At 43.5% G+C, this 116,003-nt stretch overlaps 5 protein-coding genes across 7 annotated transcripts in view; 3 read left to right on the top strand and 2 right to left on the bottom strand.

Annotated features, from left to right (window-relative positions):
• Window positions 1-5,448: 5,448 nt before the first annotated feature.
• On the bottom strand, window positions 5,449-19,768 carry NTAQ1 (N-terminal glutamine amidase 1). The gene is made up of 6 exons (XM_074145698.1): window positions 19,695-19,768; window positions 18,958-19,057; window positions 18,378-18,428; window positions 16,030-16,178; window positions 15,522-15,646; window positions 5,449-5,582 (listed from the first exon to the last, which is right to left on the bottom strand). The coding sequence occupies exons 1-6, from the start codon at window positions 19,766-19,768 to the stop codon at window positions 5,449-5,451; spliced, it is 633 nt and encodes a 210-aa protein (XP_074001799.1).
• A 642-nt stretch (window positions 19,769-20,410) lies between these two features.
• On the top strand, window positions 20,411-58,172 carry ATAD2 (ATPase family AAA domain containing 2). The gene is made up of 28 exons (XM_074144878.1): window positions 20,411-20,643; window positions 25,775-25,917; window positions 26,437-26,486; window positions 27,856-28,009; window positions 29,436-29,532; window positions 30,464-30,536; window positions 33,443-33,553; window positions 34,019-34,127; window positions 34,998-35,114; window positions 36,036-36,144; window positions 36,368-36,483; window positions 38,233-38,407; window positions 39,060-39,148; window positions 39,497-39,656; window positions 41,231-41,321; window positions 41,765-42,079; window positions 43,364-43,490; window positions 44,879-45,062; window positions 46,601-46,786; window positions 48,069-48,204; window positions 48,341-48,537; window positions 49,792-49,951; window positions 50,308-50,430; window positions 50,530-50,679; window positions 51,752-52,153; window positions 52,847-52,971; window positions 55,320-55,448; window positions 56,948-58,172. The coding sequence occupies exons 1-28, from the start codon at window positions 20,413-20,415 to the stop codon at window positions 56,987-56,989; spliced, it is 4,101 nt and encodes a 1,366-aa protein (XP_074000979.1). The 5' UTR covers window positions 20,411-20,412; the 3' UTR covers window positions 56,990-58,172.
• Window positions 58,173-79,409: 21,237 nt separating this feature from the next.
• ZHX1 (zinc fingers and homeoboxes 1) lies at window positions 79,410-91,371 on the top strand. Of its 2 annotated transcripts, none has more exons than XM_074144839.1 (2): window positions 79,410-82,573; window positions 91,247-91,371. In XM_074144839.1, the coding sequence occupies exon 1, from the start codon at window positions 79,410-79,412 to the stop codon at window positions 82,035-82,037; it is 2,628 nt and encodes an 875-aa protein (XP_074000940.1). In that variant the 3' UTR covers window positions 82,038-82,573; window positions 91,247-91,371. The 2 variants fall into 2 exon arrangements, with proteins under 2 accessions (XP_074000940.1, XP_074000939.1); XM_074144838.1 differs by lacking the exon at window positions 91,247-91,371 and adding an exon at window positions 88,476-89,903.
• Window positions 91,372-97,521: 6,150 nt separating this feature from the next.
• C3H8orf76 (chromosome 3 C8orf76 homolog) lies at window positions 97,522-107,341 on the top strand. 2 transcript variants are annotated; one of them, XM_074144836.1, is made up of 6 exons: window positions 97,522-97,646; window positions 97,748-97,843; window positions 101,196-101,339; window positions 102,135-102,652; window positions 105,291-105,423; window positions 106,589-107,341. In XM_074144836.1, the coding sequence occupies exons 1-6, from the start codon at window positions 97,533-97,535 to the stop codon at window positions 106,793-106,795; spliced, it is 1,212 nt and encodes a 403-aa protein (XP_074000937.1). In that variant the 5' UTR covers window positions 97,522-97,532; the 3' UTR covers window positions 106,796-107,341. The 2 variants fall into 2 exon arrangements, with proteins under 2 accessions (XP_074000937.1, XP_074000938.1); XM_074144837.1 differs by having other exon boundaries at window positions 97,528-97,646; window positions 102,201-102,652; window positions 106,589-106,940.
• Window positions 107,342-115,694: 8,353 nt separating this feature from the next.
• FAM83A (family with sequence similarity 83 member A) overlaps window positions 115,695-116,003 on the bottom strand; it is a 10,930-nt gene continuing 10,621 nt past the window's right edge. Inside the window, exon 4 of the mRNA XM_074145633.1 lies at window positions 115,695-116,003. This exon is cut by the window's right edge and continues 238 nt beyond it. Within this exon, the coding sequence (XP_074001734.1) occupies window positions 115,695-116,003 (309 nt within the window).

Raw genomic sequence — 116,003 nt, 5'->3', positions numbered from 1 at the left:
CCGTTTAAAAAAAAATAACATATAATGATTCCCGCCTTATTGCAGTGTTTGGGTTCCAGATATAGCCTTGCTTGGGAAGGCCGGTATGACACTGAACCAGGCCAAATGAGCATTTCCTGCTTTTAAGTAATATGATGTCAGGAATCCAGCTCATCGGAAACACCCTGCTCACGTCCCTCTGCCCCAGCGCCAGACACTCGAAATGAGCTTCAGGTGAATAATGCTGCTTCACCCAGACTGTGTGAGTGACACTCCATGGCTCAGGTCCTTTCAATGCTTGTTTTAATCACTATGAGACAAAGCTCGGTACGCCTCATGCCTAGGAAGTGGCTTAGCTCACTCAGAAACCCAGGGACTTGCCAGAGGCCTTAGATAACCAAGAAAGATTTGTTTTAGCTGCCCTCAGTATCCAAGGTATTTCCTACTGTAAGTATAAGGAAACATTGAGGATACTTAAGCAACCATATTTGTTTATCTTAGGTCAAACTGGAGAGATTTTCCAGAGCCACTACTGCAGCTGCACTTAGCTTGTTGGAGGGCTGCATTTGCAAGGATTGCTTCACTTCCGACTCCATGATGGCAAAGGAAAACCTGCAGCGAGAGCCGAGCTCCACGGGGAAGGGCGCACGCAGCTGCCAAGAGAACCTGAGCAGATGCCTCCAAAAACTCGCTACGCTTCATTAGCCTGGGCCTCAACTGGGCCAACTCCTGCGTAAGGAGGAAGACAGAAGGGAGAAGAAAATCACCAGCATTCCTTCCCTCAAATTTCTGAGTAGGTAATTACCTGAAGAGAGGCAGACGTCCAGACAGGTTTCACCTCAAGAGGAGATGAGATTCTCCAAGCCTGCGCATCCAAAGTGTCGTAGGAGGGCAACTCCACCAAACTCTGAGCCATCTGCTCAGCCAGGTGATGTGTAAAGCAATGCTTTGCTGGTCCTCCCCCTCTGGCAGTGTGGCTCCCACCAGTCACAGGGGACAGCCACCACCTGGGTCATGGATGGTGTCTCAGTAATGGTTTTGCAAGGTACTGAGTGGGAGGTAACTGTGACTACTGCAGGGACACGGTGGGATTTTCACACCTCCTGCCTGTTTCCTGCTACAGCTTTCTCAGGTCACTCAGTTCACAACCCACATTTGCTGAAAAGGTGGGGGAAAAAACTACAGCACTGTAAAATGAAAAAAAATTGGACCAAAGTTATTCTAACAAAAGAAAACTGGACCCCAGAGATGAGTGTTTGGAGAGCAACAGTGCCTCAGCACCTGCACGAGGCTCTAGCTGGACAATGAGGGGGTGAGGAGGCCATGCAAGTCAAAATGTCCTGACCTGGGCTCTCATCCTGGAATCTGCATTCATACAGATGCACCCTGGTGCCTCCCTGCAGTTAATGGCACAGATCAGGTGCCTAAATTTAGCCCCTGAAATCCATATATTGATAGCAAAGCAATTAGTTTGATAATCTACAGTGTCATGCACCCATTTCGGCAGGGATTGTGAAGGCTGAACAGATCTCCCAAAATGGGTAGGTGCTTCGACGATGCTCGTATATTGTCCTTGATGTGCAGGTAGGACTTGCACTGACATTACAGACTCAGGCAGTCAAGGGCAATACATAACCCATTATCAACAACCTTGCAAGATACAGATCACCTCTGCACTGCTGTCAGAATTACCGGTTTTTAATTGTAACAGCTCCTCGTGCAGGAAAGCGCCTCTGGCTCCGCGTCCCAACCCGCACCTTCACCGAATGCTGACTGCTCTCTCTGCTGGCCAACTGGGAAATGGTATTTTCTCAAAACGGTCCCAGTCGTTTATGTTTGCAGAAACGCGCTGACCAAGCAAACGCATGCCAAAAATGTGGCCAGGTTTTTGTCTAAAGTCCTAAAGAGGCAAATAAAAGAGGTCAGCTATTAAGTAAACTATATTATTAACTAAAAAACATCAGCAAAGAGGAGAAAAATGCAGGAGAGACACGGATGTGCAGCTTACTGCATCAATAACCTGATGGAGGCGAGAGGAACTACCTGTGAGATGGGACATCCCGCCATTATGAGTGTAAAGCTACCGAGGTCTTACCCTAACACATCTAGAAGTAAAAGCGTTGGAGAATTTCCAGTGACCAACAGAATACAGGAGCTGGGAGACTGTGGGATTGTGAGTAACTCACCTGAGGGCAGGGTAGTTTCTCCTTGCTTTGGTCAATGCCTGACTCAAGGGTGACCTAGTCCAAAACGCCACCGCACAAGGGCTCTCAGCAAATAAATGCTGTAATAACAGCTGGGCGACAGAAGAGCTTCACTGTTGGAATGGACAAGGTGAAGAAGGCTGAAAGGGAACAGGAAGTTAAGCTGCACTAAGAAATCGTTGTACTGAAAGTGCAAATAAACAACTCATCTTTGTGCTGAACACATCGGACATCATCTGGACAGAGGGAAGATTATAAGTCTCAAGGGGTCGCACAGAGCAGAGGTGAGCACATGCTGACCCCCCTGTGCCACTGCACCCCAGCAAACCAGGCTGCAGTAACATCAAAGCCTTTGTGTTATTTCCTGTCTCACAGTAGGACGAGCCCAGCTCCCCTGCATCAAGGAGTGAGGGTCTCCCGAGAGCAGCGCTTGCTTTGGTTGGATGGCCATACTAGCCAGCCTGGAGCTGTACCTGAGGACCACCGAGTCGTGCCCTGCCATATGGTATACCCCATATGTATGGGGTGAAGCAAGTAGCTAATTATGGTGAAGCAAGTAGCTCCTTGTATTTGGGGCCCTAAATGAGCACTTGGTGTATTCCTGAATTTTGGCTTTCTGATAGCACACCTTCTGAAACAGTGATGAAATGCCACCAGGCTTGAAGGGCAACAGAGACAGCACCACAATATCAACACCCTCAGCACTGAATGAAACCGTTCTCTGGCTTTTAACTATCCCTCTGGAATGACAATTTTTTACACAAGCTACAAAAAGATTGAAGATTGTTAATTATAGAAAAGCTATCATCACACACACCCAGCCTGTTACATGTAAAATTAGGCATCTGTTCAGAATGATTAGAGAGAAAAAGGACTGTGTCTTCACATTGATTTTTTAAAAAATGTGTATATTCTGTTCTCCTTAACAGCCCCGACCTTGGAACCAGATTAAACCAGGCAAATTCTTGTGCCTAAGCCTCACTAAAGGGAGTGTGTCACGGATTTCAGAACCGGAAACCAGCTGAGGATGGCAGCTCAGTATTTAAATCAAGTGACATGCTCAAGTACGGAGAGATGAGAACCTAATGTTCTCCAACAATTTAAAGGGTCTGCTGAGCAATGCACAGGAACTCCGAGTATAGGAGATTCAGTCACTAAATTGAAGGATACAAAGTGCTTAAGGTAACCTGTTCATCTAAAATGTGGATCTTTAAATTCTCGCTTCTGCTATTGTCCAGCCCGGGCAGCGCATGCAGTGCCCCGGACTCTGGGTTAGCATCTATATGGGGCTGAGTAGGCAAATTTCTGCTGCCGGGCACATTCTGAACAGGTTTCACATCACTCAAAAATAGTAAGTAACATCTTCACTCACTCAAAGCATGCCTGCCACATCAGTGCCAGGCAGAAAAGGATGCCATTTCATCCAAACACCAACAAATCAGACCTTTTACACAGGTGTATCTGGTTGAATCCAGAGCTGCCTGCTCTTGGGAGAGCTCTGAGCACCCGTTTATCAGGTATCCCAAGTTCCATCACCTCAATCACTTCTGGTGAAGCTGGTTCACAGAGACAGAAGCTACAGATCAATTCTCCCACTCTGCAGATGAGTGCCCTGACAACTGGCCTCCTATCTGTAGTCCATGCTGGCACCCAAGGAATCCATGTGGCAGCTGCCCATCTGCACAGCCAACCAGCTGCGCTGCATCTGGCAACACAAAGTGTAAGTTCCTACGTTCAGCCAGACCTTATGACATAGAAAGAGACATGTCTGGATGAAGTGAATCAATCCCACAGTTGTTCAATGGTCTGTCTCTGCTGTTAACATGCTGACAAAATTCTCTGGAAATGATGGGAAATACAGTAATAGAATATGTATACAACAACACACCTATGTAACAGTAATATACATACAAGCATCTTTGAAGTTTTTCTATTTTTCTGTACTTACAAATAAAATGATCCCCTAATACTTAAAAGCTCTGCTGTATTTTCCTTCAACAAGGCTGAAGTCCACCAGAAACATTTATTGTAGTCTCAATCCCAGTAGGTTTCCAAGGCCTGACTGGGTAAAGCCCCGAGCAGCCTGGTGTGACCTGATTTGAACAGGCGATTGGACTAGAGACCGCCTGACCCTTCTAACCTGAATTACTCTACCAGCCTGTGATTCTATGATATGCTAGTATGTAAAGTAGAACAGGTCCAAAACCAGAGAATCAAATACCCCATTTTAGTCTGTTTCTATAATGCCATGTTTACAGCACTCCTCTAAGACATGGGAGACTTTCCTCCAAACCCCCGGTCCATGTGACGGCTTTCCTGGCTTCCCCTGCAAGGATGCAGCTTGATGTCACCTCTGAGGAAATTCAGCAGCAAGCGACCCTGTACGGGGGAGGCTTTCTCATTCCCTTCCCCCCAACCATATGTTCCTCCTGATTTCCTTACACCAGCATGAGCAGCTGTCTGACCTCGTGACAAACCAGTTCAAGGAGCTGAGAGGCAGGACAAAAAAGCCCCTTTGCTTTCTCTCGGTTTAGCTTCCTACCCCGGATTAGCACCGGGCCAGACAAACGCCAAGTGCGAGCCCATGGGGGCAGGTGAGAAGGCACAGCCAGTGCACGGAGGAAAAGCAACTGCGTCTTCCAGCAACAGTCAGCACAAGGACAGTTGAACTGAAACGACAGGCATTTAATCCTCCCCTCGTACAGCACAGAAGCCAAGACACTTCCCTGGTTTTACACATTGCTTGGGAGTTCAAGATTGTACTAATAAATCTAGGCTCCCTTTGTGGGTCTGGCCTTTAGGCTTCCACTAAATAAGCGTAATTGATAAAGACAGTAACTAACCTGAGCTGCACCCTCTGTTTATGTGACAGAAATAATAACATAAAGATAATATACTGTATCTCACTTCTAAGATATGTCAACATTTAACAGTTTTAGCTACATTGTTCAGTATTTTATGTATACATTTTTCCCAAAGCTTTTCTTAACAGCATGTAAATGCTCCTTTCAATTTGGGCACAGTAGATGGAGAAGTAATATGCTTACGGTGGGATGTCTGCCTTTGATTTGACATATTAAAACCCAAGTTCATTCTTACATAATCAAAATAAAAGTTTTTATTCAGTTTATGATATTTCTGACTGGGTATTCTATTTGCCCAAATCCTCATTCCATGTAAAGAAATGTAAACCATAAATACAATGTAAGAGCAGCAAAACAAAACACACCCACTCAAAACAGAAGCAGGGAGAACTTTGTTCACTTCACTGTCCTTCCAAGGAATAGCTGTAATCGGTCTGGCTGCCAAATCGATGCACAAAGTCCGGGAGGGGGAACACTGAGCCCCATCCCACTTCAGGATTCATACTGATGAAATCACCCAAGTTCATCTTGGAGTCTAAAAAAGGACCAGAAAAGAGAAATATTTAAGTTCCTGATGCAGCTTCTGTAGCACAGGTATACATCTATCACGAAAATGCCCAAAACCCCCTCTTTGATAGTTGAGTTCAAAATAGCAATGAGTTCATACACACTCGCTGAGCAACAGTCCAGCAAGATTCTGCAAATTGTACGGTGCTACAAAAACATCTATTTCCAGTCTCTGAAATGTTGCTTTTGCCCCTGATCCCCCTCTCTGCCCACGGCAATAATCACATTACTGGATCAGTAAGCACCCTTAGCCATTAGAAACCTGTATGCGTAGCAAAGAGTAACATTTCTCCCTCCAACAGCAGCCTCAAAGGGTTGAGTAGCGTCAGAGAACTGGAGTGCAAATAACAGCCAACACAGGGAACTGCAATGCAACAGGAGCGCGTAGTCTTCCCGCATTCACACAAATCTGTTCACTCCAAAGCAGGGGAGATATTATTCCCCCACTAAGTTCTGAACCAAAGTCACCTTTGGACTGACTACAGAGGAACCGGATGGGAGCAGCAGTCAGAACTGGAAGTTGCCCCATGTCTCTCAGAAGTGATTAGCCCCTTGGCAAACCTACAATTTGTTACCGCCCAGACAACAGTATTTGCTCTGCATTTGCTTTTCTTCCAGCCCTGAGCCTTGTCCTTGCTGTGCACCGGCCCACTGGAATACACGGACCAGCGGAAGTGTCTGAGGTAACCCAGCCCGCAGCCTAGAGGGATGTTCAGGCGAAGAAGGGCACAAGCCTAAGCCGGGAGCAAACACTTTTTTTTCGGAATCCTGAACCACTGAATGAAGTCAGAGGGGGAAAAAGTTAACTGCCATAGTTTCAAGAGAAAAGTAACCGTGACTGCTCTTTGCCAGGAGTTTGATCTGCTCTGACCCCCGCAGGAGAAGAAACCAAACCATTTTGTCATCTGTGTGGATCCCAGAGAGCTCAGTGGAAAGCTCTGGTGGGCAGTTTTGGGTTTAGGTGCCTCCTACATCCTTTCTCTGGAGCTGGCCCGGTACAAGCTTTGCTGACTCAGAACCATGCTGATCAGAGGCTTCTAAGTCCTCAGCCTATTCAGCTCTGACTACAAACATCCATGGGCTTGTTGGTTTATGTTCTCACTGACAATCTGTGCAAATAATCTTTTTAAATGCCCATTAAAAGCAAACTGGAAGAGAATGAGTTTAAAGAACAGAGTGGGAGAGCCATCGGATTTACTGTTATAGCTTTCCTGCTGCATTTAAGTATTTATTTTAACATGGATTATTCATATGCACATTTAAGGATTAAGAACCAAACAAGAGCAGGCTCTAATGAATGGATTGTAAAATCCATAGGATGGAATTTGCTTCAGCTGCAAAAACCTTGTGTAATTAGGCTTTCCATTATGGACAGCGTAAGCGAGGAAGGGAAGACGATGTTCGGGAATCACAGCCCCAGCAGTGCCAGCCATAATCCAGCTCCCAAAGCCCACTGTTTGCACCACATCCACACCATGGCACAGCTTTGCCATTTGCGTCATCCCAGCTCTCACTACTTCCGAGGTCTGGCCCCTAATTCTTTTCTTGTTCACCTGTTTGGGCTCTGCACGTTGAAAATCCTTATGTCCAGCCAAGCATCTTCCTGCTGCTGAAGTGAGTCTGGCAGAACAGGGCCCGTTTCTGCCCAACTATGGGGGAACTTAAAATAACACAAGCCAAGCAATTTGCTGTTGTAGTTCAAGAACAATTAGCAGTGGATAACAGCTCTTGCTTGCTGGTAGACTGGGAACCCTGTTTTCCAGCATGACACAGGCCATCAGAGAAGTTTAATGAAAGGAAAAAATGTTTTAACAAAGCAAACAAGAACAGAAGTGAAGAGAGGATCAGTCAGTAGATGGCACTAGCACAGTATGAGATCGAGAGGAGTTAAGAGACTGCGCATGCCTGTAAGGCTATGATCTTATTGGCATCGTGGAGACATGGTGGGATGGCTCCTCCTGTGACTGGAGTGGTGGAATGGAAGAATACAGGCTCTTCAGGAAGCACAGGGAGGGGAGGAGGGGAGAAGAGGAGAGGGTGTTGCACTTTATGTCAGTGACCAGCTGGAGAGCATGGAGCTCCACCTGGGGATGGATGAGGAGCTAACTGAGAGCTTATGGGTCAGCATTAAAGGGAGGGCAGGGATAGGTGACATCACTGAGTGCTACAGGCCACCCGACCAGGAAGACTGAGCAGATGAGGCCCTCTATAGACAGATAGGAGCAACCTCACGTTCACAAGCCCTGGTCCTCCTTGGGGACTTCAACCACCTGAATATCTGTTGGAGGGACAACACAGCAGGGCATAACCAATCCAGGAGATTCCTGGAATGTGTTGATGATTTCTCCAAGTGACAGAGGAGCCAATGAGGAGAGGTGCCATGCTGGACCTTGTTCTCTCACCAACAAGGAAGGGCTGGTAAGGAATGTGAAGCTCAAGGGCGGCCTTGAGCAGTGACCATGAAATAGTGGAGTTCAAGATCCTTAGGGCAGTGAGGAGGGTGTACAGCAAGATGACTACCCTGGACTTCAGAAGAGCAGGCTTTGGCCTCTTCAGGGATCTGCTTGGTGGAGTACCATGGGACAAAGCCCTGGAGGAAAGAGGGGCCCAAGAAAGCTGGTTAGTATTCAAGATCACCTCCTCCAAGCTCAGGAGTGATGCATCCCAACAAAGAGGAAGTCAGGCAAAAACGCCAGGAGGCCTGCGTGGATGAACAAGGAGCTCCTGGAGAAACTCAAATGGCTAAAGGAAGCCTACAGAGGATGGAAGCAAGGACAGGAGGAATATAAAGAAATTGTCTGAGCAGCGAGGGATCAGGTTAGGAAAGCTAAACCCCTGATAGAGTTAAATCTGGCCAGGGATGTCAATGGCAACAAGAAAAGCTTCTACAAATTGGTGGGTAACAGAACAGCAACTAACATCATCTACCTGGATTTGTGCAAAGCATTTGACACTGTCCTGCATGACATCTTTGTCTCTAAATTGGAGAGACATGGATTTGATGGATGGACTCCTCAGTGTATAAGGAATTGGCTGGATGGTCAAAGAGTTGCTGTCAATGGCTCCATGTCCCAGTGGAGACCAGTGACAAGTGGCATTCCTCAAGGGTCAGTACTGGGACTGGTGCTGTTTAACATCTTTGTCAGCAACATGGATGTTGAGATTTGAGTGCACCCTCAACAAGTTTGCCAACCACAGCAAGCTGTGTGGAGCGGTCTACAATGCAGGAGGGAAGAGATGCCAGCCAGAGGGACCTGGACAGGCTTGAGAGGTGGGCCCGTGCAAACCTCATGAAGTTCAACAAGGCTAACTGCAAGGTCCTACGTATGGGTTTGGGAAACCCCCAATATCAGCACAGGCTAGGGGATGAAGGGATTGAGAGCAGCCCTGCCAAGAAGGACTCGAGGGTACTGGTGGATGAAAACTACACGAGCCAACAATGTGCGCTCACAGCCCAGAAAGCCAATCGCATCCTGGGCTGCATCAGAAGAAGCGTGGCCAGCAGGTTGAGGGAAGTGATTCTGCCCCTCTACTCTGCTCTGGTGAGACCCCACCTGGAGTGCTGTGTCCAGCTCTGGGGCCCCCAACATAAGAATGACATGGATCTGTTGGACTGGGTTCAAAGGAGGGCCACAAAAATGACCAGAGGGCTGGAGCAACTCTCCTATGAAGACAAACTGAGATCAGAGCTGGGGTTTGTTCAGCCTGGAGAAGAGAAGGCTCTGGGGCGACCTTAGAGCAGCCTTCCAGTACCTAAAGGGGGCCTACAGGAGAGATGGGGAGGGATCAGGGAGTGTAGTGATAGGATGAGAGGTAATGGTTTTGAAAGAGAGGAGATTTAGATTAGATATTAGGAAGAAATTCTTTACTGTGAGGGTGGTGAGACACTGGAACAGGTTGCCCAGAGAAGTTGTAGATGCCCCATCCCTGGAAGTGTTCAAGACCAGGCTGGATGGGGCTTTGAGCAACCTGGTCTAGTGGGAGGTGTCCCTCTCCAGGGCAGGGGGATTAGAACTAGATGATCTTTAAGGTACCTTCTCCAACCCAAACCATTCTATCCATATTAAAAAACATAGCAAGACCTCTCCCATTTGATTGAATTCAGGAGATAACAATCTCCCTATGCTGGTCTTCTTACTCGTGTGCTGTATCTGAATGCCATGCATGTTATGTTAGACCTTACAGCTTTAGGCACAGATCGGCAAAAATGCATGAGAACACCACAAAGTCCTCTTCCCAAAGCAAATGAAGAGTGACAAACAGCAAAATTTACAAAAGAGACATCTGGATGCTACAGCTGACACACCAAGAGGGTTTCTCTGCAAAAGCAAGGGGGAGCATACTTTATATGAAGTTTATAGAAGGTTAAAAGCAGCAGAATTTTTAATTTTTTGTGTTAAGGTTTACATTACACTTGCAGTCCTCCTCAGGTGCTATGGCTATTATATTAGCTTGTATTGGTGCATGCTGAGAGCTAATCTTCCTCTTTGACCAAACCCACTTTGTAACATACACATGCTGTCAATGAGACCTAGCTGGTGCATTCTGGGATTCTTGATTAAAAAAATAAAATTATGCAAGTCTGACACTTTTGCCCCAAGCAGGGACAAAATAAAAGGCCATGCACTATTAGATGACATTGTTAGCCATGATAGTTGTAGCTTCTGGCAATAGTAGTTAGAAAGCAATGTTTCACCCAAGCCTTGGCTTGGCTCTCAGACCTTGGACTAACTCTGTGTAATGACAGCTGCCGAGGGGCTGCTGGAAGTCAGCAAGTCTGAAGCAAAGCCTCCAAGATCAGCTCTGCTGCTGCCTAACCTTGGGGGCACCTAAAATACTTAGAAAGTTGGGCTTTTCACAGACTTGCGTAGGTGTCTACAGTTCTCTTCAGATCCCACCCCTGCCCCAGCCTGGGCAGGGAGAGAAGTGCTTTTGCAGGCAGAGTCAGAAAGGCTGTCACCACACTCTGCCGGAGGGTGCTGTCCCCACAGCAGAGACATAACTGACTGTGCAAACCATCCTGGTCCATCACAGTGTAAAACAAAGCTCGTCAGCTTTAAAATATCTTTCACAGAAAATGGTGTAATTTCAACAAGCCACTCACAGAATTCAAATACTTCCATCCTTAGTTGTACGTTTGTTGCCCCTATCCTGACTTGATTCTTTACTTCCACAAAAGCTCATGAAGTCAGGACCTAACTGGATGGACTGGAGTTTTATTCTCAAATGAGAGGAACAAAAGGTTCCCAAGAAGTGCATATGAGCTACTTATATCCATCTCGGTGCTTTCCTTTTTGCTTTCTCTAGGATCCTATCACCACCTCAGTGAGGAGATACAGAAAGAAACTGCAGACATCTGCCTGGCCTCTGTCTAGCAGCTTGCCTGTTACATAGATGTGTCATACACAGTGCCTCCAGAGTCTCTCAGCTGTCCTACTCACGCTCTTTAAAACAAAAAAAACCTCCAAAATAAAACCCCATCATTTATGACTGCCAGGGATTTTAATAATAATAATAAAAAGAACAAAAAGCCCTTACAAATCAATCCTGCCACTGTGTTACCAAACACTTGGAGAGAACTGAAATTCAAACCGCTGCTTTTCAGTGTTAGAGCTGATGCAAACAGTGGTATATAAACCATCAGACCATTTGTTTTGGGTAATTTTGAAATGCACTGTGGAAGCGGTATTTTACACAGACTTGCAGTAAGGAGGGCTGATCTCATGAGGACTCAAACTAAGCAGAATCAGACCTCATTAATTTGTGGAAAGAAGACTTAAAAGAAAACCCCAGGCTGGGCTCGCCAGCCCTAGAATGATGAATCTGTGCACCAAATTGCATCTTCTTCATTTTTATTATTTGAACAAAATACCAGACTTGCCCCTGTTTTTTTTCAGCAGGTGGGAGCAGAGGAATCTGCTGCAGCTCAGGCCTGCGTGTTCCAGCAGAGATCTTTGAGGACAAGGCTGGGTGAGAAAGCACCATGTCCCCAGTCGGGTTTCCAGCTCCTCCTGGCACCCAGGGCACCAGAGCAAGGCCAGTAGGAAACAGAGGGTTAGCTCTGGAAAAGGGATAGAGCAGAGCCAGTTGCAAGAGGCTAAGGCTTAGCATGTGAGTTCTGATGAGATACTGAGAGTTTGAGGGGTTTTTGTTTAGTTGGTTGTTTTGGGTTTTGTTGGTTTTGGTTTTTTTTTTTTTTTTTTAAATAATGGTAAGGTTCTTTTAAAAAAAACAAAATCACCTAGTTCCAGCTTCATTTTTTTCAAGCATGAACTGGAATTTATGACTCAAGATGAGCTTATTTTAGAAGGTTTATTTTGCAACCCCATGAGCAGCACAAATACATTTTAACAATCATTCCTTTTGAGTTAGTAGTAGGAAAAATATGGCTAATTGGTTACTGATAGAGACTCCCCGATTCAACTTCAAAAGGAATTTCATGGTCATTAAGCATTTCCTAGTATACTTCATTAAAAAGCATCACTGGTCCCAGTATCCTGTCCTAGCTCCACACTGGGTAATTACATTATCCTACCGATGGATAGGTAGGATATGTGAGCTACATGTGAGCTACCAATGGTCCTATTTAGCTCACATCTGACTTAGATACTACAGAATTTCCTTTTCTAAAGTGCTATATTCAGGTTTAACAACTGCTCTGCTCTGGAAGAGGCAATATTTTTAGTACCAAGAGCAAACATTCTTGTCTTTTTAAGTTTACTAAAAGCTTTAAAACCAAGTGGGATAATACGAGCAGTGTATATGTATGTAACTAATATGCTTTAACACATAGAAAATTGCATCAAAACAATAGTACCAGAGTGCTGATTATCTTTAAATACCAAGAGTTCATGGGCACTTTTTAACAGCACAATGCTCATATACTAAAAAAAAAAAAAAGACTGATACATTTTTATTGTATTTTTTCAGTCTTCAAACATTTGGTTAACATAAAAGATGACATATAGCAAAAAGAAGTAATATAAAAACCTTGTTTGCCTTTGTTACCATCTTCTCAAGAGATTAGGAATTTGGCTACTCTAAGCTACACCAAAATAATAACTAATAATAATGCTCTGATCCAAACATGCCTCACAAATAAATGGATACTAAAACAATATGAGGTCAATTCTGTCAGCCATTAAATTATAGTCACCTCTAACATGAAATATGTAAGCAATTTAATCTTGCACAAACACAAATTAACACAGAAAGCAGAGTACTCTATCTACGTGAAACGACTGGGAGAAAACAGTTATCTGCAATGGAATTTGGCATGGACATGAACATTAATACGCCAGGCTCTTTTATGATAACAAAAGGTCTGCCACCCAGTTTTTCCATCAAGTTTAAAATAAGGCACTTTTATGCCTGATAAAACTGTGCTGAGACATTACTTTACTAGTGTCTAAAGGAAGAGAATTACCAGTTCCACTTCTTGACAGCAATGTTTTCTAACCCTGTATGTTGGCCTGCAGGGGACACACTCATCTACGGAGCTGCCTCACTGAAGCACAGGTTAGATTCAGCTAAAAGTTAAAGGACACGCTTGTTCCACAAGAGTTAAACCCGGACTCCTCACTGACGTACCGCATTGTGCGCACTGAAGCATTAAAAGATATCTTGAGTGAATACAGGGAAGACAAAAAATAAAGCTGGAGAAACTGGTACTCACTTATATACTTCAAGACAACTTGAATTAGACATCCTAGATCTGAGACAACCTATTCCTGCTCTGACCCGGATCTTTAAGCTCTCTAGTGAATGACCTTCCACCTTCAGTGGGTGCAGGGTAACCAGTTTGTTTCAGCCAACTGACCAGGAGACCACAGCACATCAGCACAGAGCTGGAGTACTCTGCCCAGCTTGGGGCTTCTCAGTACAAAAAAACCCCCTCCAAAACACTGACATACTGGAGTGAGCCCAGAAGAAGAACATCAAGTTCTTTGGGGTGGGAGAACATGGTATTAGGATAAGCTGAGAGAACTGGGCCTGTTCAGTCTTAAACACAGAAGATGAAGGGGAGACCTTACTGCTGTCTACATCTACCTGATCAGAGGACACAAAGAAGATGGAGCCAGAGCCTTCTTGGAGGAGCCTGGCTGCAGGACAAGAAGCAAAAAAAGCAAGTTGGAACATGGGAAATTCTGATTACATACTAGAGAATTATTTTATTTTTTTAACCATGACAGCAGTCAAATATTGGAACAGATTGCCCAGAAAGGTAGTGCATCTCCATCCCTGGAGGTGTTCAAGACTAGACTGGACAGACCTAAGGAAGCCCTGTTTTGAGAAGGTGTTGGACTGGATGACACCTGGATGTTCCTTTCAGCATGGCAAGGTACAGAGTAATGAAATAAAGCATCAGAGGAGTGAAGATCTATGTATCTTTCACTGTCTAACAACATCAGAGAGACAATCTGGAGGTTGGTTGAGACCATGTGGGTGCTACTTATCAGTGAGGTAAAAGTTACCCAAGTGAGAGAGATATGGAGAGAGTTATAGGGTTTGCTGCTATGGAGTCATTCACTACAGCTGGAGGTACGTGTACACATCTGTAACGGTTTGAGTCATTCTGTAACTTACTATCCACAAATAATGTTTTCTACTCTCCTGATTTGAATTAGAATTTTTTCACCTTCCTGGTCTGGCCTAATCTGGATTCCTCACACTTTTATTAGCTCTCAACTATCACAACAATAAGGTTTTCCCCAGGCAAAATATTCTCAGCACCCACGAGGCTCCAGCTAACAGTGTACTGTGAATTGCAGTTCAGGCATTCTCCACTTGCTACCCTACCTTTGTATAAAACTTTACTGAGATAAGGACCAAGACATAGAATTTAAGGTGCTTCATAACCTGGATTGTCTAGAAAACACCTAAAGCTTCACAATGAGACTACATCTGTGTTTCTGCCCACATTCATAATTCATTTCTACTCTAGTATGAAACACCAAGCTTCCTTAAAAGCCAAAGCAAAGACTAATTAACTTCCCAGCAACTTAAAACCACAACGTGGACCTGAAAACAAAACATGACCCTGTCTTCTCTAACATAAACACATAGCAGTAATGCATTATTAAAAAAGCAACAAAACCAAACATGCAGAGGAGTAACAAGAAAACTCTTTCAAAACAAAATTTCACCATGTTTTTCTTTATCTGGAAAGAAAATGAGAGAACAAACACACACATGGCAAATGTTAGCCAGCTTGCCAAACACATGATTAGAATAAGCTGAAGTGCTGTGCGATAAGAATGGTTTAAGCAGCTCTATAGCACAGAAGAGATGGCAAGTCTGAACTTCTCTCTCTGCTTGGCTTGGAGGCTATTACCCAGACTATCACTTTAAAAGAGGCTTAAGAGGCTTGGGAATAAATGTGCTGACTTGCCAGTTTGCCTTTAAGTGTCCTCAGGTCCGTTCACCTGGTAGTGAAACCTCAAACATCCCGTGCAGGCAAACCCAGCATGCTGAGCAAGCCTGAACACTTCCTCCTGTCAAAGTAACCTGCTCTGGCAGGATGGGACCTACCAGCTAAAGTGTGGTATAATCAGTGCATTAAAAATTCACTTTGCGACCCCTAAGCAAGTTATTTGGCCTCTTTGCTTCAGTTCCCTGCTGTAACAAGAGAACAGTATTACTTGCCTCTCATTCTCTGCTCAGTTTATGAAGATCAGTAATTACTGTTTGATAATTTAATGTTTAAACGCCAGGAGGCATGCTAGACTTTACATGTTCAGAAAAGGAAGTGCCAAATGCTTCATAGCCCTAATTTTTCCCCACATGAAATAATAAGGTAGCTGGATGTGCTTCCGGCCACGTTATGGAAGCATATTTATTTCTTGTGTACATCTTGGGCTATGTCATTCAAGACTGTAAGCAGGAAAAAGGAGCGCTGGCAGCTTACCTGCAGTTTCAATACAAGGGTATGAAGGAGGTGGTTTCTGCCATTTCCCATTTGCATCTTTCATATGAGATCTGTCTGAAGCAAACGTCTTCAAGTACAAATCTGCTCGAATCATTCTGATTTTCCTAAATAATAACATTAAATTGTATCAAAAGACGCATGTATACAATACTGCATTAGTCACTTAAACAGGAGTCCTTTCCTCCCATCAACGAGCATTAATTTCATTAAATACGTAAATCAGCAATATTGTCCCAAGCAGTTAACTAGTTAACAAGAAAGTACAGCAGAAAAGAAAAGGGCTTTTGATGACTAAGATAAAGAGCTTTAGAAAAATAACACAGTCCATTTATTTTACTGGAGTATAGCAAAAAAAAAAAAAAAAACCCAAACCAAACCAAAAAACCACCAAATCCAAAACCCCTCTTGTCACTACACATCCACAAAGAGAACTCCAACTTGGATTTCATGAAATAACATTCATGGTCTTTGTATTTTGTGTCATCACCTGTGAAATTCTGGACGAAGGCTGTCATCCAACCGAAAGGCCTCCACACTGTACAGGTCAAAAGGACACGGGAATGGCAACACAGTGTCAAGATCATAAATGAAGTTCTGCTCCCCGCTGGAAACATGAAGTAGAATAACATGGTAGTCCTAGGAAAAAGGGTCATTGCCTTTAGTTAAATACCCGTTAATGAGAAACTGGCAAAGGGAGTGAAAAAAAACCCAAACATTTTCTGGAAGCAGAAGCTACAGACCCTTTCTTTAAATCCTGTTTTCTGCCCTTGAAGTATTAAACCTATAACATTTCTGGCAACAGTAGAAAGATTTCCTAACCCCTGTCTCGCCCATGGTGCCTTTCAAGAAACATTGTTAACAGTCTTCCCCGTTCCTTTGCTGCCTCCTTTGATGTAAGCCTGGACAGCTAAACTAAAGTGTACGCTACTCCTAAGAAAACGGCAAATCTCTTTCATGTTCCACGTCAAAACAAAAAAATGTTGAGTGGGATAAGCATTTTTGTCTTAGACCCAGTCCTAAATATAAACTCACAACAATAGATGATACCTTAACATTAAAATTACCCAGTGATCTCTTCTAATAAGAGATGTTGTACCTGTTGCAGTAAGACTGTCTGTGAATTTGAGTGCCGAGTGTTTGGCTGCCAGAAACACCTGGAAAAACAGCATTCAACTGAATGAAGCAGCCAACGGCTCCCATCAAGAGGATGGCAGGAGTAAGAGGAATTCCTGTTGTAGGTCTTGAAGCTGGGAAAAAAACGCCTGTGGGTACTATTATCCCATCTTTTCAAGGTAACTATTTTGTCTTGACACTTGGGCTATGAGGTACAGTTTTATTCCTTAACTTGTAAGAAACACAGGTGTGGTGGAGGTTTGGAGACACTGCAGTTACTTACGGTAGGTGTCAGGTATGTACACTGCTGCTTCCCAAACTTAAATTGAAGGTAGCTGTTAGCAGCTTACTAAAGCTTACATTAAATCCACTGACAAAAGTTTGAAGCCCTGTCTTTTGACACTTCCAATACAAAACAAAACCACAAAGGGACTGGAATGAAAAAGATCTTAGGCAAGCTATTTTGGCAGACCAAGATACATATACAAGTGTATGCAACAATATTTAGAAGAATCCGTTACAGAGTATAAGAATAACTACAAGCTTTACATATCCTGCAATCTACTGAAACAAAGTTAAAACACCTTTTGATTTGTGAATTTTTATGGGAAGTCCACATTCTGTGGTGGCCTTTCCTGAGTGTCCTAGTCCTTTTTAGATCATCTTCATAACACTTGGATCTCTTTTTAAACTAAACATTTTCTGTACTATAAATACACCAATATTTTGGGAGAGAATGAATGATTCAGAAATCACAGAACTTCAAAAGTTTGCACATTATTTTGCAGAATTTCAGAAACAAAAATTGTGCCAAGAAACAGACTTTTTTCCATGCCAGATAATGGAAAGAACTCTGTAATGATATATATATATATATATATATGAAAGGAATTCTGTAGGGGCAATTACTGAATTACATTAATTGATCAAATGACACTACAAAGCCAGCATTTATGGGTCAGTTTAATTGCTGACACCTGAATACACATACTGTTTGCATTTTTCTATCCTCTGTCAGGCCTACATGGATATTTTCATCCAGCTACTTCTTACATGTACAGACATCTACTTAAAATTCCACAAAGCCGGGAGCTTCAACAATATCCAGATAGTAATTTTCACAAATATGTTATGTACTCTTACCAATGTTAAGGTTTTTCACCTGTAGATTTTACTGACCATCTCGCTGTTAATTTACTATGAATGGTAGGAAGGAGCGCCAGATTTAGGCTCTTTATAAGTCTGTTGTTAAATAATAATAAATATTAATAGAGAATTACAGAGCAGTTGAGGTTGGAAAGGACCTCTGGAGGTCATTTGGTCCAACCCCTCTGCTCAAGGGTTGACCTAGAGCCAGCTGACCAGGACTGTGTCCACACAGGTGTTGAATATCTTCAAGGATAGAGACTCCACAACCTCTCTGGGCAACCTGCTCCAGTGCTCCATCACCCTTAGTAAAAAAGTTACAGAATCATAGAATGCTTTGGGTTGGAAGGGACCTTAAAGATCATGGAGTTCCAACCCCCCTGCCATGGGCAGGGACACCTCCCACTAGAGCAGGTTGCTCAAAGCCCCATCCAGCCTGGTCTTGAGCACTTCCAGGGATGGGACCTGTTTCAGATGGGACAGTTTGTTACAGTAAAGGCAGCTGACACTAGAGCTATCAACTACAGAAGCACACACTTGAAATTACTGAGAGAAAGAGAGAGGCGAATGCCTTACCCAGACAACAGGCTCATCTCCATGTCCCGATTTCTGCTTCCAGAGTGGAATCTGAAAGTTATACGTGAATAAATCTGAAGTGAATAAAGCATTTCAGATTAATATGGATTAATTTTGGGTTAATTGGTTAGTTCTTTGCTAACCTATCCATTTCATCAACTTACATCTGTGCTGCAGGCAGAAAATTTCCCCTAGTTTCTATCTTTCAGGAGCATGAAGTCACCAATTCTAGTCTGGACCACATAATACAATCATTCTCCTAAAGTGACAGGTTACAGGGAAGACCCCCCCCACAGCTCATAGGGACACCGTGCCTCTTCCCATGGTCCTCAACACATCAGATAACTGAAAGATCTCATGTGGTGAGGTTTTCACGCCTCAGAGCCAAAGTGAGCTACAGGAGGGTTTTGGCCCATGTCTCACTTACGGGTTGGGCTGAAGTCTAAAGGCCTGGGACCACGTCTCACCCACACTGGGTTGCAGTCCGAAGGCTTGGGACCATGTCTCACCCACGTTGGGCTGCGGTCTGAAGGCCTGAATCCCACCATAGCTGCATTCAGATGACATCTCATCGACTCACCATCCTCCTATCATTGGATATGAAAACAGCATAAAATTCTTCTAAAGGGTATTGATCCTGACTCCTGATGTAGTCACAAAGTTTCCAAACATTTTCTTCGCTGTAAAACACAAGAATTGATTTATTATTGCCTCACGATGGGGGGGACTGGAAAGGAGCTGTGTCCAGGTCTGGGCTCCCCAGTTCAAGAGGGACTGGGAACTACTGGAAAGAGTCCAGTGGAGGGCTACGAAAATGATCAAGGGAACGGAGCACCTCTCTTAGAGGAAAGGTTGAGAGACCTGGGTCTGTTTAGCCTGGAGAAGAGAAGACTGAGAAGGGACCTCATCAATGCTTATCAATATCTAAAGGGCAGGCGTCAAGAAGATGGGGCCAGGCTCTTCTCAGTGGTGCCCGGTGACAGGACAATGGGAAACGGACACAAGCTGGAACACAGGAAGTTCTGTCTCAACATCAGGAAAAACTTCCTTACTTTGAGGGTGCCAGAGCCCTGGAACAGGCTGCCCAGAGAGGCTGTGGAGTCTCCTTCTCTGGAGACATTCAAAACCCACCTGGACGCGTTCCTGCCCAGCCTGCTCTGGGTGACCCTGGGTTGGACAAGATGATCTCCGAAGGTCCCTCCCAAACCCCACCATTCTGTGATTCCGTGATCCCGCCTCACGGTGTATGAGCGGGGGGGCGTCTCTCGCCTCAAGGCTCCCGCCCGCCCCCCGCCACGGCCACCGGGCGGCCCTTACCAGTAGCAGCTGGTGTAGGCGCAGGCGGGGCGGGGCGGCACCGCCGCCTCGTAGGCGGCCGCCGGCCGCGCCATGGCCGGCCTCGCCGGGGGGGGGCGGCGCAGGAAATGCTGGGCACGGCGGGAGCCACCGGCTACGGCTTCCCCGAGGAAACGCGGCCGCGCGGCGGGGACGCCATCCCGACTCGCCTTAGGCGCTTCCCAGGCACCGGCGGAGCGGCGGGCAGCGGGGCGGGAGGCGCGTCCCCTCTCACCCGGGAACCCCTCCGGCGGGGTGCGGAGGGACGAGGAGCGGCGACCGCCGCAAAGGAGAGCGGCCCCTTTAAGCGGCGGCGCCGGCAAGCTCGGCGGCCCCGCCCCCTGCCGGCGGGAAGCGGTGGAAGGGGCGGGGGCGGCGCGCGCCGGCGGGCCAATCTCGCGCCGGTAAAACAGCCTGCTCTAACTTTTACGCGCCAAAAATATCGAACGGGCGCCGCGCGGCCTGTGTTCCTCCGCCGCGCGGGGCTGGGACTAAGCGGCCGGTGGGGAGAAGCGGCCGCGGGGAAGAGCGGGGCGGAGGGCGTCCCGCCGGCTTTCGGGAGGGTGGGCAGCGGGGCGGCGCAGGGGGGGAGGTGAGCCGCCCCGGTGCGGCCCTCGGTGCGGGCGGAAGGAAGGCAGGAAGGCGGCGAGGCGGAGGGATCCGGGGGAGGGCGGCGCGCCGCTCCCTCCCTTGCCTCGCCATGGTGGTCCTGCGGAGCAGCGCCGCCCGCCCGGTCGACCAGGCCACGCGCGACAGTCGTCGCCGCTCCCGGTCCCCCTTCGCGCTAATGGACTCCAGCTCCGAGTTCATCTCCCTGGACTCCCCCTCGCTCGGCAACGGCAGCGGCCGCCGCATCTGGACGCGCTCCGGGGCCAACTCGGCCGCCGCCAGGGCCGCGGAATCCAGGGGGAACCGGAGAACCGGCGAGGCCGTGAGTACCGGGCAGGAAAAAAAGGGGGGGGAGGGGGCGGAATGAGTATTTAGGGTAAGAGCCTACAGCTGCGGTCGGTTGCGTGGCCCCGTGTGAAGAAGCAGCCGGGGTCGCCCACCCCCAGCCCTGCCACGCGTCCCCGGTCCCCCTGCAGCTCAAGGGGGGCTCGGCACAACCTCCCTCCCGGGGGAGCAGCCCCCTGAGAGACTGTCCCGGGTCCCCTGCAGCCCCGCGGACAGAAACTTCCCCCGTCACCCTGTGGTTCGGTGTGTGATCGGTATCTCCCCTCCCCCGTCTAATTCGGTTAAATGCGTTACCTAAAAAGTCATCTTAAAAAGATCTTAGAGACCACTTTCTCTTAATTGTGGTGATGCTCCCAGAGAAGAGCGCTCGCTGTTTTGATGACAGAAACGCAGCAAAACCAGCGCTCGACACGAAACATACATGACCTGTAGCTGCGTTCCAGCTGGCCTGGAGCTCCTGTGGGATGCTCCTCGGGCAAGTGGATATAGGTCCTGCTTTGGATGCTTTAAAAACAAAGCTCTGTTGAGAAATCGGGACTAGTTTGTACTTAAGGCACTTAATGTGCGTAACCTAAACCGCTGAAAATTACTTAAGTCTTTTATAATTTAAGGAAAAAAAAAAAAAAACTTAGTGGAAAAGAGACAACTTATACGATTATAAAGGTTAAGAAGTCCATGCTGTCTGCATCTCAGTGTTGCTACTTTCATAACTGAACCGTTTCACTTTGAGAAGTTCTTGGTTTTCAGTGTAGCCTTCAAAAGCTAAAACTCTTCTCTGCCCTTTCCAAGTCAGGCTCCTCTCCACGTTCCCATGACAAGTGAAGGCAGACCAGGCCCAACTCAGAAGTGGTCTGCTCTTCAGGGGAGACCTGCCTTGGAGTGATGCTTGTGGTGGACTCTGTTTCCTTCCAGCAGAACTTTTTCAGGATTTTCAGTTGCTTAAATTAATATATTTTTTTTTTTGTTATTTTCAAGACTACTGAAGTAAGAAGGAAGAAATCCTTGGGGTGTGGGTTTGGTTTTTTTTACTTTGCAGACAGTCATGGAATCTGCTTAAAGATCACTGCTCTGCTTTTGCAGTCTACACCAGCGATGGTTGTCGGAGGCGGCAGGGAATTCAGCTGCCCGTTGCACACACGGGGGAAGGCTGTGCAGAGTTGAGCAGATAAAGCAGCTGGCACACGTTCTCAGTGTGGAGAAAAAGAATGAGGAAGCTAAATGTAAACTTTGTACTGAAACCAAATCAGAATCATCATTATGAAACTGGTTGTGAGGTTCTTCTTTCTTTTGGATTCTTTATTTAATTTTTTTTTTTCCTTTTTGCAGACCTTTCCCATGCTTCAAGGCGTGGAGTCATTCTTGCCTCACTTGTAGGGTGGCCAGGCTCTGCTGGAGTTTTAGCTGCAGAGACACTGCAGAAATGCCCTAGATGACAGAGGTGCTGCTGCTAGCTGCGTATTCAAGTCCTTATGCCTCTTTCCTAACTTGTAGATGTCCAAGGACTTGGTGGTGGCAGCTTTTGCAGTTTTTTTTCTATATTAGTAAGCAGTTTATCTCTAGTTATGCAGCTTATTTCATCCATAGAGAGTACAGAGCATACAGCAGAAAGTCTAAGGTAAACCAGCACTTGATGGGTTTATCTTCTTCCACATTTCCAGTCCCAAGGAGTCCCGTGGCAGGTCCCAAGTGTCCCTTTGGAAGCTGTGTGTCTGCAGGTGTATAACCCTGGTGTAATTTCCCAAGCTGAACAAGACTGTTGTCTTGTGACCTGTATTTGAGGGCAGTGGGCTCCAGAGTTCACTTTTTGTCTGGGCAAAGTGGAAAGAGGCACTTCTCCAGGCTGAGCCTTCATGACTCATTTGTGTAGGGATCTCAGCATCAGAGCTCACAGCTTTGTTGCAGTTAAGCACATTTATCTGTTCTGATAGTATTTCAACACAGAGTTATTTCCTCAGAGATACCAGATAGCTAAACACAATTTTCTATAAAGACTTCTTCGAAACAATTGCTAATCACTTTCTATAGCATGAGCAAATAAACAAAATATGAAATGCTTTCAAAATTTGAAATACTTTACAAAACTCTTTTCAGGCAGTTGCCTTATCTTTCCAGGTTAGCCATTTGCTTCTACTGAATTTCACTTCTTGAGTGTGTTTCTTCAGCCTGTTGATAACGAGTTAGTTACTCCTGCTCTGCTGGCAGCTTGCTGGAATTAACCTCTGGTTCTTGGTGTCTGCCATCAGGCAGAACTGGGGTGGCTTCCTACCAATGGAGGACGGTCAGGGTTAGCAATATACATTGTTACTGCTTTGCCTGTGTCCCAAATGGAGCTAAGATTAAGGTAAAAAGACAATACAAAGGGTAACAAATATCACAAGTATGATATTGTGAACATTGTGTTAAAAATACATTTAAAAAAGCAAATAACTGCATAAGTATACTTAGAAAGATTTCCCAGGTCACTATACTGTTGTTTGGGTTTTTTTTTTTTTTTTCTAATATCTGTGCTGACATTCTCTAAGTGTTTGTTCTTCCAGTCTGGGATTTGGCCCAGAGATTTGTGAAGTGTATTATTGCAGTCATCTTTTAACTGATATGGCAAATCTTTAAGATGTCTCCCAAGAAATATTTACTTCTCGGTCAATGAAGTAGAAATATCCAAAGCGGCAGTTACAACTTGTGTATCTTGGAGTTTAAGCAAGCTAAGTCTTCCACAGTTGCCCACGACTCTGGAGTCTAATTTCACAAGTGAGCACGTGTTTAGAAATAAAGCCTCTTTCTTAAAAAGCTCTGCTGTATGTTGGGAGTAGCTGAACCTGGTAGCCCTACTAACAGAACAGATGGCCTGGTCCTTCTTCCCTCCCTGGCTGAGCAGGGTGAAGACCCATTAGTGGGAAAATACACACACAGAGATGAATGTACGTAATGTGAATCCCTGTATTATTTGATCTTGGCTGCCCAGTCTGTCTGTAGCCGCCTCCGGGTCTCCCCGGGGGCTGTCAGCCGCTGTGTAAGCCCCAGAGGTGCACAGCCCCGCTCCAGTGTCTGGTATTTACACCCCGTATGTGTCCACACGTACTATGTATATCCCTCCATACCTGTCCTTAGATGCTCAAACCAGTAACCGGCCTCAGGTGGCCTGGTCTCCCAGTTCCCTCACGCACATTCACAGATGGGTCCCTCTCCCAGGCCTATGGCCTCTCCAGTAGCTGGTTCCCAGATCTCCAGCCCCAGCTACGCTGGCCTGGCCTCTGTTAGCGATGGCGCAGGCCGTGAGGAGGTGTGACCCCTTCTCCCCTCGCTGGCACTCGCACCTCTGTGCCCTGGGACACAGGTAGAAATGCCGTTAAATGAATAAATGAGAAGCTGGGACAGACAGTGGTGACTGTTGTCCCACAATGAGTCGTCTTCTCGACTGGGGTTCCCACTCAGTCTGTGAGGTGGCCCCTGGCGTCCCTCACCCTGGGGCTGGCCGGTGGCCTCCTGAGGAGCGGTTACCGGGAGCCTCGGCCCACCGAGGCTCCTCCGCTGCTTCTCCTTCATGCAGATTAGCCTTTAATCGCATAATCTGACGCTATAGGTAGCTCCCAGGCATGCCTGTAGATTTTATAGGATGGTATATAAGCCATAGGTATACCAGCTGCAGGAGTTCTGAGTACATTTGCAGATGAGACAACATCATTATTTCTTGGTCTAGTTTTTTTTTTTTTTTTTTCCTAGTTGTGTTAGTGATAAATGCTGAAAGTATTGGGGTAAATCTTTATATACTTCTGTTTGTGAGTGTGCACAAAAACCTGCCTTCTTCAAATAAACCTAGGCCTCTGTCAAATTAAAAATAAGTTGAAAGGCTTTCTGTTACGATTTCTTTCTTAAACTTTTGAGAGGAAAAATGTTAACGGTGACTCTGACAGGCCAGACTGCCTCTCATTAAGCTTTAGGTCTTGTTACATCCGTGCACAAAACAGAAAATGCCTTTAGGAGTTTCATCTGGGATGCCCCAATTCAGAAGCCAGCTGTGGGAAGCATCTCATCAGGCCTCACTCCACCAGCCTGGAGAGCTGCAGGAAAGCAGGAAGGGAGCTGCTCTTTAAAACGAGCCACAGAGGAAAGGTGGTTGAAATCCTCCTCCTGCAAAAGGTCTGTCTTACCACGAGAAGCTGTCACTGGGGTCAAAGAACAAGAAGAACATTGGGGACAGCTGGTTCAAGGTGGGCTGAGGAGAATACATCAGGCAGTTAGAGGATGGCCCATCTCTGGGGCTCAGGGCTAAGGGGGTGGCCTCAGCTCTCACTGCGTGGCCCTGCCTTGTGCGTTCATCATTGCTCTCCTGTAGTGACCTTCACGCTTCTTGACATCATCTCCATCAACTACTAATGGAAGTACCTCTTGGTAATGTTAGTGTCAAGAAGTAAGACAATCTGGTCTGTTTTCTGCCCTTTTCAGTGTGAGATTTAGTTTGGCCTACTCTTCAGGAAACTTTGGATTGTAAACTGAACAAGCCCCCTCTCCTGGTCATCACAGCTTTAGTAAGAGTGATAGTGCTCACCCTCCTTGCAGAAATGCCAATGTGAACAAGATCAACAGCCATGAAAAAACGTATCTTGAGTTCCCTTTGGTTTTCCATGGATAAATGCTGTCCTCCTGAAGGAAATCTTTTAATGTCCCTCTGAATGCAGTCATAAATGGAACAGAGATAGGAGGAAAAATCTCCTGAATAGGTTTTAATCCCAGGACGTGCAAGGTCGAGCTTGACTGTTCCTCTGAACCAATTTTGAAATAAAAGGTTTTGTGGGTTTTTTTTTCCCATGAAGTGCTAAGTTTATATGAGAGGCTTTGCTGCAATAACTCTTTCAAAGGATATTGAGCTCAAGTTGTCCACAAGAAAAGCCATGGCAGAGGGGAGCTTTGGCTTTGAAAACTTTTTTTTGTTTGTTTTTCTGAGAGCTACTTTTTGGTGCAGCAGTGGCTCAAGGTTTACCTGCTGTGAGTTGCACCACTATCAAGTCAGGAGAGTTACACACTAAACCTGCCTAAATGAATCAGAGTTTTATTCTTAGTTCAACATACATGGTTCAGATAAATATGTTCTTATTTCCTTCTTTTCCTAGGAATTTTCCTCTGGCAAAATTAAATGTTTCAATGGACACCGTTTAAGATCAATGAGAAAAAACATGCCACCCTGTTCAGACTCTAGCTTTGACAAAAGCATGGAAATATTAAGTGAAAATGTCAATCAAAGACACTTTACGAGGTATTGTATTTCTAGATGTCCAATCTCTGTTGAATTTATAGAATAAAAAGGAAAAGTGAAAGTATGCACGATGAGTCACATCGTGATAAATCTACAGCTAAAAATCTGCAGCGGAATACGATTATGTTAATGTCAGTGCCAGTAGCTTGGAACTAGAATCACTCTTATTAGTAAAAATCTTCTGCTTGTATAAAAAACATGCATCTTTTCCCAACTCCTTTGAGATCTCTCTTCCACTTTGGTTACTGAGATATTATTTGCTTCAAGACTTCAAGATTAGCAGGTTTAGGAAATGTCTGTCCTTATAAAACTGTGCATATGGTGCACAGCAAAATCCTCCTTGTGGTCCATGGGCTTTTCTTTGCATGATGTGGAGCACTGGCTTATAAACTTGAAGTTCCCCAGTCTTGAGGGGGAACTGTACGATGCAATACAGTATGAGACAATATAATACTTCCGTATAATAATTCTAATACAATAATTCTTTTCTCCTTTCTTCTGTCCTCTTTCTTAATGTAGGCAGTTGGCAAAGCCAAAATCAGACCCAAAAAAAGAAGAATATAAAGAAGGTAAGTAGTAGTAATTCCTTAGAATTCCTTTTTACCCTGGTTTCTGGGAAGGATTGCACTTGGTCACTCTTATCTGTTTGACTTGGCCCCCAAAACTTCTGAAATCATTAGCCAAAATCAGCTGAAGTCATGAGAATATGTATCTTGAAGACAGAGAATTTCCTATGAGTTTTATGAAGAGGTAGGTGCAAAGAGGAGGACGTGCTATTAATTCCCTGCTGTCTGGGGAGAATGCAGTGTGAATTCTAGCCTGCTCTCAGGCACTAGAGAATCTGTTCCTTAGGTCAGGTTTCTTTGTGACATGGATTTTCTGCAGTCTGCAGGACACAACATAACTGAAAATTGTTCTTGCAAATAGGAGGGAATACTGCAGTATTATAAATTATAATATACGTGAGTTAAAAAGTAATTCAGTCATGAGATGCACAACCTCCCTGACGTTGGGAAGGTGTCACTGAAGTTCCATGGTTTACCTTGGAACCGAGTGGCCGTGCTGAGTACACAATCAGGCTGGGTTCCGGGAGGCCGCTTGCTGGCAGCTGGGAAAATCCATCAGGTCCAGGCAGCGTCCTGCCAGCCACCGGCAGTGCTGAAACGCACTTGGTGTGTAGTAATTCAGCTTCTAATTGTGCATTGTAAATTGTTATTTACTGTGCTCAAACTTAGTTTTATAGTTAGTGATGATGAGATCAAAGCGTAGCTGTGTTTGTATTAACAGTGTGATGTATCTGCTTCTCTCTCACTGACCTCTCTTCACTGTTTTAATGACAGTGCAAGTAACGAACCCGTGGCAAAGGATGCTGTGTGGTAAATAGCGGGCAGGTCTTTTTTTTATAGCAGGCAAGCGTTTGATTTCTTTGGTATTTGGGAGTTTATCTTGAAGCATTTCTTATCTTCTAGAGCTTTTGTGTCATAATGCAGAAAATGAAAGTGATGCATGCTTAAACAGCATACTAAAAACATGCATCTTAAGAAGAGACTTCCCACATAAACACTTTTTTAAAAAAGAGACTATTAGATACAATTTTACATGAATAGAGTAAAAACATCTTAGAAAAGATTCGTTGTTTTCACTTTTCCAGAAAGAAGTAACTTGAATAAACTTGCCTCCTGCATGGAACAAAAGTTGCGTGTTTGTTTTCATTAGATTTGCTTTCCAGTCTATTAAAAAGTTGCTATACAAGTCATGCTTTTAAGCAGGTAGTTTAAACATCAGTAATTTAAGTTGAATGCTTAAATTCTAATTCAGTATTTAAACAAAAAAATCAATCCACTGCATTTTTTTTTTACATTTTACTAGAGTGATGGTGAAATAAAGGGGAAAATTTATTTTCTGTCTCAAAATATTTTCTATATTAATGCATTTTAGTCACCAGAACACTGAAGACCAGAGCTGATGCAAAAGCTGCAGAACAAGTCCATGAAGAAAATGGTCATTTGGAGGTCCGGCGAAGCTGCAGGCTTCCACAAAGTCATTACGCCACTGCAAATCAATCTGTTTTGTTTGACAAACTTATAACAAAGTAAGTAAGGTTTTTTCATCACCTCGCAAGGCTACTAAAATAAGCCTTATTAGCAAGCCTTTGGGCTACGGCATAGTATTGGCCAGGGACTTTCTCCTTCTTTTGACAAGAGAGAAAGGTGCTGTTATTCCTGGCAGCAAGGGCTAGATGTCTTCAGTGGTTAGGCTGAGACTTCTATACGTGCCCTTATGTATATGATGCGTCCTTGTGATAAGTGCTGGGCTGCAGGTGCCCTCCCCAGTAGAGTCCCACTGGGGTTGCATGGCTTGGAACTTGTGGGATGTTGTTACCAACCTCTAACATTCCTTTGCCATCGATCAGGTAGGGTCTCCTCCTCCTCCTCTGCCAGCACCGGTATGTCCTGTAGTTATTGTTGATGCGTTGATCTATGTGAGGCGTGGGCCTTTGTACTTCGCAGCCAAGTTGTTAAACCTGAGGTTTTTGGAAATAAGTGCTTGTGGCTGTTTCCAGGTCTGAGAGTGTGTGCAGGAGGATGTGCCTGGAAGGTGCCTCATGTGTAATGAATTTGGGCACAGCCAATATTTAAATTGGCCACTGGTGTCTTCATTTTGGGATTGCCAGTTGCAGAAACACCTACATATTAGAGCACCTTTTATGTATGGGATAGGTGAGTTTATGTGTTGTCTTTGAAACCAAAAGGATCATTTTAGGTTGTGACTTTTGGTAGCTTTAACTTGCCCCCTAAATGAATTTTCTTAGCATCAGAAGTGCTTTCATTTTTAATTACTTTTTCTTGCATGCTTGTGAATATTTTTATAATGCTTGGTTGAGTTATGATACTGAGGGAAGCTGGATACAGCCAGACTGAAGTAGTCCTAGTGTTTCTGCCTGTCTGTCCATGGCTTAATTCTCTTTGTGAAGCCCAAATTGACATTGTTTTCTGAAAGGTTTGTGAAGTGAAACAGCAGTGGGGTGTTTTTTCCAGCAGATATATAGTCATGGAAAACCAACACAAAACTTAAATTACAGTTAAGAGAAGAATAAGCAACCTGTTGTGTGAGGAAGGCGGTGAACTAAATATGGCCTAATGCTATCATGCAGAGCAACTTCAGTGCTATTAAAAACTGCCATAATTTCTCTCTGTTATCTTACTACAATCTTCAGAATTCTTTTTTTCCTACTGAAGCAGGTTATTTTTTTTTTTTACTGTGTTCAGTGAGAGGGGAAAATAAACCTGAAAATAGTGTATGTTTGTGAATCCACAAATGCTTGTTCTTAGATCTCTATAAAAAAGTAAACATTTGACCTAATTTCTAAGTAGCGTTTAAAAACTTGGCTAAGTGTCAATGACTTTTGCTTTGTGCATACTATTTAAAATGTCATACTGATTATGTATACTGTTTTACATGAGGTTTTTTTTGGTACTTGCCTATCTTTGCTCTTACATGTCAACTTTTTATTTTAGCACTGCAGAAGCAGTCTTGCAAAAAATGGATGACATGGAGAAGATGCGTAGACGGCGAATGATGGATGACCTTGGAGTGTTCCATGATGCAGAAGAAGTAGATACTAATTTATTTTACTATTTTTCTATAAGTAGTGTATTTCGCAAAAGGAAACTATTTAGTTGTAATTTTAATTTACCTGAAATAGCTTCTTCCAAAGAATAGTGTAGTGTAAAATAACATTTGGGTTTGCTCTCTAATTGTAATTTAACGTCTTACTGTTATGGTCATACTACAGATGCACTCTAAGGGTGGAAGAAATATCTTCTTCAGAAGATACGAAATAGCAGTGATAGGCTGAAATACATGTCTTCTACTACACTTCCTGAATTGCCTTATGATTTTTGAATGGGCACCTTTTACTAAAAACTGATTTAATTGATGTCTGCTTTATCTATGTTTGTTCTTGTGCCAGCCTTGCCTGTGAGTTTAAGTAGTGTTCTATCCCTAGAGGAACTTATGTTAAAATTATATACACCAATCATATTTCCTCTGTCTTAGTTTTGCTCTGCTAAATTAAGTTCTTCTACTGTCCTTTTGAGTGACAGGCACTTCATTTTTTAAACATCTTCATAGGCTGCTTTCATAGTTTTTTGTTTAGATCTGAATTTCTTTTTCTTTTTAATGAAACCAGAATTGTCCATAGTACTTTGTGTATCATCTCTCAAAAGCCCATGTGAATCTTTTTTTGTCTGTTAGGAATTGCTTTTTCCTGGGTTCTGCCACACTCTTGATTAACTTGTGATTAATTGATACACTCGGTTTTATATCTGGATAAATGTTTAACTATCACATGTACTAAACCCGTTTAGGGCAGAAGTTCTTGTTACTAATCCTGGGTGCCAGAATGATGTTGCTATTCTTTCCTGTACCTGAACTTACTCTTGTGTATGTGGAGTGCCTGGAAACCATTACTATATAGGCACCAAATATTCCCATGTCAGCTTTTCTGCATATGTGAGTGATCTTTCTTGTTTCTTTTCATTAGGAAAACCTCGATGTGTACTCCCGAGGAAAGAAAGAAGTCCAAAGCCCTGACGAAGAAATGGCTGATAATCAAGGTGGCATTATAGATTAGTTTTGTTTTAAATTTTCTTAACTATGCTCTACCCAAAAGCCTTGTCTTAAACAATGGAGACGAGCTGAACTACTGGGTGTTTTTCATCTATTTAAAAAAAATCTATATTGCTATTAACATTACAAGCCATAGTCACAGACTCTAGGGCTCTACTGTAGAGAGCTCAGAACATGAATTCAGAGAGAAAAAAAATCGGTGCTTTTCCAAAATGCTTATAAGATAAAAGGCAACAGATGGCCATGGACAGGTGGGAATACAAAGAAATGGACGGTAGTACTCGGAGTGATCTCGCCACAGCAGGAGCATGACAGTTTTCACGGTTGTGAGCAGCACAGCGAGAATTTGCAGGCAGTAAGGTAGGCTGCCAGATGTGTGGGGAAAGCTCCTCCCGAGTGTGAAGATCAGCAGGGCAGAAGATAGTGGTGTTCATTTTTGTGTTTAGCAGGTATCAGTGGAAGCTGCTCTCCGGGCCTGTAATAAGGAGCTGTCATCCCAGTAGTCAGTGGGAAATAACATGCGGAATAAGGTTAAATCATAATAGGCCATAATAACTTTGTGTTTGGAGTGAGGAGGAAAAGCTTCAAGGTTTTAAGGAGAATGATAGTTGTGATTAAGGCAGTCATTCTGACAATCCTTGTAGGAGCTTTCTGGGTGGAACAGAACGGGGCAAGACTGTACTTAAGGACAGAGGAGGATGTGGTGGTAGCTGAGCTGGTCAGGTGTAGGTTTTGTGGTGGACATTCTCTGCACACGTGCAACGGGGCTCAGAGAGACAGTGGCAGGAGGGGGAGCCCAAATAATACCCTGCTGGGCTACTCCTAGGCCCATCAGCCCATCAAAGCCCTATCTGCACAAGCCCAGAGGAGCACAGGGGTGCACAATGGCAGACAGGGACCCAAATCAAGTAGGAAGAGCCACCTTGTCTGGGCCATTCCCAGGGCTGTCCCAGCAGAGCCATCAGCCCCAGTGTCCAGGCATGAAATCAATCTGGATGAGTCATTGAGGGTGGCTCTCTAGATATCACCTTTCCAACTATAAGGGGGTACTACCTAGGGCTGGGACATATGGTGGGATGCTGGGGAAAAGCAGTTCACATAGGACTTCCTATGGGATCTTCAGGGCAGGAAACAAAGGCGGGACAAGGGAGGGGTTTAGGTGATTTTGGGAGGAACAAGCGTGGGAAAATAGAGGGGCAAGGGATAAAAAGGGCTGGTCACATGTAAATATTTTGCTGGTCAGTACACTTGACTGACTGCCCTGCGCCTGATCACCTGTCTGACCATCAGAACTTGAATAAGAGGTGATTTATGCCATACCCAGTGAGGGCAGTATCTTGCACATGTTACAGATTGCGTAAGATTTGACCAATGGCAATGGAGATCTATGAAAAGGTTCAAGCTAGATGTCCAGGTGCTAAGGAGCACTGGGGTGTCTTGTTCCTCATCATGAACAGTCCATGGCCTCTTGTTAGGCCTCTTGTTAGTTCAGAGCCAGCCTGTGGCTCCCGAGTGCACATCTCGGTGACCAGACCTCTACTTGTAGAGCAGTGAGACAACACTTGGTGCCACAGGAGGTGTCCAGCGAGAGGCTGACCTAAAGAAACTGAGGTAGGACAAAGCATTAACAAAAAGAAACGTGATCAAGTGTGCCAGGGGCAGGGATAGCTGGCTTATCATTAGGACATGTATTTAGGAGAATATCAGCTCAAGGCTTTAAGAAGAGCAGCTTTAATGCAAGGCATGGGCAGTCTAAAGGGAGGATCTATATGGTGTGGATTTCAGCGTGCTGGGCAGGAGAGACTCGTATACAAGTTATTAGTACGTTGAATGGGAAATTTGAGTATGGGGCGATTCATTTGTGATCAAAGTGAAAACTCTTGAAATTTTAAATTAGGAAAAAACTAAAATACACTTTTATAATAAAAGCATGCCAGGAAGGAGTGGGGCAAGTGTGTCAGCGTCGGTGTAAAGAAGATGAGTGGAGAAAGGGGAAGTACTAGAGGAGCAGAAAAGCAGATAAATTCATGCCTTTCTGAGAGGTCATGCCTTTGTGACAGGAGTGTTTGAGTACCAAGGACTGGGCATGGTAGCAATGCCAAAATAGTTTTTCATGTGCTGTCTGTATACTTTGTGTAACGTTCCTTGCATTCAGAAAGCAGTGCAACCTTTGCGGGGGGAGGGGGGGCAGAAAAAAAGGGTAGCACTTTCCAAGGAATAAAATTTACTTAATTTTAGTGATCAGGTAGGTGAACAGAGCATGTACGTTCCTCACCTGATGTCCAGCTATTAGTGTGAGAGGGTATTATTAAGAACCTGCTAGATAATTATACTCCGTTTTTTGCATTCCTGCCATCTTTCTTGAAAAATCTTCAGGTAACTGTAGAGAAGCTAGTGGCATAAACTATGCATTTTACATTACTTTCTGGTTGGGGAAGTTGTCACTTGCCCATTATTGCTCATATAATCTGTGGCAGAGCTAGGACTTGGGGTTAGATTGCCATGCTTAGTCTTACCACTATAGAGCTTTAAAAACATTTCCTTGAAACACTTCGTCAAAATAACAAGAAACAACTTTCTGAAATAGTGGTTTTCACAGGAGCTGCATCTTGGCTAAGCAAGATGATAGAACTGTTGTTAGTAAAACTGATGAGAAGTCACCCAGCAATTTCAGCAAGGACTGAACAAAAATCTATATCTACGCTCCTGTGTTTTGTAATTTCCAGAATGTGTCTTGCATAAATTGGTCTTAAGGTTTTGCAGGTTTTCAGATCTGTTGTGTCATTAACACAAAGGTAATGGTAAAACCTACAGGTATCTGTGTAGTGCATTTTGAATTTAATATAATTGCAACAATACTTTAACAGTTTAATTCTGTGTTGCTGCATTGTAGTTTCATCAGAAGAAAGTGATGAGAAAGAAGATGATGATGGTGAAGACACTCGAAAGCGTTATGACTTTCGACAGAGGAAAACCGTTGAGCGCTATCAAGCTCCACTGGAAAGTAGGTTATATGCACAGTTTCTCTTAAGAGCTAATTTCTTGCATATAAGTGAGAAGTTTTTAATGAAAATACATACACACACTCAACTTCTATTTAAATTTCTTACCTTCATTCTGCAAGTAAATTTTATTAAATGCATGTATCCTGTGCACGTTTTATTTCTTTGCCATTTGGCTTACTTATTGTGGTTTTTCAGTAAAAAAAAATAAATTCTATGTATCCTTGAAAGAACAGTAGTTAAACAGACTTGATAATCTTACTCTTGTGGTTTTCAGTTCTTCTTTAAAAGCAGGTGTATGTGTTTTCACTTCTACTGTGAACTGATTTTAAACCCCACCCTCCCCAATCACTTGAAACTTCCCCTGAAATTAGAGATGGGTGAAACACATCACACTGCTTATTTCACTACCCTGCTTTCTCTTAATCTTGTTTGTAACATTATTCTATATTTTTTGCTTTTGACAGAACCAAGACAACGTAAGATAGATTTTTCGGGCCAGTCTTCACCTGTTAGACAGAGATACTCATTTAGAAGTGCTCAGTCACAAGGCTCTTGCTGCAAAAGAACTAACAGGTTGGTGTATGGTTAGTCATAGTCCTTGTTTATCAGTAGTGCTGTCACTCACGTTACTGAATAACTCTTTGAGGGGATTTGGATTGGTGGTAATTACAGAATCATAGTGTGATTATTGCAGTGGTAGTCTGAGAGTATAAAGAAAACATATATTGGGGAGGGAGACTATACTTTTTATTAGCCATTAGATTTTTTTTTTTTATATGCAGTGGTCACTGATAAGGTGATTATGGAGGTTGTGGCTGAGATTGCGTAACTGAAATGCTTTTGTTCTGGAATTGAAGCCAGAATCTCCCTGTGGAAGTCTTAGACTATTTAACTGCATGAAACTATCCTTAAACAAGAAAAATGCCAAATGAAATTATAAATTATAATTGCAATAATTGCAATAGTAATGTCAAAGGGGTTTTGGGTCCTGTAAGCAGTTAAGAGCTTGGAGAATGCTGTCTCTTGCTAGATATAAGCACGTTGTTTAGCATCCTTGAAAGCAGAGCTTTGGAAGGAAGGGTTTTTGAAACCCAATTTTTAAACAAGTTAAAAAGGTTTATATTTCACAGAGTAGATACATAATGCTCAGTGAAACTTGTTTTGTGTAGGGGTGTGTGTGAGAGAGAGAGTGGACAAAATGAGTACTGTGTTTATGAAATTTCTTTGCAAAATAGTTAAACATTTTACCCTCCTAAGAAAAATAAAATTTTGCTGTCACAAGGTAACTCATGTCATGTACCTTGAAATCAGATTCATAAGGAGTACAATGATCTGTAAACTTAGTAGATCTCAAAAGAAATTCTGATATAGAATTCACTTAAATTTTGATGTTACTTAGCGTGTACTTTAATTTTTTTTACTTGTTTATTTAAATGTTTGCAGACGGAGACATGCAGTCCACAACAGTGATTCCACATCCTCTTCCTCATCATCCTCATCTGATGATGAAGAGCATTTTGAGAGGCGTAGAAAGCACAGCCGTAACAGAGATTTGACAAGGTGAATGAAACTGGAGTATAGGGGAGAGAGAAAGCTACTGGGGAGGAGTTTGCATCTGCCTAACCATGAAGTGTTGTCCTCTTCATCTTGTACAGTTTCTAAATGGTGGCAATATTTAACCATATCTCTTGATGTACTGATGACTGTAACTAGAGTCTCTAAAATTGGATTTTTAGGATATACTTTTAATAAGCAATTTGATTTCTAGGCAGAAATGGGAGGAGAAACACTTTCATGTAATTTTTTTAATGTAAATTCAATACTGCTCCTATACTTTACAGTATTTGATTCAGAAAGAAAACCACTATAACAGAAAATGTTATCAATTGAGGAAATGACAGAGGTTTAGTTACTTAACAAATACTCTAGAAAAACTATTTTAATAACAATCTAACAAATAAGTGTTCAGCCCATGTGTGTCTTCAGGTACGCACATCCCAAAGTCCTTGGGAAGGACCAGCAGTGGTGGGCAGCCTTTATAATGTTAATCCACACTGAAATAAGTGTCCCTTTGGGCTGTAACTTTTTGAATGCAGAAGCAAAAAATCTTTGAAAGATGTCAGTGTGTTTTGAGGGGTTCTTCCATCACACAAATCAAGGTCGATTCACAGTCTCCACATACGGAATAACTTGTTCGAAGCTTGCATTCATGTATGTGCTGTGTTGACTGGCATAGATTTTCATAAACCTTCAGAGTTGTTAAAATAATTAGCTCAGTTTAATGTCTGGAGTGACCATTTTCCTTTATTTACTTATGGGTGTTAAATGTAACCTAATTTGAACAAATATTTAACTATTTAGGAAGTTTGTGCTCATTTATAAGGTCTTCTGCATTCACTTGCCATCATTATAAAAGCAAAAATGTTCTAGCTGCATTTTAAGTTCGAAAGCACCTTTATCTTTCTCCTTAATTCAAATTAGATGTCTTCCACTAAACTTTCGGAAAGATGAGTTAAAGGGAATTCACAAGGATCGAATGAAAATTGGAGCGAGTCTGGCTGATGTTGATCCAATGCAAATAGATTGTTCGGTAAGTATTTCTAGTTCATTGTGCCCATGAGACGTTTCCAGTGTTTATGAAAGCTCTCAAAAACGTGCTGTCTACAGCTACCTTGGTTTACAGTTTTCTCTCAAGCAGGTTGAAAATTGCCCAGCACATTTCTTTTGTGCTGACAGACAACTTCTGATGGAACCTTATTGAGATTGCAGCTTTCTTTAACATATAAAATGTGTTCTCTCGAATTTATCTTTAGGTCCGGTTTGATGGTGTGGGTGGTCTTTCTGACCACATTTCAGCTTTAAAAGAGATGGTCGTTTTTCCATTGCTTTATCCAGAAGTCTTTGAGAGATTCAAAATTCAACCTCCAAGGTAACAGACATTGTTTAAAGCTATAAATTCTAATTCACCCATTTTCAGGAGAACCTTCAACTGAGGTATCAATATGTTTCCATGCTTCAAAATTTTCAGCAGTGTTGATGGAGTTTTTTAGCAGTAGTAAGAAGTAATTTCTTAAAAATGGATAGAACCCAGAACATACGTAGGTTCAAAGACTTACTCTGTGGTGAGAATATACTTTAAAAGTGTCTTGCCTTTAAAAGGTGGGGTTGGTGTGTTTTTGGTTTGAGTTCTATGTACAAGTCAACTTGATTAGTTTATAAGCAGAAAGGAATCATCGACTTATAGTCAACTGTAACTTGTTGCTTGGAAGCCCAGTTGTCTCTCCCCCAGACTCTCTCTTTTTTCAAGTGCTCAAGTATCAATTTCACAATTGATAGGACTTGCAACTAGAACTTCGCAGTGTTTGTTTGATAGGAATCTGTTCACTTCTTACACAGCTAAATTAGTTCTGCGTTATAAAATGAAATTATTAGAGATTTAATTGTTAACTTTATATATACTTGGTCAGCAAAACTCAATCATGATCTGTTGAAATACGACGTTAAATTCTTTGCTTTCAGTAACTTTAAAGTATTACTGTCCTGGTTTCAGTTGGGGCAGAGTTAACTTTTTTCCTAGTAGCTGCTGTGCTTTGGATTTAGTATGAGTACAATATTGATAATACATAATGTTTTAGTTGTTGCTGAGTAATGTTTATAGGAAATCAAGGACTTAGTATAGTAAGCTTCCCTAGAAGCTGAGAGGGAACATGACAGGACGTCATGCTCAGTATATAAATGGGGATTGCCTGGGGGACAGGGATCCGCAATCACTGCTCGGGATGGGCTGGGCAACCAGTCATTGGGTGGTGAGAGCAATTTGTGTTGCATCACTTTATTTTGTATATTCTTTTACCATAATTATTATTTTTCTCTTCCATTACTGTTCTACTCAACTGTCTTTATCTCAACCCACAAGGTTTTTTTCTCCTTTTTCTCCCCTTCTCCCTACCCTATGGTGGTTGGGGGGAGGGACTGAGTGAACGGCTGTGTGATCCTAGTTGCAGGCTGGGGTAAAACTATGACAATTACAAATAATGGAAAAAAAAACTTTTAGTGTTTTGCTTTTTTATTCATTGCAATTCTTTTTGAAAGATCAGTGGATTGGCTTTTCTTGTTGATATTTATCTGGAATATCCAACCTTTAGACTTCCTCCTCATTTATCATCACCAGTGGATGGTCTGGGAGACTAAATCCAGTAACTTAAAGCTTTTTAAGGGAGAAGGGAGAATGAAATGCTTTACTATCAAATCTTGCCTTTTGTGAAAACAAGAATGAATATGCAGTGTATCATTGAAGAATGAACTGGCGATTCATAAGTTAGCCCTATCTCACATTCTGCGCTGAAGTTTGTTCTTGTTGGGCTCCACTGTGCTGTAACCATCCCTGTTAGTTTGTCAGCAGTTTTGGAAGTGTCCTTCTGGAACACTACGATGTTTTCTCAAGGTTTTGTATATCTGCATTATCCTCTTGACTCACTTTGTTTACTGCCTTGTTGAATTGTGTAAGTACTCAAAACTTCCATCTGTTTGACTTTTCTCACACTTCTTCTGTTACCACTGTCTTATACATGATGTGTTTTGGTTAGGAGAGAAGAGTTATGTGTTTTAGGGATGGAGGTTGTAATGATATTTTTTTTCTTACGTGAATAATTTTTTTTTTTTTTTTTTTTAATTGCAGAGGCTGTCTATTTTATGGTCCTCCAGGGACTGGAAAGACACTGGTTGCCCGTGCACTTGCTAATGAATGTAGCCAAGGTGACAGGAGAGTGGCCTTTTTTATGAGAAAAGGTGCTGACTGCCTGAGTAAATGGGTAGGGGAATCTGAACGACAACTTCGTTTGTTGTTTGATCAGGTAAGGTTAAAATGTGCCATGTGTTCTGCCCGAGTTGTAACTGTAATTTTCTGTGGTCAATATTTTTAAGGAGAACTCACTTTTTTTCTTGTTTTGTCTGTTCCACTGAAATGGCATTTTCAGTGTTTCCTTTTTCAGTGGGGTTTTTAGGGGCTTGAAATCTTGAGATGTATTGGGAAAGATTAGTAAAACAACTGAGACAATCTCATAAAGCAACCCCCTCTGCCCCACCTCTACAAAAAAACCCCACAAAAACTAACCACAAAAAAGGTTGCAGGAGGCAAGAAATGGTGGCTTTCGATCAGAGGGAAGCAGATGAAGGCTGAAAGCACGGTCATTTAAATTCACAACAGAAGCTTGCTTTCAGAACCTGTAATTGAATTAAGTCCTAGCTCTGTTCTTGGTGGTTGCCAAATAGCTGTAAAAACTACTGGTATGATTTGTTTTCTGTCACCCAGTCTCAGTGAGTTGACATAGGCTGCTGTCTTCTATTATTCGAGCCTCTTGCTCCATTAGCTCAATTAGTAGAGATCTCTGATGCTAGTCTGAAAAATCTAGTTCTAGTTCTTTCCAACCTTAACGTTTTTCATGCATTTTGTCTTTAAAATAGAGCTGGTTTACTTATATCAATATTCCCTTGTTTTCATTCTAGGCCTACCAGATGCGACCTTCAATTATTTTCTTTGATGAGATAGACGGTCTTGCTCCTGTGCGGTCCAGTAAACAAGACCAAATTCATAGGTAGTACACTTTTTTGTATCTATGTAGAAGCTGCTTGATCTTTGTGAAAAGAAGACCACAACCTATTTAACTTTGTGACATATTCATTTATCCTGAAAACTAGTAATTTAATGCTACTAAATTTCAGATTATTTTTAAACAATAACTGCAAACAATTCACTAAATTTGATATTAACACAAGGCCTGTGTTACCTTATCTATTTTTTTGTGTCTTAAAAATAAGTCTTTCATGAATCGACGTCTCATCAATTAAAAGCTTGGGCTTTTTGAGTGATCATTGGAGAAGGTCATGTAGAATGTAATAAAATTTACTAAACCAGTGAATGAAAATTATATTTTTTCTGTTAGCTCTATTGTATCCACACTTCTGGCACTTATGGATGGCTTGGACAGCAGAGGAGAGATTGTGGTAATCGGAGCAACCAACAGACTGGATTCCATAGATCCCGCTTTGCGAAGACCCGGACGCTTTGATCGAGAGTTCCTCTTCAGCTTGCCAAATAAAGAGGTCAGAATTTAAACTCAACCTTAATGGTAATGTGGCAAAGTCCATCTTTATAACAAACCCATGGAGCAGTTAAAGTCGAAACCAACATTGTACAACTTGGACAAAAGAGGGATATCTGGAGAGACTGTGTTGTACTGTGGAGGGGCAGATCTAGTACTGAATAGATAGGATTAAGATGATTTCGACAAGTAGTTGGTTCTAATTTGTTTTGATTTCACCGTGACCAGCCAAGAAAATGTGATGTTGCTAGTCACTGAAATGTTTAAGAACGAACGAATGTATGAATTAGCTGTAAGTTATTGCTATCTCATCTTGAAAATGAAAGAAATGGTGTGCACATGAGAATTCCTTTTTGCTAACAAAAGCTTTTATCAAGGCCGGTGCTGCAGCAAATTGAAATTTTTAATTCCCAAAGCAGTTCATGTTTGCTTATTTATTTAACCCACTCAGGCATTTTCACCCTGAAGTGCTCTTGCTCTCAGTTCTTGGTTTATGGGTGGACAGGGGATGTACCTGTATCGGATTGTTCCCGGGATGGGTATCCTGGGAGATATCTAGAAGTATTTTGGGATCTGAGATTCTTACTCGTACTTGTTAACAAGGAGTTGGACAAAGATGTGAAGTACACTGTGCAGGGCTTGGGAAGCTTCTAGTTCAATGGCTATAGCTAGACAATAGAAAAATAAGTGTACAGCAACCAAAAAATACTGGGGCGGGCAGGGGAGAAGATACTGTGCAAAACTGAAACCCTGTTTCTGTGGGTTTTCGCTGGCTATCACTGATACTTCTTTTATTAGCACCTTTTGGATAAAACGCTTATTGTTTTGAAAGCTACTAGAAGCACACTAGGCAGTGTATTTAATACAAACATTTGTTTCTAGTTTTTACCTGCTTTCAAGAACAGGAGAGGAGGTGCCATGAAACAGATATAATACATGATTCTCTACTCTGGAAGAATTCTAGAAATCTGCCATAACTAATCTTTGTACCAGGAAAATACTTAAATGAAACTCTTGCTAAGATCAGAGATGAAGATAGGCAACATTTGACATTTTCTTGATCAGTGACAGTAGTTTGAGTTATAATTACTGTTCTTCTTTGTAGTAATTGTAGCGATTTGAAATGTAGTGCTAGGACTGTTTTCCTTGAATGAACTGGCAGAAAAGCAAATTCGATGAACTAATGACAATGTCACAATGAAATTTTGCTAAATTTGAGATCGTTTTCTTGGATGAAAAAATCTCGGTTTGCAGATAAGTTTTTTACTACCATTTTCACATCAGAATCATTAGGTCTCATACTTGGGGAAACTTACTTTTTATGGAAGCTATAAATCTCTTTTATTCCACTGCAGGCCCCCAGAAAGGGTTTAATGTAACAAATTGAGAATTATTAAATTTGCTGCTTGAAAAAGCAGGGAGCGTATTAACTGAACTTTAAAATACTTAAAAGTTTACCAGAGAGGAAAAGTATTTGTATTAATTGTGAGGGGTTTGTGGGGCCTTGTGTTTTTTTGGGGTTTTTTTTTAAGAGAAAATTTAGGACAAACTAAAATGCAATCATTTTGTTTCCAGGCTAGAAAGGAGATTTTCATGATTCACACACGAGACTGGACGCCTAAGCCATTGGACATGTTTCTTGAAGAGCTTGCTGAAAAATGTGTTGGTAAGTTTGAAAACAAAGCGAGTTACTGCCTGTGACTGAGTCCTAAGGAATCTGAGCTTGTACCAGGCAGTACCTGAGCTCTTATGCCTTGCTGCTGAGCGAGGCCGTGGGGCAGCTGGCACGCCTTGGGAGCAAACAATGTTAGATGCTTCTTTTAAATTTTTTTTTTTTTTTTTTTGTCTCTCAGAACATTAAGTGGGTTTTGGGCATCTTCCTCAGGATTGAAGTTTTGTTTAGGAGGCTGCTTTATAAGCGCCAGGTTATCAGGCTGCAAGCCACCTAACAAAACTTCTTTGCAGTGCAGTAACTCTTTAAATTCTCTCTTAACGAGTTAATTTTTGGCTGCATACACAGTGTTTCAGTGTTGCACTATGGAAACCTCAGCCTTGACTTCTGTGTTGCCTGAGACTGACATAATGTTTGATTCTTGTTTTGTTTATTAGGATACTGTGGTGCTGATATTAAATCCTTATGTGCTGAAGCCGCCCTCTGTGCTTTGCGCCGCCGCTATCCTCAGATATACAAAAGTAGCGAGAAACTACAGTTAGATATCGCTTCTATTAAAATAACAGCAAAGGATTTTGTCATGGCTATGCAGAAGACTGTTGCAGCTTCACAGAGGGCCGTGGCTTCACCTGGGCGAGCACTATCATCTATTTCAAAGCCACTGCTTGAAAACACGCTAGCAAGAATTTTACAAGCCTTGCAGCGAGTGTTTCCCCATGCAGAGCTTGCACTAAAGAAGGACCAACAGCAAGGTATAATAACAATAGCATTCACTTCTTTAAAATTCTGCCAAAGCAAAAACTTCCAATTTGTGCAATCAACATACACAAACCTCTCAGCTGTAGTGACAGCAGAATTTTATAATATGCATGTGCATGCCTTTATTTCGGGAATATCGTGCATCGTTTTTATTCTGGATTCAGAACTGAAATGGAACTGTGAATGACTCACAATATGCATTAGAGAACTATGTGTTCTCTGCTAGAGCACCTTGTTTCTGAGAGTAGCTAACATAATTATCATTTGTGGAGATGGATCTGAGGCTTCATGTATGAGGCACCTCTTTCAAAATAAATGTTTAAATGGTGGGAGAAGGCCATTTTTACAGGAATGCTTCCAATTCCCGTCTGAAGAATGGCAGAACCACAATATGAGTATAAGTGGTTTAAGCTACTGGTTTAGCTATCATGATTTTTAACCATAGTCTCTTAATTTAAATGTTTGTGGATCACACTGTACACTTGTATGTGAGATCAGAATGTTTTAGTAGTGTGTACTTCAGGGCTTGGCTTGCATAGCGTATGTGAGCTCATGCTCCTGACTGCATCAGTCCTGATCGGGTTTAGTCTGTCAGTTGGTGAGAGCAAATAAATTGATAAACTCACTCCACTCCTGATTAATGGAGGTCTGTGGTTAGGTATTATGCTAATCCCTTGAGAGTATTAGTCCCAGTAGAGCTGGGAGATATATTTGCATTGGTAAAATAAAGGCACAAATCCAACAAGAAAATTAAGGCAGAGAGGTTAGGGGCATCCCCTCTCCGTTGTCTGCTTTCCATTATCTCCTCCTTTCGTGATCTTTGAGGAGCCTTATTCAGTAGGTGTGCTAGTCTGTCTATTCTGACTCGCTAGTCCTAGACAGATGTAAGTCTGTGGCAATCACATGCCCTCACTTCCAGTGGGGGAACCTGCTCCAGAAGGAGGTGGCCTTGTTGGGTTTTTCAGGTGTCTAGGAACTGCAGAGGTTGTTCCTAATCATCTTTACTCTATGGAAAAAAACCTCCAAGTTTTCACCAACAGAGAGATAAACCTTATGCAAATCATGGGACTTAGGACAGCTTTGTAGAGACTTATGCAATTTCCTTAGGTCTGTGGTAGGATGAACTCTTCAAAAAATAGCATTCAGCATGTGCCCTCAAATGAAGAAATATAAGATAAGGAGATAAGGAGTTTCCAGCACGGATTTAGAAGCTGCGTTAATGCAAGAGTGAGATACGGACTATTCAGGAAAGTTAACAAACCTCTCTTATCTTTCAGACAGTTTAAATCATATTTTAAGAAATTATACTGTTGACAGTGATGAGGAGACACCATCGATCTTTGAAGATAAGCCAACGCATAAAACGCCTGATAGACAAAATGAAAAATTCCTCAATTTTAGCAGGTAAACTATTGTTACATTTATGTTTACATTTTTAAGATGGCTGGGTCTGTAAACAGTTTTGGTGTGAGGGGTGGTAGATGAAGGAGTAAGGTGGGGGTGGGGTGGTCAGTATTTGCAAGAAGTAAGCTTGAAGATCCAGCTGATGAGTACTGATATTCTAATGGAGTACACTGCCATAACCCATCAAACTGAACTGCTCAGCCCTCTTTTCCTAAGTCGAAGTGCTACACAGACTATTAGAACATGTTGATTTAATCTATGGTATTCCTTGAAAGACTCAAGACTAAAGAAATGTGCTGTCTGTCCTTCTAGCTAAAAAAAGCCATATGGATTTGTGTAGCCATCTTTGCCCTTCTGCCTTCCAAGACTGTTAAACCAGTAGCAGATTATGTAGCAGAAAAAAAATTGAGAAATGGTGTGTTAAAACACTGAGGAAAAACTTAAACCACATCTGCATTTTGTACCTTTAGGCTACTAAGTTTATGTTAACATTCTAATGTGGAAGTCGTATAAGCCAACAGTTGAAAAAATAGCTTGTTGTGGTCCCTGCTGTGTCAGTTATTTTTCTCAATTTCTATTGTTGTGCTGTCCAGAAGATCTTCTGAACTGCTGAGCTTGGTTAGGTCTCTAGGATCTTTGAGTTCAGCCAGTAAAGGTACAACAGTATTGTGGTGGAAAAAACATGCTCTTCACAGATGTGTTTCATGCGATTACTGGGAAGTTAATACCCAATTCAAAGTGAAACAATTTGAATGACTGCATAAAATAAGCATAAATCTTCTATGTATTCAGTGTACTGTAATTTAACCAGTCCAATTGTGTACTTTTTCAGATAACAGCTAATATGTTTCAGTGCCCACATTAATTTTTTTTCTAGAAATGTTGTTGTGCTCCTTCCTTCCCACCGTCTCCAGTAACTTTGGCCAAATTTCAGCTAAACTTGACAGATGTAAAGATCTTACAGTTATTTAAACTCAGGACCTACTGAAAATTGGTGTTTACAGGTGATGAAGAGATCCAGATCGGTGTGTGCTGAGAGAGAGGGTTGTTATTTTCCCCCATATTGGGTTACTGACCAGTTGTTGTCTGTGTATTTAGCTGGACCGTCCTGCTGTGTGATTTAAGAGCTGTTACTTAACCCAGCCAAATGAATAGCAGACATGCTGGGGATTGGCAGGGTTTCTTAGGGGCAGTATGGTACAAGTTTGTAAGAAAATGCGCTTTGATACTCTTCCTGATCACAGACCAGCTTATTATTTGCTGGAATATGGAGAGTATTTACCCACCCCCACAAAAAAATAAAGCCTATAGGAAAAAAAAAAACAACTAGCATCTGTGCGCCTATTCATCACTTCATTTTTAAACTTGTTTTCTTCTTACTGTTCTAGAAATGCTTATTGCCAGCCAACATCTTGCAGGCCCCGGTTCTTACTATTTGGAGAGCCAGGATATGGGCAAGCTTCTCATTTGGCACCTGCAGTAATACATGCCCTGGAAAAGTTTCCAGTTTATACACTAGACCTGTCCGTTTTGTTTATTAGCATCACATCACCAGAAGAAACATGTGCACAGGTATCTCTTTTTTTCTCTTTAACCTCATAGGATTCATGAACTGTATTTAAACTACTTAATGGAGGTGGCCTGCTTTGAATGTGCTGTTATGTTTACGTCTGTCTGAAAATCCGCTTTTCTTCTAGATTGAATGATACCGAATAAGGAGGTTGTACATGGGCATATTTTCCATTCCAAATTAAATAGTGAGGATGTTGCTAGCGGTTCAGGAAGCTGGGAGGTGCTGCTAATAAACTTCTCATTAGTGCAAGAAATCTCGCTGGTCTTGGTGGGATCCAGAAAGTTGTTTTAATTGCTTCTTAAGACTGTGCTCCCAGTAGATGGCTCTGCATCAGCCTGACTGCATGTTGTGCACTTTCTGTAGCCTTCTTTTTTATTATATTTGTAAGGCAATCCAGGTTTTGGTGAAAAGTGTTTCTTTTTTTACATAGACATATACAGCTTCTACTGTTGCAGTATATGCAGTAAAAGCATTAAAATTCATGGGACACTTACATTTGTACAGTGGTATGTTTTTCTTAACTAGGAAAATTAAATATAAGCAGATTTAGTGCTGTTTTCCTTTTTACCTTTTGACTGGAAATCCATTTCGTTGTTTGGCATCGCAGTATTAAAATATTTTGACCCTTAGTAGCAGCATTTGAGAGTTGTACAAGTAAGGACAGACACATTGCATGGCTGGATACTCATCTGTCGCATCAGAGGAACAAGTCCTTTTTTGTTACGTGATGGTTGAATCATATAAATCTGGTCATATAACTACCATGTCTGGTCACTGCCCAGATGTACCACATGCACTTCCCATCTTGTGGTGAGAACTCCCTGAATACTGGTCATCTGAAAGAGTGCACAGAGAAATTTGTCATGTGAAAGGACTGTTGCCTCTTTCCTCATGCTGTAGATGCATGGCCTCTTCTGTGACTGAGATACCATCTGTAGGCAACGGCTTGTGCTCCAACGCACGTAATCTGGTCTGACGGGTCCTTTGGTGATGAGGAGCTGTGAGTGATTAAGCTCTTCAGGCAGGCTGAAGACTGGTCACCTCTTATAAAATGTACTTGGAAGTTATGAATTATAACCAGGCTTCTTTTACAGTCACAGCTCTCATCTTTTCACATAGGTCTTTGTTTGGTTTGACTGTGCTCCGGTCTGACATGGATACATGCCCACTCTGAACTGAAATGGTGTAGTGGCAGTTGTGTAGTGATTTACACAGACTAATAGCTGTGAATCTTGTTCTTTCAGGCACGCCACCACACCAGCTGAGTTGTGAGGCTCTTTAGAAGATACCTTACACCTAAGTAGATTTGAAATCAGGCAGAGATTCGGGTCTGTTTCTGTCTGCGTAGCTATGGCTATATTTGAGTCAAAGTGAAAATTTTATCTAAGTATTGCTAAGGAGTTGTTCTTTTGTTGGTTTGTTTTGATGTTTTGGCTTCATGTCCTCCTGTTTCATAAGATAGTTTGACAGATAAGTAGTCATTTATTAGCCTTTTCTACATGGTTTAGTGTTCTTATCCAAGCTTTCGTTTTACCAGTTGATGCGAGAAGCTCAAAGAACAGCACCAAGTATAATTTATATCCCACATATCCATTTGTGGTGGGAGGCTGTTGGAGCTACATTGAAAGCTACTTTTACAACACTACTGCAGAACATTCCAACATTTGCTCCAGTTTTGCTGCTTGCAACATCTGATGTGTGTCACGCAGATCTCCCAAAAGAGGTATTTCTGTCAATACTTTTCTTACTTTTTAAATTCTGTTTCTTGTTAATTTATAAATACTTTAAGCATTGGAGTACTGTGCACTTTTAAGCAAACTCACACTGTTGTTACTTAGGCACCCTGACCAGGTCCCTTAAAATCTGCTTAGACAAAACAATGCTGAAAGCATTTGTCTGAAGTGTTTTCCGAGTAAAGAGATTAACTTTGACCCAACTTTTTCCCCCTTCTCATACACTCATGCTTATTAGACAGATGTATAAATTTACTTCAGACAATAATTCCAGCGACTTCATGATGGTCAGGTATGTACTTAGTCAAGAATATATGGTGCTTGAAATATAAATAGGGAAAAGGTATTTTTATTGAAAACATTTCTACTGAAAAGTGAAAGGTATTTTTACTGAAAATTATACAGTGGTCACACTGTTAATGTTGGAATGTAATTTAAAATTTAAATTCTTTAATAAAAATTTCGTTTTCTTCATAAAGGTGAAAGATCTACAAATTACAACTTTAAGTCCCAACTTCTGTTGAAGTAACTTGGAAATCAATTTTCAGTTGTATTCCTTAACAAAATTGAGTAAGAGCACATGCTTGGCTTTCTAGACATCTGAGAGTGTGAATTAAAGGAAGGTGTTAAAAATATGAATATGCTGCTCTGATTATTTTCTCTCAGTTATGGTGGCGGGGGCTTACCTAGATGTGTTTATCATCAAATGCTTTGAAAGGACTTACCTTTCTATGGAAGTTTTTATAATGTTAATAAATTCTTTCTAAAATAAGTATTGAAATTCCTTCCATACCTTTTGGTAGTAGAGATTGAAAAATGGAGTAAAACTTGGAAGTGTGCAACTTCAGACACCTCATTTTAAGTAATTTTTTATAAAAACCAAACCAGCCTTATGAAAAAGCCCACACTTGTCTGCTGAACTCTGCCTGTTCCCTCTATAGCTGCCATAAAGATGCAAACTAAAGGACAGCAAGGCAGGTAAATACAAAAAAAAAAAGCAGTCTTGGAGGTGGTGAACGTCACCAGTTCATCAGTGTATCATATGGTCCCTTCATTGAGCTTTAACTCCAGAGGTGTTCCTTGGAGAAGATACTGTAATTTGCTAACACTAACCTATCAAAATCTAGCAATTCAAGGCCAAGAAAATAACTTCACAGTTTGTCTTACTCAGATGATTATTCAGTTTAATTTAGAAAGTTACTCTTCTTTTTGGAATAGAATATGGATTTGTGTGGCCTTGTATATGAAATGTCTTTTCTCCTCATGCTTTAGATAAAAGAATTGTTTATTAATGATTATAAAGAAGTTTTCAAAGTCCAGTTGCCTAGTAAGGAAGAAAGAAGAGCATTTTTTGAGGACCTAATTGTAAACCAAGCTGCTAAACCTCCTGCATCAAAAAACAACGCAGGTGAGGATATTATACATATAAAACTGCGTAAGTTAATAGCTATACAGTATTTTCTTTGGTGGTAATTTTCTATCAGTTTTTCATATGCTTGTATTTGAGTACCATAAATTGACTAAAAGTTTCTGATTAATATAAGCCTGGCGGCCGCTGGAAGTACTCCCTGTAGCTCCGCCGCCTAAGCCTCGGCAGCTGACAGAGAAAGAAATAAAACAGCTGGAGGAGCAGGAAGAGGATACGTTGCGTGAACTTAGGATCTTCTTAAGGGATGTGACTCATAGACTTGCCGTTGACAGACGTTTCAGAGCATTTACAAAGCCTGTTGACCCAGAGGAGGTAAATTAATGTTCATCTGTAGTACGATTTTTATCTGTATGTACTCATAATGTCTCTGTGTGTGTATTTCTCAGTGTACATGTGCTCTTTATAGGAAGGTTTATCTTTGTTTTTAGGACTGTACTGTTCTGATTTTTCAAGAAGCAGGAAGTGAATTTTGCTTTTACTTTTGCTGACTCCTCGAGGCTCTCAAATGTCAGTTATTCCAGTATTCACTGAGAGCCCTGGGTTCCTTCTAAAATGTCTTTAGAATATTTCAGTTGGAAGGGACCTACTACGATCATCTAGTCCAACTGTCAGTTAGACCAACTGCCAACACAGTTTACTCATGAGAAAGCTTTGATATGTAGGCATGTTACAGCACTAAAAAGCAGAGACATCTCTCTCTCTATAATTATAAACGGTATAATATAGGACTGTTTTAATAAAGCCTAAAGCTCTTTAATTGACTGTCAATAGTTTCTGTGAGAACATGAGTAGAAGCAGCAGTTTTAAAAATAAATTTTAAGATTCTGTTTCATCTGGAGCTCCTCAGTATAAGATCCACCATAAGAGCTATGTGGTTTCTTTTTCCTCCCATACATTTCTTCTGTCTCTTTCTCTCATTTAATTTATTGAATAAGCCTAAGCCAGGGGCATATACTTCAAAGTCAGCTGTAGTTTTAATATAGCTTTGCTTTTCAGCAAAATCCTGTTCCCCTAAGCATCCGCTGGCTTGTCTTTCCCTTTACTTCTAGTTTCCGAGATGTGAGTAATCTAGACAAACAGAACTCCTCATCTAAACTAGTCATTAGGCTCCTTTTATGGTCTGAGTAAAGAAATGGGCACCTCTGGGTCCCTTTATCTCATTCTAAAGTCAATGTCTAGGACAAATACTTCAAAGGTGCGATTCCTGCAGCCTTTTTCTTGCCGGCACCAACAAAGAGAATCTCAGGTGACTTTACCGAGAAACCTTTCTTTGCAGTGATTTTCTAAAGCAAAGTGAAATGAATCCCACTCCGGGTATCTGTCCCCTTCTCTGCCTCACATGTACTTCTGACCTCCCTCCTTCTTTTTTGCCCCTCTTCTTGTCTGTCTCTTCAAAGTCAGTCGAAATAGCCCTTCTATTTTCAAGAAACTAACTGGTTAATTTCTGCGTCTTTGGATGTGTCATAAATATTTGGGGTTTTTAAGAAGTCCTTTATTTGATTTTATCAAAATAATTATTTTTGGTACATACTGTGTTAAATTTGAGCATGTATATTTCATTTGTAGGTACCCGATTATGATGCAGTTATTAAACAGCCCATGGACCTTTCGGCAGTTCTCTCTAAGATTGACTTGCACCAGTACCTCACAGCAGGAGATTTTCTAAAAGACATCGATCTAATCTGTAGCAACGCTTTAGAGTACAACCCAGATAAAGATCCTGGAGGTGAGGATGTGGTTTTATCCCTAATTTGGAAAAATTTAAAATGTATAGATTGGTAAATGTCATCTGTGGACAGCAGACTTGGGATTAGATCATTTTAAACATCCACAGAGAGCATTTCTTACCAGGTTGTAAATGTTGTGGCATTAAACTACTTGGGCATGATTTTGTGATAGAAGCGTTGATCAGTAACTAGTGCTTGTGCTTTAATAATTAACTTTTTTGTTGTTATGCTGAAAATATTCACTGAGATAACCTTTTAGAACCTACCTATGAAAAGGCAAAATCTTTCTAAGTAAGCAAAATAAAGGATTTCATTGGCTGGTAGAAAATACTCAGTTCTGGCTGTAAAATTTCAGATCGTCTCATTAGGCACAGAGCTTGTACTTTGAGAGATACAGCATACGCCATAGTGAGGGAAGAAATGGATGAAGATTTTGAACAAAACTGTGAAGAAATTAAAGAATCTCGTAAAAAAAGAGGTATGGTTTTTTTGACGCTACGGATTTTAAGACTTGTCTCAGTATTTGTAACATTACAGTGCAAGACACAATTCTTTGCTATCTGTTCTTTATTGCAAGGTTGTAGCTCTTCAAAGTATGCTCCATCTTACTACCATGTAATGCCAAAGCAAAACTCTGTTCCTGGGTGTAAGAAAACAGATTCAAAGTGTAACGAGAAAACGAAGATGCCAGCAGTGCCTGTAGATGCCAGTACACCCCGCTGTAACGGCAAGTTGCATTTTATTTAGACTTTCTTGGAAAAAGTGCTCGGGTCGCTGATGCCTTCTCTGTTCTTGTGACACAACAGGTTTCTGTGATGCCTGGTTCTTCATGCCAGGGGCATTACATTTTTTCATTTGCTTCAAAATGTGGGATAAATCCAGGGGTCATTCATTCCATATGGTTATGAAGTTCAAGTACAGTTTACATTGTAAGACGCTAGCCTTGATGGTCCAACTGACACTTAATGGCTCCTAAATTTTGGTATCTTTTGAAATCAAAAATTGAAGGGGGAAAAGGGAAAAAATAGGGGAGCAATAATAATAGATATATAAAAGAAAGATTATTATTTCTTTGCTTTTCCTGTGAAAATGACATGAAAGAACAAAGGGGCTTGGGTCTCTTTCAATTCAAATGCATGACATAGTGTGAAGTTTCCTGGTCTTACTGGCATGGCTGGGAATTTTGCCATTGACTTCACCCCTATGCTTTGTGCAGTCCTCTGTGAATACAAAGAATTGTGGGTTTTTCTGGAAGGCAAAAATGCAAAGTTTGTTTCAAACAAGGTTAACTGAATCAGAAAGCATATGAGGTGTAAGTCTTTACAGACAATTTTTTCTCCAGAAAATATTGCCTTAAAATTGTCTGTTTAACTCTGCTCAACGTATGTTTAGCTTTTGAAGTTTACAGCTTTATAACAGGTTTGAAGAAGGGCTCGTCTCCGGATGCTTTTCTGTTGTTCATCTATATTAGTTCACATAATAAGACAGTAAGCAACTTCACCTAATAACCTTGCTTTGCAGTAATACTTCCTATCTAAAGTAAGAATTTTCTGCTCATAAAATCTTGAAGCTGATGGTTTTGTGAATGAAAATCTGTAGCTGACTTTTTAAAATCTGATAGCAAATTGACATCATTAACTCGCAACTCTTTCTCTAGACGTATGTAGGGAGACAGACAATGGTACTTGAGCTCCTTTGATCATTTTCCCTGTAAGTCAAGTAAGATGAGGATGCTGGATTTTGAAGGAAGAACTGTTTTGGTAATTTTTTGGATTACTTTTTCTGATATCTCTTTGTAGATATGTCAAAAAGAAAGCGTAGAAAGAAAAAAGGGTCTTCAAGTATTGCAATAAAGAGGAGGAATTTTCAGTTCAATAAAGAGAATAAAGTTCCAGAAGACCAAAATGAAGTAGAGTGTGATGAAGAGTCTCCAGAAAAACATGTTTCTAACACAGTTTGCACTGACGGTGAGTCCACACAGGATTCTTCTATGGAAGAAAATGAAAACATACTTCAAGAACGACAGAAAAACGCGAATGAAAATAAATCTGGGACAGAAAATGAAAGAGAGAGAGTTCTTTTGGCTAAATCTACTTCTGAAAAGAAGAGTGTCATGCTTCCTGAACATTCAGACCTAAGAAAGGAGAGTGAAATGCCGGATTGCCAAATAGCAGGAAATTCTGAAGATGGAGATTCAAATGGCAAGTGAAAGGTCCCACAAGTCCTTTCTTTAGCTCCTTTTTGCTCCTGAGGAGGTTTACACTGTTTATTAAGTTTTAGCCTTTTAAATTCTATTCTGTTATTTCTGATGTATCTTTCTAAAATCAGCACATAGTGTTTCTTGCATAATGATGCTGCCCCTCTAGTTACGCTAGCCAAACTCATGCTTTTCTGAAGCTGCTGGCTTTTTGATTCTGAAGTTTGTTTTTCAAATGGTACCTGATTGAAAAACAATTGTTGCCTTTCTTGGATGAGTATCTGCCCAGTAATGAGCAGCCTGAGTTAAAAAGCTCTGTACTTCAAGCAGTGTGGAGCCAGAGTCACATGTGGAATAAAAACTTATGTTTTTATGTTGGCAACGTAAAAGATGTGTTTTCTCACCTAAATTACTTCAGAGTTTTACCGGGCAGTGCTGTAATGGCAACGTAGCTGGTTTTTTTTCCTGGTTTTACCCTGCCTTTTTCTCTAGTGCTTTATGTCCGAGTTTAATTTTTATGGAGAGGTGACTTTTGCCAGAAACAATGTAAAAATCAAGCATTTTGCAGTGAAAAAAATGGTAACAGTTCTATCTCTCTCATTGCAGAGAGAGACTGTATTCCAGGTACAGGATACTTCACTGATACTGTATTCCAGAGAAACAGAAATCCTGACTTAAGAAATCTGTGTCGTTCCAGATTCGTGGGTGTACTGTGTGACTCGTGCGAGATGTTCTCGGGTGCAAGAGCAACAGCTGGCGTGTGTCGAGAAAGCAACGGAAATGCTCACACAGACTGTGATTGTGGATTACTGTGAGCTCAAAGTAAGTCTAATTTCAGTTTTGTTAATACTGAAGTAGGACATTTTCTTGCAACGTGTACAGTTGTAAATTAAGTCAGTTGTTAACCAATTAAAACAAATTATGGGAAGGATACATAGCTTGTGAAGTATTTCAACCTGTAATGGACTATGACTGTTGTGTTTCCACACCTGGGTGTAGACTGCTCTTCTTGCTTATGGTGAACTAAGTTTTAGGTGACTGGGTTCTCTTCCTAATTTTTAATTTAAAAGGGCTTGTTGAATTTTAAAATAGACCACTGGCAACCTGCTAGTACTGTTGGCTATTAATGTCTTAACAGTTTTTATGATGGCTTTTGAGGTTTTGGTTTGGTTTGGTTTTTGCATGGTTTCATTTATTAGGAACCTGAAAAGGACCTTTGCTTCTAGCAGCGATGACTTGGTTAGCAGGTTGACATAAAGCTCATTGTGGATAAAATACTAATACTTAGTTTTCTGAAATTCTTTCAAAATCCAGTGTTAGAATTTTGCATTCATGCAGTTACAGTGTTATAAGGGTTTTCCAGCCCCTCGTAGGAGAGAAGTTGCTATCCTAGGCTACAGTTGGGGAAAGAGTGGGCCTGGCTGCAGGGGGTGATAGAGGTTTCTTTGCACAAAATGGAGAGGCTAGAACAAGGACCTGATCTTCAGGGCATATTGCAGTGAGGAAAACTAGGAAAATTGCTAGGTTGGAGTCGAGGAAGTTGGCCAAAGCAGAGGAAGGCTGCTCTTTACCTGCCACGATGAGAAAGGGAGTGTTTCCGTGTTTCTCATGGATATTTCCCCTGTGTGGGGAGAATGTGGTCAGATAGGAATCCCCTTCAGTGAAGGGGCTTGTCAACACAATTTCTGTCACGTTATTACGCTGTGACCTAATGTGTAGAGATGAAACTAACTTTTTAGAGCTGGCTTCCTAAGGAAGCAGATTTCAGGGGATTTTGCTGTTCATATCTGCCTACGTATATAGAAAAGCCACGTACTTCTTTCACAGTCAGAGCGCTAATAGCATGTGCTCTGAAGTTACTGCCCACTGCAGAAATGGTATGGTAGAGCCTGTATATATATGTTTCAGCTATAAGGAGAGCTACAGTCATGAAATGTGTCTTTTAGAAAACTTGTTTCATTAACATGGGTGCCATAGGAACTAGCTGCTCCTACCAGAGAGCCTCTTTGGAACTCATCTGCAGTGAATAAGCCAGGTGAACCTCCAAAATGTAGCTGCTTGGGTTTGTTTGAGGATTTTTTTTGTGGGGTTTTTTTTTTTTGTATTTGCTTGGTAATAGGCCTAGAACTTTATGAACATATAGAAGAGCATGCAGTCATCTATGTGGCAGCAATTAGAGATAGTTTCACGCAGGATTTTGACCACACACCTCTGTCCCATCCTACCGTTTCTGTTCACAGCACTTGAAAGCACACAAGCATGGGTTTTGTGCATTTATCTGCGTGTTGTATAGAATGAACCTGAGGGGAATACTCCAATTTTGGGCTAGCTGATCTGAGAGAGGCGGATGATGACAGACAGGTGCAAGGCAGTAATATTTTCATTTGGTGTGGCTGCTCTCTGAAGCGACGTCTTCACAGCCTCACACAACACACAGATCCTGAGCAGCCGCAGCAGTAGAAGAAGATGCTGCCATAGCTTTCCCAGAGATTATCACCTTCACATCTTTGGTAACAGAAACGACTGTGTGAGGGATTGGTAATGTGCTACAGGCAGAGTCCCTCTGCTTGTTTACCTGCTTTTGGGTTTAAAGGCAGGAGCTGGCTGATCTAACTTTGCTCCCTGATCCACTTCAGCCACTTGAGCAGAGCCGTGGGCTCTGTACGTGCTCAGCTCATGGGTGACGGTGAGCACCTAAGGGTGCTTCCGCTTCCAGCTGGCACAGCTGTCTCTGGCAGATGTGTAGCCTGGCTTCCAAAGGTCCACGTCACAGTGCCCTGCACTGCAGCAACAGCTTCTCTATGGAAATACAACAGCGGCTTTGCTGTGGCAGCAACTCTGACAAAGTGGATTGTGTCGTTCCCTGCTGTTCTGGAAGCAGTTGATTCACAATTATAACCGTTGATGTGATAGATTGATTAGTAATAAAACGATGTCTGAAATTTAAGCCTTCCTTTTCTCTGAAGTATGAAAAATTAACTCATTTTCTCCTGTTAAACCTTGTGAGATATGTAGTCTGTTTTCTGAAGTGTCACTCATATTTTGTTTAATAATATAAGGAAGTAAGATGTCACTTCTGTTGTTATTGTTGAGCTTCTGAAAACATAAAGAGTCTATTCAAAGGATCTTGCGCTGTTCTAAACTTGTAGTTTTCATTTTTTCTCCTTCAGCAACTGTTGCATTTTGTCACTGCGATAACTAAGAACTTCACTATATTTCACTTGGAAAAACTATATGCTGTTCTCAGTCAGTGCATTTACCGTCATCGGGAAGATTACGACAAAACTGAATTAGTGAAGGTAAACTTTTTGTCTTACAGCACTTTCTATCACTGGTGTGTGTGTGTGTGTGTGTGTGTTAAGCATATGTACGTGTGCACTCTGGATATCACGCTTATTTAGCATTACTCTTTACTGCTTAGTTGCCGGAGTTAAAAGGCTTTTTCATTTCAGTCTGGAAGACATTTATCCATATTGCAAAACCATTGTTGTATTTGGCATAACTGCTGGCAGTTTCAGCAGGAATAGGCTTGAACAAGACAATAGGTCCACCCCCACAGCCCTCTCAAGGCAGTTAACCTCAGCCTGTCACTAGTCCTTCTCCAGAACCTGTTCAGGGGTAGGGGGCTGCTGAAAGGAGGGTGCTTTGCTCAGTCTGACGCTTCCTCTTTCTCCCCCTACAGGCAGGCAGACACGGTAATACTCTGTACAGTAGTCATTCCATTCTTGAAAAGAAATTAGGTATGAAACGTAACAAGAGTTTGAGACTTTTCTCTACTCTTGCCATAATCTCTTTTTAACTAGCATGGCTCAAGCATCTTTAATTTGACATATTGGGGAGATTTCTGCCTTGACGGCTTAATGCTAATGAGTCAAATTCTCTGATCTCTCCCTCTCGGAGAGGGTTTCTGAGTTGTCAGAACTCAGCGGAAATCTTCCAGAGGCGCCCATAGTCCCAGTCAGGAATTCCCAGTACTGAGGGGATAGGTTTAGATAGGTTGAATATTCAGTCTTCAGATTCAAGATCCTTGAATCCCTTTGAGATGCTTGTGCCTGAGAATAGATAAAAATTCTTTATGCCCCTCAGTCTGTCTTAAAAAAGAGGAAGCCTCTTTTCTTCAGCCCTGGTCACCTTGATCTCTTCTTGCACATCTGATAAAGAGTAGAATGGACACTCCGTTCCCACTGTGCAACAGTGAGGATTATTTGGATGCAGGGAGGCCATTCCTGAAAAAATGTGCCCTTTTCTCATCTAGTGTAATGATGTGTTTTAGCATAAGAAGGGATTTATTTATGTCATCTCAGCGCTTGTGAGCTTTTGTGACTTAAACTTTACTGCTTAAATTAAGAGGGACTTGATTTCTTTGTTTTCTACTTCTACCTTCAGGTTTAACAAACAAGTATCTCCTTTTCAGAATGTGCAAGTCGGTCAGGAGCAAGCTCTGCTCTATGAAGAGATAGATTTTAACAGGCAGTTATTCAGAGTGCAGAAAATAACATTTCCAGCTTTTTAGTTCTGGCTTTTTAGGAACCATCTCCTCTTTCTAATTGTTGAAACCACTGTTGATGCAGATCCATACAGTCTCTCCAGCCTACTCTCTGTTTTGGATGCATAGGGATGCATTTGAAGCTAGGGGGTATGGAAAGACTTTGTGATGGTGGTAGCACACGTATTTGCTAAATATTACTAACAATTGTATGTATGTACAGCTTCTTTATTCTTTTTTATGAAAAAATAAACAGGGTTCTTAAGTTTTTATTCATGCTGACTGTCGTTTGTCTCTTTTTTTTCTTACTAGGAAATGAAGAAAGAAATTGCAGCCTTCAGTTGTGCTCCTTGACGCTTGATTTCAGCCCACTTCTGCTCTGTAATGTTTTCTTTTCATCGCATGCTGTTATCTGTGCATAATTCAATAAAGATTACTTCTACATATATATTTATACATATATTAAACAAATATATCCTAAAATTTATTAAGAAAGCTCAAATAAAGTCCTTTCTTTTTGACATTTTCGTCCTCTCTATATAATGTATGATGTGGGGTACTGCTGTCATTGCCTTTGTAACGCTGCAGATCTGAGCGTCTCCCAGATAACTTCGGTACCTCTCTTTAAAACAAAATGATCTAAAACTTGATGAACTTTAATCATTGTTTTCTAGCCTGTGGGAATACGTTTTTCTGAAGTAGTCTTGTGGTGCTGTACAGTCCATTGTATATTACACATAGGTTTTAAACCAAATCTCATTTTGCTATATGGAAGGTACATCCTCTGCAGTACAGAGGTAATTTTTTTAATTACCTGTTAGCACCTCAAGCGGCTTTCATGGAATTAACAACCTAAAGAAAGTATGTGGGAGAAACATGCTTTCCACAAAAGTAAGAACTTCTGCTGTGGCATGTTTTTTGCCTGTCAAAAAAACCTAACTTGAAACAGAGCAAGGTTTACCACTGGGACTTTCTGAGATAAAGTTTAGTCTTGCTTGTAACGATGACAATCTTGATACTGGAGAATGGAAGTTTAATATAAATTGTTAGTTGCGGGTCGGGTCGCTTGTAGTTGAATTAAATTGTAAATAGTTTTCTAGTTACCTGGAGAGAATTATATCTCTGTTACATAAAAGTGAATATATTGTTGGTGATAAATATATTTAATAATAAGCAATATCCCTTTTTGAAGATAAATGCGTCTTTAAAGCAGCAGAGAAAATTTCTCAGTTAATTTGACAGAGTTATTTTTTAAAAAATTGGGGGAAAAAGGCAAAGCTCAATTATATATGAGAATAAAATTTTCTGTCAGTTCCAATAAAATGTGTCACGATACACTGTTGTTGTGTCACAACGCCTGGTGATACTGAGTGCCTAACTGTGCAATCCCTCTGTGTGTGGTTGGTTTCTTAGGTATGTTTTAGTTCTCTTTTTTTTGTTTCTTTCTGCTGTGTTTGTCCAAATGTTTGTGTACTATGCAGGTTATTTTTATTTTATCTGTATTGTTTGGATGGGTATTAATAAAAAATGAATCACCTTTTTGGGGGGTTTTGCCTGCTCTATTTTAATCACAGAATAATTTTGATCAGTAACAACCCAAAAATCAACTTACCCCATTCTTGGGGTATCGGTACATGGCAAAGGCCAAGCACAGGAGGAAGAAAAATTATATTGAAAATGTAATGTATAACATTGGAAATGTAATAAAGAAATTAACATATTTTTTCCTTAACTTAATCTCCACTCTGGCTGCTGTCGCTGATTTTCGATCGGGCTGTGGGGGTGGGTTTGCTGAGCCCCTTCCCCGGAGCGACTGCTTCAAAAACTGATTCTGGGATCAAAACTTTCGCTCTTCAAAGCTTTCATTGAACTCCCTCCTCTCGCTAGTCTCGACAGGATACTGCACTTACACGGCTTTTGTGAAAAACTGTGTTTATAATTGCGTAAGTCTTCATCTCCCATGACCAACAGTTAATGGATCCCACAAGCCACATCTTTTTCTTAGGGAAACAACCGTATTTTAGTGTCTGAACCAAAATGGCAAACAGTGATGAAAGAAATAACATGTGGAGACGCAACATTTTTAAGAAGTATGCAGTGGGCGTTAAAACTAAATAATGACCAAAATATCTAGCCATGTACTAAAGGAAGAGGTTCCCTTTCTCCAAGTTCTGTAACTAAACACACACAAAAAAAAGAGGGTTGTGGGTTTTTTTTTTTTCCTCACAGCCATTACTTCTGCGCTCGCTCGCCCCTGGTCTGGGGCTGCGGAGCCTGCGGCGACGTCCTCCCTCAGCTCCGGGCGCCTGAGGGGAGCCTGGGGCTGGCGGCGCCCTTCGAGCCCGGCCGGGCGGGAGGGTCCAGCGCCCAGCCCAAGCTTGTCGGCGGAGAAGCCACCGGGAGCTCCCGGCCTGTCGCTCCCGGTCCTCGCCGCCTGACCGAAGGGCGAGGAGCCGCCGTCGGACTCCGTGCCGCGGCGCGGCGACGCCGGAGCAGCCCCCCGCGGCCGGCCGCCGTCCTCGGTGGGGCCGGGCCGTCCTCCGGCTGGTGTCCGCCGTCTGACGGGCGGGGCGGCGGCGAGGCGGCTCCGCCCCCGCTCCCTGCCAGGGAGGCTGAGGCACCGGCCGCCGCTGCCCGGCCTCCCCGCGCACCCGCCCCGGGGGGCAGCCAGGCGCCCGGGAGGATGCGAGTGGGCGCCGCGGGCGGCGGCGAGGCGAGGGCCCGGGCGGCCGGCGGCCTTGGGAGTTCCCGGCTCACCCGCCGCCCCCCCGCCCCAAAAGAAGTGCAGTAGTTTGTGAAACGCAAGATGGCGGCGCGGCCGTGAGCGGAGGCGGCCGGCAGGCGGGCAGGCAGGCGGGCGGCGCGGGCGGAGGGGGCGAGGCGCAGCGGCGCCCTCAGGTAGGGGCTCGCGTCTGCCGCCGCCGCCGCTGCCGCGGGCGGAGAAGGGGCTCTCGGCGCCGGGAGGCGGGAGGGAGACCCCCTCTCCCCCCCCCCGGGGAGGCGTGCCCCCCGCCCGCCCCCGCGGGAGCCGAGCCAGGCGCTCTCCCGGCGGGGACGCTGCCCCGCTCCTCCCCGGGGCAAGGGCGGCTGCTGGGCGGCGGGGGCGGGCGGGCCCAGCCGGGCCCTGCGGGGGCGGCCGCCCGCGGGGTGGGCGCGGTGGGCCGGCCGCGCCCCGCCCGCCTCCCTATTGTCTGGCGGCGGCGGGCGAGGGGCCGGGGGGTATCGCCTGCCGGGGGCGGCCGGGCCCCGGGCGGGGAACCCGGGCGGGGGGAGAGCCGGCGTGTCACTTGGAAGCGGGTCGCTGCGTGCCCCCGGCCCGGCCCCGCAGCGGTTGTTACACCCCTTCGAGTCCGAGGAGCATCTCCTCTCCCCGTTCCTCCGCCCTGTGCCCGCTGCGAAGCCGGGAGCCCGTGCGCGGCTTCGCTCGCCCCGGGGCGAGGGAGAATTCGCCAGTCGGCGAGGAGAGCGGAGAAGTTCACTCCCGGAGGAGCTGACGATTTCCCGCCCGCTGTCACCGGGCAGGGGCACAGACTGACAGGCAGCCAGCGAGCCATGAAGTTGTGTCTCCGGAGTTGTCCCGCATCCCGTGGCGTTGCGGAGCGGGGGCGAGCGCGGAGGAGCAGCGGGGTGTATGTGCAGGCAAAGTTGGGGAAGATGTCTGGTTTGCTCTTCTGGGGGTGTCTGGGTTTTGGGGTGCGTTCTGACGCTCGGCTCTCCCCTAGATCAGGATGTGCGGCACTGGAGATCGACACCGACTTCCATAAACCACATAATGGAGGCAGTTCTGGATCTCTGAAAGGGCTCCGAGTATCTGCAATAGTGAACGTTATCTGGTAGGTACTTGTGCTTTATTTCTGAGCTGCGTGGACTTTCTGGTAGGTTAAACAGTTAACGGAAGGTTGGAGAAGTTTACTTTGTACGGTGTCATATAAAATAGCGAAGGCTGAGAGGGCTCTTGGTGTGCAAGCTGGAGTAGGTGCCACTTCTTTTTAAGATCGAGCTGTACAGACAGCGTATTGGGCATGTCAAAGTGCAGACAAACATTGTATAAATAAAAAGTGGATTTTGTTATGAAACTTGTTACATGAAAACAAATATTCCATTAAACGTAGGAATGAGGAATTTTAAAAGCTGTACTGTTGCTTTTGACCAGCAGGCTGGTTTTTGTTTGTTTTTGCTTAGAAGGATTTGAAAGAAAAGAAAGCTTCTGAATACTTACGGAAACCCTGTTTAAAACAACCTGCCTGATGCAGACTATAGGACTGCCCTAATTACAACCTCTTTGAATAAGCACGCATCACTTAGAAAACCCTTTTGTTACTGTCTTTAAACATTGCCAGCAAGGCAGTCTGTTTCACTTGTGGTGTTAAATGAATTCCCCTGAGCCGATTAGAAGTAGATGCCATTTTTTATTATTTGCCTTTAACTTCAGGGTAGTGGTTTTTCTCTTTGCTAGGTGGAATGCTGTTGCGTTTGGGTACTGTGTGTATACTATGATCGTTCCCAAACTTGTCTTTGTAAAACACAGCAGTTTGAGGTAGACCTTTTCTTTGTGAAGCATACTTTTCTACTCTTAATGTTTCTTACCACTCTCTTCTGGATTATTTCCTGTCTTGAAACACCCTTGATGACCTGTGCATGTTTTGGCTGGATCCAGTGACCTCGTGTCTAGTCTTAATTGCTGTCATTTATCACTGTTGGTCATTATTGGAATAGACAATATTTATCACTGCATGCTAATATATCATTGGAGACTGTTAGAGCTGTGTATTGAACAATTCTGCCTTTTGTAGATTTCTCAGTACTGAAAAATTTCTATCAAATAATGGACTTTGTACTATTGTTAGGATTCCTTTTGTTCCTAATGTACCGAGAAGACTGTTTCTTACATCTTTTGCTTCACTGAGCAGTCTATAGCATTTCACTTAAGCTTATTGCTATCCCTGAGCTTCTCCCCTGCTTTTCCCCCATTTGTTTTTATGTAGTCTGAGGGAAAGGATTAAATTTTGGTTAACTTTTTCATCTAGTTGTGGTTGATGAGCCTTTTGTTCGGAGGTGACTTTAGAAGAGTCTGATTTAAGAAATAGTCACATATCTTTGAAGTCAGATTCTTTCCTCAAGTCTGAGCTCAGGATTTTTTCCAGCTTTATGAAACTGGAACTTTTAAAGCACCAAATAAACTGGGTTTTATTCAGTTTGCACAGAATTAAGTATAACCAAGGCACAATCACTTGTAGCTAACCTATGGCTAGTCTTTGTTTTGGTGATGGATTTCTCTTTACCTGTCAAACTGAGGTCTAGGCAAGAATTCCACTGTGTCAAATTCAGTATTTTTATGTTTTCTAATTTTTAGAAATCCTGACCCTGTTGCAAAATTGGCAGAATGATCTTCTCAGTGTCTGTTTATTAAAGTCCTGTGTGATAACAGTTTTGGGGTCATGAAGCAGGGAAGGTTCTGAACATTTTTTAGCTGAGTGCATGGACATGCTGTTCTCTTCCGTGTATTAATGGTCAATATTCCCTCTCCTTGCGCTTTAGAGGCAGGGTCATTGATCCATAAATATCCAAGGTGGTTTTCCTCTGAGTTGTCAGTGACTTGGAAACAAGTGGTGCAATTTTCAATATAGTGCCATTTCCCCATTTTCTTTTGTTTATTTGGTATTTCCTATATAGGGAGCAATATTGATCTTAGTGTTCTAGTCCTGTATCTCCCTACTATGTGTCAGTAGCATCAGCTTTGTTGAATATATACCGATAAGTATATGATTTTCTGTTGTTACTTAAATTTCTAATATTGTCAGATTAGGCATTAAAGCAGTTTCTTTCTTCAAGCTATTAAAGGGATGTGATTGCTTATTTTTTCATCATCATTATTATTAATTCCAATTTATTGTCTTTATTCCAATTCATCTCTTTTTTTTTTTTTTCCTCTCTCTCTTTTTAATTTTTTGTAGTTAGTTCAGGACCTTCCCAAATATTCAAGCCACTTTGCTGCATAAACAGTTGTTTCTTTTTCTGTGGAAGTGGAAGCCATCAAAAATGATACATTTCCTTACCCTGTACCAGCCAGATGGCATTTCATAATTCAGTGCCTTGCGTCACTTTAACTGATGGTTCATTTCCAGTTCTGTTGTCTTTCTGTCAAGGAACTGGAAGGAACTTCAGAAGGTCCACTGAAGTCTTTTTCATATTCTTCAGAGTTCAGTGAACTGTAACATATTTCATAAAACAGTGTCTCTACTACCAGTGGATCCTTTCTAACTAGCTTCAGAAATCAGCCCAAATTGAGCAAAAGTCTGCTGTTGTCACATGTGGGAAGACGTGTACCGTTCTTTTATTCTTAAAAGATTTGAGATCGTAGTAAATGTTAAAGTTCAATAGAATTCAGTGAAAAAGGGTATGATCTAAAGGGGCAAGAACTGTAACATAGACTACATTTATTATATCGTCAAAAATATGAAAAGGGCATTATCACGCTAAAGCACAGAAACTAGGAAGATTGCTGACGACTAAAAGAGGAACGGCTGTGGCTAGATGAGAGAACCCTTAAGAAAAATGTTAAAGAACTTTGAATATGCTACTTTTTGCACTTCTTAAATGGTGTCGGAGACAGCAAAGAACTTAATGTTGCAAACGTCCTTTAGCAGTGTGACCTCTGCTTGGGCCGAACAGGTCTAAAGGAGCTCAGTGTATTCTGCCTCCAAAGAACAGGCTTCAAATTGCATTTGGAACCGTTTAAGGAAGTGAGTTTGGTATTTTGGGTTCACTCTGTGCAACTTGGCCTTCCCCGGTGGCGTTTTGGAGTCTGCTGCTCACCTTCCTTATCCGCTGGTCTCACTAGGAGTTGAAGGAATTTAACAGGCTGCCAGGGGACCCACAATTTGAAGTTGTTGCTCAAGCAAGCCTTGAAGGCTGGCAGTTTTGTTTAAACAGTGGGCAGACAGAACTGTGTAATGAGGCATGAATAACGCCAGCCCTCGCTCTTTGGCAAAGCCAGCCTCGTTCTGTGAGCGCCAAATTCACCCCGCCAGACAGAAGGACAGAAATGAGCTCGTGGACTTTCTAATGGCTCTGGTAGAAGTTCCACATGTTCAGCGCTTTGAATCTTCAAAGCATCTTAGGAACCACATATATTGGATGGGAAGTAGCTGTTAGCTTACCATGAATACTGTGAATTAGGCAATCATTTTGTATTGGTTTTAATGCTTGCATCCTTTTTTATAGGTTAGGAGTGTGATTATTTTAATATTGTCTTACCTTACAAAGGTGCCAAGAACTTCATAGGTGGAAATGCATGTTTGCTTAGTCCGAGGCAGTCTTGGTAGAAGTCTCTTAAGCTTGGCTTTCCTAAAAATTGCAGTATATTAGCTTAAACAAAACATGGCACTAATGTGATTGCCTTTCTCCATGTGTTATAGTGGAAAGACATGCTTCATATGCCAAAATGCTGCTGATTTTGAAGCTCTCCTACCAGTTCTGTATGTGGTGTAAGGCTCTGTTTTGGTAATTAGGTCAAAATGATCTAGGAATCTTGTATGTCCTAAAAAGAGTAAAGGGGACACAATAGGGAAGGAGTCAGGAAGGAATAGTTATTACTACCTGGGCTATGGAAGACTGGCAGTTAAACCTGAGTTACAGCTGTGTGCTTCTTCAAAAAGTCCAGATTCCTAGTTAATCTTTGGAAAACTCTCAAAGTAAAAAAAAAATACTACTTTTTTATACATAGGTCAGCTGCCTTCAGCAAAATCAGCTGGAGCTGAGGGCACTCTGCAAATCAGAGCTGTATCGGGAGTAGTTAGGCACTTGGCAGCAGTTGCCAGGTGAGATGGAGCAAGCGTGAAAGCTCAGGGGTGTCTGTTTCTCGGTAGGATTCTCAGCAAGATGAAACACATTTGTAGCTTCGGTGGAATATTTTTTGAACATTCAGCACTGCACAATGTCCAGCCTTGTTTGCAATGTTGAATACGTACAGCTCTGTCGTCCAGACTTCTTGGTGAGGGTCTGGACTAACAAAAAGATTCACCATACCTGGAGTTTAAGTCATAAAATCATAGGATAGTTTGGGTTGGAAGGGACCTTTAAGGACCATCTAGGCCAACCTCCTACAGTGACCAGGGACATCTTCTACTAGATCAGGTTGCTCAGAGCCCCGTCCAACCTGACCTTCAGTGTTTCCAGGGATGGGGCATCTACCACCTCTCTGGGCAACCTGGGCCAATGTTTCACCACCCTCATTGTAAAAAAAATTCTTCTTTTTATCTAGTCTAAATCTACCCTCTCTTAGTTTAGAACCATTACGCCTTGTCCTATTGCAACAGGTCCTGCTAAGAAGTTTGTCCCCATCTTTCTTATAAGCCCCCTTTAAGTACTGAAAGGCTGTAGTAAGGTCTCCCTGGAGCCTTCTCTTCTCCAGGCTGAACAACCGCAACTCTCTCAGCCTGTCTTCATAGGAGAGGTGTTTTATCCCTCTGATCATTTTTGTGGCCCTCCTTTGGACCCACTCCCACGGGTCCATGTCCTTGTTATGTTGGGGTCCCCAGAGATGGATGCAGGGTTCCACGTGGGGTCTCACCAAAGCGGAGTAGAGGGGCAGAATCACCTCCCTCGACCTCCTGGCCAGGCTTCTTCTGATGCAGTCCAGGATACAGTTGGCTTTCTGGACTGTGAGCGCACATTGTTGGCTCGTGTAATTTTTCATCCACCGGTATCCCCAAGTCCTTCTCAGCAGGGCTGTTCTCAATCCCTTCATCCCCCAGCCTGTATTGATACTGGGGGTTGCCCTGACCCTGCACTTGGCCTTGTTGAACCTCATGAAGTTCACATGGGCCCACTTCTTGAGCTTGTCCAGGTCCCTCCGGATGGCATCCCTTCCCTCAGGCATGTCAACCTCACCACTCTGCTTGGTGTCATCTGCAAACTTGCTGAGGGTGTGCTCAATCCCAGTGTCTATGTCATTGATGAAGATATTGAACAGTACTGGTCCCAATACAGACTCCCGAGGGAGTTAGAGGATGTCCCCCTGAGGGACATCACTTGTCACTGATCTCCATCGGGACATTGAGCTGTTGACCACTGCCCTCTGGATGTGACCATCCAACCAGTTACAGAATCACAGAATCACATGGGGTTGGAAGGGACCTCTGAAGATCATCTAGTCCAACCCCCCTGCTTTGGTCCTAGAGGTCCACCTAGAGCAGGTTGCACAGGAATGTGTCCAGGCGGGTTTTGAAAGTCTCCAGAGAAGGAGACTCCACCACCCCCCTGGGCAGCCTATTCCAGTGCTCTGCCACCCTCAAAGTAAAGAAGTTCCTCCTCATGTTTAGGTGGAACTTCTTATATTCAAGTTTGTGCCCATTTCCTCTTGTCCTATCCCTGGGCACCACTGAAAAAAGACTGCCCCCCTCCTCTTGACACCCACCCTTTAAGTATTTATAAGCATTGATCAGATTCCCCCTCAGCCTTCCCTTCTCCAGACTAAAAAGACCCAAGTCCCTCAGCCTCGCCACGTAAGGGAGATGCTCCAGGCCCCTAATCATCTTTGTAGCCCTCTGCTGTACCCTCTCCAGCAGTTCCCTGTCCTTCTTGAACTTGGGAGCCCAGAACTGGACACAGTACTCCAGATGGGGCCTCCCCAGGGCAGAGTAGAGGGGGAGGATAACCTCCCTTGACCTGCTAGTCACACTCTTCCTGATGCACCCCAGGATGCCATTGGCCTTCTTGGCCACAAGGGCACATTGCTGGCTCATGGTCATCCTGTTGTCCACCAGGGCTCCTAGGTCTTTCTCCTCAGAGGTGCTCTCCAGCAAGTCAGCCCCCAACCTGTACTGGTGCATGGGGTTATTTCTCCCCAGGTGCAGCACCCTACACTTGCCTTTATTGAAGTTCATCAGGTTCCTCATCCAGACAGTCCACCTATTCAATCCAAAGGCTTTTGTGCATGGATCAGTCTCAGGAATTGGTGCCCCATATGAGATCCCTGCTGGCATTGTAGGCATCTGTGAAAATGCGATGCAGACTCGCACAACTTGACTCCTTGTAGATTAAGAGTGGTTTTCAAATTTGACTTCTTAGTACGTTTTACTTAATTTTGTTGGAGGAGTTTGCGGGTGAGTAGAGAACTATTTTTTTAATTTCATTAAAAGAAATAATTTAAGATGGAAGGAGACTTTTTTTATGTGTGAAATGATCGCAACTTTGGGTGTTTTATCCTACAGTCCACAAATGTTCATTTCAAATCTGATTCTTGACAAGTAGCGCTTTTTTTTTTTCCTTTTGATTCTCTAGCCTTGGGGTTCCTCCAGGGGAAAAATAAGGCCTTGTTAATATCAGCTGTTTGTTTCTTCTGGGGAAAGGAGGGAAGAGATGAGGAAAAAAAAAGAGTAATACTGAAGTGAAATAAGTTTACTCTTTCCACACATAATAAAGAGATAGTCACATGGCGCACATCCTTAGAAACATATATTAATCATTGTAGGTAATGGTCAGAAGTTTTACATTACTGAAGACGCTGAAATTTTACTTCAGAGTCCTTTGCTTTGAAAGCTTTGCAGTATATTAGCATTTGTGTAGGTGCTGGCAGTGCAAACGCCGTACCCTGTGGTCACACAGGCTTCCTGACAAAGAGCGAGCAATACTTTTACTGCAGTTTACGCCAGAGGCTTATGGGCATGAGATAGTTCTAAGGGCAAATTTGCAGATATGTGCTCTTTTATGCGAGTGAATATCCTATTTCTGGATGTAATCCTCATGAAGTTACTATCTGTGGATCCCTCTTCCTTAGCGGGCAGTGCTTCAGTCCGGATGCTGCAGAGAGATGGACCGAGGGTGGGAGGCTGCTGGAGGGCTGGGGCTGGAGATGGCTGTGCACCACAGCAGCTCCTCTGCACTACTTTGTCTGGAAAGATTCAGTCATTTCCACCCAAAGCAATGAAATAAAAAGCTCAGTCAGCCATTTCATCTTGAGATACCCCGCCCTCCAAAACAAATACTAAAAAGAAAATGTAGGTTTTGGCCCATGCGTATCCCGGTAATTTCCACTGATTAAGTTGATGCTTGTAGCTGGGATCTAGACAGGCAACGTTTTACAAAATATAAGTATCCGTTTTCATTTCAGTAGAGGAAGTTACAAGATTTATATAGTCCCTTTGATATTTTATTTAACCCAATAACTGTTTGGGAAGGAAAGAGTCTGTTTAGTTTACCTTTGTCCTACATTCAGTTTTAATATCTGATGTTTAAATGAAGGGGGGTTGATCTTTATTCTTAATGATTCATGCTGCCTCAAAGCACAGTGGTTTCTAGTTGTGTGCTGCCTTTCCCACTGGGGGATGCAAACAAAAGAACAATAATTTCAGACTCCTCCTTCAGTTTCCAAGAGAACCTTAGCTGCTCAGGGATAGCTTTGAATTTTAAAAGCATTTTTCTTCCAAATTATGTATTGATTGCACACAAAATAGCAGTGCTGTAATATGCAATTTAAAACAAATGCATGATGGTGCTCATTTGCTTTTAATGCTGCTTTTTCCAGCAGAAAAACAAAAAGTGGATTCTGTTCCCATAAACCAGTCTTGCAAAATCCTTACAAACATTTATTAGTCTAGACACAAAATATTCTCACCCGGCCTCAGCTTGATGATGGCGAGGAAAAAAAAAAAAACAAGGAAAAAAAAAAAAAACAAGCTAATATTGTACTTGGCTGTCAAAAAAGGGAAAGAAAAAAAAAAAAAGCTTGCCCCAGGCTAGTGAACCAGTAACATTTTGCTGGGGCTGCCTGCAACAACAGATGCATCTTATTCCCATGGGGTTTCCAGGCCTGCCTTTTCTCTTATGCTAAACTTGGACACTCTCATAAACATTCTCTTTGAGTACCACACCCCAGTCATATCCTGGGCTCTTTTAATTTGGTTGATTTAATAATGACACTAGACATGTTCGTCTTGCCTTTCCTGACCAATCTTTGTGTTCCCCTATCTCCCCCCAGATGTCATTTAACTAATGCAGTAATAAAAAAACAATATATGGGAACTGCAATAATGGATAGAAATCAAAATAGTTTAAAATAGGTGATTTAATCACAGTTTAAATCTGCATGTAGGGAACCTTGATTTAAATGCTTTCTTCTGATCTTGATTTGCATTTGTGCTTTTGATAAGTAAGTTTCATAAATGGCAAGTGATTCTCATTGTCTGATAGTGTGGTAGTTTGCAGAGTTCCGTTTTTTAAAGGGATAAATTACATTGGTGAGTGTTTTTTAACAGTCCCTTATCTCAACATACGCTCAGAATATTCGTTTTTACTTTTTGTCATTTTCTTAGAAAATAGTGAATTATGCATATCCATTTTTCAGATAATGATTCGTTCCTGTTATTCTCAATTTATCTCAAACTGCATTTGATTGGAAATTAAAATTTAATTAAAAATTCCCCTAAACAGCACAACATATCTGTATTATTAATTAATCTACTGTAAATATGTAGAATATTTAAGAATACATTTATTCAAGCATGACTGTGGTATTTTTAACCCAACACCTGTTTGAGATAAAATATGATACTTTTTTATACTTACTAGATTAAATTCATTGCTTCTGTGGTGACATATCCATCTCTGTTAAGATTTTAGCCCTGGTGGAGTTCGTGCTTAATTGGAGATATTACATAGAAAACAACCTGTCCTGCTTTTTCAACTTTGAGGCAGGACACTTCTCTCATTCAGAAAATATTTTGTGTCTTCACTCAGTGCAGATGTCTACAAAGAGAATGTCTGTCTATAAGGTTAGTCATTGACTGCCACTAATGCAGTGTTTTCACTAAGACTTTCCAGCTTGGTTAACTAAGACAACTTACTTCTAAAAAAATAGTTATGTGAACTACAACTGTCCATTTCAATACTGATTTTTTTTTTTTTCTCAGCGCTTTTATCCCATTAATAAAAACTTAGCTGTTTACAGTTAGAACAGTACTTCAGGCAGTCATCAGTGTTCTTAATGAGGATGACTGGTTTAATGTTGGTAAATTAGATAGGTGTTACTCATGTGAGGGAATGTGTTCAGTGTGTTCTTGAAACATTACTATAAATTAACAAAGTGTTTCTGACTAAAACTGCTTTTGATTTTCCTACTCTAAGTAATAGGGGGTTTCAACATAATACTGATTCTTCTTTTTTTCCCACCCAACTCTGATGCTGTCCTGTTTTGTGCTGTGTAATTTTTTTTGGCTTTTCTGTTGCTTCTTAAATTGTTTTAATCAACACATAACATTTTTTAATAAAATTCTACTGCCCATTCTCATTTAAATCAGTGAGAGTATGATTTTGGCCCTAGGATGTTTATGCAGCTTTAAACTACCTATGTATTTTAAAACAGAACTAATCTGATTTTTGGGCGGTGTTTAAATCTACTGCAAAAATAAAGCAAGTAGCCCCGCAGCTATTCATTTTTGAGCACAGTGTTTTAGTTAACTACATACTTTCTGCTTAAATCCGATTGTGCTAGTTTTCTACTATTATACTACTACGTGAGAGACAAAAAGTCAAAGTGGTTAGTCTGTTTTCGGTAATTCTCTCTCTTCCTTCCCTGCCAGGGCTGAACACCGAGGTTTGTGTTTCTCCTGCAAGAGTTGCTCACATGACAGGCAGCCCCAGCAGAGCAGGGCAAAAGGTGCAGTCTCTGGCTTGCCTGGGTCAGTGGCTCCCAAACTGGGTTTTTTTTCCCCTCGAGCAGGGCTCCAAGGAGAGGCATCGCCTGTCTGGTGGAAAGTCAGTCATGGAGGTGAGGTTCACAGTCAAAGTTTGGGGCGTCAGCCTGGATAACAGGGGAGCAGGGAACCAGTCTGGTGGAAGATTTGATGATTGTTGCTGGGTTACTTTGCTGTTGCATCAAAGCCCCTCATTTAGGTGAGCCAGGAGCAGCGTGGGACAGCATCAGGCTGTTTCGGGGCTCATAGTCCAGCAGCGCTTGTGGAGCAGAACATGTTAAACGTGGTAACTGCAAACCTCCTGCTCCCTGTGCCATGGGCCCAGATACTTGTTCTGGTCTGCTGACTCTAAGATCCTTCATCACTCCATGGTAACTTGAGTACGCAGTCATCTCTCTGACTTCCCTGGGTGACCATACTTCCAGATTCAGCTTTGTATTCTGCATGTTATACTTGAAAGGCTCAATAGTCCCCTAACTTCACCTTTTTTTGTCACTGGGCTGATTGGCAGTAAACAATGTTTATCCACTCTGTGAATGCGTGATGGCAAGGGGGGGAAGAGGAGGGATCAGTCTTTGTCACACACAGAATAAGACATTATCTCCCACAGAAATCAGCGGGAGCATCTAAGGAGTACAGTACAGCACTCAGCAGGGGAGTGGAGTCGGGTCACTGTTGCAAATAAAAACGCTTTGCTTTTCGCAAAGGTTAACTTGGTACACAGTGGTATTTTACTAGATGGTTGGGGCCTGCAGAGACTGTTTATGCAGGCAGCTTGGGCTGCCCTCCTCCCTTTTAGAAGGATGAAACATCCCAGAATCCTGCAGAGAAAAATTAGAGTAGAAGTGACTTCTGGAAATTATCTAGTCCAGCCTCCTGCTCAAAGCAAAGTTAACTGTGAAGATAGAGTTGTTCGGGGTCTTACCAAATTTTGAAAACATGCAAGGATGGAAATTCCTTAAAAGTTCCCAGCAGGTCTCCACACCCTCTCCTGACAAGTGGTTCCAGCTCCTTGCCAGTGCTGAGGTGCTGTTACTCTGCCATCACCTCACCGTGCCCCTAAAGTGATGTTCACCTGTGGCAAACCAAGAGTATGTTGGTGTTGCAGTGCGAGGCAGGTGGACCTGAGCTAGCTTGTCAGTCTCACCCTGCTCCTGGTGGTAATTGAGTGTTGCACTGGGAATACTGGCACTTAAAAGCAGTGACCAAGTACCCTGAATATGGAGAGGGAAACTTAAGTGTGTATTTGTGCTGCTGCCTGACCAGCGTTGGTGGATCAGGTCTGAGGATAACATCCTGAAGAACTTCTGTAAGATCAGCTGTGCTTGCAAGCATGAACACAAAATTTTTCTGTATCTCACCAGTAGGAAGGAGTCTGTCAGTAGGGACTAGGTGAATTCTTGTGGGTTTTTTTGTTCTTAATTTATGTGATTCAGCTTACAATGGTAAAGCTGTTATATGACACTGGAAGCATTCTGGAGCCACATTTAAAAAAAAGCTTTTAAAATATCAGCTCTGAAGTAATATTTTTTACTTCCTAAGTGGAGAAGCAAATCATGTGGCAAAGAAAATAAAGTACTTTTCATGCACTCTGTGTTCCTTGACCTTCTCACAAAGTGGTAGCAGACCTGAGAGGTTGGAGGAGGCTTTAAGGAGGGTATGGGGTGGGAAGCAGGTGAGTCTGGGGCATGCGGAAGAGGTTCCGAGGAAGCATGTGTGAACAAAAGCCCATGGTGGCTTAAGTGATAGATGAGGCTCTAAAGAGTAGTTGCAGCCTTGGTAATGTGCCTTGAAGTCCTCACCTTGACATGCACTAGCCTAGGTCTATGCAATAGAACTGTAATATTTTTTTTGTTTTTCAAGTGACACTCCAAGTCCTTGCTTTTTCCTCATTCATAAAACACTGGCTCTTGCAAACACTGGATCTGTACATTTATTTCAAGTATTTTGGGATCCTTTACAAGTTACTTAAATTATGGGTGTGTGTCCTGGTGTGTACAAGTCTGTGTGTACTTGTGGAGCACGCAGCAGTGCGTATTACTGTCACCTGGTGAGTTCACTGTAAGTCTTTGTTTTCAGTTTCTTACAATTGTTGAAATGAGAATTTCTCACACAGTGTTTCTATTTGGAGGCTGCTTTTGTTCATTGACTATTGGGGGAGCAGTCAGCTGGTTCAAGAGCAGAATTTACGGAGTGAGGAAGGAGGCCAGGAGGGGAAGAGAGGCAATCTCAGTTTAAAAGCTGTATTAGTTTTCTTTTTCTGAACAGCTCTGTGCCTCAGGGATTTGACATAGGAACTTGAAATTTGGCAAGGATCTAGCTCTGAGGTCTGAGAAATGCATTCCGCTGCTTAAAAAAAAAGGTAAAATAAAAAATTGGCAGAATTATGAGTCATAATGTGTCACCACCTTTTTGTATCCAAGGTAGAATTTGCAGGATGTTTTGTTACCTGCTCTTGATTGTGGCTTTATGCCCCCTATGCACATTTGCAGGCTGCTTTAAAGCACCCGTATTAAATGGGTTCTCTTCCTCCATCTATCTAGGGTTTTGTATTGGCATCAACATAGCCCTTAAGCTGCTGCTGCTTGTGCTCCTGCAAATGCCACTGGCCTCGCAGGAGGTATAAAAGCACTGAGAGCTGGTAAGCCCTGAGACCCAGTCCCACTTGTTTAAGGGCAGAGAGCTCCCAAGACTGTTAATTGCTGTCGCGAAGATATTTTGCTACGGTGAGAAGCAAATATTAATGAAAGCAGATAGCAGCTGATTTGAAATCTGGTTTCCAATGTGACGAGGGCGCGTACAGTTAGTTGCAGTCAGTGGAGGAGGGGTAGAGGAGAGGGAGACAATCTGTGCTGAGCTGTGTCACCTTTAAAAGCGCGGGGGTTCCTGTATAGCAGGAGGGATGATTAGAGAATGAGTCGGGCTATCTAGCAGAGGAGACCATCTGTAGGGCTGCTGCTTTGCTCTCTGAAGAAGCTGAAAGGTGTCTGGGGACACAAACTCTGGGAAGTGAAAGGAAGGTCTTGTACTTCCAGCACTAGACCAGGGCCTGGGAAAACGAAGGTCTGTAGATCATCTGGGAAAAAAAAAAAAAAGGCAGATTGAAGTCAAAAGGAACATTTTGTGAAATCATGTCTGTGCCAGATTGTTTCATTTTAAAGAAGGAAATCCCAGGAGAATAAAACCTATTGTTTTGATGTTTTAAGGAGAAACTTTTTTGATAAACAATTTTTAAAATGAACCATTTTTTACTGTTCTATATTTTTAAAAGCCAATATGAAACATTTTGGGGCTTGAATTAAATATTTATTCAACCCAAAACACCTTTTAAAATCTTTGTGTGTCAATAATTTATTTCTTCCTCCTTTCCTTTTTCTATGTAACAGCACAGCAAGCAAAACAAAACAGAGCTGTAACTATGGAAAAAAGGATCCCTAACTCTGCTGCTGTTTTATTGGGTACGATAAGCATTTACATAAGCCTGATACTCGCTTTCACGAATAATCACACAGAGATGCCTGATGTTAAAAGTACTGAGTGCTCACAATTTGAGTTGAACACTTTAGAGGTTAAAAAAAAAAAAAAAAAAAAAGACCTGCCTATCTGAGGTTTAGCTGCGAAGGTGATCAGGTGACATAGGAAATACATGCTTATGTGACTGAGGAGCAGAGACACTCACTGTATATGTTAAAGGTACTTCTTCATCAGTGCACCCATGATGGCTAAGTACTTGTTGTGTTTGATCAGTAGCTTCTGTACAATCAGACATAAAAACTAATTATGTCTTTGTGTGTCAAAAGCAGTGGCACAAGTTACTGTGCTCACTCTAGAGGTACCTGGGGGATATTCTGTAATAGAGAAAGATAATCTAGGTCATTTAGTGGTCACTTCTGGCCTGAAATTCTGAAGTTTACTTTGATGGAACCTGCTCGTTACCCATTAAAACCAGTGGGTTAGGAGGTAACCGAGAAAGTCTAGTCGTGTGTCCTGTGGTAGGCGCCTTTCTCCAGCTCCGCTGGGCTTCGTGTTGGCTGCCCAGTGCTCCAGCGCGGGCCCGGCTTTGGCGTAGCCTGAAGCGGTGTGTGGGCAGCCCTACAGGACCCTTCAGAAGGTGCCTCCCTCATCACAAACCGTAATGCAGCAAGGACCCTAAGCGTGCCCTTGTCTTCATAGCACACGTGAAGTCCTGCTGAAATCAGTTTGACAAGTTTTGCTCCTGTGTTGGAATACGAACATTTTAAAACAGGAATCAAATGTGAATATTTGCATGGTTTAGATAGTTGGCTTTATTTTGGAGTCATAAGCAGCAATGCCCTCTGAACTTTGCAGATAGAGAACAACTGAAGAAAATGATACTATAAAACCAAGTCCTTTACCCTTCTCGCTGAGAGGCAGCAGAGATCAGAGCAGATTAGTTTATACTGAGCTCTGTGCAGAATAGTTTTTGACACAGATACATCTACTCTGAATAAATGGTAATAGTTAGAAGGAGGCTAAACAAAGGATCAACAATTGCATATTGTCATGGATTAATCAGACCCTGTAAGAAGACAAAACAACATTTTCTGTGTTGGGAGAGATGGTAGGCAATTTGTAATCTAGGTGATTTTAAAAGTTAGAAGCAGTTTCTATTGCTTCATCTCCTGCCGAGGCACTGTGTTTGTGCGTATCCTTAAAATGACATTATATGGGTTATGGGTTTGGATTTTTTGTTGGCACACTTTTCCTGCACCCTGGATGTAAATGTCATACAGCAAGCAGGGAGAAATGCCTTTTTGTAAAGCACACAACCTGCACACACAGTGAACGCTTTCTGTAATCTCATGTATTTTCTTGCTGCATCAGCTACTCCTGTTTGGGGGAGGGAAGGAAGAGGTGGGTAAAAAAATTGTGCTACAACAGGTTCTTTTACGTGTGTCTTCTGATGTCAATCTTTTGTCTTTTCCTTCTCAAACTATAATCAAAGGGCAGAAGACTTGGGTGCCTGCATTCAGAAAATATTTATATGCATCTTTACCCAGATCTGCTGTAGAGACAACTTTAAATGTTGAGTTCCACCCTGGAGAATAACTCTGTCTTAATATAATTATTAATGAATTGGGCTTATTAACTCTTTATGGTGTGTTTCTGAAGAGCAGTGTCCTGAGCAATTGCCTGCCCAAAGATGAAATATAAGATCCTGGACCTTCGAAAAATGTGCCTGGACTTACTTTTTTTATGTTCCTGGAAAAATGTCTTGTTTCGTGGGCTAGTTTTGCTAGGAATGTCAATTGCATGGAAGTCTGAGGGGAATTTACAGAAGGGGATTGCAGTGACCAATGTCTTGAGAGATTAAGAGTGCAACTAATTGAAAGTTTTTTCTCTGTATTTTTTTTTCATTGAAAACTGTTGCTTTAACATAAAGCAAACACCTGAAATATTTCATTGCAAACCAAATTGCGCAATATAATTTCAGTATCAACAGCGAGGGATAAAAATACATTCCAGATAAAAATAGAAAATCTGAAGCAATATTGAGTCATGTATTTGACTCTAAAGTATGTAAGGGACAAGCCAAAGCAATCTCTGAACCATTAGTGATGATCTTCAGGAATTCATGGAGGGTGGGGACAGGTCTCAGCGGGCTTGAGACAAGCAAACATAGTACCTGGTCTTAAATGAGGGAGAGGCATGAGCACAGGAGGAGAACACGTAGGGAATCACAGATCTCTTTACAGGATCTTCGTTCCCAAGACGATACAGGAAGAGTTTACTAAAAATGAGTCTATGAGAACCTAGAGAATTACAACAACGTTCTTAAAAAGGTGGATTTGTCAAAACTAGACTTATGTCAAGCCGATCTGATTTCATTTTCTGCTGGAGTAATTGCCCTACTGGAACAGGATGTCGCAAATCTTACTGAAGTCAAGATACTTGACAGGGTCCCACATGGAATTCCTGTAAGCAGTACAGGAGAGGTGGTTTAGAGGAACTGGAGTACAAGGGTGATGCATAATTGGTTTGATAAACTACTTGAGTGTGAGTTTTCATAATCCCCTGGTAAACTGGGAGAATGTGTCAGACAGGGTGCTACAGATGGAACAATCCCGTTAGCACCAAGGAGAAGGGAACAGAGATTTCTGTAAAATCTTTGGAGGAAGGAAGGCTGGGAAGGGTTGCAAGCGTCTCACTTTGTTGAGATTTTAGTGACTGCTGCTCTTGCTCTTCATAGCCCTCAATTAAACAGGGTTTTGAAATCACATCATTAAAAAAACCAAACAAAAACACACAGTGTAGTCAGAAGAGCATAGTTGCAGCTTTTTTTTTCTGAGACCTGCTTGCATCAAAGAAAGGTGTTGCTCCACTGGTAAACAGTGGAGGGATAGGATAATCTGCCTGTGGACCACGAGCCAAGCTGAACCACAGCGAACAAGAGGTGCAATACAGGGATTTAGCTAAAAGGCTGCAGGTGATGCAGTTGCACGTGGGCCTGTAGGCACACCGGCACTGAACGCTATTGGGTCAATGAGGAAGCTGGAGAAAAACACTTACTGATTTGTTGGACAGGTTTCCCATTTTATTCGTTATCTCCAGCCTTATCTCAAGCGTGCTTCAACACTGCATGTCAGGTCAAACGGTGCTTTCACTTGCGCTCTGTGCCATCCCAGAACAGCACCCTCAGCCAGCCCTTAAGCTCACTCCGGCTGCCCTTCCTATAGATTCTGTGCCGCACTAGCAGTGACGCACTGCGGAGTACCACAGTCACTTCTCAAACTGCAAATTCAGTCAGCAAAACTAGCTGTTTCAAAAGTGGCTTTTGAAAATGGGCATTTCTGGCATTTCTGAAATTTTACTCAAGATCTCAGAAAGATTAGGTAATACCACCCAGCTCTTCCCCAAGAGCATTGCTCAACATTGAGTCTTGGCAGTTGTCTTTCTTTTGTGAGGAGCCCTCTAGCCCCACGGAGAAGCAGTACCGTTAATAGTGCTCTACCTCTCGTCCCTCAGGACACCGAGACAAATGGATCCATTTAGCTTTGCTTCATGGTTCTCTCGCTGCAAAGATAAATGGGATGGCCTGCAATACATACTTTGTATATACATTAAAATAAATATCTTTTACAATTCTGTGCAGTTTTACAGACTGCTAGCATTAACTTGTGAACGAAGGGTATCTTTCAACCTCAGTACTATTAAATAATTGTCATCCTGGAACGATGATTACCCGAGATTTATTGAGCATTGTCAGTGTCCTCAATACTATGTAACCGTATCCTTGGCATAAAAAGCCTATCATGTCAGGCTGTGCACTTTGGATGTAGGCACCGAAGTAGTGCTGAGGGTGACTATTAAAAACATTTGAGGAGGATTTTTATGAAAAAGTGAAGTGAGGCACACAGTTCCAAAAACGGAGCTTATGGAGCAGCACTGGGTGGCAGCTATGGATGAACACTTTTGTCTTTTGCCTAAAGAAAAAATGTGAAGCTAAGAATTATTTATCTTCCTTCCTGCCCACAGCCTCTGCCCTCCCATAATCAAAAAAGAAAGAATCATCTTATCATACAGTGAAAAATAGTATTTCTTGTAGCTGCCTTTCTTCCTTTTATGCTGTTCTTTTTCCTTTAAGACTTCGTCGTGAACAAAGCAGGCCTTCTGTTTTTAACCTGCTACATGCTGTTCCCTTTCTAAACCTTCTGAAACAGCTACTGAGTATTCCCCTTGAACTTGAGCATGCCTCCACTTTGGGAAGTAGATGATGTATCACTCTCTAAAAATTCATGTACCTGTGGAATTTCTGGTATGAGAAATCAATGTCTGATTTTATTTCAGGAAGAAAACTATTACAGAGTCTATAACCCTCTGCAGAAGTTTGTGCGTCATTTCCAACAAACTAGTTGTGGTCCCTGTGGGATAAAATTCACTCCAGTCTATGTTATTTACAATTATATTTATTCTCTGAATTTTGGTAGGCCTCAACTTTATTTGATGATGCTTTAGTTTTTCTGAGAAGTGGACAAGGAATTGTAAACAGAGAATATATAATTTTGTTTGGCTTCTGCTTGCTATATCAGTCTTTAATGCTTTTTCTCTCTGGTACAGTTCACACAGTCAGTCATGTCCCTGTTAATGCATAGAAGCGTGAAAACAGATTTTAGTTAATTGCCATGTGCTAGCAATCAAGTTTTATTGGGTTGGGATTGGTCTTCAATTGGAGAATGACATTTGGGGGAGCTAGGAAGAAAGGATAGTCATCTTTTGTCTGTCAAAGTGCCTTAAAAAGGCATTGTTTTGCCTGTTTTCACACTTGTGAGAAAGGCTCTGCACATGCTCATAATCACATATGTAATGCAGTAGAAAAACACACTAAACCTGCCTTTTCTGGGACCCTTTACAACCTCTGATAGGAAAGACTTGACAGAGTCGGTGGTGGAGGTGTCCTGCTGGGGTCGACTTTGTAGGAGGAAGGACTTGAGCTCACAGGGCAGTCGAGAGAAGTTGTCGTAGCATAAGGAAAGAAGTCTAAAGGCAAGACTGCAAAAATTATGTAGGACAACTGACCTCAGCATTGTGCCAAGAAAAAGGCTTCTGAAGAAAGGGAAACAGTCAGAAATTTACCTGTTTTACACCGTCTTATGTTTCATGCCTTTCACTGCACTGGCATGAACTAAAACAAATTTCAGCCTGTAATAAGTGGATTGGATTTTGCCTTTCTTAACTTAGCTTTGAGTATCTCTTTTCGGGATGGGTCTGCTGGTTTCAGGGGATAAACAGTGGCAGATTCAACTCCAAAGGACTGAATTACCTTAAGCCAAAATATATAGCAGAATAGAAGTTACTCTTTAAATTGAACTTAATGTCACTGTTTCTTTTTTTGCTACAGGTGGTGGATGTGGACTTTAAAACAGCGTGTCTCAACATTTCATCCTCAACTATCTATTTTTAATCTGATTGCACTACAAAAGAAAAGCTGCTAATGGGATAAATGTTGAGACTTTACAACAAGAACTGACTTGAAGTACCGAAAGCCATTATTATTAATCAAGAAGAGCTCGAAGCTACGTCTGACTCTGACCAGTCACTATCATTTTTGCATAACAGGCATGGCAAGTAAACGAAAATCAACAACCCCGTGCATGGTCTTAGCCAATGAGCAGGATCCAGATCTAGAAATGGTATCAGACTTGGAGGAAGGACCACCTGTACTGGCGCCAGCAGATAACCCTACAGCAGAGAGCGTAACAAGTGAGGAGGATGCTCATGAGTATGTGGATTCAGACAATCAGAAAAATACAAATAAAGTAGAAGGCGGTTACGAGTGTAAATACTGTACTTTCCAAACTCCAGATCTCAATATGTTTACTTTTCATGTGGATTCAGAACATCCCAATGTAGTATTAAATTCATCCTACGTTTGTGTAGAATGCAATTTCCTTACCAAAAGATATGATGCTCTCTCAGAACATAATTTGAAGTACCACCCTGGAGAGGAGAATTTTAAATTGACCATGGTGAAACGTAATAATCAGACAATCTTTGAACAAACAGTAAACGATCTCACTTTTGATGGGAGTTTTGTTAGAGAAGAAAACGCTGAACAGGCCGACTCTTCTGAGGTCCCCTCATCAGGGATCTCAATTAGCAAAACTCCTATTATGAAAATGATGAAAAACAAAACCGAGACTAAACGTATCGCTGTTTTCCACAATGTAGTTGATGACATTCCTGGTGAAGAAAAGGGAACTGAAAATGAGCCAAACTCTGAAGAAGCAGTAGTAGAAAACCCACCACCGGCAGTTTCTGAGTCAAAAGCGAGCCACTCAGTCGTTTGCAGCGCTGCAGATGTGGCCAGTGCGGTAGTGACTCCGGCACCAGTCCTTCAGCCTGGGGTGGCACAGGTTATAACCGCTGTCACAGCTCCACAGAACTCAAACCTGATTCCAAAAGTCCTAATACCTGTAAATAGCATTCCAGCCTATAATACCGCTTTGGATAACAATCCTCTTTTGCTAAACACCTACAACAAATTCCCATATCCAACCATGTCGGAAATCACTGTTCTTTCCACTCAAGCTAAGTACACAGAGGAACAGATTAAAATATGGTTTTCTGCCCAGCGTCTGAAACATGGTGTGAGCTGGACACCGGAGGAAGTGGAGGAAGCAAGGAGGAAACAATTTAATGGCACAGTGCATACTGTGCCACAGACAATTACCGTTATTCCAGCACACATTTCCGCCGCTAGCAATGGCTTACCTTCAATTTTACAGACATGCCAAATAGTTGGTCAGCCAGGACTTGTTCTCACCCAAGTTGCAGGTGCAAATACGTTACCAGTAACAGCCCCGATAGCTTTGACTGTAGCGGGAGTCCCCAACCAAACACAGTTACAGAAGAGTCAGATTCACACCGCTCAGCCTGTTGCAGAAACCAAACAAGTAGCTGCAGTTCCAGCCCCTCAGCCTGTGAAAAACGAGTCCGCCCTGATTAATCCTGATTCCTTTGGCATCCGAGCAAAAAAAACAAAGGAACAACTGGCAGAATTGAAAGTCAGCTACCTTAAAAATCAGTTTCCTCAAGATTCGGAAATTGTTAGGCTTATGAAAATAACGGGCCTGACTAAGGGAGAGATCAAAAAGTGGTTCAGTGATACACGCTACAATCAGAGAAACTCCAAGAATAATCATGGGATTCATCTCAACAGCGATTCATGTGCCACCATTGTTATTGATTCAAGCGATGAAATGAATGAGTCCCCAACAGGAGTCACTCCACAGAGCAAGTCATCGTGGAGCACTTTTCCTGATTTCACCCCACAGAAATTCAAAGAGAAGACTTCTGAACAGCTCCAAGTCCTCCAGGCAAGTTTTCTTAATAACCCTGTCCTTACTGATGAAGAGATGAATAGGTTAAGAGCCCAAACCAAACTGACCAGGAGAGAGATTGATGCCTGGTTTACAGAAAGAAGGAAATCAAATGTCCTGAAGGAAGAGGGAGCTGACTTGAATGAGAGCAATGCTGGCAGTTCAAAAGAAGAGGCTGGAGAAACATCTGTGGGAGATGGAGCAGCAGGAGCAAAATCAGGGTGTTCCACTTCAAGCAAAATAGGCAAAAAATCACCAGAGCAGTTGCACATGCTTAAAAGTTCCTTTGTCCGCACCCAGTGGCCATCTCCACAAGAATACAACAAGCTGGCAGAAGAAACCGGGCTCCCAAGGTCAGAAATCGTGAGCTGGTTTGGAGATACTCGCTATGCCTGGAAAAATGGTGGATTGAAATGGTATTATTATTACCAGAGCGCCAATGCAAACAGCCTGAACGGCCAGGGCTTTGCAAGGAAGAGAGGGAGAGGAAGACCAAAAGGGAGGGGGAGAGGGAGGCCTCGGGGGAGGCCTCGGGGAAGCAAGAGGTTAAATTGCTGGGACAGAGGTGTGTCTGTCATAAAATTCAAAACTGGAACAGCGATCCTGAAGGACTACTATATGAAGCACAAATTCCTTAATGAGCAAGACCTCGATGAACTGGTGGCCAAATCTCACATGGGATATGAGCAGGTCAGAGAGTGGTTTGCAGAAAGGCAAAGAAGATTAGAACTTGGAATAGAGCTGTTTGATGAGAACGAGGAGGAAGACGAAATGCTGGAAGATCAGGAAGATGAGGAAGAAACGGATGATAGTGATACTTGGGAACCGCCCCGACATGTTAAGCGTAAACTTTCAAAATCAGATTGATGTGCAGTTTGGGATTTGGGGGCCAAAAACCTATAAATTAGGTTTGACGTTACGGTGAAGAGCCAACTGATTTTTCATGGCCTTCAGTTTAGCAAGCACCTGCTTAGCATCTTTCTTCCACCTAAAAGAACATGGGCAAGATGCTACCTGTGCAGGCAACAACTTTTTGCTTCCTTGCTACAAGAGATGGACATCCTCAGGCCTAGCCTAGGACATGGGGTTATAAATCAGATCCAGTTCAGCTCCTCCTCTTCCACGTTACTGATGGGAAGGTTGATGTTCATCATTCATGTGACTGCTTCTCAATATTTAATTGCCTTATGTTGTTTAATTCCAAAAAACACAGAGACACATTTTTTCATTGATGTAGGGGAACATTGCCTGCTCATGAAGGAGGAAAACACAAAAACCTAAGATGCCGTTTTGCAAACATCGCTTCACCTGAAAGGTTTCAAGGCCTGGGTTTATTTCTTAAGGAAAGAGTTCAAAATGAAAGAGAAGGGGGAACTGTGACAAAGGAATCAATGAACCTAGGGGTGAGGATTGCTTGGTTTAAGAAAATGAGGTGATATTGGCACCTTTTGCATATCTTCGGAGTGTTTTGGGTTTACAGAACTTGTGCTGAAATGTTCCTTGTGGATAATTATGAGCTAACTGAATGAGTCTAATGCTAGAGGATGCTTTTCGTTACATTTAATCAGTGTATCCTACATCAATTTAATTTAAATGCCTGACAGACTTGATGCAGTTGATAGTAACATTCGTTTTTAGCTTGTGCATTCTTTCCTTTGTTGGAAATGGTAAGAAAAGTACGTATACTTCTAGCTAAAAAGAATGATTTCTTGAAATCTTACACTGAATTTTAAGGTAAATGTGAGGCGGAAACTGCCTAGAAGTTGTTCAGAGTTGCTTAGGGGTTTGTAAGGAATACACAGATAGAGAGACGAAAAGCCTCTTCAGGTGCTAGTAAGAAAGGTTTTCAAGTAAGTTGTGGCAATGACGTGATGTTTAATTCTCAAACAAAATGAAGTTATATGGCTTTTAGATGCTTAGGAATGATAAACATACTAGTGTTTAATTGTTCTTCAGCAATAGCCCAGTGGAATGATTAGCGTGCAAGTTTAGCTTAAATTAATCCTAATGGACTGAGCTCTCCAGTGCACTGATTGTTCGTAGGGCTGCGGGGGGAACGCACTTATTTTCAGAGGTGGTTTGTTGGATCAACCTGAACTGAACTCCAGAAATAGTTTAATCTGACGCGAAGCATCTACATCTTGAATAAGTGTCTTTAAAACAGAAAAACAAACAAACAAGCGATTTAAGACATTGAAATCATAGTAGATTTCAAAACAGTGGGCCAAATTCACAGAAGTTAGTTGAGGCAGATGTCTGACATCCCAGAGAACTGGTACTCCGAGAACGAGTAGTTTGCGTTCTTGCTACTGTTGGTCTGTGTTTTTTAGGGATAAGTTACTTTATATTTAGATGTCAAAAGACGAATTGGTGCTGCTGGTGTCAGCATTGTCTGCTCTTACATTGGCACTAACGGAAAGGCTACTAGGAATCTCCTTCTGCACATCTGTCAGCATCTTCTCTGTAGGCTTCTGCATCTGATGACCAAGGAGAGACAGATTAGTGTAGAGAAAATGTGTCCTAATTTTTCCACATTTCTGAGAACCTAATCTGGAATTACTCTTTCTTCCTCACTGTGATAAATGTCAAAAGACCAAGAAAGTCCTTTTAGTCGTGATTTTCTGAAGCAGTGGCATCCGTGTTAGATCTGTTTTTCATACCTGATTGTGGGTGAAACCCAGGTCAAAGCAAGAAAGGGAATAACGTCTGAAAAAAAAATATGCTGTTAACTCACCTTCCTCTCTGGGCACTTGTAGTTGCCCTTCTGCTCCCAGGTTGAACAGGCTGCCTGAGTTGCAGGAGGGTTTTCTGCGTGAAAGCCATTTATCAGGGTGAGCTCTTCTGAGAGCTGTTTGAGATGTGCTGGAAGGAAAAAGGCAATGGCTTTTGGTATGCGGCACGAATTTGATGATGAAATTGTTTCCTGGCTTCCAAGACTCAAATCAGTGAGGCAGAGAGCGGCCAGCGGTGCTGGAGAGGACTAGCCAAGAATCCCTCAGTTTAACTCTGGGGTGGAGGAGAAGCAGAACCGCGTTGTCAGCATATTTTACTGAAGTGCTTATGAATCTGGACATGAGGTGGTGTAAGTGAGATTCAGGATCTGGCCTTTTCAGCATTGACTGCTATGTGAGGTTGGGAGGGAATCTTGTTTGGCTGATGATGATATGGATGAAGCTGCTGTAGATGCCAGCAGATATAAGAAAGACTTGCGTTAGCTTCAAGCTCCACTGGGAATACAGAGTCAAAAATCAGCGCTTGCTGAGTGGGAAAGGACAAATCTAGTAGGGAAAGAGATGCTATTTTTAAGTTTCCAAAAATATGAAAGTAAATCCTTAAAATCCTTGGGAATATGCCTCAAGCAAGCAAAATCTGGAGTTGCCTTAATCCTTAAAGTTGACCCAGAATTAATTTTTTTCCAAAAAAACCCCAACCACCCAAGCAACCTGTCCTAATAAACATCTCTGTTTTTTGTTAGAAGAGACTGCATTTACGTTAGCATTAAATCCGACCTCCTTTAATAGATGGGAAGAAAGAAAGATCCAAGTTAATTATATGATTAAACTGGGAAATTTTCCATTTTGGCAGTGTTCTGTTAAATAACACGCAGCTACAATGGTAGGCCTTAGCACATCTGGTCTGAAAAACACAGGAAAAGGAAATACATTGTTTATCAGACTAAATATAGTTGGAATGGACGTCTTCTTTCAGTAAAATAGAGATGGTGGCTGATGTATACTCGGCCAGATTTTTCATTTGCTGTAAATATTACAGTTCTGTGTATTCCACTGGTTATAATAGTATTTACAGCCCATTGAGGAACATCATCTCTTTGCAGAATATAAAATTTAAATTAAACCATGTGCTGTGGGTCGGCTAATGAGAGATATAGAGTACCTACATTTCCTTTGGGGCAGATGCACGTTGTAAGCCTTTCAGTTGTGCCAAGGATGAGAAAAATCTGGGTGGGTGGGTTCAGCCTGAAGACAGCAGTTATATGCATTCATTATTGCTCATAAGCTCTCTGTTATTTCTGTCTGAACAAACACAGTCCATTAATTACCAGTTTATTTTATGTTTACAGTATGTATATATTTGCACTGCATACTAGGAAGAGAGAGAAACTCCTTCCGGAGGCCCCCTGCATCAGGACTGGCAGGAAAAGCATTGCAAAGAGCTGCCAGCACGATGGTCTGTTTTATCTGTGAATTGTGGTCATGGCTGGTGGGAACTCAAAGCTGCTGGTAACAGCAGTGTATTAGCCCAGATTCATCTCAGCCAGCCTTAGGCTTCTGTGCTCCTTGCCTAGGTGCCCAAGGCTCACACGCTTCATAGTCAACTGAGAGAAAGTCATCTGGTGGGTGGAAAGGAGATGGCACCTTCTCATTCTCTACCAGTTGCATACAGGCCATTTTCTGAGCGGAGACACATCAGCAGATGCCTTGATTTGTGATGAATCTGAGCATCATTGTGCTCACCAGCAGTGCTGCCCTGCAGCCTGGCTCCCTCTTGTAGCTCACGCACACCTGCAAGGTGTTTTGGAAGCCACTTAGACTGAGCTACGTTGACCATGGGGAGGGAAGAGGCGAGAAAGTACATGTGCCCTGGGGTGAGTGACCATGTGTGGTTTTGTTGATTTCCCCGCTCAATGAAGAGCTGTGTGGAGATGAGCCTGTGGTCTGTTTTCTGTATTTCTGCAGAGCTTCCCCTCTTAGGTTTGAGCTAGTTATGAGTCAGGCTTCAGTGGTTGTCATCGGCAGTGAGATGAAGAAACTCTTTGATCTTGCTCAGATCTTACCTCCAGGTAGCTGGTTGGGAGCACTGTTTCAGAATTCAGCTGTGAGCACCAGTTCTTTAGAGCTAAAGTAGAGCTTTCCTCTTCATCTGCTGTTTCTGCCAGGAGTACCTGATCCGGTGATGCTAGTTACTGCTGTGTCTGGAATCCAGCTAAAGAGAGAATAAAGATAATCCTGTGCCAGAATGGAGAGGGAGAAGGGCTATAAGAAAGCAAGCAGTGTCACAGCCGGGTGAGGCATCCACCGTCGCTGTATCGTGACGCTTCGTAGTGTGTTTTGTTCTCGCTTCCAAGTACGATGAAATGGCACAGTTCCATCTTAAACAGTGCTGTCTTCCCAGCACCAACCTCTCAATGACCCCAAGGTTAGTGTTTCCTGTAAAAAGAAAGTCAGACCTATTCCTCCCCGGAGGTTTGAATGAATTAAGGGAGTGCTGGCTTGTAAGAAGTGGAAAGAAGGGAGAATGCAGGAGCTTGAAGGCTCTTGAGTTTTGCTTGCCCTGCAGAAATCAGGCACCTAAAAGCCAATAAGCAAAACAAGTTTTCCTCTTGCTGTTCTGACAGAACAAGTGAAGTATTGCAATCACTCATTTTTAGCACATAGAAATCTCCTCTTTGTTTTGAAAGCAAAGGAGAGGAAAGATATCTAGTACCTCATGATTAGAATTTACTGGATTATCTCTAATACACTATAGTAAATGAGGCCATTTCCTTTTTTAAACTTGTCCAGTGCCATTTTAGAAACTGTTTTTTCATGACATTATATGCAATGTGCTGTCTGGCTGTAACTTTGATTATTGGGAAGGAAAGTCTTGCAATGCCCATATGTGACGTGAAATAATTTTTCTAATGCACGATATGCTGACTCTGGGCAAAAGCCTATTTTCTTCCTGCTCGCCAGGGAACTCTGAGGCAGGCAAATGCACTCTCTTCTCTTCCACAGAGCAGAGAAAGCACTTCTGGAACCCATGCGAAGTGATTCACGGCCTTACGCAGTCCCCGTAGGCCAGAAAGCCCAAAGATTCAGACATTCTCTTCCTCCTCCTCTGTTTTCCTCTGAAATGAAAGCACAGCAGTAACTCTTGACAACTAGTCTCTGGCTGCTGAGTAACCAAGCTGTAGTTTAAGGTGGGGAGCGTTTTCCCTTTTGCACTTAACAGAGTACTATGTATTCAGGCTGGATATCAGTATTTGCTTCTGTAAATATGACAGTATCGATTTGCGTCCTCCACCCGAGTCCCGTATCTGTCCATATTCATATCTCCCAAGGAGAGAAGATAATCTTTAAGCTTCTGTAATATTAAATATCCCTGCCCTAACCTGAATGCAGAAAAGTAGAGTGCAATGAAATATAGCTACTTTCTTTGATTTAATTTATTTTTTCTTGGAAAATAATTTTGCATACATTCAGTAGTAATGAAAAGATAGTATCAATGGTCAGAGAGCAGTAAAACTGTTGAGAGTTGTTCATAATGCCTAGGATGATCGTGTAAATGTAGAGATGGGAAGGGCTAGGAGAGGGCTCGGTTCCCTGCATCGAGCACTGCCGGGTTACACCTGTATCCTCCATCCTAGGATAAGTAGATTTACCAAGTAGCATGACACAAACTATTGGGTCGTGTTACTGGAGGCTTGGTGATGTATTAAAATTCTATAGGAAAAGATTTTAAAAAGAAAGTTGTAACGGAAAGTGAAAAATCCCCTCAATAGCTACTTATACACACTCAATAGCTCAAATTTCTGTATCATTTTCACACTTAAGGGAGATTTTGAAGCACAGGTGGGTTACAGCCAGTGTTTTCAAGTTTAATGGTCTGAGCTTTTGGGGGTTTTTCTCCTTCTGCAGTGAAGGGCATCTGCACTTTTTCAGTGGATAGTCATTGCAAAATTAACTTACACAACATTGTCAAGGAGTGGCGACTGAGGATCCCGTAGCACTTTTCATGAATTAAGCTGAGGTTTGTCTGATTGCGTGTCGATGTCTGCATTTGAGACCCCGTAGCTGGGTCGTGCACCTCACAAGTGCAGGCCAGCTCATCCTGAATGCTTGGTGCTGGTGAGACAAACTGCTCCCTGAACTCCACGGGCTGTTAGACGTGGCTTTGTGGGCGGACACTGGCACCTCAGACATCTGAAATTGGGCGAGGTGGGTCTTGGCCCGGGAGCCTGCTCCCTGGGATGCAGCACTCATCCTTGTGTTGTGGTTAGCGATGGTACTTACCTCTGCTTCCCGCTTGACGCTTGTTGGGAAGTGTGAGGCCTTTATCGTTGTTTTTTGCTTTTTTGCTTTTTTTTTTCTTTTGTTCTAGAGCAGGTAGCACTACAATAGTGGATAAAGTAACTCATCCTTGGTTATAATACTGTGGCATAAAAATGATTTGGGGTTTCTCAAGTATTTTAGAGATAAGGTTACTATATGAACATTGGACCGTGCATGACTGAGAATGTGTTAAGACACATAATATTTGTGTCCCAGTTGATGAAAGTATTTCCTTATGCTTATTCGATACTAGATACCTATCATGAAACTTTCCCTAAAGAATCTGCTAGAATGATGGAAGATGCAAGCCTTCATCGGTGATATGAAACCATCAACCACAAGAGCTCCATTATGATTTGGAAACCTTCCCCCCGCCTCCAGTTCCAGCTTACAAAAGCGTTTCCGATTTTGCCTGTTTGGCTGTCGGCATGTATGCTCACAGTCTGTACAGAAATGCACTAAAATGAGTTGCCCTACCTGGGAAGGCTTTATATTGTATAGAAAATGTGGCACTAGGTACCGCTCTTCGTGTGCACAGGAGAGTTAACAAGGTGTCGATCTCGTTTACAGAAATGATGGCGCTTTGCAATTTTCTATAATATATTGCAATATATATTTAAATGTCCTGTTTGACATGTGAAATGAAATTAAGTTAATGCATTGTTATGTATTTGAAGTATGAGGAAGACGATTCACTAACGACCAGCAAGGTTTTTAGAAGGTGTCCAGTATGTAGCCGTCTGTGTGATCCGTCTGGTGTATGTGATGTTAAAGGAAGCAACAAAACTGTCGCTGTTCAGAATGAAGAGTTTCTTTTGAATGATGCAATAGCTTACAGTGTCTTTCCTTTGTAGCTGCCCAGTGTGGTGAAGGGGAAGCAATTCTTGAAAAAGTTCAAGATAACTGGTTAACTGTGAATGGGCCTAATCTTTTCGTGAAACCAAGAAAATTTTTGGACACACACAGGACTTGAATACTCAAAAGGATTGGAACTTAGTGTTGTGCCAAAGTTAAACTACTGCAGTTGGCAGAAGTTCTGCACTGTAAATAGAAGACTGATTAAAAGACAGCTTGTACAAAAAAAAAAAAAATCAAATTTTAATACAGTACGTTTTTATTCTGATACATGATGGAAACATTCTGTTTTAGACCTTTTTTGAAGAGGCTTCAGTGACCACTAGATTTTGTCCTCTTATATTTTGTTTGGCCTAATACTATATGTTCTAGTAAGATGGGCTTTACTGCCTGTGTTCTTTGATATGTGATTAAGCTTATAGCTTTGAGTGACCAAACATTTTACAGAGTAAAAGTTCTTAGAAACAGTATAACGTAACTGATATTTCTGTGTCTTATTTATCAGGCTCTGCACAAACTTGGAAAGTTGTGCCGGACTTGTACAACTCATATATGGGAACGCAGCATACTTCTGGATATCACAAACCTAAGCCTTTGTGGCAGTACGGATCTTGTCTTTGGATTTATTTTTGTTATTTTTTTGAGGCAAAGAGACGAATGGATGCTGCTGTAAAATATTTGTAATATTGCCATTATTGCTTTCTGTAGCAATTACTGCTTTTGCTTCAACAGATAAAGAAAATAAATCAGAGATAGAAAAATCCTAAAAGACGCTGGTAGAAGAAAGGATCATGTGAGAACTTCTGAAAATAAACTTTGTACCAAAAATTTGAAAACAGAAATAATGGAATAAATGTCTCCTTACTGAGCGCGTGTGGTTTTAAGAGGTGGTGTGGAAACCAAGAACCGTGTGTATGAAAATGTCACAAACCAGATTTTCTCAAATGTATTTTTTTCCTGTTACACAAAACTGAATTTCACCGGTTCCTCAGACGCGTTGAATTTGGAGCACTGGCTTGGCTGAACAGCCAGCGTGAGGTCAGCTGCACGTGCACGTCAGTCTGGCTGCTTGTCCTGCTGTGTCAGCAGCCTGGGGACCTTCACCTGATTTTTCTCATTAAGGCTCTTTATTATCACATTTAAAATATTAAGGGTGGGAAAACTGGGAGCGAGTACGAGCCACCTCCTGCTGAGGTCCCTGCCAGTTGGACATCACCCTTTGTGGCTGTTGTTAACATGTGCCTTTTCCTCCAAGAAGGGTCTGATTCTGTTGAGCTCTGCCTCTCCCCGGTAAGCCCCACTTGTCCTGCGTCAGTGGGACTCATCACACTCGGCCGCTTCAGCTTGTATGCTGCAACCAGAGGGGCTTGAGACCCGGTCTCCCCTGCAGGTCCCAGCATCCTGCCCACAGACCTATCCCCGCCTGAGAAAAAGATGTTTAAGGTGATAGAATCGTTCCTGCGCTGCAGCTTATGTCGGTCCCGAAGAATTCCATCCCTTAGCTGAAGTAGTGATCTGCGGGCAGCCTGGAGAGCAGCGCTGGTAGTCAGTACGGCTTGGTGTTTGGCCAAATAGTTCTACTCGGTTCGGTGAGAAAAAGGGGGGAGGCGGAAAAGAAAGAATGCTTATTCAAGAATCTGTCAGCTAATGAGGGAGTTATGAAAAGCCCTGGATAATGCACACAGTCACCTTTTTTTTAAACAGTTACCTTTTTCGTTTACAGCGTTATCAGCAATTCCAAAATGCTGCAATTCAGTCTATATTTTCACAAGAGACCAGCTGGCCCTGTGGGTTGTTTCCCCTTTCCCAGCCTCCTCTTCCCAGCTCCTTCCATCTTCCATTTGTTTTCATAACAATACTGTCAACTACTATTTTTAAGAACTTAAAATACCAAGCCACTTTGTGCACTGCGTTATTTTTTTTTTTTTTTATGCCCTCTAGAACGATGTTAATTTGCTCCCCGTGGGCTTGGCATTGCTTTGAAACACTGCTGGTGGTGGGCTTTGGTCTGTTGGGTGATCGTTTCTAACATTTTTTGTTGTTAAGTGACTTGTTGTACTTCAAATACTGTAAAATGAAACCTTTGAATATATTTATATGTTTCTACTGTAATAATGTTGAACTATTAGCATTGTGACTAATTCCTCTCCTGTGTGTGTTTCTTTACAGGCTCAGTGCTGATCTGATGTTCATTACCTTAAGATATTTATTTGGTAGAAGAAAGAAAAGACGGAAAAAGGGAATGAAACTGTGCGTCGCACCTAGTTGATTTGTGTCTTTGGGTGAAAATAAAGGTCAGTGTTGGCAGTAATTCTCCTCTTAGTGATTTTCAGTTTTCCTAAATGAAAGCCAAATAGGGAAAAAACATACTTGCAGTGACTCCTGTCTGAAGGGGCTCACATGGAAGAGGGCCCCCAAAACAGCCTCTAATAATGACATGTTCTGAAACGAAGGAGATGATAAAATAATATTGCAGTTTTAACCGCTCTCAGTCCTGCAGTTTCATTCCCAGCAGCTGGGCAGAGCCACCAGGTGAAGCCCAGCTGCAAGGATTTCTGTCCAAGCGTCACACCCGGCACCCACAAAATGCAGAGACAGAGGCCCACGGAAACCCTGTGATGGAAGTGGCTCCTCATTTTTCTTAGCGACACCACTCAAGTTAAAAACTGCATCGCTGATGTACGTTGTATGGTGTTATTTGCTCAATCCATTTCACCTGCAATGATTTGGGGAAGGGAGCAGTTGTGAGCAAAGTCCATTCTTGATTTCTGCATTTTGTTTGCATTTGTTCATTGAACAGTGCTTTCCCTCTGCTTTGCCTCACGCTTTCTGCGGGCGCTGATGCTTGTACAAGGCAAATACGAAGCCACGGAAGCTGAATTTAATAGCAGTTTCCACTGGTCCCTTCCAGCAGTGCAAAAGCTGCGTGGGAGGCGAGGCACTGGACAACCAACAGTTGGGTCGTTTCCCTTGTAGGAGGCAGCCTCCTCTGACAGCCTCCATGCAGAAAAGGAGAGCAGGACTGGGAAAGCCCACCAGTTGTGAAGGTCACTCAAGGGCAGTCCTGAAGCCCTGGGTATATTTCTTCAATGTAGCCTATTTTTTTTTTTTTCTAGTTCTTTAAATTGTTTCTCTTTGCTCCTGCAAGACAGCAATATCGTAGGAAGTCAGCTCAGTTCAGTGGATGTTATTACAGTAGAGGTCTGCAGCAGCCAAGGCTGCTTAAATGGTGTCCTAGAGGAGTTGCCACTGGAGTTACTTGGTCCTGCCCAGCCCTGAAAACGGCAGCAGTGAAGTTTTAACCTAGAGAGGTAACGAATCCGCTGTGGTCTCCACAGCCTGCTTTCATCACGAGTAGCAATTAAGCAACAAGCCTAACTGTGGCCAGAGGAAGTTAATGAGTTTTCAGACAAACTGATAAAACTGAAAAAAAGGGCACAGAAGGAGGCGTACAAACTTCACCATGCCTGACGGCGAGTCTCTTGGGGTTTTTTTTCCAGTTAGAGCAGTAGATCTGAGATCCCACCCTTGACGGTGACTTCTGCCTCACGCTTGTATCTACAGACCATCAAGCTACAGCCTCAGTGCTCGCACTACACGGCGGAGTAAAGCGGTTCAAACACGGGATTCTGTGTCCGTACTGGGAGTGTGGAGGCTTGCACGGGAAGGTCACTGCTGTAGGATTCTCCCCGGCACCTGATCACCTTCTTGCTTTCCAGAGAGCTTTTTTCCTCTTTCTCTTTTTAACAGCATTCTGGTCAAACTCGAGGGCGTGCTCATTCTGTTCATCGTTTATCTTACTAGACAGAAAATAGTTGCAAACCCCATTAATGGCAGAACACATCTGTGCCTAGTGCACCCTTTTGGCAATAACGACTTTATTGGGTTTTGTGAGGCCTGCGGGGGAAGGATTATGGCCTAGTTAATATGGCTTGCCAGGGCTTTGAAAGGTTGTGCTGTTTTAAGGTAGAGCAGGCAAATGAACCATTTTTCAGGGGATGTGTCCTCTCCTGTCTGTCCAAAGGACTCCTAAAAAGCTTTTGGCTTCTGTTAACAACAAACAGTTCTTTCTCTTTGATTTCTGGGATGCAGGACCCCTCACCTCCCTACTCGCTTTTGTTGTGTCTTACTACATCTGTGGGGCGGCTTAATAATTTAGAAAGAAACCATGTTCCATGGTGTTCCTCTTCTGGAGAGATGAGAAGGCAAAAAGGAGATTCCCTACCCGCTGGACTCGGCGGCCGGTTGGTGCGGTGCTGTCGCTCTGGCTGTCTCCACCTCCACAGCCACCTCTTCCTGCCTGGTTTCTTTCCTGATGCCCTTCTGCTCAGCCACTGGGCCTCTGCACTCTCATGTTGGTTCATGTCAATGTACCCTCCTCCTCCTATAGTGTACGAGGCTGCCAGAGCACTTTTCCCTTTAGGACTAAGGAGCCCGTTTAGTTCCTGTGTTTGCCTTTGCTCAGTCCTGGTTGTACCTGCCCCAGGGACAGAGCTGGACTTAGCAAAGGTACCTTCCTCTTGGTCACATTTGGCTAAGTGGTTTCTCAGCTAGCTTGAGATGGATGGAGGTTCATCTCCGTTCTACCAGCACTTCTTTAAAGATGTACTGAGTTTGAAGCAAGTATTCTTTTCCCAAAATTTGTGTCGGTGGCTTCTGGGAGCTTTGGCTCAAGGGGAGGGTTAGTCTTTTGCCACCCTCAGTGTGACGACTTACCGTTCAAGGAAGATTGCTCTCAAGCTCTGCGGTTGCACCTCAGACTGTCGGAGTAAGATTTGCTAGAGCTCATCTGAGCTCATCAGAGCTTTAACTGCAGCGTTGTTTGCAGTTTGTAGTAGTGATAACTTCTGTATGCCCCTAGCAATGAAATGTTATTTGTATCACCCTCCCGCATTGGCCATGGACAATATCCCCTCACATGTGACACCGTGCAAGGAGGATGAAGGATGGTCTCTGCTGTAAAGAACATGCAAACTAAATAAAAGGCAGGAGACAAGGACGCAGCGAGGCAATGTCAGCACATAAAGAGCTGCTCTTCTCCTTTCATGACCATGTTTAGGGAAGAGCCTATGTTGTGACTGTCAAAAAAGAAAACTAATCTTCCCTCAAGGTATGAATATTTCACAATGTCTGGAAGAATCCACTTAACGATTCAGGAGCCACCCATCCTTTGAGGAATGCTGCCTGTGGGCCTCACTGGCCTCTTCGCTGCAGGCAGCTCTCTTGCTTTGAGGAGGGAACTAGTCTCTCTTTTGCTTTCTTCCAAGGGCAGCTCCTTTCCAGCATATTTTAATAAAGCTATAAACCATGTGAGAGCTGCATTATTCCTTAGCCGACGTGTGGGTAGTGCCTACCAAGATTGGGCTCTAGTTGCCGACAGAGGTTTCTTGTTTCTGCTGTGTGTGCTTGATGGTCTCTGAAACCTTTGTGGTGCGCATTCTCCTGGCACAAGAGTGGCCGGGCTGTGGCGAGGACCCATGGAGGCTATCACAATACAAATAATAACTTGAGTAATTAAAGAAGCACTGGGGGAGAATTCTTCTAGATTAATTTTGCCTCAGAGTTAGACTGGGAAGCAGGGAGAAGAAGGGCTGTCTGGATCTAGACAAGCTCCATGTGCCACGCTGTATTTTCTTTTCCTGGCCGCAAGGCTCGGGCAATAGAGCAGCCTGACAAATTCCTGCCCATCGCTTGAGTTGTCTTCACCGCCCAGGCTCTCTCTTGGCACACCCCGACTGCAGGATGAAGCAAGCTGGCCTGTTCCCTGGTCACCAAGGTTGCAGCTGGGTCACAGCACCTCACTGCCAGCGTAACGAGGCACACTCCTGCGAACAGCTACAACAGCTTTGCTGATGCGCAGGAACTTGCTGGGCAACTGCACCTTACTGGAGCCCATTTGTTTTGTTGGTCCGAAGTTCATGTGTCGAGCCGGTGGTTTAGGCTGGCGGTGGAGCAAGACCTTGGCTGCCTTTAGGAAGAGATTCATCTACGGCTTCTTTTTATCCCCAAAGCTGCCTACACGGAGCAGTTGCGGCAGCGCAGGCTCTCGTAGGGCTCGTGTATCTCTGAGCCTCCTCACAGCTGCCTCTTCCACAGACACTGTCCTCTCCTGCGCGAAGCCAATGCTGACAGCACCATGGCAAATCGTGCCATGCAAACTCAGGCAACGGCTTTACTTAAGTACAGCGGGAATGTGTAGCCTGGCAGCTACTCTGATGACTCGGGTCTTAGGGGAGAAATTGAGCAAATCTCCGGTGCTGACAAGGCGCAGGAATTTCCTAAAGTTGCATTTTTTTTATTTCTGTAACTAGTATACGAGGAAGCTTTTACATGTGTGAGGGGAGGAGAGGGGAGAGCCAGCCAAGGGCAGAGGGAAGAAAGGAGGCAATATTATGCCCGTGACTTACGACTGAAACCATGCAGCCAGCTGCTGGGCCCCCCGTGCGGTGTTCAGGAATCGCTGCTCTCCTATCACTGATTTCCCAGACAAAGGCATTCTCTGCATTGCAACACAGAGCCTTCGCAGACCACGTTGGTATCCTCCAAGGCTGGAACCCCCAGCCCAGGAAGACGCTGCAATCCAAGCTGGCAGCCAAGCGGCTGCGCTGGGATTTGCCCCTGGGAGCGCCTTGCTCTTTGTGTGTTTTACTTTGAGCTGGGGCCACATTTCCCTTTGATTACTCATGTTTCTTTTTCGGTTTTTCTTCTTTTTGATTTGTTCTTAATCATCTCGATGTTTTTTTGTGCTTTGCTGATCAGACCAGTGCGTTGCAGCATGAGCAGCAGTCCTGGAGGAGTGGGAAAGGAACATGTGTTTCCAGTCTATGTGAGGAGAAACGCAGATGTAGCTGTTTGGACACTAATGCTGACTCCTGCGCGCTCTGCCTCTGACCTGCAGGAGCTCATCACGCTGCTCTGCCTGCGGAGGAAGAAAGACGGTTTTGGTGGGCACGTACAAGCAGCTCTGACTGTGCTCGCCTACCTCAACGCTGGTAACAAAAAGACCGAAGCATGTCAAGCAAACTCCGGACTCTCCAAACTTACTTGCTAAGCAGTTTCCTATGTTCAGGGGTGTGCGTTTGCCAAACAGCAAGTTTAAAAGCAAAATAAACCTCAATTCCCTTTTATTTTCTGATCAGATCTACCTGCCAAAGTTGAGTTTCTACCCAGGGATTTATGCCAGCTGATGCCACATCCAGTCATAGCTATGCTGGTATGGAAGGATATTTTGAGCACATACCCACTTAGAAAGAACAGAAAAACCCCAAACCCAGAACCCGCATTTTACATGTCTACTAGAAGGAAACCTTTAAAATTATCCATACGAGCAGTGTTTTGGCCTCAAAAGCTGTTCTGGTACTGACGGGTTCATTAGTCCATTTTGCAGGTTATGGAGGTACAAGGACAACTTTTCAGCTCACCTTCTCCAAACCTACATGGTGATCAGGTGGGACAAAATGGACCTTCCTGGATGGATGGACTGGCAAGGTGGAGCGGTGAAACAGCACTGCAGTGCATGTAAAACACAGCACACTGTGCACGGTGGTATCATGAGGCAGGGAAGGGTACTTACAACTTCATGTAGGTGCTGTTAATGAGCAACGGTGTGCCTGAGAATCCTTAACCTCTTGAAGAAGCTCTAGGATCGGGCTTCACGTTGTTGTGTCCCCGTTTCCCATGGCACAGAGTAGGGGGCTTTGGGAAATCCTGGCTCGGAAAGCCTTGAGATTTCACAAGTTTCCCCTTCTGCTTTGGGGCAGAACTTAAATGGAAAAGTTACTGAAATACGCTCCCACCCCCACGCGGGCACCGGGCCAGAACACTAACAGAACAACTCTACAATTATGCAATTACTTTATCAAAGCACGGGACGCTTTGGTTCAACTATTTGTTACAAGATCTTACAACATTTCCATTACAGAGGCTTGTGATCAAGCTCCTCGCCAGAGCCGGGGGGGGGGGGGGGGCGGCGGCCCTGCTGCCACCCGCCTCCTGAGAACGACGGGCAAACGAGGAGCCGCAGGGCCCTTCCCCTCCTCTCGCTCGGCTCAGGGGGTTCGCCCTCGGCAAGGCCGTCCCGGGCTGCCGCCGCCCCCGTTCCCGTTTGGCGGAAGGCCGCACCCGGCTCCCATCTCCCTCCAGCCCGAGTTCTGGCGGGGAGGACGCCCGGCCTTCTGTGGGCGCCCGCCTCAGGCACCCGTCTGGAGGGAGGCGGGCCCGGGCCGCGGCGGTCGGGACTACAGCTCCCGGCGGGCCGCGGTCCCTCACACCGCCCCGCCTCCGACGGCCGCTCCCGCCGCGGCCCCTCTAGCCCGCGCCGCCCCCGACTCGGTGCCCCCCGGCGGCTCGCCTCCGCCGCGCCGCCCCGCTCGCTGGGCCTCCCGCAGCGGCGGCCCGGCAGGGGGCGCGCTTCCCGCCGTGGCGCGGCGGGGGCCGGTCTGGGCGGAGCGGCGGGATGGAGCCGCTGCTGGGCTGGCAGTTCGAGGACTCCCTGTTCGCCCCCAGCCGGGAGCGGGGTCCGGCCGGCGGAGTCGGGCCGGCCGGCGGAGCCAAGCACTGCGAGCCAGGCGTGAGGAGACGGGGGCTGCGGGCGGGGGCGGCCCAGGGGGCGGGCTGGGTAGGGCGGTGGCGGCCTCGGCCCTCCCTGAGGGGTTTGTGCTGTGCCCGTAGTGGTTCCGCGGCGGGGCGGACAGCGGGGAAGGCGACGGCGGGATAACGGCCAGCAAGTTCCGGGCGGACTGGGCCTACCGGCAGCGGGAGTTTGAGGTATTTCCAGGGCTCTCGCAGGGCCTGGGGGCCCGGTCGGTGGAAGTTGTGGGGATATAAAGGGGGGTGATCCCATAGTCCCCGGTGCGCGGAGTGAGTGTGTTGTGTTTGTGTATGTGTATGTGTATGCTGCGTCCAGCTCTGGAGCCCTCAGCGCAGGAAGGACATGGACCCCTGTTGGAGAGGGTCCAGAGGAGGGCCACAAAGATGATCAGAGGGATGGAGCATCTCTCCTGTGAGGACAGGATGAGAGAGTTGGGGTTGTTCAGCCTGGAGAAGAGAAGGCTCCGGGGAGACTTTATAGCAGCTTCCAGTACCTGAAGGCGGCCTACGGGAGAGATGGGGAGGGACTCTTTATCAGGGAGTGTAGCGACAGGACGAGGGGTAATGGGTTCAAAGTAGAAGAGGGGAGATTTAGATTACATATCAGGAAGAAGTTTTTCACTCTGAGGGTGGTGAGACACTGGAACAGGTTGCCCAGAGAAGCTGTGGATGCCCCATCCCTGGAAGTGTTCAAGACCAGGCTGGATGGGGCTTTGAGCAACCTGCTCTAGTGGGAGGTGCCCCTGCCCATGGCAAGGGGCTTGGAACTAGATGATCTTTAAGGTCCCTTCCAACCTAAACCATTGTATGATTGATATAAAAGCCTCCTGGCTGAGCCATAGCTAGAGTCTGGCGCAGTTATGTCCAGCTTGATGGATCCTTGTTTGTGCTTAAAGCACAGCAGCCCTGTAGGCAGTCGCAGTGACCTGGTGAAGAGCCATCCTGCTGGCTGCACTGCCGTCAGGCCACAATGGGTACCCGTGTTCTGGCATCCTCCCCCAGCCAGATGTCATCTTTCCAGGAGTCAGTGTGAAGTCAATGTAAACTGGCCAAAAATGCTGCTCTGCACCCAGAGCTGATCCAGATCAGGCTTGCACATAGAATCATAGAATCATCTGGGTTGGAAAGGACCTTTAAGATCATTGAATCCAACCATCAATTTTAACACTGCCAAAACCACCTCTAAACCATGTCCCTAAGCACCATGTCTACTCATCTTTTAAATATCTCCAGGGATGGTATTTCCACCACTTCCCTGGGCAGCCTGTTCCAATGGTTGATAACCCTTTCAGTGAAGAAATTTTTCCTAATATCCAATCTAAACCTCCCCTGGCACAACTTGAGGCTGTTTCCTCTTGTGTTGTCCGAGTGGTTCAGTAGTGAGCAGAGCTTGTGTTTGTGGCCATGGAGGTCATGGTCAGCCGAGTTAAGTGTGTGGATTTCTCTGCTCCTGGGGATAATGCCATGTCCCACAAAGGCTGTCAGATAGGTGGCAAGCACCTGGCTGCTGCTCGCCTTTCTTGGAGCTCCCCCCGCTGTCAGGTGAAGGCTGACTGTAGTTGTCAGGCTCCTGACAGTTGGCTTATGAGCCTCATCATTAATTGTCCCGCCTCTCTGCTGCCTCTCCTCACTCTGCATGGCTGGTTGTGCCTTTGGGGTGCGTTTATGTTCCCTGTTTCTGTTCTGCCTGCTGTAGTCCTAGACCCTGTCCTCACTGCCTACTTCCCAAGCCGCGTTCCTGATTATCGATGCTCTCCTGCCTCGATAGCCCTAGTTGCAGGATCCAGTCTTTTGTTACATTTTTCCCTGGTTGAAATGAGCCACTTCTACCCTTGTTTCAACTCTAATAGCTTCTTGTTGCAGGCTATGGTTTGCATTATAGGCTCCTGATTTCAAAGCTGTTAGGCCAACTTCTGACTCCATCCCTTTCGCCTTGCCCATTGGATTTGTGGATCTTTTTGTACCTCAGTTGGCACTGACTTCTGCTTTTTAATGTTATTCCAGCACTACCGTTGCCTTGTCTATATCCGACAGATGCTTTCCAGTCTCAGCTGAGACGCCCTGAAGGGATTCATAAAAGTGTGCTGAGAGGAAAGATGCCTCAGGCTGTGGTCAGACGTGTCTGCTGACCCTCAGGAAGAGCAGATTGTCTGTGTGCTGTGGTGCCCTCTCAGGAGAGAATGACACCCCTTCAGATCTGCTAGTGGAACAGACAGTTGCTTCCTAACCGTTTTTTATCACAGTCATCCATGTTAAAAATATCTAGTCTTCAGTCTTATTGCTAACCTGGATCTCTGTGACAGAACCAGAACTAGACTGCACATAAAATTACAGACTTGAATGCACTGACCTTAGAAAGGGGGCTGGAAATAAGTAAATAGGGGCAGTAATCTCTTCACTCGTCATGAATACGTTTTTATGTCAGCCTAGGTCGCTTGATAGGAAGTGCCAAGGACAGCAGTGATCTAAGATGAGTCCATTTTTAGGATATAAATGACTGTAGAATCTGCTTGGGGTTTGTAATGCCTTGTCCTTGCCAGGTTATATCTCTTTGTCACATAACAGGGTCCTGCAACCATCCTCTGACCCGTTTTCACCAGTGGCTGCTGCACTCACTGGGCAGAGGGGAGACCCCTCTTTCGCTTGAGAAGGAATGGTGAGATTAACATCAGGGAAAAATATTTCAGCCATTTTGCTAGGAAGTACTTAGGGTATATCGCCTGGAAGCTCTTTCTGTTATAACCGTTCAAGTTTGCAAGGAATAATTAAATATTCATTTTGAGAGATGGGAGAATTAGCACTGCTATTTAGTCGTCTGGTCTGAGCACTTACACAAAGGGGGAGGAACCAAGATTCCAGTCTTAGCTTCACTGAATACTTAATTTAATGTATTTAAATGTTAATTGGAGTCCTGGTGAGTGCCCTGAGCGTTAAGCTACAGAAGTATTGCTCATTCTTGTCTTTTTCCTTTGCCCAATTAATATTTAATTATTTCATGCAAATTGGAACCATCCTACAGAAACGATGGAGATTCACCTTCCTTGTTATATTCTCCGACCTGCTGATTATTCATGTGAGGTGAGGTACCTGCAGGTTCAAACCTTCCCATGGAGAGTGTCACAAATTTGAAACAAGGTCCCCCAAGTTTAGGATGAGCACTCTGATCACTGAGTTGGCAGCTAGGGGAAAGATGCCTTGTGTCACGTATTGCCCAGGTCAGTAGATGATCCCTTCTGGATCAGGCCTGGTGGGGGAGAGGTAGACAGATGTGTGGTGAGTCCTGCCAGGGCTTAAACATCAGTTAGGACTGTGGTTGCTCATCCCCATGTAGACTTGGCTGTGTAGTACCCGGGCCCTCATCTGGGGAGTGGCATAGGTGGTACCTAAGTCCAGAGAAAGGAAAATGTGGACTTCAGCTCCTGAATTCCCTTCATGACTGTAGTCATAAACAAAACATGCTGTCAGGCTTGCTTTTAAGTGAAAATCTCTCACTGTTTTGTTTGGCTTTTCTTTTTGTCGACACTCCTAGAAAGCCCTGTGTGAATACTCAAACTGCTTACTACTCTTACCGGCCAGTAACATTGCAATGAGACGAGATGTCCAAGAGGGCCAGGCTCGGTGTTTATCTCGCCTAGGAAGGCACAAGGAGGCTTTGGATATTGCAGAAAAAATGGTAAATAATCCAATCTTTCTTTTAGGCTTTTAATATGAAAATATTGCCAGTAGTTCTTTTATATGGACCGTTTTCTGGAAAAATAATCCTTATATGTATAATCCTTCAGGATGTTCAGTGCTCAGAGTATTTGGTAAACAGAGGGTAACTGTCACTGCAGATATAATCACTCTTCAGAAATCAGAACACCCTGTACCACAATGAGCTCCCTGCGCAGGGAGGCTGGTAGTCCTGGAAGGGACTAAATATCATGCTCTGCCAGGCAGAATTAATGTAATGTAATAGGAATTATAAGAAAGGGGATAAATGAATGCTTAAATCTTTCCACTATAAAAGTGACGGTTCAAAACTCCCTTTTATTTCCATATACTCGCTGCCAAACTGCCACCAAGAAGAGTATCTAACCACAAATTGAGTTTTTCCCATAAAGGAAAAGGTCCAGAGGCTCTGAAGTCGGTAGAATATTACTGCTGCTGTTAATTTTTATATAAAAGGTGGTTATGCTACAAAGAAGGGCAGCTGTATAAAACTCTGAAGGCAAATAAACAAATGACAGCATTCGGGGCCTTCTCGCCTTTCAGACTGGGACAAGGCAGAGAGAGGGAGTGCTGTCAGCTTGGTCGTGCATGATCTGTATCACATTGTATCATTTAAAATTAAGAGCACAGTTTTGCACAATTTAAAAATTACCTTTAGTGATATTTGTGTTTCATTATTCAGGGAGACATTTTCTTAGGCTCTGAAGGATGATTCTGTTCTTCTCCTGTTTTTAATCTATTATCTTTTTGTTTCTAGAGAAACGGCGCTACTAACACAGATCACTTAACCACGGTTCTCAACCTGCGGTTTTCCATTTACCAGGGTCTGGAAGATGTAGAAAAAAAGATCACGTGTCTACAGCAACTGATCTGCTTACATCCCTTCAACCCGTGGTACTGGAAGTCACTCGCTGAAGCTTATATGAGCCTTGTACAGAGTTTGTTTCCACTAGTCATTCCAGAAACAAATGTAAATCAGTCCAAAGAGGTTACTGTAAGTGATAGTAGTTTCAAAACATCAAATGGAAGAGAGATTAATTTGCAGCCTCACAGATCAGATGGCCAGGAAGAAGGCCCTCAGCCCAGCCTTGCTACAGAAACAAAGAGGGAGAACGCGGTGACTTGTAGCAGTGGCCAAGCTGTAAAAGAATTCCTCTGCCCTTCGGAAGAACCGGAAAGGATGAACGAAGGCAAAAGCTCAGCCTCTGAGTCCTGGGAGCAGAACATGTTGAAGAAAGTTGGAATAAAGGCTTGTGCCTCATTTATTAGAGCAAGGTAACTGAACATAGTCTTAGAATAATGCTAACTTCTCCCAATCAAGAACAATGTAAAGCATATTTTTCTTAATATTTTCAGTTTACATTTTCAATTTAAATGTCTGTTTCAGTGTTGGCAACACTAACTTAGAAGCACCCTGCTATTCCTTCAGATCTAAAGAGCAAAATCCACTGGCATGGTAGCTGTGAACAGCCTAAATCTGAGTGGAAAGAGTAAACCAGTGTCATGCACTGTTGAGAAATAAAGCATTTTTTAATGACCTTATTATATGAATCTTTTTAAGTAATTAAATACAAAAGGGCTTGTTCTTCAACAAATGTTCCTGTTGGAGCTTGGCAATTTCCTGGTTTGGTATTAAGGTTGCAGCAGAGGAAGTGCCCCAAAGGGAAGGCTGGCCAGTCTTCCTTCTGCAACTGCCACCTGCCTTATTTCCTTGAAGCCTCGTGCTTGAGTGAAAATGTATTTTATAATAATACCCCCATCCTGCATAATGGATGAGGTTGAAAAATGAACTCTGTGACAGCTGATTGACAGGGCTGCATTAAAATGCTCTTTCCTTTTCTTCCCTCTCTTTCTAAAACTCTTGCACACAACAAAAATCCCCAAAACATAATCTTTCAAAGAGATAATTAGGAACTGGTTTTGTTAAAATTTTTTCCCCCTTAGATTTTTTTCCCCCTCGTATTTTTTTCCCCCTCTTACCTCTCAGTAATGTATTCCTCACTGAATGTATTTAAAGCCATTTTAGGAACTTCCACAAATATTTACAGAGAACACATTATAACTGCCCTATTAGAGCAAGATTTAAGAAATGTAAAAAAAGATAGTATCTTATAATTGTACTCAGATTAAGAGATGGTGACTTTAATTGGTACTTGGGAGAAGTTACTAGATTTAGTACTGATATTGAATATTAAAGCTACATTTATATTCAAATAATTTGTGTCGCTTGTGTCAGTGTGTATGGTTCAGCTTTGAGACAGTTGTAAGATGTGGGATTTCCTTGCTAGGCTGCAGAGTTTCACAATGTGTTATGTGGTTTATATTTTGAGATACACTTGTCCGGGCAAGCTTCTCCCTTCCCCAGGGCTTAGGCATTAAATAGGTTTTCTAGTATTTTCAGGTCTGTCGGATTTCAAGTGAGATGTGGATGTTGCATAAACATAGTGCAGGGTAAAGTGCACCTGGAAAAGAGATGTTAGTATTGCTTTTTGTAGGAAAAAGGGTTCTGTGTTAAAACATCATGAATAATAGACTCTTCTAGTTTTGATCACAAAAAAAAATAATTGGGAGAATGGTTTTGTTTCATTTTCATTGAGGTTTAATTCTTTCTTACATTATGTTGATGCAAATTTGGAAACAAAAACACTTTACAAATTAAAAATACTTTCAATTTTACTTTGAATTTCCCTGTCAAAACTTTACTGAATTTCAGAAGGGTTTGTTGGCTCAGCCTTGTAAATTTTTAGGTTTATAATGCTCAAATGAAAACTTTCATCTAACGTCTTAAGTCTTCTCTTCATAAAAATACACACCTTTATTATAACACCTGCTTCATTTAACTTCGTTAAATGTGATTTAAAAAATAAATTGTTCTTTATGTATAACTCTTGAATTAAACAGTTTCGGTAACAATACTGCTAAGTCCAGGGACAGGACAAAGGGCACCAGGCACAAACTGGACCATAAGAAGTTCCACCTAAACATGAGGAGGAACTTCTTTACTGTGAGGGTGGCAGAGCCCTGGAAGAAGCTGCCCAGAGAGGTGGTGGAGTCTCCGTCTCTGGAGACATTCAAACCCTGCCTGGACACGTTCCTGTGCAACCTGCTCTGGGTGGACCTGCTTTGGACCCCACCAGGGGGTTGGACTAGATGATCTCCAGAGGTCCCTTCCGACCCCATATCATTTTGTGATTCTGTGAAGTCCCAGCAGTCCTTTGGTTGAATATACTTAGGTATTTCCTCAGCTGACATGTTTTACAGTCCTTGTGTGAGGAGGACTCTGGAAACTGCCGTGGCTCTCTCTGGTCAAGCAGTTGGTGATGGGGTCCCTCATGATATGAAGCCACGTTGTCAGCACAACTTCTAACCTTCGTTGAATCACGGTGGTGACTTCTGGGGCACTGCATTGAACAGAAAACTGTGGTGAAAGGTTTTAGAAAATATGCCAGGGTTGGCCTATGTGGGGAGGATGTTTGATATTTGTCTAAAACCCCCAAATTTCTAGCTTTTCAGGTAACAAAGATAATTGCTGCCATGGGCAAAAATACGTTGCTGTCTGTTAGGACTTAATAGGGGTGTGGGACACCTGACGTACTGCAGTTAATGCTGCACACCTGAGCTTCACTTCTGAATTGGGTGATGAATACATGGAGAGAAAACCATTTGTGCAGAGCAACCAGAAGTACTTGGCGTGTTGTTCTTTCGAAAGTAATTCTCAGTACTTCCGTCACAGCACGGGTGTACCATACCCGTAGTAGATCGATAGGGATGTATTCATTTCTTTGCATTTTTTGCAGTTGGCAAAAGTCAGGAAGAAGAGGTGTTTTAAAGTATTGTATTTTGGTTGGTTTTAGGTTTGCTGACTTACTCTTTCACGAGCTGTGCCTTTCTTTAACTGCCTTTTTCATTTCAGGCTTTTACTTCAGCTTACCCAGTTGCAACAGTCGTCCTTTGCTCTAGAGAGTAACATAAAAAGTCAGAAAGAAATTGATGACAAAGTGGCTCGACTTGGTTTCAATGAAAACTCCTTGCTGCTGATGACCAAGGTAAGGGGATGTTTCACAGTGCGAGTTCTCAGGTGGACATCAGCTGGTTGAGGCGCCTGAGCCAGTTCAGGCACAAAGTCCTGTAAGTGTGACGCTCCCCTCAGCTAATTAACTGTGCCAGGAAGCAAGGTAAATTAGCAGGGGTGGGTTGCCCTGGTAGTATGTTACCCGGAACTGACAGTGATGCCTGAGTACTGCTGGCTTGTGTCATGCAGGTGTATCTCTGTTCTGCTGAGATTATCCTTCCAGGAAGGTTCAGGGTTGTTAAGTTTCTCATAGGACTTGTATTTGCAGATATATCATCGCTGTGTGTTTCTTGGCATGCAGATTTTATCTCAGGAATTTTAGATGCTACAACGTGAATCACAAGCATGAAATGGAAGTGGAGATTACTTTGGTGGCCACAGCAGTATTAAGCACTTCCAGAAAAAAAGTATTAAGTATTTTCAGAAAAAGCCAGAGACATCCTTTTACATTATTTCTTCATTCTGTTTTGATGTTTTAGTTTTGTTTAGTTTCATTTTAAAGAAATACAAAGGAGGAGAGTAACATTGAATTACTTTATTCATAGAAATTAAACACTGTTAGTGCTATTTATAGAGTTTCTGACTTTTATCTTAAGGAACGAAAGGAAGCCAGCGATATTCTAACTTTGCTGTCGGTATTAAAGCTTTAAGTTAGTGAAAGCCAAGCCGTTGCCGGGCTGGCAGGCAGTCTAGCGGGATTTCATCCATAAGAGGGCAGTAGCACGCAGACTATCTCAGGTTTTGAAAAAGTTGGGAAAAGAAAGTTCTCTCCTTGCTTCCCTCCGTCCGATACCCCCCAGGAGGAGGTCAGAGTGTTGGTGCTGTTGCAAGGTGAGCACTGAATGCAGAGCTGGTGCTGAGATTTCCGCTGCTGCTTGGAGAGTAAAAATCCCCCTGCAGGAGCGCAGCCAGAAGCCGGGTGGGGTTTGCAGCTGTGAAGCTTGGGCTCTCAGTTCTCCCAGCTTACTGCAGAGTGCAACAGGCAGACAGCTTGATCGTGACTTGGAAACTTCTCCTGGATGGCCTGTGGTTCATGTGTCAAGGCTTTTCTTGTAAAGCTCTGTTATTAATGTCATATTTGCTGTTTTCTCTGCAAGTTATTTTCTTGTTTCCCATCTTCTTTCTTACTCTGTTTGCAGGTTATGGGGCAGGATCTTATACCAGAAAAACTAAAAGAGGAATTTCAGGGTGAAGTAAAATGCATAGGCCCTTCAGCGCTGTCATCATTGGTAACTGCATCAGCCACGGAATTTGAAATCAAATGGTTCGGTAATCTCCAAGATGATTTATGTCGCTTTGACAGTCAATTCTATTCAGATATATATCCCACACCTTCGGTAACTTAAAGGTTTTGTTGTATTTATTCTCATATTTCCAAATGATTGTGAAATTATATATGCAATAAAGTTTCATATTATATTTTTTAAGAATTCTTATTGTATATCTTTTAAGAATATATATAAATCTCTGCATTTAAATTCTTAACATCTCATCATTTTCTTTGTTCACTTATTTGTTTGTATGTAAAGTAATAAGGAATCCAGTATAAAATCAAGCTTTCAGAGAGAGCTTTCCATCATAAACCTCACGGTGTTGTGATAGAAGCACCTGTGATTTTTTGGAGCCTACAGTGCCAGTGGGATGGAGGACTTCCTTTATGATGTCCAGTTTGAAAGTTTCTTGGTATCAAATTCTATGTTGTTGCATTTAGAGCCATGGAGTCAGCCATTTTCTTAATTCATTTTTTTTAATATTTCTTGATTAATTGACATGATAGTGATTTCCTGTTCAGAGCTGGATAGCTAGAAATCTTAAATATATTTATGCTGAGAATTTGTCAATGAGAATAATTCCATATGTTTTAGAAAATAAATCTAAATAGTAAATACTTTAACATAGAACCGGAAGGAGATTTTCTTTCTTCAAAGCTAAGTGGTTTTCGCAGGTGTAGAAGTAGCTGTAGTCTTGTCTTCAGTGTGCTTAGACGAGGGAGGAGAAAAACTGTCAATGTTGTTTATATGTACTGAAGAGTGTTTAGTCAGATCATATCCTTTGTAAAACCCTGCGAGGAGGAAGCTCTTTGCTGTGAAAACTGGCAGTGTTGTTTCTGCATCACACAGCTCCTTCTGTTGCGCTTTCAGTCGATAATGACACCACTTTGCTTCACTTTCGGAAGCATCGATGCTACGTGCTTGGGGCTTCTACAGGAAAAGGCAGAGATTATCCTGTAGTTTCTTTTGCTTGAAATAATTTACATTTGAGGCCAACGAGGTGAGCTCTTCCCCCATCTTCTCTTAAACTGTGAGAATCAAATTCTTTGTAGCTTTTTGTAAAAATGTTCTTTAACGGATATAGTTTAAAAACCAAGAATCTCTTAGACATAATTTGCTGTGGCTTTTCTTCATGTTTTCTGATGTTTTCTTTCTGAAGTACTTAAGAGTGTTGAAACTTTAAATAACTCAGAATTGAATGGTAATTCACCACATGTGAACACACTTTGTATCTGCTACTTTAAGATCCTGATTAGGGAACGTGTCACTAGCCCTCGGTACGGGTACAGCCCTCTGCTAAGTTGACTGTGAAACCTCTCCAGAAAAATGGAATATCGCCTTCAGCCACGTCAAATTATCTTTGATAGTTTGGTGACTTAATGCGATTAAACCGCATCCTGGTCAGCTCATTACGAAAGATGATGACTTGGCAAGTACGCTTGGGTAAGCATTAATGCACTCACAAAGTATTACAGAATATTTGGCTTAGTCATGCGTATGCTTTGCTAGGTGGAAATTTTTGTGTGCGTGTGTGGAAGACGATATTCGGGTGGCAGTGAAGCCGCCTGAAGGGCTGGGGATGCTTTTAAAACTAACTGGTGTCATAAGTTTTCAGTAGAGACTGTCCACAACGTGCTGTAAATTAATTACGACGTTGGCATCAGCAGTAGAATGTCTTACAGCAACGACATAGCAACCATGGAAAGCTTAATGCCGAATATGTCAGCAAAAAACTAGAACAGGGACTTCTCCTGGTTTCTTCTTAAACTTAAGTTCATGATTAGCCACATAAAAAGGTGCTAATTGTTTTAGCCACAGCTCTGGAGTAGGGGCAGTAGTTAGGACACGAGAACCAGGTCTGTATAGATATTTAATGGGAACTCGCCAAATGATATGGCTCCACAGTTTAGAAGGTGGAAATAGCATCGGAGCTGTTTTAGCAGCAAATTAAAGACTTGCCAAATGTTGTCATTTTGTGAGTGAGATGTCCAAAATACGCAGCGGGTAGCCAAGGTGATTTGGAACCTTTTTTTGTGTGCGTGCAGGTTGTTTGAATTGAGGTTGTCTCTGAGACCGGGAACACAAGGGTTAACTCTCCCCCCAGCTCTGGGAGTGGAAGGCAAGTGGCAGTTCTTAAGAACAGGCAGTATTTTCTCAAACGTGACAATAAAGCAAAAATGTTGTTTTTAACTACTGCAAAGAAAACAACACGAATGTTGTTCTGAACATGTCGCATAGTTACTGTTCCAAATAACCAGTGTTTATTGCACTGGGGCTATGAAATATTCCTTTGTCCCACTTGTGCCTGGCTATCTCTCATCTCAGTTACTCCCATTCCTCCTTTTTTGGCCCGCTCCTCGCTTTTTTGGCATGCCCACGTCTAACTCCAGTTTTCTGTTTCTGATCGTATCTCATGAGGGGCTTTGCGTTTCCATCTTGCATTTGAATACCTCATCGTTGTTCCTCCGTCCTGCGTAATTCTACATCTGCCTGTAAGAGATTTCTTCATGTTTTGGCTCTTAGGATGTTATTATTGGTATTAGTACATGGCACCAGTGTTCCACGCTGAGTTAAACAGCAAATTTTAGTATTGCAAACTGCAAGTGAGAATCCCTTAACAGTTACTGAGGTTTGATTTTGTTATTTTAACACTTGCTCGTGTTACAGGCGCTTTGGAAGGGACCCTCTGACCCTGGTTCTGAGGCTTCTGAAATGATTGCTGTGTACAAACACAATCTGATTGTGTGTCTTGCTAATGAGTGTTTGAATACGGCCGGTTTTGAGGTGAGAGAACGTGTTACTGCTGTAACTAGTGACATTAACACGGGTTTCTCCATCACAGAATCATAGAATGGTTTGGGTTGGAAGGGACCTTCAAAGATCATCTAGTCCAACCCATCTGCCATGGGCAGGGACACCTCCCACTAGAGCAGGTTGTTCAAAGACCCATCCAACCTGACCCTGAGCTCTGACCATGATGGGGCATCCACAGCTTCTCTGGGCAACCTGGTCCAGCGTCTCACCACCCTCATCGTAAAAAATGTCTTCCTTATGTCCAATCTAAGTCTACCCTCTTTTCAGTTTAAAACCATTGCCCCTCCTCCTGTCAGCGTGTGGTGGGTGACATTAGCTGGCTGCCAGGTGCCCACCCAGCTGCTCTGTCACTCCTCCTCCTCAGCACGACAGGGAAGGAGGAAATAAGATGGAAAAAAAAAAAAAGGACTTGTGGGTTGAGATAAAGGCAGTTTAATGAAGAAAAAGCAAAGGCTGTGTGTGAAAGCATAGAAAAACAAACAAAAAACCCCATTTATTCTCTATTTCCTTTCAGCAGGTGGTGTAATTGTAAAAATGAGTATGTGGGTAGTCTTTGGGTTGCTTATAAGGAATCGAGAGTTGTAACGCGGGGTCCTGCTCGTGCTCCCAGCTGAGAGCCACCTTTACTGCTGGCAATCAAAGCGGGTTTGGGTAGTGCCCGCTTCTCCTGCCTTTCCGGTACTTGCACACAAACTAGAAGATAAGAAAAATGCCAGCAAATCCATTTTGGTAACAATTTGGCAACCCAGGTGCAACTCTGCAGGTTTCTGACCTGTTGAGTGTGGCGATGGCGAATGACACTGCCGGTACCGGGTGAGGTCACCCGGTTGTACTGGTGGGATCCACATTCCCTGGGAAGGTACTAAAGTCCAGGGGCAGCATCAGTCATGGAGGGGTGTCAATGGGTGAGGTCACCTGGTTGTACTGGTGGGATCTGCATTCCCTGGGAAGGTACTAAAGTCCAGGGGCAGCATCAGTGATGGAGGGGTGTCAATGGGTGAGGTAAAACGGGGTTTGCTGCTGGCAGAAATTCTGGGAAACCAGAAGAAAATTGTTAGTACTTTAGGACTTGGTAAAGCTTGAAGTGTAGTTCTCTGTTGGGATGAGTGACAGGTTGGAGCTCGGGAGGGGACACACTCTGAGCACCGGCCCCTGGGAGCTTCGTTTGCTGTGAGTGAGCCGTCCTTCCTGCCTCGTGCGTGATAGGGCGTAAGGCAGAACTGCCTCATGCGGTACATCCCTGGTGACTGCTCCCCATCACCTGCTTGTCCTTCACAGGGCAAGTTTCCAGGATCTGTTTTGGGCCCCTCACTACAAGAAAGACATCGAGGTGCTGGAGTGAGTCCAGAGAAGGGCAACGAAGCTGGTGAAGGGTCTGGGGAATAAGTGTTATGAGGAGCAGCTGAGGGAGCTGGGGTTGTTCAGCCTGGAGAAAAGGAGGCTGAGGGGAGACCTTCTCGCTCTCTACAACTACCTGAAAGGAGGTTGTAGGGAAGTGGGGGTCAGTCTCTTCTCCCAAGTAACAAGTGATAGGACAAGAGGAAATGGCCTCAAGTTGCGCCAGGGGAGGTTTAGGATGAATATTAGGGAAAAGTTCTTCACCCAACGTGTTGTCAAGCGTTGGAACAGGCTGCCCAGGGAAGTGGTAGAATCGCCATCCCTGGAGGTGTTTAAAAGACGGGTAGATGTGGTGCTGAGGGACATGGTTTAGTGGTGGACTTGTCAGTGTTAGGTTGATGGTTGGACTCGATCTGAAAGGTCCCTTCCAACCCAGACAATTCTTTTATGATCACCTCCCCAGGGATGGAGGTGTGGCTGGCAGGGCCTAGCAAGGGTCATGGAAGGGGCCGCACGGGAGGAGAAACATCTGGGTGCTCTTCATTTTCTAGGAGGAGCAACAGGGGCAGAGCAGGGTGCTCTCGTCTGTGGAGAAAAAAAAAGCAGCCTGTGGAAGAGGCAATCAGTGAGATGCTCCCAAGGAGTACAAGCCACGAGTACAGGGGATGTCCTTGAGCACGTGCTCCTCTGGGTGTGTGTGGGTGAGCAGCGAGGTGTGCTCCATTAGCCCTCATACGGGCCGGCATCAAGCACAGCTCCAAAGTGCTTTAATGGGCAGTACTGGCAGGACACCAGCAGAAGCACCTCTGAGCCAGAAGAAGACCTGCAGGGCTGGTTTGGGCTGGGGAAGGGACGCGGGGACACTGGAAAGGCCTGGCCAAGCCCAGCCTCTTCACTCAGCTTACTGCCGGGGGGCGAACGCAGGGGCAGCCGTGGGATCGAGGAGCCCCATGGACATCCTTTCCTGGCGCGGGAGCCATGCCTGCGCTGTGGTCCCTTGGGCGATGCCACTCGCTGTTTCGCTGCTCCCCACAGGGAGGACATGGCACAGCAACCAGCGATGGAGGGTCCCCGTCACTGCCAGCAGCAGAGGTGCTCTGACATGGCACAGCTGCCGTCTGGAAAGCCCCAGGGGCCTTTGTGGGGACTGAATTACCCTCCAGAGTGCCCAGGGGCCTTCTCCAGGCTCTGCAGGGGCCTGTGCAGGGCACAAAGTACTCTCCAGGGTGCTCCAGGGCCTCATCCAGGGTCTGCTGGGGCCCACTGCAGGCCTCTGCTGCCCTCCAGAAGCCCCTCCATTACACAAAAATCTAAAAGTCTAAAAAAATTACCACTTTTAGGTCTGAATTCACTTCTGAAGATATTCTGGAGGTTTGTATAGGTTACATTTATTTATGCTTTTTAGCCCCTGTCACCCACATCTAGATACCCTTCAGTTTCCTCCAAAATAGGTGAGAGATGGAAAATATAACGAGGATCAACCCAGCTTTCATTTTCGAGATGGTCATCTGAATCTTCTTCAGCAAAAGCAGAGGGGGTGGATCCTCTTGTGCCACCCGCCAGCTCTGTCACAGACCAACCGTCTTCATCCACCCGTCCCAAGACACGGTCGTACTGTCCTGTGATCAGAGGACATGCTGGTTCAGGCCGCTCAGGGGGGCCATCAGAGGGATGGCAGCTCTGTGGAGCTATGAACGGTCGAAGCTTTCCCGGCTGCTGTCCCAGAGCCTGCAGGACAACGGACTGTTTGCTGCTGGTTCCTTTGCCTCACTCGTGGGGTCCTCCTCTGAGAGAAGGCAGGACCCAGGACTGTCCTCTGCCCAAGGAGACCCTGAGGGGCTCTGAAGCCGATTCTCTGGGTCCCTCACCTGGGCTTAAAACAGTTCCCCGGCTCCTCCGTGCTCCCTTTTTATTTCTCTCTCAGCACTTTCTGCCGTGTCTCACGGCTTTTGGTTTGCACTCTGCAGCTTCCACTTGGGTTTGAAGAGGGGCCTCCTAGAGGGTAATCTGGGGCCTTTGCAGGGTGTGTCCCCAGAGCTGGACTCCAGGTGGGGTCTCACCAGAGAGGAGCAGAAGGGCAGAATCACCCCCCTCGACCTGCTGGCCAGGCTGCTTTTGATGCAGCCCAGGATATGGTTGGCTTTCTGGGCTACGAGTGCACCTTGTCAGCTTGTGTCCAGCTTTTCATCCACCAGTGCCCCCAAGTCCTTCTCAGCAGGGCTGCTCTCCATCCTGTCACAGCCCAGCCTGTATTGGTAACGGGGCTTGCCCCGACCCAGGTACAGGACCCCGCACTTGGCCTTGTTGAACCTCGTGAGGTTCACATGGGCCTCCAGCCTGTCCTGGTCCCTCTGGACGTCATCCCCTCCCTCATGTGAATCACCTGCACCCTCATCTCGATGTCACCCGCAGACTTGCTGAGGGCGCACATGGCAGCGGGGTTTATGCCACCCCTTCTCTTGCAGCAGCAGGAGGGGGTACGTCAGCGTCCTGCCCTCACCTTCCTGACGGGCCGCTTCTGCAGCTGCCTGCAACCACACATCTCCCTCATCGCTGAGCGATGAGGCCTGAGGCAGCCCGTTGGCATTTCTGGCCTAACTCATTGCTGAAATTGTAAACTCTGATTGTTTTCCACCAAAACTGAAATTCCGTTCATTTGATGTTCAAGTTCAGCTGCCGTCTGAACTAGCCCAAGCTGCATCCCTGATCCAGGCCTGAAATCGGCTCCTCTTTGCTCACACTGCTCCTTTGGGTTATTAACTTGTCCCTTATCTATGTTCCGTTGCCGTGTTCTCCAAAACTTCTGCGGGCAAACTGTCGCTCCACAGACTTGAGAAGAACTCCTTCATGGACTCCATGGGTCACGGCCTGAGGAAATGAAGGCTTCAGAGGTAATGGTCTACAAACTCCTCCCCGTATCCCTCTCTAGGCCACCCCCAGTCAGGCCACAGCAGCAGCAGGGAGCTGAACCAAATTTAAAAGGAAAATCTTAATTAGGCTGGGGGAACACCTGTGTTTAATTCTGTTCCTGTTGATTTCAGAAGAAACATAATGTGTTTCCTCTTCACCTGGACTCTGACTGGATGGACCTCATTTAGCTTTTAGAAGAGAAGAGAGTACGGCGCACAAGTCAAGAGAATATGAAGAAACGAAATGATTCTCAAAAGGGATTTTAATGAAAATCTTCTCTTTTATTTGAATGGTTGCCATATTTAGATACTTAAGTAGAATTGTCACAGGAATGAAAATCAACTTTCCCTTCTTCCCAAGGAATCCGAAAAAGGTTGCTATGTACAGAATTTACAATTATATGCAATACTTTATTGTTATTCTGGACTCCAAAATGTGATATCACAGGTAAAAACGTCCACACTGAAGCTAGAGCAGGATGTGTCCATCCCGCACCTCCCATAATGTTTTCTGTAGACTTTACCGGTACGCTTTCAAAATGATTGCTCTTCCAAGGATGAGAAACTTTCCTCACCTGAGATCTTGCTGCCACATACAATTTTCATCAGCCACTGCCCAAAATAATTAAACTGTATTCCTTTTTGAGCAGGTGAGAAGTCAGGCAAAATGGGCCAGACGTGCAAATGTGTTTCGGTTTCTGTTTCCTGCTGGAGTCAGATGAAAGATGATCTAAAGCAGGTGAAAAAGAAATAATCTACTGAGCCATTAATAGAAGTGAGGCATCTAGTAACTTTGGGATTTGGATGGAAATCCTTGGTTTCATGAATTTTCTTACTTTTTTTTGCCTTTCACTTACAGAAGCTTCCTTGGTTTTCATGGATTATTTGGCAAAAAAGTTTTTCTGTTTTGGTTCAAGCTGCTGAACCTCTGTAACTCCCTCCGAACTGTATTCAATGGGCACTACAGACACCCGGGTTCTCTTGAAAAATCAGAAACCTTGAAGAACTCTGAATTAACTTGTTGTTATCTCTAACTTAACGTTCGATCAAATGACCACTGAGAGGATTTCTGAGATCCACACACTATTGAATGAATTGGAACTCGGTTCTGGTGTGTCACTAGCTGGACTTTGCTTCTTTTCTTAGCTTCATTTTCGAGTCTGAACCTGCACAGCTGCTCTGCAAGAAGGAAAATTGCTCAGAGCTGGTGGGATTGGAGGTGGGTAACAAAGTGTGCTGGAACACACTGGTGTTGCTAACAAGTAGAAGGGAGCATACTGTGGCTACGAGATGTGCTCCGTAACCGGAATTGTCGGTCTCGGTCCACGTTGGCAAGCCCCTTCCTAGAAACCCTGTGACCAGATGTCCTTGTCGTGCACCTCAAGCAGGCAGCTCGGAGACTGTGCTTCCCCACCAGCCCTAAAGGAGTCCTCCTGGATCACGATGAAGGTGCGATGGCGGCGCAAAGGTTGACTGCTGCTGCCAGCATCGCCTCCCTTTGGCAAGTGAGTAGCAGCCTTCAGTCTCCTTACGCGAGCGCATAAAATGCATAGTGATAAACTGTGACTGACACCACCTTTGGGTGCCCAGCCATACGAAAAACAGTTGATCACCTAAACCTACTGCCGCACAAATATGCTCCAAAGGCAGGTGACAGGCAGCAGCGGTGTTGCACTGTGAGCAGCTTTACTTAGAAGTGTTCTTCCTGGGATTGTGATGCACCCAAGGCTTACACCTTAGCAGGCTTGGCTTTTTAATTAGGGAAACGAAGCATCCGTAAGCAGCAAAACAAAACAAGAGGCTTGAAATCACCCTCATTTTGTATTATACAGAATTTCTATATTCATCAGTACACAAGCGATTGCTAAACAGGTCCTCACTAGGTTTACTTGCAATTCCAAACAAGGTGCTTATTACGCAAACAGGTTTGCTTTGTGGAGGCATCGCCAGGGCGAGCTTAACCCCGTCCTGTTTGGTTCCTCTTGTCTAAGTCTCATCGGCCTGTAAACGTTCATGTTGTTATACAGCACCGGGGAGTTATCGGGCGCGTAGTGCGGCTGATAGTAGTTAGCCGGGATGGGCTTCTGCGGCGGCGGGGGTGTGAAGGAGACGTAGCTGTGGAAGGAGTTAACTCTGTGGAGAGGTGACTGGGGGGTGAAGTTGCTACTGAACATGAGAGTTCTTGGGGTTTGCTTGCTCTGGTGGTTGCTGCCAGCTGAGAG

The sequence above is a fragment of the Numenius arquata genome, chromosome 3 (genome assembly GCF_964106895.1).
Source record: "Numenius arquata chromosome 3, bNumArq3.hap1.1, whole genome shotgun sequence".
In the NCBI taxonomy this organism is placed as follows: domain Eukaryota; kingdom Metazoa; phylum Chordata; class Aves; order Charadriiformes; family Scolopacidae; genus Numenius; species Numenius arquata.
This window is presented reverse-complemented; position numbering and strand designations above follow the sequence as displayed.

Excerpts from the sequence above, each read along its gene's own strand:
- ATAD2 (XM_074144878.1), top strand. The coding sequence starts at position 20,413 with ATGGTGGTCCTGCGGAGCAGCGCCGCCCGCCCGGTCGACCAGGCCACG. Across the intron at positions 28,010-29,435 it reads TTTGACAAACTTATAACAAA|CACTGCAGAAGCAGTCTTGC; the intron begins GTAAGTAAGGTT and ends TTTTTATTTTAG. Across the intron at positions 29,533-30,463 it reads TGTTCCATGATGCAGAAGAA|GAAAACCTCGATGTGTACTC; the intron begins GTAGATACTAAT and ends TCTTTTCATTAG.
- ZHX1 (XM_074144839.1), top strand. The coding sequence starts at position 79,410 with ATGGCAAGTAAACGAAAATCAACAACCCCGTGCATGGTCTTAGCCAAT.
- C3H8orf76 (XM_074144836.1), top strand. The coding sequence starts at position 97,533 with ATGGAGCCGCTGCTGGGCTGGCAGTTCGAGGACTCCCTGTTCGCCCCC. Across the intron at positions 97,844-101,195 it reads ACCGGCAGCGGGAGTTTGAG|AAAGCCCTGTGTGAATACTC; the intron begins GTATTTCCAGGG and ends CGACACTCCTAG. Across the intron at positions 101,340-102,134 it reads TGGATATTGCAGAAAAAATG|AGAAACGGCGCTACTAACAC; the intron begins GTAAATAATCCA and ends TTTTGTTTCTAG.
- NTAQ1 (XM_074145698.1), bottom strand. The coding sequence starts at position 19,768 with ATGGCGCGGCCGGCGGCCGCCTACGAGGCGGCGGTGCCGCCCCGCCCC. Across the intron at positions 16,179-18,377 it reads GAGATGAGCCTGTTGTCTGG|GACTACCATGTTATTCTACT; the intron begins GTAAGGCATTCG and ends CCTTTTTCCTAG. Across the intron at positions 15,647-16,029 it reads CTTCGTCCAGAATTTCACAG|GAAAATCAGAATGATTCGAG; the intron begins GTGATGACACAA and ends GTTATTATTTAG.